Source organism: Oryctolagus cuniculus, chromosome 5, assembly GCF_964237555.1.
Source record: "Oryctolagus cuniculus chromosome 5, mOryCun1.1, whole genome shotgun sequence".
In the NCBI taxonomy this organism is placed as follows: Eukaryota; Metazoa; Chordata; class Mammalia; order Lagomorpha; family Leporidae; genus Oryctolagus; species Oryctolagus cuniculus.
The window spans coordinates 54,196,363-54,321,164 of NC_091436.1; the positions used below are offsets into that span (position 1 = coordinate 54,196,363).

The window sequence follows — 124,802 nt, forward strand, 5'->3', positions numbered from 1 at the left end:
TATATTTGATCAAGGATCTAAAACCAATCCGTGGAGTAAGGACAGCCTATTCAATAAATGGAGCTGGAAAAATTTTATTTCCACGTGCAGAAGCATGAAGCAAGACCCCTACCTTTCACCTTACACAAAAATTCACTCAACATAGATTAAAGACTTAAATCTATGACCCAACACCATCAAATTATTAGAGAGCATTGGAAAAACCCTGCAAGATATAGGTACTGGCAAATACTCCTTGGAAAAGACCCCAGAAGCACAGGCAGTCAAAGCCAAAATTAACATTTGGCATTGCATCAAATTGAGAAGTATCTGTACTGCAAAAGACACAGTCAAGAAAGTGAAGAGGCAACTGACAGAATGGGAAAAAAATATTTGCAAACTATGCAACAGATAAAGGGTTGATAACCTGAATCTACAAAGAAATCAAGAAACTGCACAACAACAAAACAAACAACCCACTTAAGACATGGGCCAAGGACCTCAATAGACATTTTTCAAAAGAGGAAACCCAAAGGGCCAACACAAACATGAAAAAATGCTCAAGATCACTAGCAATCAGGGAAATGCAAATCAAAACCACAATACAGTTTCACCTCACCCCGGTTAGAATGGCTCACATTCAGAAATCTACCAACAACAGCAGCTGGCGAGGATGTGGGGAAAAAGGGACACTAACCCACTGTTGGTGGGAATGCAAACTCATTAAACCACTACGGAAGTCAATTTACAGATTCCTCAGAAACCTGAATATATAACCTTACCATACAAACCCCGCCATTTCATTCTATGGAATTTACCCAAGGTAAATTAAAGAGGCAAATAAAAGAGCTGTCTGCAGCTTAATATTTATTGCAGCTCAATTCACAATAGCTAAGACCTGGAATCAATTAAATGCCCATGAAGAGTGGACTGGATAAAGACATTATGGGACATGTACTCTATAGAATACTAGACAGCAGTCAAAAACAATGAAACCCAGTCATTTGCAACAAAATGGAGGAATATGGAAAACATCATGCTGAGTGAATTAAGCCAGTCCCAAAGGGACAAATATCATATGTTCTCCCTGATTGGCGACAACTAACTGAGCACCAAAGAGGAAACCTATTGAAGTGAAAGGGACACTATGAGAAACAGTGACTTGAGCAGCCCTTGTCCTGACTGTTTATGTACAATTTAACAGTATCCATTTTAGTATTTTTTTCTTCTAGTACTATTGGTTGAACTCAGTAATTAACACACAATTATTCTTAGGTGTTTAAATTTTAACTGGAAAGTGATCCTGGTTAAATATAAGAGTGGGAATAAGAGAGGGAGGAGATGTACAGTTTGGCACATGCTCAATCAGACTTGCCCCAAATGGTGGAGTTAGAAACGTGCCAGGGGATTCCAATACAATCCTATCAAGGTAGCATATACCAATGCCATCTCGCTAGTCCAAGTGATCAACTTCAGTTTACAATTGATCACACTGATAGGTCTAAGAGTCAAAGGGATCATACAAACAAGACTAGTGTCTGCTAATACTAACTGATAGAATCGAAAAGGGAGAGAATGATCCAACATGGGAAGCTGGATGCACAGCAGTCTCATAGAATGACAGATGCCCTAAACAGCACTCTGGCTCAGAATCAGTCCTTAAGGCATTCGGATTTGGATGGAGAGCCCATGAGAGTACTTTAGGCATGGAAAGACAAGAAACTCTGGGAGAAAAAAAAAAGAAGACCTAAATGAAAGATCTCTGTGAGTGAGATCCCAGTGGAAAGAACGGGGCCATCAAAGAAGGAGGTACCTTTCTCTGAAGGGAGGAGAGAATTCCACTTTGTATGACCCTGTTGGAATAAGATCGAAGACTGAATACGATCGAACTCAAAAGGCATCCATAGCCTTGGCAACTCATGACTAGAGCCTAGGGAGATTTCTGACACCATAAACAAGAGTTTCCAATTGTTAAGTCAACAACAGGAGTCACTGTGTACTTCCTCCTCATGTGGGATCTGTCCTTAATGTGTTGTCCAATGTGAAGTAATGCTACAACTAGTACTGAAACAGTATTTTACACTCTGTGTTTCTGTGTGGGTGCAACGTGATGAAATCTTTACTTAATATATACTGAATCGATCTTCTGTATATAAAGAGAATTGAAAATGAATCTTGATGTGAATGGAATGGGAGAGGGAGCGTGAGATGGAAGGGGTGCGAGTGGGAGGGAAGTTATGGGGGGAAGCCATTCTAATCCATAAACTGTACTTTGGAAATTAATATTTACTAAATAAAAGTTAAAAAAAGAAAGAAAACTGAAGAAAAATCTATTTCCATTTTTGCTGTATCATCTACTAGGCAAAGTTTCACATGATGGATGAATCCAGAAATAAGGTAATGAGTTACTAATTTGAGAAAAGTTAACAAGGTCATCAATTTCAAAGTCAAGATTAAAACAAAGGGGAAAAATTTTTATGAAAATCAAGAATAGTATTTTTATCATATTTCCTTAAACTCCAGTGAATCTTTGAGAGAAACATTAATTACTCTGTACAACATATCTTCTTTTTTTTTTTTTTTTTTTTTGACAGGCAGAGTGGATTGTGAGAGAGAGAAATAGAGAGAAAAGTCTTCCTTTTGCAATTGGTTCACCCTCCAATGGCCACCACTGTGGCCGGCACACCACGCTGATTCGAAGGCAGGAGCCAGGTGCTCCTCCTGGTCTCCCATGGGGTGCATGGCCCAAGCACTTGGGCCATCCTCCACTACACTCCCGGGCCACAGCAAAGAGCTGGCCTGGAAGAGGGGCAACAGGGACAGAATCCGGCACCCCAACCGGGACTAGAACCCAGTGTGCTAGCGCCGCAAGGTGGAGGATTAGCCTATTGAGCCACGGAGCTGGCCTACAACATATCTTCTTTTCTTTTTTTTTTTTTAACATTTATTTAATGAACATACATTTCCAAAGTACAGCATATAGAATACAATGCCTTCCTTCCCCCATAACTTCCCCCCCACACACAACCCTCCCCTTTCCCACTCCCTCTCCCCTTCAACTCACATCAAGATTCATTTTCAATTCTCTTTATATACCGAAGATCAGTTTAGTATATATTGAGTAAAGATTTCAACAGTTTGCACCCACATAGAAACAGAAAGTGAAAAATACTGTATGAGTACTAGTTATAGCGTTAAATCACAATTGTACAACATATCTTCTTTGGCAGCATCCAACTCCTATTGTTAAAGGCACAATTTGAAAATAATGTTTTTCAGGCGGGCACCTCAGCTCAATAGGCTATTCCTCCACCTAGCGGTGCTGGCACACCAGGTTCTAGTCCTGGTTGGGGCACCGGATTCTGTCTCGGTTGCCCCTCTTCCAGGCCAGCTCTCTGCTGTGGCCAGGGAGTGCAGTGGAGGATGGCCCAAGTGCTTGGGCCCTCTACCCCATGGGAGACCAGGTGGAGCACCTGGCTCCTGCCATCTAATCAGTACGGTGCGCCGACCGCAGCACGCCGGCCACGGCGGCCATTGAGAGTGAAACAACAGCAAAGGAAGACCTTTCTCTCTGTCTCTCTCTCTCTCGCTGTCCACTCTTACTGTCAAAAAATAAATAAATAATGTTTTTCAAAGTATAAGATTTTAGTTTATATTAGTTGAAAGTTATTTTGATATTATGGAGAAGCACAAAGTAACTAGAGTTAATTGAAAAGCACTCTAGGAAACAAAATCAAGGTGGTGTTTTGAGTATATATTTCTTTCATTTTGTTTCAGACCATGTGAAGAGGTCCACATTTAAAGAGTAACTGCCCTTGGGTAATTATTTGATTTCTACGTATTTGCAATCAGAAATTACAATATATGCATTACATAAGGACTTAATTACAGCTATTTGAGTTTAACTTTTTTGTGATCTTAAATGAGAATGGGTTGCTGTTGGTGTCTGGAAGAAAACCTTAGCACACATGCTTTACAAAACCAATAAAGACAGTTATCTGATCAGCTATCTCTTATAAACTTACCAGATTTGGGATATGTTATGATGAAGACATCATCATCCCTAATTGCAAAATCATCTAGATTTTTTATGAAGTCCGTATTTACTGCCATACACTGAAAATTATAGTCTTTAAAATTCCATAAATATGAATCAGTATTGTCTACAATTTTCACCTACAAGTAAAAGACACATAAATGTCTCTATAATTTCTTAAGATTTTTATAACAGTTACTAACACTTGTTAAGTGCTCAATAAGTTTAAATATCATATCAAATCCTATTATATGTATACCAACTTCTTTGCTATTCCAACCATGCCACAATTTCAAAAGTCTTTAAACATCACAGTAATTTAATGTTGCATCATTAATATCACCTATTAAAGAAGAGGAAGCTAATAAAAATTGTCCTCTCTGTCTCTCCATTTCTCTGTCTGTAACTGTACCTCCCAAATGAATAGATAAAAATCTTTTAAAAAGAAAGAAAATTTAAAAAAAAACTAAGGAACTAGGCAGGAGGGAGGAATAAAGGGAGAGTAGGGTGGAAAGTATCTTTATGCCTTTAAAACTGTATATGTGAAATACATGAAATTTGTTCCCTTTATATAAATGAAAAAAATTTAAAGTACTTTTGACTTATAAAACAATGGAGCCAGCACTGCGGCATAGTAGATAAGTCTTCAACGGCAATGCTGGCATTTCAGTATGGGCACTAGTTCAAGCCCCAGCTGCTCCACTCCCTACCCAGCTCCCTGTTAATGTGCCTGGGGAAACAGCAAAAAATGGCCCAAGTCCTTGATCCCCTAAACCTAGGTGGTAGACTCAGAAGAAACTCCTGGAATCTGACTTTGGCCTGGCCCAGCCTCAGTTGTTTGGCCACAGCAGGTAGAAGATTCCACCCCCGCCCCCCAAAAAAAGAAATGTAAAACAATACTTAACAAAATTCCAACAAGATCCTTTACAATATTTCATGTATGTCTTTTAGAAATTAAAATTTTGGGGAGGAGGCAAGATGGCGGAATAGGAAGGGAGCACATTGATAGTCCGCGGAGAGACAGTTTAATAAAAGTGGAGATACTGCAGGTTCAAGGAAGAGTAGGGGAAGAAACAGCAGAAGAAACTCTTCCAGAACGCGTGATTCACAGTGGACCTGCGTGGAGAGCGTGGGAGCCCACAGTTCGGGACACCAGCGGCAGACTCAACACACCAGCGCTGGAACGCGAGGTGAGCCGAACCTCAATAGCCCGAGACACCGGCAGGCAAGTCGAAAGAGGAGACTAGAGGGAACGAACACCAGGGGGGAAAAGTTCACCAGGCTAACTACAAGAGAGAGAGAGAGAGAAAAAAAAAAGTGACTGGTACGGACACGGGTTTCTCTCTCTCCGCTCACCTCTCAAGGGCGAGCAAGACAAAGAGCAGGCGCCATCTTGGACATATGTCATAAGCAGAGCGACCTCAGGTCTGCACCAGCCCTGAGCCTAGCAGAAAAACCTGACTCTAGGCAGGGCAAATTAACAGATTAGGACCTAGTAAATTTGTGGTGCTACTGAACTGAGACTGTGAAAAAAGAGACGGTGGGGGAGAGAACTCACGGAATTCACGTGAGTACTCTCCAGAGACGCTACAATTCCTAAACTTTGGCAACCCAGTGGGAGACTGAAGGACAATTTGAGCCCACTCTGAGGGCTGAACAGATTCCCTGTGTGGTCCTTGGGAAGGAGCATCCGATCTCTGGCTCCTGTGGGTATATCATTTGCCTGCTAACTACTTCCAATTTCGTTCAGCTGTGTGGAATTACTCTCCCTTTGAATCAAAAAAAGAAAAAGAGAGAGAGAGAGAGATATCTACTGCACCTAACCTGGGAGTGTCACCTTTGGCACACCAAACAGAGCTCTCAGGCCACACCCATCTCAAGCCTCTAAGGCTCCATCAAAAACAGACAGTCCACTTAATCTAGAGTCATAGTATGACAAGAAAAAGCACCACAGTGAAGAAACCAAATATCTCCAATATGCCAAATAACAAACGCAAAAACTGAGGTAATAAAAACAAGGAAGTCACCATGACGTCCCCAAAGGAAAAAGACACCCCAATTCAAGATTATGAAGATGATGAGATCGAAGAAATGCAAGAAGCAGATCTCAAAAAATTGATAAGAACATTAACAAGTTCTCAAAAACAAATTCTTGAAGTATAGAAATCCTTAATGGATAAGATAGAAAATCTCTCTTGTGAAAATGAAATACTAAGGAGGAATCAAAATGAAACGACACAACTAGTACAACAGGAAACAGTGATAGTGATGAGAAATCATAATGAAGTGAAGAATTCAATAGATCAAATGAAAAACACATTAGAGAGCCTTACAAACAGAATGGGTGAAGCAGAAGAGAGAATATCAGACTTAGAAGACAGAGAACAGGAAAACATACAGTCAAACCAAAAAAAAGAAGAGGAAATTAGAAATCTAAAACATATTGTCAGGAATCTTCAGGATACTATTAAAAAACCCAACATTCGGGTTCTAGGAGTTCCTGAAGGCATGGAGAGGGAGAAAGGATTAGAAGGCCTTTTTAGTGAGATATTAGCAGAAAATTTCCCAGGTTTGGAGAAGGACAGAGACATCCTAGTACAGGAAGCTCACAGAACCCCTAATAAACATGACCAAAAGAGATCCTCACCACGACACGTTGTAATTAAACTTACCACAGTGAAACATAAAGAAAAGATCCTAAAATGTGCAAGAGAGAAACGTCAGATTACTCTCAGAGGATCTCCAATCAGACTCACAGCTGACTTCTCATCAGAAACCCTACAAGCTAGGAGGGAATGGTGAGATATAGCCCAGGTACTAAGACAGAAAAATTTTCTGGAAGTAAATGAGGATAACAGCACAACATACCAAAACTTATGGGACGTAGCAAAAGCAATGTTAAGAGGAAAGTTTATATCAATAGGTGCCTACATCAAGAAATTGTAAAGGCACCAAATAGATGAGCTTTCAATTCACCTCAAGGATCTAAAAACCTACAGCAAACCAGACCCAAATCTAGTAGGAGAAGAGAAATAATTAAAATCAGAGAAGAAATCAACAGGATTGAATCAAGAAAAACATTCCAAAAAATCAGCCAAACGAGGAGCTGGTTTTTTGAAAAAATAAACAAAATTGACACCCCATTGGCCCAACTAACTAAAAAAAGAAAAGATCCAAATCAATAAAATCAGAGATGAAAAAGGAAACGTAACAACAGACACCACAAAATAAAAAGAATCATCAGAAATTACCACAAGGACTTGTATGCCAGCAAACAGGGAAACCTATCAGAAATAGATAGATTCCTGGACACATGCAACCTACCTAAATTGAACCAGGAAGACATCGAAAACTTAAACAGACCCATAACTGAGACAGAAATTGAATCAGTAATAAAGGCCCTCCCAACAAAGAAAAGCCCAGGACCAGATGGATTCACTGCTGAATTCTACCAGACATTTAAAGAAGAACTAACTCCAATTCTTCTCAAACTATTCAGAACAATCGAAGAAGAGGGAATCCTCCCAAATTCTTTCTATGAAGCCAGCATCACCTTAATTCCTAAGCCGGAAAAAGATGCAGCATTGAAAGAGAATTACAGACCAATATCCCTGATGAACATAGATGCGAAAATCCTCAATAAAATTCTGGCCAATAGAATGCAACAACACATCAGAAAGGTCATCCACCCAGACCAAGTGGGATTTATCCCTGGTATGCAGGGATGGTTTAATGTGTGTAAAACAATCAATGTGATGCACCACATTAACAGACTGCAAAAGAAAAACCATATAATTATCTCAATTGATGCAGAGAAAGTATTTGATAAAATACAACACCTTTTCATGATGAAAACTCTAAGCAAACTGGGTTTGGAAGGAACATTCCTCAATACAATCAAAGCAATCTATGAAAAACCCACAGCCAACATCCTATTGAATGGGGAAAAGCTGGAAGCATTTCCACTGAGATCTGGTACCAGACAGGGATGCCCACTCTCACCACTGCTATTCAATATAGTTCTGGAAGTTCTAGCCAGAGCTATTAGGCAAGAAAAAGAAATTAAAGGGATACAAATTGGGAAGGAAGAACTCAAACTATCCCTCTTTGCAGATGATATGATTCTTTATTTAAGGGACCCAAAGAACTCTACTAAGAGACTATTGGAACTCATAGAAGATTTGGCAAAGTAGCAGGGTATAAAATCAATGCACAAAAATCAAGAGCCTTTGTATACACAGGCAATGCCATGGCTGAGGAAGAACTTCTAAGATCAGTCCCATTCACAATAGCTACAAAAACAATCAAATACCTTGGAATAAACTTAACCAAGGACGTCAAAGATCTCTACGATGAGAATTACAAAACCTTAAAGAAAGAAATAGAAGAGGATACCAAAAAATGGAAAAATCTTCCATGCTCATGGATCGGAAGAATCAACATCATCAAAATGTCCATTCTCCCAAAAGCAATTTATAGATTCAATGCAATTCCAATCAGGATACCAAAGACATTCTTCTCAGATCTAGAAAAAATGATGCTGAAATTCAAATGGAGGCACAAGAGACCTCGAATAGCTAAAGCAATCTTGTACAACAAAAACAAAGCCAGAGGCATCACAATACCAGATTTCAGGATATACTACAGGGCAGTTGTAATCAAAACAGCATGGTACTGGTACAGAAACAGATGGATAGACCAATGGAACAGCATTGAAACACCAGAAATCAATCCAAGCATCTACAGCCAACTCATATTTGATCAAGGATCCAAAACCAATCCCTGGAGTAATGACACTCTATTCAATAAATGGTGCTGGGAAAACTGGATTTCCACGTGCAGAAGCATGAAGCAAGACCCCTACCTTTCACCTTACAAAAAATTCACTCAACACGGATTAAAGACTTAAATCTACGACCTGACACCATCAAATTGTTAGAGAGCACTGGAAAAACCCTGCAAGATATAGGTACCACAATGACTTCTTGGAAAACACCCCAGAAGCACAGGCAGTCAAAGCCAAAATCAACTATTGGGATTGCATCAAATTGAGAAGTTTCTGTACTGCAAAAGAAACAGTCAGGAGAGTGAAGAGACAACCGACAGAATGGGAAAAAATATTTGCAAACTATGCAACTGATAAAGGGTTAATACGAGAATCTACAAAGAAATCAAGAAACTCCACAAGATCAAAACAAACAACCCTCTTAAGAGATGGGCCAAGGACCTCAATAGACATTTTTCAAAAGAGGAAATCCAAAGGGCCAACACAAACATGAAAAAATGTTCAAGATCACTAGCAATCAGGGAAATGCAAATCAAAACCACAATGAGGTTTCACCTCACCCCGGTTAGAATGGCTCACATTCAGAAATCTACCAACAATAGATGCTGGCGAGGATGTGGGGAAAAAGGGACACTAACCCACTGTTGGTGGGAATGCAAACTGGTCAAGCCACTATGGAAGTCAGTCTGGAGATTCCTCAGAAACCTGAAGATAACCCTACCATTCAACCCAGCCATCCTACTCCTTGGAATTTACCCAAAGGAAATTAAATTGGCAAAGAAAAAAGCTATCTGCACATTAATGGTTATGGCAGCTCAATTCACAATAGTTAAGACCTGGAACCAACCCAAATGCCCATCAACAGTAGACTGGATAAAGAAATTATGGGACATGTACTCTATCGAATACTATACAGCAGTCAAAACCAATGAAACCCAGTCATTTGCAACAAGATGGAGGAATTTGGAAAACATCATGCTGAGTGAATTAAGCCAGTCCCAAAGGGACAAATATCATATGTTCTCCCTGATCGGCGACAACTAACTGAGCACCAAAGGGGAAACTTTTTGAAGTGAAATGGACACTGTGAGAAACAGTGACTTGATCAGCTCTTGTCCTGAAGGTTGATGCACAATGTAATACTTTATCCATTTTAGTATTTTTTTTGTTCTAGTACCATTGGTTGAACTCTGTAATTAACACACAATTGTTCTTAGGTGTTTAAATTTTAACTGAAAAGTGATCCCTGTTAAGAATTTGGAAAACATTATGTTGAGTGAAATAAGCCAATCCCAAAGGGACAAATACCACTTGTTCTCCTTGATAGGTGACAACTAACTGAGCACCAAAAAGGAAACCTGTTAAAGTGAAATGAACACTATGAGAAACGGTGACTTGATCAGCCCTCACCCTGACTGGTGATGAGCAGCTTAATATGTTATCCCTCTTAGTATTTTTTTGTTTGTTCTACCTATACTTTTGGTTGAATACTGTAATCAATACACAATTCTTCTTAAGTGCTGAAACTTAACTGAAAAGTGATTGCTGTTAATATAAGAGTGGGAATAATAGAGGGAAGAGATGTGCAGTTCGGGACATGCTCAAGCTGACTTGCCTCAAACGGTAGAGTTAGAAACATACCAGGGGATTCCAATTCAATCCCATCGAGGTGGCATGTACCAATGCCATCTCACTAGTCCCAGTGATCAATTTCTGTTCACAATTGATCGTAATGATAAGACTAAGAACCAAAGGGATCACATAAACAGGAATAGTGTTTGCAAATACTAGCTGATAGAATCAAAAAGGAAGAGAATCATCCAACATGGGAAGGTGGATACACAGCCGACCCATAGAATGGCAAATGTCCTAACAGCACTCTAGCCTCATAATCAGCCCTTAAGGTATGCGGATCTGGCTGAAATGCCCATGAGAGTATTTCAGGCATGGAAAGCCAAGACACTCTGGCAAAAAAAAAAAAAACCCTAAATGAAAGATCTCCGCGAGTGAGATCCCAGTGGAAAGAACGGGTCATCAAAGAAGGAGGTACCTTTCTCTGAAGGGAGGAAAGAACTTCCATTTTGACCATGGCCTTGTCTAAATATGATCAGAGTTGGTGAACTCAGGGGGCTTCCATTGCCTTGGCATCTCATGACAAGAGCCAAGGGTGATTACTGATGCCATAAACAAGAGTGCCAATTTGTTAAGTCAACAACAGGAGTCATTGTGCACTTACTCCTCATGTAGGATCTTTGTCCTTAGTGTGCTGTACATTGAGATTTAATGCTATAACTAGTACTCAAACAGTATTTTTCGATTTATGTTTCTGTGTGGGAGCAAACTGTTGAAATCTTTGCTTAATGTATGCTAAACTGATCTTCTGTATATAAATAGAAACGAAAATGAATCTTGATGCGAATGGAAGGGGAGAGGGAGTGGATAAGGGGAGGGTTGCAGGTGGGAGGGACGTTATGGGGGGGAAGCCATTGTAATCCATATTCTGTACTTTGAAAATTTATATTCATTAAATAAAAGTTAAAAAAAGAAATTAAAATTTTATTATTTTGAAAAATAAATGATAGAGTAATAGAATCATGGCTGAATGTTCAACTTATATACCTACAGTTATTTAAATATGATAATACCTGTTTTGGACAAGAAGAACTCGATTCACTATAAAAATAAACCATGTTGGGTCCATGTGTTACATATGATGGTATTTTAAAATGACCTCCCTGAAGTTGTAATACAAGAAATTTGAACAATTACAAATTAGAATTAGAACAATCAGGAGGACAAGACACAAAGGTTGGTTTCAATAGAGTAGATTACAGCTACTTTGATAATAACATATGGGCACCGGTTCAAGTCCCAGCTGCTCCTCTTCTGATCCAGCTCTCTGCTGTGGTCTAGGAAAGAAGTGGAGGATTACCCAAGTCCTTGAGGCCCTGTGTCCTCGTGGGAAATCCAGAAGAAGCTCCTGGCTCCTGGCTTCAGATAAGCTCAGCTCTGACCATTGTGGTCATTTGGGGGCTGAAACAACGGAATGGAAGACCTCACTCTCTCTCTCTCTCTCTCTCTCTCTGACTCTACCTCTTTCTCTGTAACTCTGTCTTTCAGATAAATAAAATATTTTAATAAAAAGCGGTGAAAGTAAAGGATTAGTTAACTCATGGATTCAAATTCCCAGCTTACAACATTGCATAAATATCCTATGACCTTCTAAGTATGCCCAAAGGATACGCTTGTTTCCTGTAGCTGCAGGAAAGAAATGGGTGAATATTTTGTCCAATACATTCTTCTTATTGGCTGAATTATAGCACAAACTGAATTCCAAGCCTCATGTGGAGTGGAGGACACTTAGTGGGAAAGAATGGGACTCAGTAAGTTGGGTAGGGAGGCATAGAAAGACCTTGATGAAAGACCATGAAGGTTCTAAATTCTGATGATTCTCTTTGCATTGGAAGCTGTTTTCCTACTTCAAGCAATGGTGACCTCCAAAACCCCAGCAGATATCACTTCCTTACTCCCAATGGTATCAGTATCTACAAACCCAGTATCAGTAGTATCAGTCTTTCCATTTTATCCAAGAAGATTGATCTTGCATAACCAGAGGAGACATTGATGACTCTATTGTATGATTCACCATTCAAGGCAATTCTGATTCTCCTGAAGACCCAACCCATCAGTCCTCTCTGCTTCTAGACATAGCAATTCACTGAAGTATCATTAGGCCTCTGATGCTGAGGTCAAAATTGTTAAGCAGGTGGGCATTGTGGTGCAGGGGATTAGGCTGCTTCCTGTGATGCCAAATCCGTACTGAAGCACAACTTTGAGTCCCATTGCTCTGCTTCTGACCCAGCTTGCTGCTCATTCACATGGGAAAGCAGGTGAAGATTTCTCAAGTAATAAGATTCCTGCTCCTATGTGGGAGAACTGGATAGAATATGTGGGAGAACTGGATAGAATTTCTGACTCTTGCCTTTGGCCTAGCCCATCCCCTACAGTCACAGCCATTTTGGAAGAGAACAAACAGATGGATGATCTCTTTCTCTCTTCTTCTGTCTTTCTCTGTTTCTCTGCCTTTCACTTCTAAAAGTGTGAAGCATAAGGCAATGCACCATAGTATTTGAGTTTTTAAAAAATTAATGCCAGAAAAAGTATAGTATATACGTGTGAGTTATTTTTATCGATATTAATTGTTTAGACAACAAATTTCCTGTCTTGAGCCACTTTAAGATTCTTATCCCTTGAAGCACAGGCGTCTGAATCCCCTTTGGGAAGTATCTTGAATCACTACCAAAAATTTATAGTGATAATCTTTTTCCAGCCTTCCTAAATGGAAATACTGCTTTTTGTCAGGATAACTTTGCATTAAGGAAAGAAATAATTAGACCTGTAGGAACTACCGAACTTCTATTGATTTAGTAAGCAAAAATGCAACTGTGTTCCTACAGTTAACATAGGGACTTATGGATGCCAGGTGATCAATCATGGTTTAGTTCAGATTCATATCCCAAAGGTCTGACATGCCTTGCAACCAATTCTGTGATAATTTCTCAAGTTCCTGAGTACATAATTAGAATACACATATGTAGCAACTGACAAAATCCCCACATTTATTCCTTGGACTGTAAAAGGAGGATACAATGATGATAAAAGTCAACTGAAAGCCTTTAGAGCTGCTATTTCCTGGAAAAATATTAACTCAACAGCAGTAATGCATACAGAGAGGGATTGAACTGATTGATGCCACAATTAGTAAATTAAAAGCCTAAATGTGGATGGGCATTGTGACACATTGGGTTAAAGCCCCAGCCTGCAGTGCCAGCATCTCATATGGGTGCCAGTATGAGTCCCGGATTGCCCCACTTCCCATTCAGCTCTTTGCTATGGCCTGAGAAGGCAGTAGAAGATGGCCCAAGTGCTTGGGCCCCTGCACCCATGTGGGAGACCCTGATGAAGATCCTGGCTCCTGGCTTCGAATCAGCACCTCCTTCTTGGCTTTGTGATAGACATAGCTTGAATCTTGTCTAGAACAAAAAAAAATAAAGGAAAAAGGCAACTCTAAAGAGCTTGTGTTTTGTGTTGCTCTACATACTGGGGGTCTCTTTTCCTCATCTCTGGTGCCTGACTGGTGGATCTTTACTGAGAAATGAGTATGGCAGATTCCATGACAGTGCTCCCTGGCCCCTCCAGGTCCCTAGTGTTCCCAGCTCAGATTTAAAAATCCCTGGGCTGGGGGTATTGCAATAGGCCCAGAAAGGTGTCCCTGGCAGAAAATTTGCACAAGCTGCAGCACACACACCAGCTTGAAATAAAGGGGAAAACAGGAGAAGAGGGTATATCTGCCTTCTAGGCCCAAGCAGACCAGATTATAAATCAAAAGTGGGAGTCCAGGCAAATGAGAGGAAAGGCATCAAAAAGAAGGGACATAGATCCTCACTCACGATAGAGAACTTGGTGCCAAAGGGTAGATTTCTAGGTCAGGCTAACCCTAATATTAAAACGAAGCTTCAAAACTATGAGGGGTACCAGCACCCCCTTGGTTGATGTCCTAAAAGCTGCCTCCATGGTCTATTTTAGTAGAAACTAAGAGGAAGAAGAAATAGTTAGGCAGAAGGAGCAATGAAAGGATAGGTGGCAGGCCCAGCTGACAGCTGCTTTATGCAGAGGTTAGCCATCAGAAAAAACCTGGCCGGGCCAGTCCATGCCTGAATACTACCTGTTATTGACGTGGAAAACCAGAGCATGGAGCAGGCAGTTATCCTGACAAAAGTCAGCTTCCACAAAAGCCTTACCTATGGTGGGACTTATAATTTAAGGAAAGGAGGGTATTGGAATTTAATAAGCAAATAAATAAAAGAGGACCTAGAATGAGTAAGTTATATTAATTTAGTAGAACCAGAGGGGAAAATTAACAACAATATATTAGCACCTTATTCAAAAATGGATAAAAAGTATTTTAAAAAATTCAGGAAGTAGAGGGAAGAAAAACAGAAAAGTGAAAGACAGAGAGAAGAAGAAATAAAGCTACTTTTGCATGTGAACAATGTTTTTCAAGTTCTCATGTTCTTGAACCTCTGAAAACCTCCAGTTCCCTCATGTCACCAGTGGTAACCTTTCAGGAACCAGTGCTGATGACCTGGAAGGTACAATATGCTTGCTACGGAACAAGTAACTATCTGTTACCTGCAAAACTTGATGGGATATGAAAGATCTCCTTAGAGTTTCATAGCAATGAGTTTCACTGAAACTTTATCACAGCTGTGATAAGAGGTGGAAATGTAACATCATAGTCTCCTCTAGGCAACACTGGAAGATTACATCCACAAATATTAATGTACTGAGTGGACCTGATAATGGGTACATCACTATCATTTGTCACAAACCATGTATGCTCAACAATGACCTAGCTCACCAGGTATAATTGCTCAGTATGAGTTTTTGGGGAAACTTTGCAACAAAAGCTAGGATTAGAATAGATGCAGGGCTTCATTTTTCTCTTTCCGATGACATGCAGCATCCATCAGGGAAAAGGAGACCCTAATGAGCACTCTGCATCCATCAACTCATCTCCCACATTTCTTTAACTATTTTTTATTTATTTGAAAGTCAGTTAGAGAGAGAGACATAAACAAAGACAGAGACAAAGACAAGCACACACACAGAAACACACACACACAGACTTTCCATCTGTCCATCTGCTGGTTCACTCCCCAAATGGCCACAACAGCTGCGCTTGGGCCAAGCCAAAGCCAGGAACCAGGAACTCCATCTGATTCTCCCAGATGTGTGTAGAAGCCCCTGCACTTGGACCATGTTCTACACACTTTTCCCAGCCCATTGGCAAAAAGGGAAAGTGACGTAGCCTGGACTCAAGCTGGTGCCAATTTAGAATGCTATCTTACCAGTATACAGCTCAACCCACTGAGCCGCAATGCTGGCCTGTCAGCTTCCACATTAAAGATTGGATCCAGACAGTGGCCAACAATGAAACAAGTACAGGAAGGACTCTCTGAGCCTAACTTGGATCTTTTCTGAGGAAATTAAACTTAGATACGTCTGTCATTTCACAACAAACATGCAAGGAACTTATATTTATCCAAAGCTATTTCATATTCTAGGCAGACATTGAATGAGTCACTAAGAAATGAATTTGGATAAATATTGATCATCTTTTCCATTTTAGGATGATGAGGTTCTTTAGTTGTTACTATGAGCTTATTTCTTTTCGTTGGCTCTAATGAAAAAAGAACTAATAAACCCCTATGTTTCTTGATGACTTTAAAGCAGAAGTAACTTCTTAGGGTCAAGCCCTTGTGCTTTCTCCTATATGAGAATATAAAAGGAGAGAATGCCTAAACTTTATGCTGAAGAATGAGAAAGCATACCCTAAATTTAATGATAATCAAGATGAGAAGCATTTCTTGAGAAACCTAAACCTTGTCTCTATTAACCTTAAAGAAGTATAACATGATCAATTAAATGAAACACGTGCATTGTTAGGAAGAATCCAATACTCAGAAACACTGAACTTGAATTTATTTAAACCATAAGAACATGTACTGTTTATTAAATAAAATCCAGAACAGGCTATCATGAGGCTTGAGTACTCAACTCAAGGATGTTTTAAATATCCAATCATTTTCTGTTTTTCCACATTCTCACATCTGACATGTTAGTGACATCATTCCTCATGGCACATATAAATCAGAATGATAGAGTAGCAGTGAGAAAGAGAGCTTTATATTTTTCTATCATTTATTGATTTATTATTTTTATTCTTTTTGCACACATTTTGAAACAACCTTTTAATTATCTGAGAATTAAACAAGGTAATTCATAAATTCCGAATGGAGACATAAGCACAGCATATTTATCTATGTTTCATACAGCAATATTTTATGAATATATATTTTATTATTTTTACAAGCACCTGTTTCTTCATGACATATTCATGAAGACATCTGAATATATTTTGTCTATTTGCAAAATTTAAGAAGCCAAAATTAAATGTATTTGAATTTATGGATAATACTTAATATTGAATATTGTCTTATTTAGAACAAACATAAATATTTCATGAATTTTTAACATATAATTTAATTTAATATAACTAACTGAATGTAGTTACCCAAGAGGTTGGAAACCTTTAAAAAGATATTATAAGAAATAATTACTGCTTTAAAATTTATAAATGTTTATTCCATTTATCTCTGATGGATCTCTTTGTTCCTGAGTCAAGTCCATACTTTCACGATTTCAAATGCCTAAAAAAGACAGAATTCTATTTCTTAGTTAGTTTACAAAGAACAAATCAAATTATACTTTTTGATTGAAAGAAACAGTCAATCTGTGTCGGTCAGTGGTAGCTCCACACTTTGTTCTATATCATTGCAGGATTTATGGGGTTTTGAATTTCAGGTTTGTTTTGTTTTATTTCTTTTTTGATCACCATGTTCCATGTACTTGCTTGACTTTTACAAATGGACGTCGAGGTATAAGTGTGAATAGCTTGGCTCCTGAAATCATAAAAAATGTGATTCCAATCAATACCAATGAAATTCTTTTCAGAACTAGAAACAAAGACACTTTCAATCTCAACTTTTTGGCTAAGATCAAGTGTAGAACACAAGATACTAAAATTCATAAGGAAACACAATAGACTCCCAGATAGCTAAAGCAATCTAATACAACAAAAACAAAGACAGAGCCATCACAATACCAGATTTGAAGACATGCTACAGGACAGTTATAATGAAAACTGACTGGTGCTGGCAAAAAAAAAAAAAAAAGAAAAGAAAAGAAAAAAAGAAAAAAAATACATGTAGAGCAAAGGAACAGAATAGAAACTCTAGAAAGCATTCCATGCATCTAAAACCAGCTAATATTTGACAAAGAAGCTAAAATCAATTCTTGTTGCAAGGACAATCTCTTCAACAAATGCTGTTAAGAAAACTGGATCTCTGCATGCAAAAGTATTTACCAAGACCCCGCCTTACACATTACACAATAATTCACACAAAATGAATCAAGGACCTAAATCTAGGATATGATACCATCAAATCATTAGAGAACATTGGGGAAATTCTGCAAGACATTGCCATATGCACAAAGACTCTTCAAGAAGACCCCAGAAGCACAGGCAATCAGAGCCAAAATCAACAAATGGGATTACAGCAAGTTGAGAACCCTCTGCACTACAAAAGAAACACTCAGTAAAGTGAAGAAGCTACCAACAGAATGGTAGAAAATATTTTCAAGCTATGAAACTGATAAAGGTTTAACATCCAGAATCTATAAAGAGCTCAAGAAACTCCACAACAGCAAAATAATCCAGTTAAGAAATGGGCAAAGGACTTGAACAGGCATTTTTTAAGAGAGAAAACTCAAAGGATCAACAGACCCATGAAAAAATGCTCAGGATCACTCCCCATGAGGAAATGCAAATCAGAACCACAATGAGGTTTTCCCTTCACTAGGATTAGAATTGTACTCATACAGAAATCAATAAACAAACTCTGGTGAGGAAGTGGGGACAAAGGAACCCTAATCCACTCTTGGTGGGAATGTAAATCAGTACAGCCACTGTGCAAAACAGAATGCAGATAAGAAAGAAACTTGAATAAGGATTTATGATATTACCCAACCATCCCACTCCTAGAAGTTTACCAAAACAAAATGAAATCTGCATATGAAAGAGTAACCTGAACTCCCATGTTTATAGTAGCTCAATTCACAATAACTAAGATATAGAATCAACCCAGGTGTACATCAACTGACTACAGGATAAAGAAATCATGGTATATTTATATTATGCACTACTACCTACTACTCAAAAGTAAAAAAAAAAAAAAAAGAAAGAAAGAAAAAGAAACTTTGTATTCTGCAACAAAATGGATGTAACTGGATATTGTTAAACTTAGTGGAATAAGCCAGTCCCAAAAAGATAAATACTAGGAAAGCAGTAGAAAATGGCCCAAGTCCTTAGGCCTCTGCTCCTGCATGGAAGACCAGGAGGAAGCTCCTGGCTCCTGGCTCCTGGCTTCAGATCAGCTCAGTTCTGGCCTTTGTGGTTATCTGGGAGTGAAGCATCGATGGAATACCTCTCTCTCTCTCTCTCTCTCTCTCTCTCACTCACATCTGGGGAATGAAGCATCAATGGAATACTTCTCTCTCTCTCTCTCACTCTCTCCCTCTCTCTATTTGGCTCCTCCTCTCTCTGTAACTCTGTATTTCAAATAAATTAAATAAATCTTTAAAAATATGAATACCATATGTTTTCTCGGATGTGATAACTAATAGAGTACCTAAAAAGGATTGTGTAGGACTGAAATTTACATTTTAAGATTCAATGATTGTTTACGGCCTTTGTCTTGACTGTTGAGTGTTTTTTCTTCATACTATTTGTTAAACTCTTTGCTTAGTTTAGGGTTAATCTTATGGGTGAAAAGTAAACTGAAAATAGATCTTTGTCAAAAATAAGAATGGAAATAAGAGAGGAAATGGGGAAGTAAAGGCTAGAGGGCGGTTAGGGCAGAAAGTATCACTAGGTTCCCAAATCTGTATATATGAAATCTGTACACTTAAACAAATTTTTTTAAAAAAACTAGAAACCTAGGTTAAAAAAAGAAAGAAACCCTAATGATTTAGTCAATTCGTTTTACAAAACCACTGTGTCTTGTACAGGATCTGGAAAGTCTTTTGTTAAAGCTTAATTTAGTGAATCCAAAAGACATAGTTGATGATTAATCTGTTTTCCCTGTAAGTTTCTCTTTGATAGGAAAACAATTAAAATTAGCTTCAAGATGAAATGACTTTGAACAGCTCTTGTCTGGACTGTTGAGGAACAGGTTTTGTGTGTGTGTGTGTGTGTGTGTGCAAATTGTTGAACACTTTATTTAGTATAGAGTTGGACTTCTCTGTATAAAATTAATTGAAAATGGATCTTAGTGCAGAGTGGAACTAGGAATGGGAGAGGAAGGGAGAGGAGGGGTAGAAGTTTATGTGGGAGGGTGAGTATGGTGGGAAGAATCACTATATTCCTAAAGTTGTACTCACGAAATGCATGAAATTTGTACTCCGTAAATAAAAGTTTTCTTTGGGAAGAAATAAATAATGAAAGAAACAAAGGAGCTATTATAGTTGTATGCTCTGAATTTTTCCAAAGTTTTAGATTCAAGAGTGGGAGCAAGGTTTGAAGTAGAGACAGAAACACAGAATCTGGCCCTGAAAGTGCAAGAGCAGAGGACAGGACGAGCAGGGAGTGAGGGCTAAAATGGAGGACCCACCATTCAAGCTGCTGCTAGCAGCGTCAGCTGCTATGGTTGCCATTTGTTTAAGAGCATTTATTCAATCTTTAGACAAGTTTCCCTTTAGGGATAATTAAGTTATTTACTATATTTTAATTTTGAATCTAAAAAGTTAGAAAAATCATAAGGGAGCTACTTGAAAAAATTGGAGTTGGCAACAGTTTATATGACATTGATATTGCAAAAAATATATATAAGAGGAGCTCTATAAATTAAAACATTTTGTACATCAATCACAATGCAAAGACAATACATTTGACAGAGAATATACTTGTGGATCATATTTCATAAGAGATTAAAAGTGAATAAATATTGTTTTTAAAGAAATCTTTCTAAAATTTTTATGAAATTTTGAGATAACATATTTTCATTGTACATTATTATCAAAGGCTTAATATTCCACTAAATAAAGAGTTCAACAAACAAAAAACAAAACCAGCATAGCTCAGCAGGTACGCACATACATTCCATAAACCACAATAAAATGAGAAGACATCAACATCACCCATACACAGTAAACTTCAAGATAGTCACATATCATTGAAACCATATTGGTATGTACTTGACTGACAATGATTGAAAACCAAGTTTGACAAAACAATATATTTGAAAGAAACTGAGACACAGAGGCATTTCTTATTTTTGTTCTTGTATTTTGATTTTTTTTAATTTTAGTTCCCACATAAAAAGGAAAACATGAGGAATTTGTCTTTATGTGTCTGACTTACTGAACTCAACAGGATTTCCTCCAGTTGCAACCATTTTGATGCAAATTATAGAATCTCATTCTTTTTTAAAACTAAATAATACTCCATTGTGTTTATTTATATATATATAATGCATACACACACAATATCACATTTTCTTTTTTTAAATAGATTTATTTATTTAAAAAGCAGAGTTACAAAGAGAGAGGGTAAGACAGAGTGAGAGAGGTCTGCTACCCACTGGTTCACTCCCCAAATGGCCAAAGAGCTGGGGCTTGGCCAGTCTGAAGCCAGAAACCAGGAGCTTTTTCCTGGTCTCCCATGTGGGTGCAGGGATGCAAGCACTTACGTCATCTTCAGCTGCTTTCCTAGGCACATTAGTAGGGAGCTGGATTGGAAGTGAAGCAGCCAGGACCCAAACAGGGGTCTATATGGGATACTGGCTCTGCAGTTAGCACCTTAACATGCTTGGCCACAACACCAACCCCACACTTTCTTTATCCATTCATCTGGATAAAGAAAAGCATACCTTGGTGATTACACATTTTGCCCATTGTGAACAGTGCTGCTATAAACACATTGGTGCAACTATTTCCTTGCTAGAATGTGTTTGTGTATTTTGTTCATGTATTTTTGTCCCAGTATTTTGAATTGTTGAGTCAAATGGCAAGCCTATTTCTAAATTTTTAACAATCTCCATACTGTTTTCCATAGAAGCTGTACGAACAGTTCTCACCAGGGCCGGCATTATGCACAAAGGGTTAAGTTACCACCTGTGGTGCCAGCCAGCAGCCTATATGGCCAGTGGTTCAAGCCCCAGATGCCCCACTTCTCATCCAGCTCCCTGCTAATGTGCCTGGGAAAGCTAAAGAAGATGGCCCAAGTCCTTGGGCCCTTGCAGCCACATGGGCAACCCAGATGAAGTCCGTGGTGAAGTGGATTAAGGCACCACCTGCTGCACCAGATTCCCATATGGGTCCCCGTTTGAACCACGGCTTCTCTACTTCCCATGCAGCTCTCTGCTAATGTGCCTGGGGCCCTGGAGAAATGTCCAGTAGAATCCAGCAGTGAGACCCAGAAATCACTCTTTTTTAAGTTCGCCTTTCTCCCCATCATTGCCAGCACTCGTTACTCTCTGTCTTTTGGATAAAAGACGTACTGACAGGCTGAGGCTATATGTCATTGTGGCTCTGAGTTGCACTTCCTTGATGGCTAGTGGTGTTGATTATTTTTTCAGATATTTCTTAACCATTTATATTTCTTCTTTTGAGAGCTCTCTATGCCCATTTCTTAACTGTATTGGTTGTTTCTGTGCAGTTGAGGTTTTTTGAGTTACTGCTCCATTTTCAAGTTTTGTTAAAGACATAGGAGTATGGATAATGTCTTTTTTTTCAAAGTCAAACAAGTGTAATGGCAGTTGACAATAACTTTAGCATCTAGAAGACAACAAGATGCACTGAGGTTAATGGTAGAGAGTGTGTTCTTTCCTCAGGTTGTCTCAGTGCTGCCAGTGTCAGATGTTTCAAAGGAAGGGGGAAATATGCCTACATGAAGAAGGAAAAGAAATAATACCTTCAAGAAATACAAAGATAAAGTATTGCTTCATGACATTATGTATATAGCCCCATAACAGAGTTAAGTGCAAACTTTGTCTATAATTCTCAATGTGATTCCTCATTTTTCATGATACTAAATTGGGAAATCATATAATAAGACTGATTGTATAAAATATTTAATGTGTTCAAATTTATCAATCATGTGAATTAATCATCTATTGCAAAAATTACACACCTTCAAGCACTAGGGCCATCCTCCACTGCTTTCTCAGGCACATTAACAGGGAGCTGTATTGGAAATGAAAACGGATACCCAAACGGTACCCATGTGGGATGCCGGCATTGCAGATTGCAGTTTTACCTGTGGCACCACACCATCAGCCCCTAAATATCCTTTCTTTTTATATATTCCCATTTGGAAAAGCACAAGTGCTTGACACAAAGAAGTTACTTATTAAGAATAATCAACCTGGAATATAAAAGATGACCAGGGGCCGGTGCTGTGGTATAGAAGGTAAGGCTGCCACCTGCAGTGCCAGCATCCCATATGGGAAGTAGTTTGAGTCCCAGCTGCTCCACTTCTGATCCAGCTCTCTGGCCTGGGAGAGCAGTGGAGGATGGCCAGGGCCTTGGTCCCCTGAACCCATGTGGGAGACCTGGAAGAAGCTCCTAGCTCCTGGCTTCGGACCAGCACAGCTACAGCCTATGCGGCCATCTGGGGAGTGAACCAGCAGATGCAAGGCCTCTCTCTCTCTCTTTCTCTCTGCCTCTCCTTCTCTCTCTGTTTAACTCTGACTTTCAAGTAAATAAATCAATCTTTAAAAATAAATAAATAAATTTAAAAGACTAAAAAAGATGATCAATGTTTATTTATTTAATTTATTTGAAAGACTCAGTTGCAGCTCTCCCATGTGAGTACAGAGGCCCAAAGACTTGGGCCATCTTCTGCTGATTTCCCAGGTGCATTAGCAGGAAACTGGATCAGAAGTGGAGGACCTTAGACTCAGACCAGCACCAATATGGGATGCTGGCACTGGAGGCAGCAATTTGACCCATTGTGACACAATGGAGGCCTCATCCCAATTCATGTTTGGAATTCATTCAGTCTCTTCACCGATGCTGAATAGCTCTGGATAAAATACAATTTTCTGGGGGCCAGTATTGTGGCATAGCTAGTAAGGCCACCACCTGAGATGTCTGCATCCCATATGGACACCAGTTCATATCCCAGCTGCTCCTCTTCTGATGCCGCTCTCTGGTAAGAACTTGGGAAAGCAACAAAAGATGGCCCAAGAACTTGGGCCCTGCTGTCTGTGTGGGAAACCCAAACGAAGGTCCTGGCTCCTGGATTTGGCCTGGCTACTTGTGGGCACCTGGGGAGTGGGAACCAGTGGATGGAAAATCTTTCTCTTTGTCTCTCCCTCTCTCTGGGTAACTTTGACTTTCAAATAATTAAATATCTTTCTTAAAAAATGGAAAAAATGTCAAGCTATCTTTAAAAATATACAAGTTCCTGCATGTTTCTTGTGAAATGACGTGTTTTTCTCTGGTTAACTCCCTTGGGAAACATCCAAGTTAAGTGCAGCAGAGAATCCTTTTCACACTTGTAGTCTCCTTGGAGCAAACCTTCAATGTGAAAGGTGCGTAGATGGATGTAGAGTGTTTGTTAGGGTTGCCAATTCCCTGATGGATGCCTCCACTGCATTAGAAAGAAACAAATCTAAGTCCTTCATCAACCCCAGTCCTAGCCTAGGTTCCAAAGTTCTTCCAATCACTCATGCTGGGCAGTTCCACCTGGTGAGCTAGGTCATTGTTGAGCATACATGCCTTGAGACAATTGACAATGATTTACCATGATCAGGTCCACTCAGTACATTAAAATTTGTGGATACAGTTTTCTAGCACTGCCTTCAGGAGACTGACTTCATGCTCCTGTTATCACAACAGAGATAAAGTTTCAGTCAAACTCGTTTTTCTGAAATTCTAGGAAGCTGTTTCATAACCTACCCTATTTTCCAGATAACACACATTCAGGACCACCAGCTCTGGTCCCTGAGAGGTTACCATTCATGACGTCAAGAGAACTCAGAGATTCAAAAATATGAGAACTGGAAAAGTGCTTTCCCCATGCAAAATTGCCTATATTTCTTCTTCCTCAATTTTTCTTTTTGTCTTCTTTTTCTCCTCCTATCCATATCCATTCTCATATTTCTTTGCCTACTATTTATCTCTTTTTAAGATGCTAGTATGCTGGTTTTAATGTTGTCAATTTTTCTGTAAAGATCTTCCAAAGTGATAATACTTATTTGACACCCTTCCTTATTTATTTTTAATTCTTTTCTTCCAGTTTCCTACTTTCATTATTACCTTACATAGTAATATGTACTTCTTTCCTCATTTCAAAATCTTTGCTGTAAGTGATACTGATATATCCACTCTAGCATTTAAAAACGGATGCATGTATTTATACATAATGGTTTCATATGAAGTGAATAAGAAATTATTTAAAATTTGTTGTCTGGAGTCCTGAAAAAATGTTTCCAATAGCTATAAACTACTCAAAAATTCTCAAAAAATTAATTTTAGAACTTTTTACAAATCACAGAGTAAATTTTAAAACTGAAATTCTGAAATGGTTTTATAGCATGATAGAGAAACTGATGCACATACACCTCAGAAAACTGCTATAATAGGATTAACACCATTCAAAGTGTCTGAAGAATATCTGCAAATCTTAAACTTGTGAACCTTACTAAAAGTTTGTGAAATTCACATATCCACATCCAGTAAGCCTTAAAATCTGAGTTTTAACACAGATAGCAGAAGTTTTTTATATACAGAAAAGTTATTGCAGTCACAGTAAATGTACATCTTGGTCAAAATGAAGCCTGTGCCACAGCTCAGGGAAAGCCATGTGGAGAAAGCAAATGTGAGGACCACAAACCACACAATCCCTAATCGGTTACTAAAAGCTAAGAGAAGAGGAAAAGTATATTTTAGTTCTAGAGTTAAACAGAGCAAACTTTGATTATGCCACTAATGTTTATTAAATATTTACCCTTGGGAAATTTAGTTTACTTTTCTAACACTCTGTCTTCTCATCTAAAATATATCACCTACCTCATAATGTTATTGTTGACATTAAAGCAGATAACTCAGATAAAATTCTAAACTCAATATTTAGGGTTCAGATGGAGCTCGTATTTGCTGTGTAAATCACAAGGTTTCCTTTGCTCTCCCAACTCAGCCCTTGTTTGTAACAAAATGTGATCTAGGAGGAGAAATAGAACCCTCTGAAAATGGTTGTCCTCTTTCAATCTCACACAAGAGGAAGTGTGAGCCCCTGGAGCAAAGGCACACATAAGTGCTGGTGGTGGTTACCAAGGAGTGCACGTGGGAATGAGAAATCCTCTCACAATGCAAGTTTCAGGACACTCCAGATTCTTATTTAAAGAAGCAGCTTATGAAGAAATTCTGTATATTTATGAAGAATAATGAATAGCATGGTGGTGCACATTGGAGCAAAAGCAGGATTGGCAGGCAGCAGCCCTAGCTGGATCTAAATGAGCAGACATAGCAGTGAAACCGCAGAGTCCACTGGCTGCTGGCATCACCATTTCACTACTGCTGGCCTCAGAATTAGGGCATTGCTTCACGCTCAACTAGACCCAGTACCAGAAGCCTGATTTTGATGAGCTGGTGTTCTGCACAATCAACAACGGTAAGCAGTTAGTAAAAAAAAAATAATCCTCCTTGAGGTCAGTCACTTGGCCTACTGGTTAAGACGCCTAAGTCCCTCATTCAAGTCCTTGCACTCCATGTTTGCTCCAGCTCCTGATTCCAGATTCCTACACTTGCAGTTCCTGGGAGATATCAGGTGATCAAATTACTGCATTTCTGCCACCCACTTTGGAGATCTAGATTGAGGTCTTGGTCCCTGACTTTGGATCCAGCACAGTCCCTGTTTTGGCAGGCATCTGGGCCAGTAAATGGGAGAGTCTCTCTCTCACTCTCTCTCTTTCTCTATCTCTTTCTCTCCTTTTCAAATAAATAAATATTTTAAAATACTCTCTCACATTAGTTACTAATTCTGTACACATTTAGGAAACATTTAAAAATTAAGCAGTTTTATAAGGACCATATAAGAAAACAGAATAAATAGGATGCATTCCAGAGAAGTATTTCTGAATGGCAAGAGTCATCTTGAAATGATGTCAGTTATTAAATTACTTTTAAAGTATATTTTTATATTACTTTTAAATCTAAGAATTACTTAAATTCCAACAAGATTCTTATGCAAGTTCATGAGCTTATTCTAAAATAAAACTGTTTCACTCTTGACAATAACATTACCAAGACCTGATGACAGAATCAACTTATGCACACACAGTTATCCTTAATATGATAATATCTATATTTTTAAATTATTTTTTGAGGAATACCAATTTCATAAGTACAATTTTAGGAATATAGTTATTCTTCCCACCATATCAGCCCTCCCACTCACACTCCCACCCCTTCTCCTCCTCTCTCTCCCCTTTTCAGTCCCATTCTCCATTAAGATTCATTTTCTTGTTTTTTTTTAATGATTTATTTATTTGAAAGTCAGAGTTATACAGAGAGAGGAGAGACAGAGAGAGATAAAGAGAGGTCTTCCATCTGCTGCTTCACTCCCCACTTGGCCACACCTGCTAGAGCTGCGCCTATCTGAAGCCAGGAACCAGGAACTTCTTCTGGGTCTCCACATGGGTGCAAGGGCCCAAGAACTTGGGCTATCTTGTACTTCTTTCCCAGGCCACAGCAGAGAGCTGGATCAGAGTGGAGCAGTCAGGACTTGAACCAGCACCCATTTGGGATGCTGGCACTGCAGGCGACGGCTTTACCTGCTACGCCACAGTGCCTGCTTCAAGATTCATTTTCAATTAACTTTATGCACAGAGGACAAATTCTATATTAAGGAAAGATTTCAACAATTTGCACACACAAAAAAAAACCTGGTTTTACAGTTAACTCTCAATATAACTCATTGAGGTCAGAGATCCTAGATGGGGAGTTTGTGCACAGTGACTCTAGTTGTTAACAAATAACACTTATGTATGATGTCACTGACCACCAGAGGCTCTTGTCATGAGTTTCCCGGGCTATGAAAGCCTTTTGAGTCCAAAAACTCCATGAGTATTTGGACAAGGCCATAAGCAAAGTGGAAGTATATCCTTCTTTGAGGGCCACTTCTTTACACATGGGTCTCACTAACAGAGATCCTTCATGTAGAACATTTTTTGCCACAGTGTCTCGCTGTCCAACCCTGAAATGCTGTCATGGTCTTTTCAGCCAGACCAGGAAGCCTTAAAGTCTGAGGTCACAGTCTTAATTAAAGTGATTGTCATTCTCTGAGTCAGCTGTGTGGCCTGCTTCCCGTGTTGGACAGTCTCTTCTTTTTAATTCTATTATTATTACTAGGCACTTGATGTCAGTTATATGATCTATTTAACAATCCTATCTATATGTTCACTTTAACACTTAATATGATCACTTTAACAATTAAGATGCCACATTTACCACCAAGTTTATTGTAGTTGGAGTTCCATGACAATTTTTTAACTGTACCCTTAGAAGTAAGTCTGTAGGAATTTGTGCAGAACTATATAGTTTTACAGTTACTAATTTCCTTCTTTATATTTTTCCCACTCTTATTTTTTACTGGGCTCCATTTTCAATTGACTTTATACACATATGATTAACTCTGTTAAATTAAGAGTTCAACACATAGTATGAAGGGAAAAAAAGACAAAGAAAACAAAACTGTTCCTTGAAAATCAAAGACAAGGGTAGCTCAAGTCATCCCTTCTTGAAGTGTCAGTTTCACTTCTACAAATTTCATTTTAGGTGCTGTTAGTTCTCACAGATCAGGGAGAACATAGAGTATTTGTCTCTTTTGGACTGGCTTCTTTCACAGGTTGATCCATTTTGTTGCAAATGACGCAATTTCATTTTTTATGCTATGTAGTATTCCATAGTGCACATATCCCATAATATCTTTATGCAGTCTTCCATTGAAAGGCCTTAGGTTGATTACATGTGTTAGATAATTACGAATTGAGCTGCAAGAAACATGCAGGTGCAGTTAACTCTTTTATTTGCTGATTTAATTTCCTTTGGGTAAATCCCCAGGAGTGGGATGGCTGGGTCATATGGTAGCACTAAATTCAGATTTATGAGGTATCAGCAAAATGTCTTCCATGGTGGTTTCAGCAGTTGGCATTCCCACCAACAGTGGATTAGGATACATTTTCCCCACATCCTCACCAGCATTTCTTGTTTGTTGAATTCTGTTTGAAAGCCATTCTAATGCAGTGAGGTGAAACCTCATTGTGGTTTTGATTTGCATTTCCCTGACAGCTAGTGATCTTGAACATTTTTTCATGTGTCTGTTGGCCATTTGGATTTCCTCCCTTGAAAAATGTCTGTTTAAGTCCTTGGCCCATATCTTCACTGTGTTGTTTGTTTAGTTATTGTTGAGTATCTTTTCTTTTATTTGACAGATAGAGTTAGACAGTGAGAGAGAGAGAGACAGAGAGAAAGTCTTCCTTCCATTGGTTCACTCCCCAAATGGCTGCTATGGCTGGCGATGCTCTGATCTGAAGCAAGGAGACAGGAGCTTCTTCCAAGTATTCCACATGGGTGCAGGGGCCCAAGCACTTGGGCCACTCTCCACTGCCTTCTTGGGCCACAGCAGAGAGCTAGAGTGGAAGAGGAGCAACCAGGACTAGAACCCGGTGCCCATACGGGATGCCGGCACCGCAGGCAGAGGATTAACCAAGTGAGCCATGGCACCAGCCCCAATTGTTGAGTTTCTTGATCTCTTTGTAGATTCTGGCTATTAATCTGTTATCAGTTGCATAGTTGGCAAATAATTTCCCCATCCTGTCAGTTGCCTCTTCACTTTTCTAACTGTTTCATTTGCAGTACAGAAACTTCTCAATTTAATGCAATTCCATTTGTTAATTTTGACTTTGGCTACCTGTGCCTCTAGGGACTTTTCCAAGAAGTCTTTCTCTGTGCCAATGTCTTGCAGAGTTTCTCCAATGTTTTCTAATTATTTGATGGCATCAGGTTAAAGATTTAGGTCTTTAGTCCATGTTGAGTGGATTTTTGTCTAAGGTGTAATAGAGGGGTCTTGCTTCATACTTCTGCTTGTGGAAATCCAATTTTCCCAGCACCATTTTTTGAAGAGACTGTCCTTGCTCCAGGGATTGATTTTAGTTCCTTGTTCAAATATAAGTTTGTTGTTTATGTTTTGATTGATTTCTGGTGTTTCTATTCTGTTCCATTGGTCTATACATCTATTTTTGTACCAGTATCAGGCAGTTTTGATTATAACTTCCTTGTACTATATCTTTAAAAAAGAGATTTATTTATTTATTTGAAAGTAAGAGTTACACAGAGAGAGGAGAGGCAGAGAGAGAGAGGTCTTCCATCCACCAGTTTTCTCCCCTATTGGCCACAATGGTAAGAGCTGCACTGATCTGAAGCCAGGAGCCAGGAGCTTCTTCTGGGTCTCCCACATGGGTGCAGAGGCCCAAGGACTTGGGCCTTCTTATACTGCTTTCCTAGGCCATAGCAGAGAGATGGATTGGAAGTGGAGCAGCTGGGACTAGAACTGGCATCCGTATGGGATGCCAGCGCTTCAGGCCAAGGCATTAACCCACTGCACCACAGTGCTGAACCCTGTACCATGTCTTGAAGTCTGGTATTGTGATGTCTCCAGGTTTGTTTTTGTTGTATAAGATTGCTTTAGCTATTCGAGGTCTCCTGTACCTCCCTATGAATTTCAGCATCATTTTCTCCAGGTTTGAGAAGATTGTCTTTGGTACTTTGATTGGTATTGCATTGAATCTGCAAATTGCTTTTGGAAGAATGGATGTTTTGATGATATTGATTCTTCTAATCCATGAACATGAAAAAAAATACCTTGGAATAAATTTAACCAAGTACATCAAAGATCTCATGATGAGGATTACAGAACATTAAAGAAAGAAATATAAGAAGATACAAAAAAAAATATTTCATGTTCACACACTGCAAACTCAGATTTGAGGATAACTGTGTAGATCATAGGGTTATATTCTAAAATGTAGGAGCTCATAGAGAAATTCAAATGCTTAACTCCTAAACAGACCAGAATTCACTGTGTATAAAGCAGGTATTGCTGGGGACAGCGCTAAGGCACAGTAGGTTAATCATCCACCAGCGGTGCCGGCATCCCATATGGGTGCCGGGTTCTATTCCCGGCTGCTCCTCTTTCAATCCAACTCTCTGTTATGGCTTGGGAAAGCAGTAGAAGATGGCCCAAGTGCTTGGACCCCTAAGCCACCTGGAAGACTGGGAAGACGCTCCTGGCTCCTGGCTTCGGATCAGCACAGTTCCAACCACAGCTGCTATTTGGGGAGTGAGCCAACGGAAGGAAGACCTTTCTCTGATCTTCCTCTCAGTGTCTTTAACTCTACCTCTCAAATAAATAACTAAATAATCTTAAAAAAAGAAGGTATTGTTAATCTTATAAACACACATGCACACTTTATTGATAGACTGCGAAGAAGTTCCTGGCACCTGGCTTCGGATCGGCACAGTTCTGACCATTGCTGCTATTTGGGGAATGAACCAACGGACGGAAGACCTTTCTCTCTGATGTTCCTCCGACTGTCTGTAACTCTACCACTCAAATAAATAAATAAAAAATCTTTAAAAAAAATAAGGTATTCTTAATCTTACCCACACACACATGCACACACACACTTTATTGATAGAGAAGAAAAACTTGAACCTGAATTTAACCTAGCTGTTAGGATGGTTTCACATAAGAGTAGAGTCCCTTGTTCAATTCCCAGCTCTGGCTCCTGACTCAAGGTTTCTACCAATGAGACCCTGGAAGCTGCAGTGACGGCACCAGTAATTCAGCTACTGGAAACCACCTGAGAGAACTGGATTGTATTCCGGGCTCCTGACATTGATCTGCTCAGGAAGGCCCATATTGAGTTCCAGGCTCCTGGCTTGGCCCTGACCACCAAGCATTTGGGACATTTAAATGGATAAGAAGACATCTCTCTATGTCTTTATCTCTTTCTCTCTCTTTCTGCCTTTCCAATGGGTTTTTAAAAATCAAGAACTACTGGGGGTGGGAGGGTCGGTATGGAAGGGAGAACCACTATAATCCAAAAGTTGTACTTACAAAATTTATATTTATTAAATAAAAGCTTCCTATAAACAAACAAACCACAAAAATCAGGAACTAAACATTAAAATTGAAGATTATTTTATGACTATTGTGGCACCATGAAATATAAGAATATATGTCCATTTGTGCAATAATGACTTAAGTTTTATTAAGGCTAAAAAACCTTCAAGGGAGAGGAAATAATATGTGGTGACCAAATAAAAGAACAAATCACTACTGTGAAAGAGATCAAGGATTACAAGCACAAAGTTTACACCAAAAAATAATAGAGCACACTGAGAGTTTTCAGGATGGCAGAAGAGGGAGGTAGCTTGCTGCTCTAGTCTAGGGGAACATAGTATTTTAAAAAGTGGAGAGAGAGCAAACTCAAGGAAGAGTTAGGGAGAAAACGGCAGAGGAAACTCCACACAAATTACAGGGATACTGTGGGCCTGTGTGGAGGGTGTGAATGCCCACAACTCAGGATCCAGCAGCTGAGAGCCTCAGCACCAGCTTTGGAGGGAGGTGAGACCAGACTGCAGCAGCTCAAGCCACTGGTGATAAAGCTGCAGGAAGAACCTCACAGGAGTCTGGCCTGGAGCCCTGTGGGGGACAGTGTACCTGCCAACCTAGAGGAATAAAGGGGAGGGCACATTTCTTGCTCACCAAACCACCCAGCACCAGCTTACTGCAACCAACCAAGAGAGGGCTGGCACAACTTTGGACATACAAACCAGCAGGGCCAGCTCATTCTGGCATGCCTAGCAAAAAGCTGAGAGGAGACGCCTGAGTCTGGCTGGGAGATTTGACAGAGGGCTGAGAGCTCAAGACTGTGGGAACCTTGTATGCAGGGACTGAAAATACTGTAGCTGAGTGGGAGGACACAGGGTGAATTCTTCATTTCTAATATTTCATTCTCACTTCTCTTTAATATCTCAATTTCTTAGGAGCACTTTTCACTTAGATCTTGAATTTGCTTCTGATTGTTTCCAAGTAATATGACGATTAATTTTCTGAATTCTGTTTCTGGCACATCCTCGATCTCTACATCTTCACCTTCTGTTATTGAAGAGGTGTAGTGTTCCTTTGTGGGGATCATAGTGTCTTCCTTATTCTTATTGAGGATTTTCCCTTTGTTTTTCAGCATTGGTCTTTTTTTTTCTTTTTTTTTTTTTTTTTTTTTTTTTTTTGTCTGTAGAGATTCTCTCCTAACGTTTCTCTCTGTTATGAGCTGCTGTGTTTATGCATTGCAAGTGGAAGCACAGAGTGCCATCTACTGGAGCCCTGCTCACTTCTCAACTGTGGTGGAAGTGGGTATTAGCTTCAGTGCACGTAGCCCCGCCTACCGGGAGCCGGCTTGCCTCTCAAGGGTTGATGGAAGGGGCTCAAGTTTTCCTTATTCGGGACCTCTCCTTGTTCTATGGCTTGTGTGGTGAAGAAGACATTCTTCTGAAATGTTTGGACCTCGTTCTTGAGTGGCAGGTGTGATGAGATGGCCCCAGCCATCGATGGGCTTGTGCTCCGGAGGCTAAAGCTGCTGTCCCCCGCTTCTGTTAGAAAAGGTTAACAGACAAGATGGCTTCTCTTGGCCAGCTGCAGGTCCAGGTTGGGGGTGGGGGGAAGGGTGGAGGACGGAGATGGGCCAGGGAGTGCCTGACTGTTTGCTTTTCTTTTTTTTCCTGTGTGGATCTTCATAAGGAGTTCACCACGCTCCCCGTCCTGCTGCTACTCGCTGCTCCGTGGACTCACTGTTCCCTGGCTAACCTGGTCTGCTGGGGCTGGCGCCAGCCACTCTGATCTGCACCTCCGCCTCGCCTCCGCCACACCTCTGCTGCTTCCTTTCTTGTTTGCTCTTTCAGTGTGGACCTGCACAGTCTGTGTTGGCCTCCTGGGTTTCCAACATGAATTTCCCAAGGCTCTATCTCCTTATTCAATATAATACCTTTTAATTCATCCAAGAACATTTCAGCCACGACAGAAATATTTTTCCTAAAGCATTATAAATTTATCTTTTATATTTCAGTCAACAAGACATTTTGTCTTAATTTTCATAAAGTATCTAATTTAGGTTAATTTTTTGTGGTTTTTGTTTATGCCCATCCCTGCTGTTGTGGTTCTAATTTTAATTTGATTGCTCATTGCGGGTATATTAAAATATGACTGAATGGTTTCTATTCACAATATGCAGCATGCAGTATTTCCAAATTCATTTATTAGCTTTAGGAGATTTTTAATACCTTGGGATTATCTACAGGGATGATCATGTTATTTGTAATGATGGTTGGTTTTGTTTCTACCATTTAATCCTTTTTTTTATCTCACCCTGTGTTATTGCATTGGTGACACTTTTCCATTACCATGATGAATAGAAGTGTTGAGAATGGAATTAAATCTTTAATTGTTATTCCAGTGATAACTCATGGATTGGGTATTTAGTTCATGCACCACCGGCGGTCAGCACTACATTGACTCTCTTGGTTTTCCTTCAGAACCTTTTTTAAAAGGAATGGATTAGCCAGTGCCGCGGCTCACTAGGATAATCCTCTGCCTTGCAGTGCCGACACCCCGGGTTCTAGTCCGGTCAGGGCGCCGGATTCTGTCCCAGTTGCACCTCTTCCAGTCTAGCTCTCTGCTGTGGCCCGGGAGGGCAGTGGAGGATGGCCCAAGTGGTTGGGGCCTGCACCATCATAGGAGACCAGGAGAAGCACATGGATCCTGGCTTCAGATCAGCGCTTGCGCCGGCCACAGCTCACTGGCCACAGCTTCCATTGGGAGGTGACCAACGGAAAAAGGAAGGCTTTTCTCTCTCTCTCTCTCTCTCACTGTCCACTCTGCCTGTCAAAAAAAAAAAAAACTCATTTACATGTAGTCAAACTAAGAAGTCCCAAATAATGTCTAAAATCACCTAAAGCACATATAAATGAGACTCTAGGTGTGGTACAATTTTTTCATCTCTTCACCTGAGAAATCTGTAAAAACAAATTATCTGCTTTTAAAAAACAGTAGTGGGACAGGCATAGGATAAAAATTCTCATTCCAAAGTGCAAAAATTTGAAATAAAAAAGAGACACGTTAGCCTAAAACTAGTTTTAAAACTCAGCAGAAGACATTCCATTAGGTGACAAGGCCTGAAAACAATTTTCTGTAACATGATGTTTCTGTTCTCTAGGGCCCTAACCCTTATCCACCTTAGCCCTGGGCAATGACTCTGCCATCCTGTCCCGTGTGGGTTGATGTCTTAACTGCAAGGCCTAAAGGAAAGGAAGTTTCCTTGCCTCTTCTAGCTTCTGGTGTTTACTAGAAACCTTTGGTGCTACTTGGCTTTCAGATGAATCCTTTCAGTCTCTGTCTCTGTCAACATATGGCGATCCTTTCCTTGTCTCTTCCCTCTTATGAAGGATACTAGTTTTAATGAATTCAGTGCCTACCCTACTCCAGTGTGACTGTATGTAGAGCTAATTAAATCTAAACAATACTATTTGCAAGCATGAATTCTAATGTATTGATGTTGAAGACTTCAATAAATTTGGTGGGGGGGTGAGGCGGAGTTCAAGCCATAACAAGCACAGTAAATTCTTTTGTGCTCTCTACCTTGTAATCCTTCTAAGGATACCACAGTGTTCTATTTGTGTTTGTACTTCAGATATGTTCTGATTTTACCATAGGTTAACTCTCTTTGGAAGCCAAGTGACCTAACTTATACCATTAAGTTCCTTTCCCAAAAATCTCAACAGAGTTCAACACCACCTGGGCTCTGTTTATTGCTTAAGCAATTTGGGTGTAGCATATGCCTGCCATCATACTTGAGCAAAGCCACTCTCCAGAGATACGTGAGAGAAGGATATATTTAACAGGTTCTTGAATTGACTTAAGTCAGGCAGGTGAACCGTATTCTAGGTCCGTTTGTGTAAGTCCTTGTAAAACCTAGTTTTAGCAAAGAACTGACACATCAGTTTAGCAAGAACCTTCCACACTCAATATCTTATCAGTTTTGATTATCTCCTTGGATTTCTCCTCTTTGATCATCTCCCAGGTGATGTTGATCACACTGATGAATTTTCAGCAAGAACTTTATTAAATCATTTTAGCAAGAATATCTCTTACCCTTGATATGTTCTTGGAAGTTTTCCATCCACTGACCCTTGAAACCTGGTTATAAATTCCCAGATATTCATGATATATTCTTGAGTTTAGCCCAATCTCTTTCTGCAATGAAAAGCCCCATTGCAGTGATTACTATACCTATTAATAGTATCCTAAATTGAGTCTTCTTTACCATGCTTTAACAAGTGTTCTGAAATAATAAATTCTAGAACAGTATTTTTCACATAAAGAACAAACGTGATACAACACAAGCCACAAAACATAAGAGAAGAAAGTTGAAAATGATATAAGTCTTTGCTGGCTTTATGTTTCTTGGTTAGATCTTCATGAGTCCAAGACAATTCCTTTTCTGCTATTACATGAATCTTTTAATTAACCCTACTTTTCACATAAACTGGTTAAAAATAGATTGCTTTGTTTGCAACCAAGGATTTGACTAAATATGCATAAAAAAATTGGAAAATTGAAAAAAGAGGTGCAATTCATATTCTCCACACATATTTAAGTGGATGTTCTAGATATGTAATAAAATAAGAAAGTTGCACGGACTTGGAAAAATATGATACAGGTGAAATGAGAAATGAATTGAAAGATTATCACCAAAAATTTAGGTAAGTAAATAGGCATCCTGAAGTTTCCTAGAAATGAAATTACAAATCATAGGACATGCTGGCATTTAAGATTATTGATTCTGTTCCAAAATTGCTGGATAGAAAATTTAAAATGATTTCTATTTCCAAGAAGATGGATGATAATATTTATTTCACTCTACTCTCTTTAACATTGGACATTCCTCAGTCAAAAGTGGGAATTCAAGTTTGTCCATTCAATAAGTCCAAAAGTTTTCATGTTTCTGGGCTTACAAATTGTCTTCATGTTTAGGAACTGTTTCATGTTTATGAATTGTAAAGAAGTACTATAAAAGCACAGAAAAATGCCAAAATCATATGTATGCAGTCAGATGACTATTCCTAAAATGACTGTCCCAGTGATCACTGCGATTATTATTAAACACACACACACACACACACACACACACACACACAGAACAGAACATTACTAACACCCCAAGAACTGTCTCACTTAGCAGCCCAATTACTACATCATTCCCTCTAGGTAACCACTCTTCTAATTTCTCAACTCATACATTAGTCTCCCCTGTTTGTCAATCTTGTGTAACAAACCATGCAATAAGTGTCTGGCTTCCTTTCACCAAATGTTATGTTTCTGAGATTTATACATGTTTTCCATGCAGTTGTAATTCATGCATCCTTACTGCTATTTAGCACTTCATCATATAAAATCTCACAATTTACTTATTTACATTAATGTTTTTCCCATTGATGGAAATGGTGCTATCCTTCAGTGTTTATGATGCTTTTAGTAAAGTTTTCCTTTAATTTTCTTCCACTGCTATTATGCTTCAAAAGTGTTTGCGCATGTCGCAATAACAAATTCACCTATATTTTTCTAGCTATTTAAAATGATGCTATTTTATTTAGCTATTAAATTAAGATGAAATTAGTTTAAAGAGTGACATTAGCCATTTAGATGGCTAAATGATTAAGTAGATAATTAAGCCCTTTTTCGGTTCTTTGATTTTTGGTGCAAACTTTGTTTAAATTATTAAATTATTTTTAAGTTATTTAATTAATAAATATTAAAATAATGAAATATAAAATATTAAAGATGTATATGTACATGTGCTATTATTAATAAGAGGTATATATTTACATATTATATCTCTACTCCACTTACTATACTTTTCTACATCTACATTTATTTTGAAATCAGAGAATGAAAATTTAATTATAAGACTAAAAGGAATTCTAATGTTGTATGGATCCTAAATTTAAATGTAGAAAATGAAAAAATACAAAAACAATGCTCTGTGCAGATTTTTGGAATTCAGAATTTATGCTTTCTCTCCTTACCAATATCATGCAGAGTGATAATACTATTTAATTTAATTTTTGAAATTTGAAAGTATTCATCAGACATGACACTAAGCAGTTAATTATTTATTAATAATGTTGTTTAATTAACAATTGAATTATAGTCACAAGTTAATATATTAAAATGAAACCTTTGACTAAGATTTTATGTGACTATTTTGCACTGTGATTAGAATTCGCCTCATCATCATTTAGATCCCAGATGAACTTCAAGGGAAAATCTTTCATCTCCTCCTGGAATATCCTGTCAAATCTCTCACTCTGCTCCACAGTCATGTGGTGTTTCCAGTCTCCAACAGCACCTAGTATGAGCAACACATGAATAACACACAAGTGAGGAAGCAGTATTGACAGGGCAAAAGCTACCCAATCCCATTATAATCATTTCTCTGAGCCACACTAAATACTCTCTAGTGGTATGACATATCACTTCCCATTAGGCAAAAAAGAGTTATAAAAGGACCCTAGGAATACAGTACCTATAAATACGAGGGCTCTTCAAAATGTTTGTGAAAATACAAATTAAAAAACTATTCATGGAGCTAAAATTTTTTTCACAAAATGAACTTATTTTGCAATTCTGTTTCTCATTTTTGAAGTTTCTTCATAGGTTTATAGTTCATTACCCTATCAGTTAGAGTTTTACTAACTGCTGTCATAGAATCATAACTATTTGTTAGGGAAAAAACCTGGAAAATTGTGAATATTTGGGATTTTTAATTAGAGTTTTATTAATTTATTTTAGAAGCCAAAAGACAAAAAAACAGAGACAACAATACAGGGAAAGAGATAGCTCCTTCTCAATGGTAAATTCCTCCCATACTCACAATGGCTGGAACTGAGAATTCAAAAAAGTCACCCGCATGTGCAGCAAAAGCCCAATTACTTCAGCCATCACCAGGGCTTCCCAGCCCTTCCATTAACAGGAAGCTGGGATTGAGGGCCTGAACTATGAATTTACCCAAGGGTCTCTCATTTGGGACATGGGGGTCCTAACCACTAGGACAAAACCTTCTCCTAAAGTAAAAGAATAATATATTTTACCATATGGTAAGCATCGTACTACACATATCATTTTTATCACATCGTATAATTCTTAACAGCCCTACAAGGTAAGTATTTCTTCACTTGTTAATTAAAAAATGAGCTGCAAAGTTTTTCAGCTAGTGATGTTAAGGTCACATTGGGTGCCAGAGCTGCTATTGCTAAGTTTTATTGGACAGAAGTTTGAAATTATCCTTATGCTATTTTTTAAATTATAACTAATTGTTGGGGCCAGTGCATAGCACAGCAGACTAAAGCCATGATGCAGCATTGGCAACCCATATAGGCACCATTTTGAGTCCCAGAGGCTCCAATTCTTGCTTTTTTATAGCTTTTATTTAATGAATGCAAATTTCGTAATACAACTGTAGAAATATAGTGGTTCTTCCCCCTATACTCACCTCCCATCCCCACTCCTGTCCTACCTCCTACTCCTTTTCCTATCCCATTCTTTATTAGGATTCCTTTTTAATTAACTTCATATACAGAAGACCAACTCTATACTAAGTAAAGATTTCAACAGTTTGCACCCGCCCCACCACACACACACACACAACATATAAAGTACTGCTTGAGAACAAGTTTTGCAGTGAATTCTCATAGTACAACTCATTAGGGACAGAGGTTCTACTTGAGTAGTAAGTGCACAGTGACTCCTGTTGTTAATGTAACAATTAACACTCTTATTTATGATGTCAGTGATCACATGAGGCTCTTGCCAGGAGCTTCCAAGGCTATGGAAGTCTTTTGTGACCACAAACTCTGTCAGTATTTAGACAAGACTATAAGCAAAGTGGAAGTTCTCTCCTCCCTTCAGAGAAAAGTACATCCTTCTTTGATGGCCCCTTATTTCCACTGAGGTCTCACTCACAGAGATCCTTCATGTAGAATATTTTTTGCCATACTGTCTCGGCTTTCCATGCCTGCATTGCTCCCATAGGCTTTTCAGCCACATCTGAATGAGGCTCCACTCTGACCCAACTCCTTGCTAATGCACCTGGGAAAGCAATGGAGGATGGTCCAAGTGCTTGGGCCCTTGCACCCACATGGGAGACCCAGAAGAAGCTCCTGGCTCCTGGCTTTGGATCAGCTCAGCTCCAACAATTACAGACATTTGGGAAGTGAAACAGTGGATGGGAGACCTCTCTCTGTGTGTCTCTACCTCTCTCTGTAACTCTGTCTTTCAAATAAATAAAATAAATCATAAAAATACTAATTGTTCAGCACCTTCAGCAGTCAAATTTTCTGTAGAACATTATTGGAATTAGTATCAGATAGTACACTATTATGTATATGGGAATTTTATTCTATGTAATTTAACTGAAATACAAGGAAAAGAGATAATAAATGGCACAAGAATAATAATTTTAAAGCAACACTAGGTGAATTTCAGTAAGATATTTACATAAATATTTATAAATCAATATCTATTACCATAATGGTGTGTTATAAATAAAGTGCAATGTAAAATACAGAAGTCCAAATAAATATTTAGGATGATATACATTAAAACAATTGAATTTTAAAATGTGACCTTCCAAGGTATAATTGAGTAGAAAAATATATGCATTTTTAAAATATTTGGCACATAATCAGAATACAGTAAATTTTTACTGCATTTTTGAATACCTTAATTTATAGTAGAAGGGGCTAATAAGATATCACTGTGCTTTCTGTGAAGAAGAAATCTCATACAAGTAGAAATAATAACACAAGTTTTCTCCCCCGCAATAACAACAAAAAATATATACTAAGTAGATTTCCTAGGAAAAAAGAATTGAAGACATTGTTGTTCAAAAATATCTACAACTTTCAGACAGGATTTGTTAACAAATTTTAAAAAGAAAAAAAAAAAAACATGCTTTCCAGAAGGAAGGAATATGGCACTTGCTTCTTATATTTATTTTATTGCTTTTTTTTGAAAGCACATAGAAATATATATGTAGAGAGAGACACAGATATAAAGAGGTCTTCTATATGCTGATTCATTTCTCAAATTCCTGCAACACTGGCTGGGCCAGGATTAAGTCAGGAGACTGGAATTCTATCTGGTCTCCTGTGTGGGTGGTAGGGACACAAGTTCTGGAGCCATCACTTGCTACCTCCCAGAGTGTGTATTAACAGGGAGCTGGAACTGGAAGCACAGCCAGGACTCAAAGCCAGGCACTGCAGTATCAGATGCAAGTATCCCATGCAGTATCAGATGCAGGTATACCATGCAGCATCAAAACCTCTGTGCCAAGCACTTGCCCCAGAATGTAGTGTTTATTAAGAAAGTTCAGTGATGGGTGTTCCGGCAAGATGGCGGAATAGGAAGGGAGCACACTGATAGTCTGGGGAGAGATAGTTTAATAAAAGTGGAGATACTGCAGGTTCAAGGAAGAGTAGGGGAGGAAACAGCAGAAGAAACTCTTCCGGAACGCGTGACTCACAGCGGACCTGCGTGGAGAGCGTGGGAGCCCACAGTTCGGGACATCAGCGGCAGACTCAACACACCAGCGCTGGAATGCGAGGTGAGCCGAACCTCAATAGCCCGAGACACCGGCAGGCAAGCGGAGAGAGGAGACTAGAGGGAACGACCCCCGGTGGGGGAAGTTCACACGGCTAACTGGAAGAGAGAGAGAGAGAGAAAAAAGGGTGACTAGTACGGACACGGGTTTCTCTCTCTCCGCTCACCTCTCAAGGGCGAGCAAGACAAAGAGCAGGCGCCATCTTGGACATACGTCATAAGCAGAGCGACCTCAGGTCTGCACCGGCCCTGAGCCTAGCAGAAAAACCTGACTCTGGGCGGGGCGAATTAACAGGAGATTAGGAGCTAGTAAATTTGTGGTGCTACTGAACTGAGACTGTGAAAAAAGAGATGGTGGGGGAGAGAACTCACGGAATTCACGTGAGTACTCTCCAGAGACGCTACAATTCCTAAACTTTGGCAACCCAGTGGGAGGCTGAAGGAGAATTTGAGCCCACTCTGAGGGCCGAACAGATTCCCTGTGGGGATCTTGGGAAAGAGCTTCCAATCTCTGGCTCCTGTGGGTATATCATTTGCCTGCTAACTACCTCCAACTTCGTTCAGCTGTGCGGAATTACTTCCCTTTTGAATCAAAAAAAAAAAGAGAGAGAGAGAGAGAGATTTACCACGCCTAACCTGGGAGTGTCACCTTTGGCACACCAAACAGAGCTCTCAGGCCACACCCATCTCAAGCCCTAAGGCTCCATCAAAAACAGATAGTCCACTTAATCTAGAGTCATAGTATAACAAGAAAAAGCACCACAGTGAAGAAACCAAATATCTCCAATATGCCAAATAACAAACGCAAAAACCGAGGTAATAAAAACAAGGAAGTCACCATGACGGCCTCAAATGAAAAAGACACCCCAATTCAAGATTATGAAGATGATGACATAGAAGAAATGCAAGAAGCAGATCTCAAAAAATTGATAAGAACATTAAGAAGTTCTCAAAAACAAATTCTGGAACTACACAAATCCTTACTGGACAAGATAGAAAATCTCTCTCGTGAAAATGAAATATTAAGGAGGAATCAAAATGAAACGAAACAACTAGTACAACAGGAAACTGTGATAGTGACTGAAGTGAAGAATTCAATAGATAAAATGAAAAACACAATAGAGAGCCTTACAAACAGAATGGGTGAAGCAGAAGAGAGAATATCGGACTTAGAAGACAGAGAACAGGAAAGGATACAGTCAGACCAAAGAAAAGAAGAGGAAATTAGAAATCTGAAACATATTGTCGGGAATCTTCAGGATACTATTAAAAAACCCAACATTCGGGTTCTAGGAGTTCCTGAAGGCATGGAGAGGGAGAAAGGATTAGAAGGCCTTTTTAGTGAGATATTAGCAGAAAATTTCCCAGGTTTGGAGAAGGACAGAGAAATCCTAGTACAGGAAGCCCACAGAACCCCTAATAAACATGACCAAAAGAGATCCTCACCACGACACATTGTAATTAAACTCTCCACAGTGAAACATAAAGAAAAGATCCTAAAATGTGCAAGAGAGAAACGTCAGATTACTCTCAGAGGATCTCCAATCAGACTCACAGCTGACTTCTCATCAGAAACTCTAAAAGCTAGGAGGGAATGGCGAGATATAGCCCAGGTACTAAGAGAGAACAACTGCCAGCCCAGAATATTATATCCTGCAAAGCTATCATTTGTGAATGAAGGTGAAATAAAGACTTTTCATTGCAAACAGAAATTGGAAGAATTTGTTGCCACTCGTCCAGTCCTGCAAAAGATGCTTAAAGATGTGTTACACACAGAAACACAGAAACACGGTCATCAATATGAAAGAAGGTAAAGGAAGGAAACCTCACAGCAAAAGATCACAGGGAATTCAAAGCATATATTAGAACTTATCTTTGGCAAATGGCAGGGCAAAGTTACCACTTATCATTAGTCACTTTGAACGTGAATGGCCTGAACTGTCCAATTAAAAGACACCAATTGGCTGATTGGGTTAAGGAACAAAACCCATCTATTTGCTGCTTACAAGAAACACATCTTTCCAACAAAGATCCATACAGACTGAAAGTGAAAGGCTGGAAAAAGATATACCATGCCAACAGAAATGAAAAAAGAGCGGGCGTAGCCATCTTAATATCGGACAACATAAACTTTACCACAAAAACTGTTAAGAGAGACAAAGAGGGACACTATATCATGATTAAGGGATCAATTCAACAGGAAGATATAACAATTATCAATGTATATGCACCTAACTACAGGGCACCAGTTTATCTAAAAGATTTATTAACGGACTTAAAGGGAGACTTAGACCCCAATACAGTAGTACTGGGGGACTTCAATACTCCACTCTCAGAAATAGACAGATCATCCGGTCAGAAGATCAACAAGGATACAGCAGATTTAAATGACACTATAGCCCAAATGGATCTAACAGATATATACAGAACTTTCAATCCTACAGCTAAAGATTTTACATTCTTCTCAGCAGTACATGGAAGCTTCTCTAGGATTGACCACATACTAGGCCATAAAGCAAGCCTCAGCAAATTCAAAAGAATTAGAATCATACCATGCAGCTTCTCAGACCATAAAGGAATGAAGTTGGAAATTAGCAACTCAGGAATCCCTAGAGCATACGCAAACACATGGAGATTGAACAACATGCTCCTGAATGAACAATGGGTCAAAGAAGAAATCAAAAGAGAAATCAAAAACTTTCTGGAAGTAAATGAGGATAACAGCACAACATACCAAAACTTATGGGACACAGCAAAAGCAGTGTTAAGAGGAAAGTTTATATCAATAGGTGCCTACATCAAGAAATTGGAAAGACACCAAATAGATGAGCTTTCAATTCACCTCAAGGATCTAGAAAACCTACAGCAAATCAGACCCAAATCTAGTAGGAGAAGAGAAATAATTAAAATCAGAGAAGAAATTAACAGGATTGAATCAAGAAAAACATTGCAAAAAATCAGCCAAACGAAGAGATGGTTTTTTGAAAAAATAAACAAAATTGACACCCCATTGGCCCAACTAACTAAAAAAAGAAGAGAAAAGACCCAAATCAATAAAATCAGAGATGAAAAAGGAAATGTAACGACACCACAGAAATAAAAAGAATCATCAGAAATTACTACAAAGACTTGTATGCCAGCAAACAGGGAAACCTATCAGAAATGGATAGATTCCTGGACACATGCAACCTGCCTAAATTGAACCAGGAAGACATCGAAAACCTAAACAGACCCATAACTGAGACAGAAATTGAAAAAGTAATAAAGGCCCTCCCAACAAAGAAAAGCCCAGGACAAGATGGATTCTCTGCTGAATTCTACCAGACGTTTAAAGAAGAACTAACTCCAATTCTTCTCAAACTATTCAGAACAATCGAAGAAGAGGGAGTCCTCCCAAATTCTTTCTATGAAGCCAGCATCACCTTAATTCCTAAGCCGGAAAAAGATGCAGCACTGAAAGAGAATTACAGACCAATATCCCTGATGAACATAGATGCAAAAATCCTCAATAAAATTCTCGCCAATAGAATACAACAACACATCAGAAAGATCATCCACCCAGACCAAGTGGGATTTATCCCTGGTATGCAGGGATGGTTTAATGTGCGCAAGACAATCAATGTGATACACCACATTAACAGACTGCAGAAGAAAAACCATATGATTATCTCAATAGATGCCGAGAAAGCATTTGATAAAATACAACACCCGTTCATGATGAAAACTCTAAGCAAACTGGGTTTGGAAGGAACATTCCTCAATACAATCAAAGCAATCTATGAAAAACCCACAGCCAACATCCTATTGAATGGGGAAAAGTTGGAAGCATTTCCACTGAGATGTGGAACCAGACAGGGATGCCCACTCTCACCACTGCTATTCAATATAGTTCTGGAGGTTCTAGCCAGAGCTATTAGGCAAGAAAAAGAAATTAAAGGGATACAAATTGGGAAGGAAGAACTCAAACTATCCCTCTTTGCAGATGACATGATTCTGTATTTAGGGGACCCAAAGAACTCTACTAAGAGACTATTGGAACTCATAGAAGAGTTTGGCAAAGTAGCAGGGTATAAAATCAATGCACAAAACAACAGCCTTTGTATACACAGACAATGCCATGGCTGAGGAAGAACTTCTAAGATCAATCCCATTCACAATAGCTACAAAAACAATCAAATACCTTGGAATAAACTTAACCAAAGACGTTAAAGATCTCTACGATGAAAATTACAAAACCTTAAAGAAAGAAATAGAAGAGGATACCAAAAAATGGAAAAATATTCCATGCTCATGGATTGGAAGAATCAATATCATCAAAATGTCCATTCTCCCAAAAGCAATTTACAGATTCAATGCAATACCAATCAAGATACCGAAGACCTTCTTCTCAGATCTGGAAAAAATGGTGCTGAAATTTATATGGAGGCACAAGAGACCTCGAATAGCTAAAGCAATCTTGTACAACAAAAACAAAGCCAGAGGCATCACAATACCAGATTTCAGGACATACTACAGGGCAGTTGTAATTAAAACAACATGGTACTGGTACAGAAACAGATGGATAGACCAATGGAACAGAATTGAAACACCAGAAATCAACCCAAACATCTACAGCCAACTTATATTTGATCAAGGATCTAAAACTAATTCCTGGAGCAAGGACAGTCTATTCAATAAATGGTGCTGGGAAAATTGGATTTCCACGTGCAGAATCATGAAGCAAGACCCCTACCTTACACCTTACACAAAAATCCACTCCACATGGATTAAAGACCTAAATCTACGACCTGACACCATCAAGTTACTAGAGAACATTGGAGAAACCCTTCAAGATATTGGCACAGGCAAAGAATTTCTGGAAAAGACCCGGGAGGCACAGGCAGTCAAAGCCAAAATCAACTATTGGGATTGCATCAAATTGAGAAGTTTCTGTACTGCAAAAGAAACAGTCAGGAGAGTGAAAAGACAACCGACAGAATGGGAAAAAATATTTGCAAACTATGCAACAGATAAAGGGTTAATAACCAGAATCTACAAAGAGATCAAGAAACTCCACAAAAACAAAACCAACAACCCACTTAAGAGATGGGCCAAGGACCTCAATAGACATTTTTCAAAAGAGGAAATCCAAATGGCCAACAGGCACATGAAAAAATGTTCAAGGTCATTGGCAATCAGGGAAATGCAAATCAAAACCACAATGAGGTTTCACCTCACCCCGGTTAGAATGGCTCACATGCAGAAATCTACCAACAACAGATGCTGGCGAGGATGTGGGGAAAAAGGGACACTAACCCACTGTTGGTGGGAATGCAAACTGGTCAAGCCACTATGGAAGTCAGTCTGGAGATTCCTCAGAAACCTGAAGATAACCCTACCGTTCGACCCAGCCATCCCACTCCTTGGAATTTACCCAAAGGAATTTAAATTGGCAAATAAAAAAGCGGTCTGCACCCTAATGTTTATTGCAGCTCAATTCACAATAGCTAAGACCTGGAACCAACCTAAATGCCCATCAACGGTAGACTGGATAAAGAAATTATGGGATATGTACTCTTTAGAATACTATACCGCAGTAAGAAACAACGAAATCCAGTCATTTGCAACAAAATGGAGGAACCTGGAACACATCATGCTGAGTGAAATAAGCCAGTCCCAAAGGGACAAATACCATATGTTCTCCCTGATCGGTGACGACTGACTGAACACCAAGAGGGAAACCTGTTGGAGTGAGGTGGACACTATGGGAAATGGTGGCTTGATCAGCATAGCCCTGACTGTTAATGAACAACTAAATACATTATACCTCTTAGTAGTTTTTTTATATGTTCTACTTAATATGACTGGTTTAGATCTGTAATTGATGCACAGTTATTCTTAAGTGTTGAAAATTAACTGAAATGTGATCCCTGTTGAACATGGTGGTGGGAATGGGAGAGGGAAGAGATGTATAATTTGGGACATGCTCAGGCTGACTTGCCCCAAGTGGTGGAGTTGGAAGCATACCAGGGGATTCCAATTCAATCCCATCGAGGTGGCATGTACCAATGCCATCTCACTGTTCCAGGTGATCAGTTTCAGTTCACAGTTGGTCATGGTGAAGGGACTGGGAGTCAAAGGGAGCACATAGACAAGTCTAGTACCTGCTAACGCTAACTGATGGAGTAAATAAAGGGGAGAGTGATCCAACATGGGAAGTGAGATACTCAGCAGACTCATAGAATGGCAGATGTCCTAAATAGCACTCTGGCCTCAGAATCAGCCCTAAAGGCATTCGGAGCTGGCTGAAAAGCTCATGAGAGTATTTCAGGCATGGAAAGCCAAGACACTCTGGCAAAAGATCTCTGCGAGTGAGATCCCAGTGGAAAGAACAGGCCATCAAAGAAGGAGGTACCTTTCTCTGAAGGGAGGAGAGAACCTCCACTTTGACTATGACCTTGTCTAAACAAGATAAGAGTCGGAGAACTCAGAGGGCTTCCATAGCCTTGGAAACTCATGACTGGAGCATAAGGGGATTGCTGATGCCATAGACAGGAGTGTCAATTGGTAAAGTCAGCAACAGGAGTCACTGTGCACTTACTCCTCATGTAGGATCTCTATCCTTAATGTGCTGTGCATTGGGATTTAATGCTATAACGAGTACTCAAACAATATATTTCACTTTGTGTTTCTATGGGGGTGCAAACTGTTGAAATCCTTACTTAATGCATACTAAACTGATCCTCTGTAAAAAAAAAAAAAAAAAAAGAAAGAAATTATCAATTCCCAACTTGACTCTCACTGGGATTAAACATGACAATAGGTCTAATCTGATTTCATCATCATTTTAAAAAATCATCTATTATTTTTCACTTTATGTTTCTGTGTGGGAGCAAACTGTTGAAATCCATACTTAATGTATACTAAGCTGATCTTCTGTATATTAAGATAATCGAAAATGAATCTTGATGTGAATGGAAGGGGAGAGGGAGTGGGAAAGGGGAGGGTTGTGGGTGGGAGGGACGGTATGGGGGGAAAGCCATTGTAATCCATAAGTCGTACTTTGGAAATTTATATGCATTAAATAAAAGTAAAAAAAAAAAAAAAAAAAAGAAAGTTCAGTGATGTTATTAGGTACAAAAACATTGTTAGAGTCCCTAGAAACTCTTCCCAGCAATTTTCAGCTGTAATATTTGATAAGTAGTAGGTCCCTAACCACAGTACAATATGAAAACATACGCTAGAAGCACTGATGATTCTTTCTTAGGTGCCAAGGACTCATGAGAACTAGATAATTTTGGTAGTATAAATCACTTAATGTCACCTTTGCGCAAGAAAGCTCCCTCATTATGTCGTCTGCCAATTTCATTGCTTAGAATACTATTATATTTTTTCCCATTCTGTCGGTTGTCTCTTCACTCTCCTGACTGTTTCTTTTGCAGTACAGAAACTTCTCAATTTGATGCAATCCCAATAGTTGATTTTGGCTTTGACTGTCTGTGCCTCCCGGGTCTTTTCCAGAAATTCTTTGCCTGTGCCAATATCTTGAAGGGTTTCTCCAATGTTCTCTAATAACTTAATGGTGTCAGGACGTAGATTTAGGTCTTTAATCCACGTTGAGTGGATTTTTGTGTAAGGTGTAAGGTAGGGGTCTTGCTTCATGCTTCTGCACGTGGAAATCCAGTTTTCCCAGCACCATTTATTGAATAGACTGTCCTTGCTCCAGGAATTAGTTTTAGATCCTTGATCAAATATAAGTTGGCTGTAGATGTTTGGGTTGATTTCTGGTGTTTCAATTCTGTTCCATTGGTCTATCCATCTGTTTCTGTACCAGTACCATGCTGTTTTGATTACAACTGCCCTGTAGTATGTCCTGAAGTCTGGTATTGTGATGCCTCCGGCTTTGTTTTTGTTGTACAAGATTGCTTTAGCTATTCGAGGTCTCTTGTGCCTCCATATGAATTTCAGCATCATTTTTTCTAGATCTGCGAAGAATGTCTTTGGTATCTTGATTGGGATTGCATTGAATCTATAAATTGCTTTTGGGAGAATGGACATTTTGATGATGTTGATTCTTCCAATCCATGAGCATGGAAGATTTTTCCATTTTTTGGTATCCTCTTCTATTTCTTTCTTTAAGGTTTTGTAGTTTTCATCGTAGAGATCTTTAACGTCCTTGGTTAAGTTTATTCCAAGGTATCTGATTGTTTTTGTAGCTATTGTGAATGGGATTGATCTTAGCAGCTCTTTCTCAGTCATGGCATTGCTTGTGTATACAAAGGCTGTTGATTTTTGTGCATTGATTTTATATCCTGCCACTTTGCCAAACTCCTCTATGAGTTCCAATAGTCTCTTAGTAGAGTTTTTTGGATCCTCTAAGTACAGAATCATATCGTCTGCAAAGAGGGATAGTTTGACTTCTTCCTTCTTGATTTGTATTCCTTTGATTTCTTTTTCTACTTAATATGACTGGTTTAATTCTGTAATTATCACACAGTTATTCTTAAGTGTTGAAAATTAACTGAAATGTGATCCCTGTTAAACATAAGAGTGGGAATAAGAGAGGGAAGAGATGTATAATTTGGGGCATGCTCGGGCTGACTTGCCCCAATTGGTAGAGTTGGAAACATACCAGGGGATTCCAATTCAATCCCATCAAGGTGGCATGTGCCAATGCCATCTCACTACTCCAAGTGATCAATTTCAGTTCACAATTGATCATAATGAAAGGACTAAGAGTCAAAGGGAGCACATAAACAAGTCTAGTATCTGCTAACACCAACCGATAGAATAAATAAAGGGGAGAGTGATCCAACATGGGAAGTGAGATACTCAGCAGACTCATAGAATGGCGGATGTCCTAAATAGCACTCTGGCCTCAGAATCAGCCCTAAAGGCACTCGGATCTGGCTGAAAAGCCCATGAGAGTATTTCAGGCATGGAAAGCCAAGACACTCTGGCAAAAAGATCTCTGTGAGTGAGATCCCAGTGGAAAGAACAGGTCTTCAAAGAGGGAGGTGCCTTTCTCTGAAGGGAGGAGAGAACCTCCACTTTGACTATGACCGTGTCTAAACAAGATAAGAGTCGGAGAACTCAAGGGGCTTCCATAGCCTTGGAAACTCATAACTGGTGCATAGGGAGATTACTGATGCCATAAACAGGAGTGTCAATTGGTAAAGTCAACAACAGGAGTCACTGTGCACTTACTCCTCATGTAGGATCTCTGTCCTTAACGTGCTGTACACTGAGGCTTAATGCTATAACGAGTACTCAAACAGTATATTTCACTTTGTGTTTCTATGGGGGTGCAAACGACTGAAATCTTTACTTAATGTACACTAAACTGATCTTCTGTAAAAAAAAAAAAAAAAAAGAAAGAAATTATCAATTCCCAACTTGACTCTCACTGGGATTAAACATGACAATAGGTCTGATCTGATTTCATCATCATTTAAAAAAAATCATCTATTATTTTTCACTTTATGTTTTTGTGTGGGAGCAAACTGTTGAAATACTTACTTAAGGTATACTAAGCTGATCTTCTGTATATTAAGATAATCGAAAATGAATCTTGATGTGAATGGAAGGGGAGAGGGAGTGGGAAAGGGGAGGGTTGTGGGTGGGAGGGACGGTATGGGGGGGAAGCCATTGTAACACATGAGTCGTACTTTGGAAATTTATATTCATTAAATAAAAGATTAAAAAAAAAAAAAAAAAAAAAAAAAAAAAGAATACTATTATAATTTGCTTGTGGAATAAACTTCATGTTTTCAAATGTAGCCTGCCTCACAATGGCGTCCACCTCCTCTTCACTCAGTTCCTTCTCAAGAAAACTGCTGATTTTCAGTATTGAACTTCTGAGATCCTGAAAGAGTCATAAATGTGAGAAGTTACTAAGCTTATGAACAATGAAAGAGATACAGCCCAATATGCAGGATGGTCAAGTAAATGATAAATAAATTAAGTGAGAAATAGAAGGAAACTACTTCAACATCAAAAAAACTAATGTACAAAATGCCTATATCTTATGTCATATCCGATGGAGACAGACTGGAAGATTTTCACCTAAGATGTGGAAAACGTCCAATTTCTTCACTTCTATTTACAATAAAAGTTAGGAATACTAGCCAAAGCAATTAGGCAACAAAAAGAAACAAAGGCCTCCAAATGGAAAAGAAAAGAGTAAAAAATATCTCTGCTATCAGATGACATGATCTTCTATGTAGAAAATACGAATGATATCATATCACAAACACACACGCATACACACAACAAAACACGTGCTAGAATTAAAAAATAAATTTATCAAAGTTTCTGGATACAAAGCTCAAAAACTGGATGAATTGCTATCAACCATCAATGATCAAGTCTACGAAACAATTAAAAAAACAATTACATTGAAAATAACATCCAAAAGTTTAAAATTATATAGAATAAACTTCACCAGGCAGTTGAAAGACTTGTATATTCAAAACAAAAAAATGAAAAAAACAACCAAAAAAGCTGAAAGAAAGGAAAGTCTACACATATAAGTGGACAATATTCCATGTTCCTGAATCATAAGATAATAATTTTTTTCAGTCATATCAATTTTAACAAATTCCGCCATATAGTACTAAATCTTCACACACACACACACACACAGTCTTCAGAAATGTCTTAGATAATACATATTATGAACAAAACTATGCATGGGCCTCAAAATATTTACATCAAAATAAATTTTTCTTTTAATTTCATTTTCTTCTATGAATTTGTTGAATTTGCATGTAAACCTGTGACTGTGTTTGTGTGTGTGAATGTGTGTAGTAATAGCATAAAACATCAATGGAAGTTACAAGCATGAAAATTTTTAAATTATTTCTTTGAGGACATAACACAGAATAGGATTGGTAAAAATACCTATTGTTTTTTTTAAAACTTTTATTTAATGAATATAAATTTCCAAAGTACTGAATATGGATTACAATGGCTTCCCCCCCATAACGTCCCTCCCACCCGCAACCCTCCCCTTTCCTACTCCCTCTCCCCTTCCATTCACATCAAGATTCATTTTCGTTTCTCTTTCTATACAGAAGATCAGTTTAGCATACATTAAGTAAAGATTTCAACAGTTTGCTCCCACACAGAAACATAAAGTGAAAAATACTGTTTGAGTACTAGTTTTTTTTTTTATTTAATGAATATAAATTTCCAAAGTACGACTTCTGGATTACAATGGCTTCCCCCCCATACCGTCCCTCCCACCCACAACCCTCCCCTTTCCCACTCCCTCTCCCCTTCCATTCACATCAAGATTCATTTTCGATGATCTTAATGTACAGAAGATCAGCTTAGTATACATTAAGTAAGGATTTCAACAGTTTGCTACCACACAGAAACATAAAGTGAAAAATAATAGATGATTTTTTTAAAATGATGATGAAATCAGATCAGACCTATTTTCATGTTTAATCCCAGTGAGAGTCAAGTTGGGAATTGATAATTTCTTTTTTTTTCAGAAGATCAGTTTAGTATACATTAAGTAAAGATTTCAACAGTTTGCACCCCCATAGAAACACAAAGTGAAATATACTGTTTGAGTACTCGTTATAGCATTAAGCCTTAATGTACAGCACATTAAGGACAGAGATCCTACATGAGGAGTAAGTGCACGGTGACTCCTATTGTTGACTTTACAAATTGACACTCCTGTTTATGGCATCAGTAATCTCCCTATGCACCAGTCATGAGTTTCCAAGGCTATGGAAGCCCCTTGAGTTCTCCGACTCTTATCTTGTTTAGACAAGGTCATAGTCAAAGTGGAGGTTCTCTCCTCCCTTCAGAGAAAGCTACCACCTTCTTTGAAGACCTGTTCTTTCCACTGGGATCTACACACAGAGATCTTTTTGCCAGAGTGTCTTGGCTTTCTATGCCTGAAATACTGTCATGGGCTTTTCAGCCAGATCCGAATGCCTTTAGGGCTGATTCTGAGGCCAGAGTGCTATTTAGTACATCCGCCATTCTATGAGTTTGCTGAGTATCTCACTTCCCATGTTGGATCACTCTCCCCTTTATTTATGCTATCGGTTAGTTTTAGCAGGTACTAGACTTGTTTATGTGCTCCCTTTGACTCTTAGTCCTTTCATTATGATCGATTGTGACCTGAAATTGATCACTTGGGATAGTGAGATGGCATTGGTACATGCCACCTTGATGGGATTGAATTGGAATCCCCTGGTATGTTTCTAACTCTACCATTTGGGGCAAGTCAGCTTGAGCATGTCCCAAATTATACATCTCTTCCCTCTCTTATTCCCACTCTTATGTTTAACAGGGATCACATTTCAGTTAATTTTCAACACTTAAGAATAACTGTGTGATAATTACAGAATTAAACCAGTCATATTAAGTAGAACAGACAAAAAAAACTACTAAGAGGGATAATGAATTAAGTTGTTCATTAACAGTCAGGGCTATGCTGATCAAGTCACCGTTTCTCATAGTGTCCATTTCACTTCAGGAGGTTTCCTTTTTGATGTTCAGTCAGTTGTCACCGATCAGGGAGAACATATGGTATTTGTCCCTTTGGGACTGGCTTACTTGATTGAGTACTAGTTATAGCATTAAATCTCAATGTACAGCACACTAAGGACAAAGATCCTACATGAGGAGTAAGTGCACAGTGACTCCTGTTGTTGACTTAACAAATTGACACTCTTGTTTATGGCATCAGTAATCACCCTAGGTTCTTATCATGAGCTGCCAAGGCTACGGAAGCCCCCTGAGTTCACTTACTCTGATAATTTTTAGACAAGGCCATGGTCAAAGTGGAAGTCTTTCCTCCCTTCAGAGAAAGGTACCTCCTTCTTTGATGACCCATTCTTTCCACTGGGATCTCACTCGTGGAGATCTTACATTTAGGTTTTTTTTTTTTCCCCCCGAGTGTCTTGGCTTTCCATGCCTGAAATACTCTCATGGGCTTTTCAGCTGGATCTGCATGCCTTAAGGGCTGATTCTGAGGCCAGAGTGCTGTTTAGGACATCTGCCATTCTATGAGACTGCTGTGTATCTCACTTCCCATGTTGGATCATTCTCTCCCTTTTTGATTCTATCAGCTAGTATTTGCAGACACTATTCTTGTTTATGTGATCCCTTTGGTTCTTAGTCCTATCATTATGATCAATTGTGAACAGAAATTGATCACTGGGACTAGTGAGATGGCATTGGTACATGCCACCTTGATGGGATTGAATTGGAATCCCCTGGTATGTTTCTAACTCTACCAATTGGGGCAAGTCAGCTTGAGCATGTCCCGAATTGCACATCAGAAGATAATAATTCTAATACTACCTAAAGTTATCCATAGAATCAATGCAATCTCAATCAAAATACCAATGACTATTTTTGTAGAAACAAAAATTCATCTTAAAATTTATATGGAGGTGCTGGCACAGTGACATAGAAGGCTAAGCCTCCACCTGCATTGCCAGTGTCCCATATGGGTGTCAGTTCGAGTCCTGGATGCTCCACTATGGTTCCAGCTCCCTGATGATGCACCTGGAAAAGCAGCAGAGATGGACCAGGCCCTTGGGATCCTCCACCCACACGGGAGACCCACAGGAGGCTCCTGGCTCCTGGCTCCTGGCTCCTGGTTCCTGGCTTCAGCTTGGCAGAGCCCAAGCATTGGGAGTGAATCAGTGGATGGAGGTGTGCTCTCTCTCTCTCTCTCTCTCTCTCTCTCTCTTTCTCTCTCCTTCTAACTCACTCTGTATCTCTGCCTTCCAAATATAAATAAATAAATCTTTAAAGAAATTCATATGGGGCAGGCACTGTGGTATAGTGACATAAGCCTCCACCTGCAGAGCCAGCATCCCATGTGGGCACCGGTTCTAGTCCCAGCTGCTCCTCCTCTGATACAGCTCTCTATGGCCTAGGAAAGCAGTAGAAAATGGCCCAAGTACTGAGGCCCCTGGACCCCAATGGGAGACCCAGAGAAATTTCCTGGCTCCTGGCTTCAGATCAGCATAACTCTGGCCATTCCAACCAATTGGGGAGTGAACAATCGGATGGAGGACCTTTCTTTCTTTCTCTCCCTCTCTCTCTCCCTCTCTGCCCCTTCTCTCCATGTATCTCTTTCAAATAAATAAATAAATCTTTAAAAAATTCTTATGAACTCTCAAGGTAATAAACCTCCTAGTCTTGACAAAGAATAAATTTGGAGGTTTCACAATTCTTGATTTCAAAACTTAATGCAGGTCACACTAATTAAAACACAGTGATAGTGACATAAGTGAATCAATTCTCATCTATGTGGTCAAATGATTTTTTCATACAAGTTTCAATAATATTCAGTAGGGAAGTGGCAGTCTTTTCAACGAAGATTCTACTGTAAAATTGGAAGTCCATAGGAAAAATAATAAACAGAAACACAATATGCAATAGTACTTCACAAGGAAGAGAGATTAAATTTAATTCTGGAGGTTAGAACATTTTCAAGAGGAAGAAATATTTCTTTCAATTTTAGAAAAAAGAAACAGCTCTGAAAAATATGGAATTCCTTTCTGAGCATAAAAGTAGCCTCAAATTGGCCAGCGCCGTGGCTCACTAGGCTAATCCTCCACCTGCAGTGCCAGCACCTCAGGTTCTAGTCCTGGTTGAGGCGCCGTATACTAGTCCCTGTTGCTGCTCTTCTAGTCCAGCTCTTTGCTTTGGCCCAGGAGGGCAGTGGAAGATGGCCCAAGTGCTTCCATCCCTGCACCTGCATGGGAGACCGGGGGGGAAGCACCCAGCTCCTGGCTTCGGATCAGCACAGCGCCACTTGCGGAGTGAACCAACAGAAGGAAGACCTTTCTCTCTGTCTCTCTCTCTGTCTATAACTCTCTCTCTGTCTCTCTCTCTCACACTGTCTAACTCTGCCTGGCAAAAAAAATTTCAAAAAAAAACACAAAAATTTTAAATCCCTTTCATATGTAGTGGAATGTTAACTTCCGTGTTCTTGGTACTTGATGGATTTGCGAGAAATGGAACTGGCTGGCAGATGGGGGTAGAGAATTAAGGGCCATGCCAACTTTGCTGAGTGTTTTATTTTTTTTTTAAGATTTATTTATTTATTTGAAAGTCAGAACTACAGAGAGAGGAAGAAACAGAAACAGAGAGATCTTCTATCTGTCTGTTCACTCCCCAAATGACTGCAATGGCCAGGGCTGGCCCGGGCTGAAGCCAGGAGCCAGGAGTTCAACTGGGTCTCTCACATGGGAGCAAGGGCCCATGCACTTAGGCCATTCTTGGCCTCTTTTTCAAGAACATTAGCAGAAAGCTGAATTGGAAGTGGAGCAGCCAGGACTCAAACCGGCACCCTTATGGCATCCCAGTACTGCAGAAGGTGGCTTAATCCACTGTGCCACAGGGCCAGCCACCTTGCTGAGTTCCCCCCAAAAAATAAATAAATATAAATATAGATTAATGAATGTTACTACAAATTGAACATTTATGAAGTCATTCACATCAAGCAACTGAACAACACAAGTATTCTAGAATCCTACAAGACACCTCTTTCCTAATTTCAAACTTTATTCTTTCCCCAAAAGACAACCACTTTTCATCTTATAGTAATAACATCTCAGCTTACTTACAATTTAATCATCTAATAGAAATATATGAACATTATAATTGACCTCGTTCCTATTACATACATAGACACCTGAGACAGAGTAGTAGAAAACAACTCTGCATAGTCAATATGGTCCTCAGTATATCACCTCCAAATCTGCGGGACTGCTCAAAATACTCTGAGATAAACTGCTATGCCTTTGGGCATCCTGATGGTATTATAATTGGGGTAGGGAATAGACAATTTTGAGTAAAATCATCAAGAAATTTCCAAGAGAAAATTAAGAATATTTTTAGAAAGAAACTCTTAGAGCTAAAACACTTGAGCTAACCAATATCCGTCTTCCCCAGAGAGTTGAAAGAGATCCTGATCTTATTATATGGTTAAAAAGTCTTTTTTTTTTTTTTGCTAAGCTGGAAAACATTTATATCAAATATACATAAACAATTGGCTACGTTGTAGAAGGTCAGACAAAATTCAGGTGTGGTGACAGATTGAAGATAGAACAGAGAAATATTACAGGGGTTTTGCATAGTCTACTCTGGTCTCCATTCAAATGTTTGTTAAAAATCTACTGACCTACTATGTTTCAACACTTTTTGTGAGCACATTCTCATTAATTCACGTATAAAAATAGGGAAGGAATCAGATTTTGTTATGAGACAATAACTGTGGTTGAACAATAAATAATAAAGAGAAACAAGGAAAGATTGAAGGCAGGTAGACCAAAATGAGGAAAGTTGATCTAGAAACTAACCACAAGTTGTTAATGACCTGGACTGCAGCAAATGCCACATGGACTGAGACAAGGTTCTGTCTTCCACAAGGGATACAGAGCCAGAATTCACATGACCCATTGATTAATTGAGTAAGTGAAGGTTTAAGAGCAAAAGAATAAATTAAGTATGTCATCTCATTTCTGATTAATGCCACGTGAATTCTTGAGCAATTATTAGGAAGACAAGCATCTAGTGCTAAATTACACTTTGATCAGGATTTTTAGAAGTTTAACTATTAGATATAGAAGCTTTAGGAAGTGCCTTCTTAGCGCAGTAGGCAGCGCGTCAGTCTCATAATCTGAAGGTCCTGAATAGATATAGAAGCTAAGCATGAAGGATACAATTATAATATAGGTGTTCCTCGGTTGGTGTTATATACTCAAAATTCACCAATTTATGCCCCCAATATGTTGCAATCTGCTGTAACCTACTTTGCACACATGTTACAACACAAAATTCAGTGGATTTTTTTTTCTTTTTTTCTTTTTGACAGGCAGAGTGGACAGTGAGAGAGAAATACAGAGAGAAAGGTCTTCCTTTACCGTTGGGTCACCCTCCAATGGCTGCTGCGGCCGGCGCACCGCGCTGATCCGATGGCAGGAGCCAGGTGCTTCTCCTCATCTCCCATAGGGTGTGCAGGGCCCAAGCACTTGGACCATCCTCCACGGCACTCCCGGGCCACAGCAGACAGCTGGCCTGGAAGAGGGGCAACTGGGACAGAATCCGGCACCCTGACTGGGACTCATTTTTAGTTGATTTCTTTGATATCGTAAAGATTTTTAATGTATCTTAAAGAACTTTGTTGACATATCTTCTTGGCCACTGTCATCACACACTTTATTTTCTTTCTCTCTGACTGCTCATTTTCTGTTTCTTTTTAGTGCTCATCCCTCTCTAACCAAACTTCCCTGTTAGTCTTATTTCCTTTTTGCTCATTCCTTCCTCTCTCTCTCCCACTTCCCCTCCTTTCATGCTTTCTTCTTGGCTTTTATTCCCTTGGTTTTAATCCCCAGACCATTTTTCAGAGATTTTTTATTTGCATTTTTCATTTATTTCTCAGTATATCCATTTCAGCACATGTAAGACACCTTAAACTTCATATGTCAAAACCAGTATCATAAACAATCTTCTTCCTTTAACCTGATTCTGCTTCAGTGATCCCTAAACACCTCAATGACTAATATCACTAACTACATGAATATGTAAACTAGAGATATAGGAAGCATCCTAGACAGCTGTCACTATTTCATTTCATAGTTCCTGTCCTGTTTATATCCCAAATATGTATTTAAATTCTACATTCTCTCCATTCCCAGATATCACTATAGTTCAAAGTAACATGGGCATTCAACAGATTAATACACTCATCTCTAATTGCTCTTCTCTACTTTTATTCACTATTTTCACTTTCAACCCACCAAGGGAAATGATATTCCAGAAACACTGATTCTATCTCATTATTATCTTCTTAGAACTCATAAAGTCTCATTGCTACTTTTAAGATTAAAGAAATCACCATCGTTAACATAGTCTACAGACCTTGCCCAGTCTAGCTGTTACAACTCATCTATCTGGGCTGGCACCATGGCTCAATAGGCTAATCCTCCACTTGCGGTGCTGGCACACTGGGTTCTAGTCCCAGTCAGGGCGCCGGATTCTGTCCCGGTTGCCCCTCTTTCAGGCCAGCTCTCTGCTGTGGCCCGGGAGTGCAGTGGAGGACGGCCCAAGTGCTTGGGCCCTGCACCCCATGGGAGACGAGGAGAAGCACCTGGCTCCTGCCTTCGGATCAGCACGGTGCGCCGGCCGTAGTGGCCAATTGGGGGGTGAACCAACGGTAAAGGAAGACCTTTCTCTCTGTCTCTGTTTCTCACTGTCCACTCTGCCTGTCAAATAAATAAATAAATAAATAAAATAAAAATAAATAAAAATTAAAAAACCTCATCTATCTGAGTCTTTCATCTCTTGCTCCTTAATCTTTTAAGTCCTTCCTTCTTTAAGTCCTTCCTTCAATTATTAAAGGTGCTGTATACTTCACCACTTAAAGAATTGTCACTTTCTTCTTCATTAATTTATAGCTCTTTTTCATGTGTTTTTTTATTAGTTTTATTCACTATCTGTCTGCTCCCATGTTACTTAATGATAACTATCACCTTTATATAGATAGATATCTTTAGTAAAAACACATGTTGAGACTGTCTGGACTTTTCCTTAATAGCCATACTTATCACGTTTTCAATTATATGTAATGGCTCACTGAGTATCTATGTTCCTCCTTATTGGATTATGGCCTTTTCTCATCATAATATTGCATATTACACAGTTATCACTCATTAGTTTCTGAATTAATGAATAAATAGATTGTGAATTTCTGAATCATCATACCAATTAGAGATCCATAAGATCCCAAACTGTTCTGTTCGTTTGCACATCGTCTTCAGACAATATTGTTGGTTGCCTCCATGTAACCATTCTGTGATTTCACATAAAAACTACATTTCAAAATTATCTTTGGGGGCCGGCACTGTGGCGCAGCAGGTTAAAGCCCTGGCCTGAAGTGCCAGCATCCTATATGGTCACTTGTTCTAGTCCCAGCTGCTTCTCTTCCAATCCAGCTCTCTGCTATGCCCGGGAAAGCAGTGGAGGACGTCCTGAGTCCTTGAGCCCCTGCTCCCACGTGGGAGACCCAGAGGAAATTCCTGGCTCCTGGCTTCAGATTGGCGCAGCTCCGGCCACTGGCGTCATCTGGGGAGTGAACCAGCAGATGGAAGACCTCTCTCTGTATCTCTACCTCTCTCTGTAACTCTTTCAAAAAAATAAAATAAATCTTTAAAAAAATTATCTTTAAAAATACAAAGAACTTGCATCACAGGGCACAGACTCACCTTTGGAAATATTAATCATATGTTAATAGTAACTTCTTGTTTCCGTGTTCCATGTTGCCCCTTTTTTAAGAATAGTTGTCCTGAATTTAGCATTTATTGCTAAAGGCAACTACATGAGAAGGAACCACAAAAGATGGCTGTGTAGTGACAAATGTGACCTTGAGAAGACTGGTAACACAAGCACAGATGGAATTAGAAACATAACATGAAGCCTGAGAAAGTGTGGTTAGATATCAAGAGATGTGGGAGAATATGATTTGCTGAAACCAACAGAGGAAAGTGCTTTGGTAAATATTTTTCTTCGCTCTGTCATCTTACCTTCTTCATATCTTCATACATCATGAACAGAATATTGAAGTCATTTTTGTGTTCATACCAGCCTCTGATGTGATCAAACCATAGGATTCCCATCACTATGAGGAAAATTAAATAAAGTCACATTGTTGTCTTCATTTTCAGGAAACTATTCTTTTGCTTCTATTTTGGAATGTTCAGAAACACATATAAATCTCCCATCACTGAACATCTAGATCACAGTTTTTAAATACTTACTACTCTCAGGAACATTAAATTATTTCCATAAAAACCTGTCTCAGAAAAACTACTCTGTGTGTAGAAAGTGTCACTGCAAAAATACATCATCATCTGAGCCTGAAGATTTCTTTATGGTAAGTCACTTCATTTTCCTACCTACACCACCTGAAAATTCTATTTCTGTATTACTTAACATCTTGCATAGAGATATCTAAGATCTCTATTCTTCTATTCTCTAAGATCTTGCAGACAACATTCACTCCCTCTCATGGTCCAGAACCTAATATAATCAACTAAATGACTGACAGCCATATCCCACAATTCACAAAACTTTTGCATCAATCCTCCTAAGTAGTGAAATGAAGAAGCCCACAGTGGTCATGTAAGACCTACCACAGGCTCACAATAGCTCATAAAGTCTCTCATCAGCTAGTCTGGAATATGTAACTCTGGGTATGGATTTAGCTAGTTTGAACTGTTAGAACATTTGGGGATCTCTCATATGTGGTCAAAATACCTCCTAAAATATGCCTTTGCAATCTTGACAATCCCCACAGGGTCCTGGCCAGGACAAAGAGCAACAAAGTGGCAGACTAAATTGCTGTACAATTGTAACCACTTCCCTGAACTCCATTGTCTATCATTGCCCTTCTCCTTTTCTCTGTAGTATGTTCCCTAAGGCCAAGAACTTGGCTAAATGGCAGCATTTTCTCATCAGTATATGGCTTAATAAATAAATTCATAGTTACCTTTTCCATCTAGAAACTTTTCCATGAAATTTTCTAAGGTATTTGAAGCTTCAAATCTAACCACCATATTTGAAAAATGGAAAAATGAAATTAAAACATCCTTAGGATTTCTGTAGACATAAATAATCTGCAGAGAAAATTATGAAATAATTTTAACAGTTTTTGCATCTCTTTACAGAGTTTATAACAGCTGTGCAATCATTCATTACATGAATTCTTTAATTCTTCTCATTCTTTCTTTCCATCATAGAACTTTAGGTTGTATCCAATTTTTTGTTATAATAAACAGTATTACAGGCTGGCGCCATGGCTCAATAGGCTAATCCTCCACCTAGCGGCGCCGGCACACTGGGTTCTAGTCCCGTTCAGGGCGCCGGATTCTGTCCCGGTTGCCCCTCTTTCAGGCCAGCTCTCTGCTGTGGCCCGGGAGTGCAGTGGAGGACGGCCCAAGTGCTTGGGCCCTGCACCCCACGGGAGACCAGGAGAAGCACCTGGCTCCTGCCTTCGGATCAGCGCGGTGTGCTGGCCACAGAAGCGCCAGCCTTGGAAGCCATTGCAGGGTGAACCAACAGTAAAGGAAGACCTTTCTCTCTGTCTGTCTCTCTCACTATCCACTCTGCCTGTCAAAAAAAAAAAAAAGAGTATTACAAAAAAATTTTTATTCATGTATGCAAACATAGGATACATTTCTAAAAGTGACATTGATTATTGGTAGAGTTTATAAATATAGAATCTGTATTAATTAACTTCTATAAACATTATATTTGCCGTACAGCCAAGCTAGAACTGGAGATAAGAAAGAAAAAGAACTACTTACGAGGTTGGAGCAAATAGCTATTTACAAAGAATAACAATGAATTTTTTTATTTCACATCATATACAAAAAATAGTTCCAAATGGACCTATTTAAATATGGAATAAAATTTTGACATCTAAGTCAAGAATGGGTTTCTGTGTTTGGAATAAGGAAGGATTTATTTAAAACAATACTTTTTAAAATAAAAACTGATCAGTTTTGCTCCATTAAAGTTAAGAGTGTTAGTAATTACAATACAATATAAAGGGATGAAAAATCACAAAATATGAAAGAAGCAACACTTGCAAATTGCTGCTTAATATCAAGGGTATGTATAAAGCAAAGGAATAAGAAAAAAATCATGATTAATACAACATAGGCAAAAGATATATTCACTTCACAGAATAAAAACTAGGTATGGCCATAAAAACATCAAGAAGTACTTCATATCATTACTGATTATTAATATGCAAATTAATATCAGTTTAGGGACATTTTTATAAGTACTAGAATTAAAAATTAAAAGTCTGGTGTGAAAAGTTGCTGGAGAAATTATTAGGAGAAAAATAAGAACTCATCCATTAACAGGGTACACCTGCTTGCTTAGGAAAATATAACACTACCTTATCAAGTTTATTATTATTGTATTTCCATCATGAAGAATCATGTGACAATATAAATATAAATTTAAGTAAAATTTAAAGCCAAGGGATTTAACAAAACAACATATAATTTGCTCAACAAAAAAGTAATCTCCAAATATTGAAAAAGTTAAACAGCAAAAATTCTATCAAGTGCACTACATTTTGACTTAGCAACAATCATGGTGGCAGACTTATATATATTTATTTTTTGACATAAATATAAAAAAACACAAATTAATTTAATTTTTAAACTTTGCTTGATGCGTGTTTGTATTAATACCTCAAACAGAAAAAAGTACATTATTTTCTTATGTTGTTGTGGGACATACTGAAACAATAATCATGCAATTCTTGGTAAAACTCCCTAAAAAATTCCAAAAATTCAATTTTTACCCAATACCACCATTACCCAATGATAGCTCAGTAAGACTAATAATCATAACTTTAAAATATCTTTGAACATTATATAAATACTCAGAAGTAAAAAATTCTAAAAATAACTGACACCTATTAAGAGAGTAAAACTGAAATAAATTACTCAGCTACTCAAAATTCTTTTCCATATCTATATTAAAATAGCATCCATTATTTGAAAATATCAACATTTTAGAAACAAATATTAGAAATAGACTATTTGGGCCAGTGCCATGGCTCACTTGGTTAATCCTCCACCTGTGGCACTGGCATCCCATATGGGCGCTGGTTCTAGTCCTGGTTGCTCCTCTTCCAGTCCGGCTCTCTGCTGTGGCTCAGGAAGGCAGTGGAGGATGGCCCAAGTGCTTGGATCCCTGCACCTGCATAGGAGACCAGGAGGAAGCTCCTGGCTCCTGGCTTTGGATGGGCGTAGCTCTAGCCATAGTGGCCATTTGGGGAGAGAACCAATGGAAGGAAGACCTTGCTCTGTGTCTCTCTTTCTCTCTCACTGTCTAACTCTGTCAATAATATTAAAATAAAAAAAGAAATAGACTATTTAGTTAAAGAAGACAGAAACATATGTGTAAACAAAATAGAAAATAATTAATAAAAATTTTTAAAGTAGAAAATATTAAGTGATGTTTCCTAAAACAAATCTATTTCCTTGGTGAAAGAAAACTGGGTTGTTATGTGATTTTCTTTTAAAGTTTTATTTATTTATTTGAAAGGCAGAGTTACAGAGAGGCAGAAGCAGAGAGAGAAAAAGAGAAACAGAGAGAGAGAGAGAGGGAGGTCTTCCATCTGCTAATTTCTCCCCAGTAGCTGCTAGTGCTGGAGCTGCGCCAATCCAAAGCCAGGAGCCAAGAGCTTCTTCTGAATCTCCCTTGTAGATGCAGGCTGGGGCCATCTTGTATTGCTTTCACAGGCCACATGGCAGAGAGCTGGATCGGAAGTAGAGCAGCCAGGACTTGAACCAGCGCCAATACGGGAAGCCAGCACCACAGAAAGGGCTTCAACCTGCTGCACCACACGCCAGCCCCACAGTTATGTGATTTTTAAAAATCCACCCCACTTTCAAAAAACAGCATTGTGTGTGTGCATATGTATACACATTATGCCTATACATGAAGTGAATATGGCAAAATGGTAAAAGTTATTAAATCTATGTGTATTCATTGAACTCTAGTTTATACTTTTTTGTGTTATTTGAAATAGTTTAAAATAAAACACAGAAAAAGAAACCACTGGATATAGTAATATGACATAACAACCCCTATACAAAATTCCTCATATTCTAAAACATTTAAAAAGAATTAAATTACAAATGAATGAAAAATATAACCACATATTTAGAATAAATGAATAAGATCCTGAAAAAAAAAAGATTTCTTTAGTGTATTGAGACCAAAATAAAATAGGTAAGAAGGATGCTAGGAAAAATGTAAAATACACAAAGAGCCAAAGTAGGATATGGGAGGAGCATTGGAATATTGCAGCTAGGTTAGCAATTCTTGGCAATGAAACATTAAGTCTTTGACAATAATGCAAATTGAAAATATACTATGAAAGTCAACATATAGTGAGAGTATAATTATTGTGTGGTGTCATATCATTTGGTATTTAACTGTAAACATTGCTTCACTGACCTACCATGTAAATGACAATGTAGCCTTTCTTCCCCGAATTATCTCGAAATTATTATTTTGCTACCTAGACATCAGCAAAAATTAATGATTCTCTTCATTGGTGAGCACATGAGGAAAGAGGCATTCTTACACACTATTTGATGGAAAAACAATATATTATAGAAAGCAAAAAGTAATATTTGCCAACACTTAAAATGTTTGGGCAATTCAACCTTAAGTTCATTTTTATTTCTTTATATTTGAAAGGGAAACAGATAGAGATAGAAACACAGATAGAGAACTTCCAACTGCCAGTTCACTCACCAAATTCCCAAAATAGCCAGGAGTGGGTTAGGCAAAAGCCAGGAAACGGAAAATCTGCCTATGCCTCTTACAGAAGTGGCAGGGACCCAAGTACTTGAGCCATCAACTTCTTCCTCCCAACGTGAGCGTTAACAGGAAGCTGAACCAAAAGTGCAGTTGGGATGCAAACCCAGGAATTTTGTGTGCTGATGCACAAGAACTTCTGCCATATGCTACATGGTAACATCACAAAGTGTGTTGTGGCTCAGAAAATGTACATATTTTCAATTATCACACATATGTTAAATTTGCAAAATATTGTCATAATTATTTAATAATCACAACATTTGAAAGTATATGGGTGAGTGGGGCTGGAGAACAATTCTTAGGGAAGGTGTGCCGCCAGTGCAAAAAGTGTGTAAGATATTTCTGTGACTTACTTTAGCTTTGTTGTTCTTGAGACTTTTGGGTGCTAAATAATATGGAAGGTGGGAAGAAAAGAGGCGAGGGGATGGTCTGTTCTCAATGTCCACTTTGCGAATATTGTATTCCAAGAAGGGCACTCTATCAAGCGTGTCCCACTTTTCAGTTCTGTTTCGGTGGCCCTCAAAATAAATCAAGCTTAGTATCTGCTGAGTCCAGATAGTACCTATAAACACAGATAATCTTGTTTTCATACATAATATAGCTTTGAATAATAACTGTGAATAGTAATGGTCAAACCACGTATAACAAACTTGTTTGAGGTGTTCTGACATTGCTACACCATAAATATGAAAACAAATACTATAGAAAATCTTAACTCCAACTTTACCTTTTAGTCTGTATCAACCACAAATAAATTCAAAGCAGTTTCTCCAGGTTCCACCCTCCATTCACTGCTAAAGTAAGGATCATGTTGACAAAGAAAAAAAAAAAAAAGCATCCTTTCAAGGATGGACATATAGACTAGTGGTTTAGGTTCATCCCACAATGGGATTTCTAGGTTTGATCCCAGGCTCTAGTTCATGACTTTAGCTTCCTGCTAGTGTATACACTGAGAAGAAGCAGTGGCTCAAGTAATCGGACTCCTACCACCCATATGGAAGACCTGGATTGGGTCTTTAGTATGTGGCTCTGGTTCTGACACAGTCCTGGCTGCTAAGGTTATTTGAAGAGTGAATCAGTGGATGGGAACTCTCATTCTCAGTCTCTCTTTGTCATTCTAAAATAAGTAAAAATATGAGGTTTTGTAAAATGTTTCTGTGGCCAGCGCCATGGCTCACTAGGCTAATCCTCCACCTAGCGGCGCCAGTACACCGGGTTCTAGTCCTGGTCGGGGCGCCGGATTCTGTCCCGATTGCGCCTCTTCCAGGCCAGCTCTCTGCTGTGGCCAGGGAGTGCAGTGGAGGATGGCCCAAGAACTTGGGCCCCGCACCCCATGGGAGACCAGGATAAGTACCTGGCTCCTGCCATCGGATCTGTGTAGTGCACTGGCCACAGCGCACCGGCCCCAGCGGCCATTGGAGGGTGAACCAACAGCAAAAGGAAGACCTTTCTCTCTGTCTCTCTCTCTCTCACTGTCCACTCTGCCTGTCAAAAAATTTTAAAAAAATAAATAAGATAAAATAAAATGTTTCTGCATGGTGTCCTATGGCCCATTAAAATTATATTTTACCGCATCTTTGTAGTGATGGTCTTTAGAAAGAGAGATTACACTATTAGATACCATTGACCAAGGACTTTTGCTGACTGGAATATAGCTGTCATAGAATACTTCTCAAGAAAAGGAAATGTGTTGGAAAATTAACCTTTATGGAAAGTATATTCTTTAACTAACGAGGCATTTACATTTCGGGGAAAGGAAAATTTTGTATTGTCTCAGATCTGTCATGAGGTAAACAAAATCTTTTTGGAGCAAGAACAAAAGACAGATCTGTCAGACTCAAAATGGTTTTTCCCATGTCAAATGAATGATTTTAGTGTATTCTGTTCACAGAATTTATTATGTGTCTGTCACATTCCAAAACTGATACCATCCATAAGAAAGCTTCTCTCCATTTAAACTCCTTTAGTACTTAAACACTTTCTGCAAAATACCTCTGGTGCCTAATCTTTCCAGGTCAGTGATCAGAGTATGAGTTAGCACTTGTTTCTTAAGGGCTGTCCTCCAGGTTCTGCCTGTCCCAAGCACATGTGTCTCCAAATTAATCACCAACTCTGACACAGCAAAAAGCCTGCAGAAGTAACAACTGCCACCTGCTGCACACTACTGATCACTGCCGTTCTCTGCTATATACACTAAAATGTACATGCACTAAAATGACACTACTTACGGTTTAGCAAACATAGATTCTTCTCCTGGCCTTTCCCACCGCCTACTTAAAAATGTCTTTAATTTTCTTTTAAATTACAAACAATATGTTTTCTTGATAAAGAAACTTTATGAAACTGAAGTATGTTTCAAACATGCAGAAGAAGATAGCAGAATGAAGGGCTGTTCACCTGGCTTCATTGGTTTATGCTGTCTCTTATGGGGTGGCACTGGATTCCATGAAAATGTACAAATATTACGTTAATCAAAATTTTACAGGAATTCCAAGATGGCTAAATAAATAAAAAAAAGTGTGGTGATTCTTGCCAAGGGAAGACAGAAGAATAAAGTGGAGAAAGTATATTCCCACAGGAAAGTTGTAGAGAATTTTGCAAGCAATAAGAATATTTACAGAAAAATTCCAGAGCCAAATGATTCCATATCAATAGCAACCATGAAATAACTGGCCTAAGTTCTCCAATTAAAATTCCACAGGAAGAAGAGTAACGCAATGGAGCAGAGTGGAAAGTTCAGACACTCAGCAGTGAACAGGGACACCACCTAGGACCACAGCAGAGGGCTAGAGAAGATGCCAGGTTCTGAGAGCAAGGTAAGGACAGACTGAAGTAGCCCAAGCCAATGATGATATTGCATGAGGGAGGATGGAGAGACATAGTCCACATCTTTAAAGAAAAAAACTGCCAACTTGGAATATTGTATCCTGCAAAGCTTTCATTTATGAGTAGAGGTGAAATGAAACCTTTCATAACAAACAGAAATGGAAAGGATTTGTCACCGCTTGTCAAACCTTACAAATGATGCTTAAGGATATGCTACACACAGAAGTACAGAAAGATATTCATCATTATGAAAGAATGTAGAGGCAGAGAAAGTCAAGTAAAAGTACAAAAGAAATTCAAAGTAAACATTAAGAATATTTACAGAAAAATTGCAGAGTCAAATCATTCCATATCAATAGTAACCATGAAACAACTGGCCTAAGTTCTCCAATTAAAAGATATAGACAGGCCCATCTATTTGTTGCCTACAACAAACACACCTCACCAACAAAGGTACATGCAGACTGAAAGTGAAAGGATGGAAAAAGTTACTCCATGCTGATGGAAAGCAAAAATAAGCAGGTATAGCCATCCTAGTATCAAACAAAATAGGCTTTAACATGAAAACTGTTTAAAGAGACAGAGAAAAGCATTAGGTAATGATGAAGGGATCAATTCTACAGCAAGATGGAGCTACAATAAATAAATAAATATGGACCCAGTGCCAGGGCACCTGGCTAATTAAAACCAATGTGAATGATCCTAAAGGGAGACATAGACTCCAGAACAATGGTAATGGGGGAATTTCATCATTAGACATTTCAGCTAGACAAAAATAAACAAAAAAACAACAGCACTAAACTACACTATTGACCAAATGGACCTAAGTGATAGCTACAGAACATTTCATCACACAGTTGAAGAACACATATTCTTTTCATCAGTGCATGGAACTTTCTCTAGCATACACCATATGCTAGGCCATAGATCAAACCTCAGAAAATTTAAAAAACTTGAAATCATACCATGTATCTTGTCTGACCACACCAGAATGAAGCTATAAATGGGGAAGAAACAGCAGAGGAAACTCTTCCAGAACTAGTGATTCATGGGGGACCTGCGTGGAGGGCGTGGGAACCCACAGCTCGGGACACCAGCCGTGGAATCTACGCAACAACGCTGGAACACAAGGTGAGCCAAACCACAGTAGCCCGAGACACTGACGGGAATGCGGAAGGAGGAGTCTAGAGGGAATGAGGCTTGAAGCCCCATGGGGGAAAGTTCAAGAGGGTAACTAGAGGAAAGAAAAAAAAGACCAGTATGGACACGAGTCTCTCTCTCTCCGTTCACCTCTCAAAGGCAAGCAAGACAAAGAGCAGGTGCCATTTTGGACATATGTAAAAGCTGCATGACCTCAGGGTGGCACCCGCCCTCAGACAAGCAGAAAAACCTGACTGCGGAGGGTGGTGAAATAACAGGAGGTGAGGACCTAGTGAATGTGTGGAGCTAATGAACTGAGACTGTGAAAAAAGAGACAGTGTGTGAGAGAAATCACAGAGTTCATGTGAGTACTCTCCAGAGATGCTACAATTCGGTAACCTTAGCAACCAGGTGGGAGACTGCAGGAGAATTTCAGCCCACATGAGAGCAGAACAGATTCTTTGTGTGGTCCTTGGGAAAGAGCAGGTGAATGTTATACCCACAGGAGCCAGAGATTGGAAGCTGACTACCTTCAATTCTTCTCAGCTGATGGGAATCACTTCCCTTCTGAATCAAAAGAGAGAGAGAGAGATACCATGTCTAACCTGGGTGTGTCACCTTTGACACACTCTTAACCCTGAAGAACCAGAGCTCTCTGGCCACACCCATCTCAAGCCTCTAAGGCTCCATCAAAAGCAGACAGTCCACTTAATACAGTCACAGCGAGGGAAGAAGAATCCAAAGAATATCTCCACAATGCCAAACAACAAATGCACAAACTGAGGAAACAAGAACAAAGAAGAAAATATTAAGTCCCCAAATGAACAAGACACTCCAAGCCAAGATTATGAAGATGATGAGATAGAAATGCAAGATACGGACTTCAAAAAATTTATGATAAGAACATTTAGAAGTTTTCAAAAACAAATTCTTGAACTACAGAAATCCTTACTGGACAGGATAGAAAATCTCATGAAAATGAAATCTTAAGCAGGAATCAAAATGAAACGTAGAAATTTGTAGATCAGGAAAGTGTGATAGTGAAGAAAAATCAAAATGAAATGAGAACTCAATAGATAAAAGGACAAACACATTAAAGAGCCTTAAAAACAGAGTCACTGAAGCAGAAGAGAGAATATCAGACTTAGAAGACAGAGCACAGAATGGCCGGCGCCAGGCTCACTAGGCTAATCCTCCGCCTGCAGCTCCAGCACCCTGGGTTCTAGTCCCGTTCAGGATGCTGGATTCTGTCCCTGTTGCTGCTCTCTTCCAGTCCAGCTTTCTGCTGTGGCCCGGGAGTGCAGTGGAGGATAGCCAAAGTGCTTGGGCTCTGCACCTGCATGGGAGACCAGGAGAAGCATCTGCCTCCTGGCTTCAGATCAGCATGATGTGCCGGCCACAGTGCACCAGCCACAGTGGCCATTGGGAGGTGAACCAATGGAAAAGGAAGACCTTTCTCTCTGTCTCTCTCTCTCACTTTCCACTCTGCCAGTCAAAAAAAAATTTTTTTTTAATAAATAAATAAAAGAAGACAGAGCACAGGAAAGTATACATTCAAACCAAAGAAAAGAAGAGGAAATTAGAAATCTAAAAATATTGTTGGGAATCTAAAGGATACTATTTAAAAAAAAAAAACAACATTTGGGTTCTAGGAGGTCGTGAAGGCATAAAGAGAGAGAAAGGATTAGAAGGCCTTTTTAGTGAGATACTAGCAGAGAACATCCCGGGTTTGGAGAAGGACAGAGACATCCTAGTACAGGAAGCTCATAGAACCCCTAGTAACATGACCAACAGAGATCCTCACCACAACACCTTGTAATTAAACTCACCACAGTGAAACATAAAGAAAAGATCCTAAAATGTGCAAGAGAGAAACGTCAGATTACTCTCAGAGGATCTCCAATCAGACTCACAGCAGACTTCTCATCAGAAACCCTACAAGCTAGGAGGGAATGGCGAGACATAGTCCAGGTACTAAGAGATAAAAACTGCCAGCCCAGAATATTATATCCTGTAAAGCTCTAATTTGTGAATGAAAGTGAAAAAGACCTTTCACAGCAAACAGAAATTGAAAGAATTTGTCACCACTCATCCAGCCCTGCAGAAGATGCTTAAAGATGTGTCACACACAGAAACACAGAACACGGTCATCAACATGAAAGAAGGTAAAGGAAGGAAACCTCAAAGCAAAAGATCACAGGAAGTTCAAACATATATTAGAAAATATATTTGGGAAAATGGCAGTGCAAAGTTACTACTTATCAATAGTCACATTGAATGTTAATGGCCTCAACTCTCCACTTAAAAGACAAATGTCTTTAGACATGTCAATAGACACTTTTCAAAAGAGGAAATCCAAATGGCCAACACAAACATGAAAAAATGCTCAAGATCACTAGCAATCAGGGAAATGCAACTCAAACCCACAATGAGGTTTCACCTCACCCCGGTTAGAATGGCTCACATACAGAAATCTACCGGAAACAGATACCGGCAAGGATGTGGGGAAAAAGGGACACTAACTCACTGTTGGTGGAAATGCAAACTGGTTAAGCCACTATGGAAGTCAGTCTGGAGATTCCTCAGAAACCTGAATATAACCCTACCATACAACCCAGCCACTCCCCTATTTGGAATGTACTCAAAGGAAATTAAAGAGGCAAATAAAAGAGCTGTCTGCACCTTAATGTTTATTGCAGCTCAATTCACAATAGTTAAGACATGGAATCAACCCAAATGCCCATCAACAGTAGACTGGATCAAGAAATTTTGGGACATGTACTCTATAGAATACTATACAGCAGTAAAAACAATGAAATTGGTCATTTGCAACAAAATGGAGGAATCTGGAAACATCATGCTGAGTGAATTAAGCCAATCCCAAAGGGACAAATATCATATGTTCTCCCTGATCGGTAACAACTAACCAAGCACCAAAAAGCAAACCTGTTGAAGTGAAAGGGACACTATGAGAAACAGTGACTTGATCAGGCCTTGTCCTGACTGTTGATGAACAACTTAACACTTTGTCCCTTTTAGTATTTTTTTTGTTCTACTTAATACTATTGGTTGAACTCTGTAATTAGCACACAATTATTCTCAGGTGTTGAAATTTAACTGAAAAGTGATCCCTGTTAAATATAAGAGTGGGAATAAGAGAGGGAGGAGATGTACAATTTGGGACATGCTCAATGAGACTTGCCCAAAATGGTGGAGTTAGAAATATGCCAGGGGATTCCAATTCAATCCCATCAAGGTGGCATGTGCCAATGCCATCTCAATCGTCCAAGTGATCAATTTCAGTTCACAATTGATCATACTGATAGGTCAAAGAGTCAAAGGGATCACATAAACAAGACTAGTGTCTGCTAATACTGATAGAATAAAAAAGGGAGAGAACGATCCAGCATGGGAAGAGGGATACACAGCAGACTCATAGAATCGCAGATGTCCTAAACATCTGGCCTCAGAATCAGCCCTTAAGGCATTCAAATCTGGCTGAAGAGCACATGGAGTATTTTAGGCATGGAAAGCCAAAAACTCTGGCCAAAAAAAAAAAAAAACAGAGTACCTAAGTGAAAGATCTCTGTGAGTGAGATCCTAGTAGAAAGAACAGGGCCATCAAAGAAGTAGGTTCCTTTCTCTGAAGGGAGGTGAGAACTTCCACTTTGACTATGACCTTGTCTAAATAAGATTGAAGTTGGCGAAATTAAAAGGCTTCCAAAGCCTTGGAAACTCATGACTAGAGCCTGGGGAGATTACTGACACCATAAACAAGAGTGTCAATTTGCTAAAGTCAACAACAGGAGTCATTGTGCACTTACTCCTCATGTAGGATCTCTGTCCTTAATGTGTTGTTCAATGTGATTTAATGCTATAACTACTACTCAAATAGTATTTTATGCTTTACGTTCTGTGTGGGTGCAAACTGATGAAATCTTTACTTAATTTATTAAATTTACTAAATTGATTTTCTATATATAAAGATAATTGAAAATGAATCTTGATGTGAATGGAATGGGAGAGGGAGCAGGAGATGGGAGGTGTGCGGGTGGGAGGGAAGTTATTGGGGGGGGAAGCTATTGTAATCCATAAGCTGTACCTTGGAAATTTATATGTACTAAATAAAAGTTTAAAAAAAGAAAAAATAGATCTCCCACATGGGTGGGAAGAACCCAATTATTTGAGCCATCACTCCTTCCTCCTGGGATCTTCATTAGAAGGACACTTGGCCAAGAGGTAGAGCCAGGAATCAACCCATATGCACTAACATGGAAATTGCTAATTGCTCACCCTAGATTCTGATTTTAAATGCAATATTTCAAATGTTTCATAACTGAATGGTATTTATTGGGGTTTGCGGTAAGTTCTATTAGCCAGGTGAAGGATGTTCCATTTTCTCCCTATTTCATTATAGTCTGCATTTATTGACATGATAAGATGCACTTTCTCCTTTTCTCTTGGTATATGTTATAATGTTTTAAGTAGGAAGCATTTAGCCTAGCAGTAATACATCCTTGTCCCACCTCAGATTCCTTGAGTTAGATCTAATGTAGACCCTGGTAGGCAGTGATGTGACTCAAGTAATTGGCATTCTGCCACTCGAATGGGAGACTTGGCTGACATTTATATCTGTGAAGTTGGATTCCTCATTCAAGATATTTGAGGAGGTAGCCAGAGGATGAAATACCACTCTCTCCCTCCCTCTGTCTCTCTCTCTCTCTCTCTCTCTCTCTCTCTCTCTCTCTTTCCCTCCTTTCCTCCCTCTTCCTCTCCCTCTCCCTAATACATAAATAAAATTATCCTTTAAAGTTCTTAATATATATTGATTTCTGCAAAAAATCCCTGTTAATCATGGTATATATTTCCTTACCTTGCTGGAGTTGATTTTTTTTTATATTTGGTTAAGGATTTTTGCTTCTGTGATTGTGAATGTTCTAAAAGAATGTGATGTACCAAAAATCTTGTAAATGTTACTGCCTAAGTGATTTATCTACAAGATAGATTTAATACAATTTATAGTCAATCCCAGAGACAGCAAGGCCACCTTAGGATGGCATAGGCACTGATGTGTGGCTTTCCAAAATCTTGGGCAGGATAAAGAGAACTGGAAGGTCATTTTTTGTTACTGAGATGCTTGACCTTAAACCAAGAAAACTGAAATGCCAGCAATATCTATGGAAGAAAAGGAAGAAACCATTTCAGTTGTTACTGAACCATCCAACGGACAATTTTCACAGGATGGAGGAATCCAGAGGCAAGGCAAATAGTTACTAATTTGGAAAAAGATATTAAAGTCAAGAAACTCAAAGCAGAGTGTGAAAAGGAAGGGCTAGAGCATTTTTGTAAAAATAAGAAGAGGTTATTTTTGTTATTATTAGTCCATTGACTTAGATTCCAGAAAGCCTAAGAAGCTTAAACAACCCTTTACCTCATTGTTTCAATGGCAAAAATAATTCTATGTTCTAAAAAGGACTATTTAAAAATAATATTTTGCAAAACAAAAATTAACATGTACTTATTTTAGCTGAACATGATTTTGTAAAGAAATACAAAGTAATTAGAGTACTGAAAATCATCATAGGAACAAAATCCATCTGGGTTTTTTTAATTTATATTTCCCTCATTTTCTTCCTGATCAAACAAGTCAGCATTTACCAAGTACCTGTTCTTGACTCAATATTTGAGTTCTTCATATTTACTATCAGAAATTACTATGTTTACACTGATAATTTCCTTATACCATAGGGATTTGAGCTTATTTAACTTCTTTTCTGACTAAATTGTAGTGGCTTCTGCTACTGTTGATATCCAGAAAAAGGCTTACTGATACATATTTTTTACCGAACCTAAATGAAAACTGATCCCAGATGGTTTGCTCGTTAAACTTACCAGATTTGGGATATGTGATTACGAAGACATCATCATCTCTGATTTCAAAGTCATCTAACTTTTCCAGTATTTTCATATCAACAAGTGTACGTTCAAAATTATAGCCTTTGAAGTTCAATAAATATTTACGTGAATTGTCCATAACTTTTCACCTACAAGTAAAAACAGATAAATATCTCTTCAATTTCTTCAATTACTGAAACTTAGTGAGTGCTGCAATGTGCCAAGCATCAATTAAATGTCTTATATAAACCAACTCACATAACACAACAAGCATGTTATATATTCATTATTTAAACCACAGTAATCGAATACTGCTGTTGTTATCATTATTTTAAAGAGGAAACTAAGACACTAAGAGGTTAAATTGCTTTTCCTAAAACTTCATGAGGGAACATGATTGTGATTTCAAAGATACAGATGAGGACAGTAAGGCAAAATAAAGTCAATCCTATTAATCAAGTTTGTCCATCTATTACAAGTAGAATGAGAATGATTTGATACCAGAAAATTTGGCCAAATGGCCCATGCTTTTAATACACAATTTCTTGTTATTTTATCTTTTTTCTGATATTTTCATTGAAAAGAATAGGAAATTCTGGGGCCAGCGCTATGGTGCAGCGGGTTAACACCCTGGCCTGAAGCACCAGAATCCCATAGGGGAGCTGGTTCGAGACCTGGCTGCTCTACTTCCTATCCAGCTCTCTGCTATGGCCTGGGAAAGCAATAGAAGGTGGCCCAAGTCCTTGGGCCCTGCACCCATGTGGGAACCCAGAAGAAGCTCCTGGCTCCTGACTTTGGATCAGCGCAGCTCCAGCCTTTGCAGCCAATTGAGGAGTGAAACTTCGGATAGAAGATCTCTCTCTCTCTCTCTTTCTCTCTCTCTCTGCCTTTCATTTTCTCTCTGTGTAACTCTGTCTTTCATATAAATAAATAAATCTTTATAAAAAAAGAATAGGAATTCTTTGATGAACACATTTTATTGGTTTAACGAATATATTGTATTTCTGGCTTGGTTTTGCTTGTTTGTTTTCCCTAGAGTGTAAATAGCCAGTGACCCTGGAAGAAATTTCTGCCTGTGAAATCTGATACAGTGTTTTAAATGAATCATGGAGAATACTCTGCACAAGTAGAAATCTGGGAAATATGGATTCTCGATAGTTGCAGAATGCTGTGGGGCAATTGTAATTTCCAGCAGAAATAAGAAATCTAGCAAATGTAAATAATAAAATTAAAAATAAACAGTCTAAGAACAAATATTTTTAAACTTTTGGCTATTAGATCTGTTGAGACTGAGAGTTATTTTGACATCGATATCACAATTTCCCAGGACAACTTAGAACTTAGCTTTTAGATTGTGGTGATAAATGTTTTGCATTGTATAACATGAACAAATGGAGAAGTCCATAAGTAGAAACTTTAATTGAAGGAAAACACAAAGATGAAGCATGGCTCATTATCACAATCTTCCTCATAGCCCACAATGCCACTCACACACTCTCCAAAACCCCAGCACAGATTCTAGAAACTCTGGATGCTGACAAAAGAGAAAGAAGTGTCAGAATCTCCACATCATTCTGAATGAATCATGCATTGCTGTCATAAATATGGAAGAAATTGATTGTATAAATAGAAACAGCATCTGTGTCTCCCTCTATTCTTACATTGAGGTCCAAAGGAAACCGGAAAAATTAAAAATTTGGGAGAAAAAGGTAAATGCACCTGTTATGCAGAAAAGAGGCAGAGATTTTAAAGAGACCCTCAGTCTCTCCTTTTCCTACTCACTGTTGTAGATCAGCTGAGGAAGCAAAATCACCACTGATAGAATATCAGGGATGAGAGGAACTGAGGTGTTGCTGCGAAATAAATATTCCCTACAGAGTTTGTTTTGGACAATGATTACTGTTCTAGAAAACAAACTGGTAGCTCAGCTTGCATTAGTTGAGTAAGATTTTGTAGACATTAGGGAAAGCATATCAGATTATTCTAGAAACATCAAAGGAGACAACCATTTGGAAATATTAAAGACGACTGCCCTACTAATTTCAATAATTGTGAAACAGTCAATGAGTATTGAAAACTATAGTAATGACATCCGTGGGCATGAGTTACAGGGAGTTGCATCCTTTAGATATATGTAAGGAGCCTGATTTCCATTCTCAGATCTTTGTTGACACCTACCTCTCTTTTGTTTTTCTCTTATTCTCCTCCGGTTTGTTTTTTCTATTGAAAAGCTGGTTATGGTTGTGGAAGTTTCCAGAGATCTTATCAATCCAGTTAGCATATAAATTAATTTTCCAGAATCCAGAATTGTCCTTTTTTAAAAAAAATTTATTTATTTATTTGAGAGACAGTTACAGACACAAAGAGAGAGGTCCTCCATTCACTGGTTCACTCCCCAGATGGCTGCTATCCCAGATTTTGGCCAATCTGAAGCCAGGAGATAGGAGCTTCCTCAGGGCCTTCAACGTTGGTGCTGGGGCCCAAGCACTTGGGCTATTACCGGCGCCGCTAGGCGGAGGATTAGCCTAGTGAGCCGCGGCGCCGGCCATATTATCTTCTGATTTCCCAAGCCATTAGCAGAGAGCTGAATTGGAAGACACAAAGCAGCACCCATATGGGGTGCCAACACCACACTGAGGCTTAGCCTATTATACCATAGCAACAACCCCCAGAATGACCTTTCTAAGTGATGCCCTTTCAGTGTAGTTAGTTTTTAAAGGCAAATATTACAAATGATTTGTCTACCTCTTTGTGTTTTAATACCCGATATTTGCCTCTGTCCTGTCCAAACATCTCTCCCGGGCTATTCACCTATTCGATGGTCTGTTGTTTTCCACATAAACTGATCTTTGATAATAATTCTCAGGTTACCACTAAATATAAAATTTGATCGTAGGGAAGATTTTAATCTTTTCAATAAGGAAGTATTTACTGATATGGGAATAGAATTTAATATAAGGATAATTTATGCTTGTAAATATTGAGCCTGTCTCATTTCTCACAAGGCCTGTAAATTAAGACAATGCTAGTAAAACAATCCACTTTGTGTGGTTGGCACAACTGTGAAGACCAATTGGGGAAGACTACTTGCTAACACAAACAGCTCAGGCACAAAGTTCTGATTTTATAACAAATTGTACGAAATCTTTGAATTGAACTGGATGGTTTAGCACTTTTTGAGGTACTTGGGATCATTTCTCTGCTTTCTTGCTCTTGGTCTCAGCGTCTCTCTCTCTGTCTCTCCCTCTTGCTCTCTCTCACTCGCTCTCTCATTCTCTTGCTATCACTTACACTCTTGCTCTCTCACTTTCTCTTCCTTCCTCCCTCCCTCCCTCTGCTTTCACTGCCCTCCTTTCTCTTTCTGTTGTCATTATCAACTATGAGACTTCTAAAGCAGTCCGTGATAACACTCCCCACCCCTGAGTGATTAAGACAACACCCCAAAGCCATTGTTGTAGATTTCTCCTTTGAATGCTAAACAATGACAGTTGTATTTAACCACTGAGAGGAATCAAGATAAATGGCTGATTGCAGCCATGGCTCAAGAAAAGTACAAGAATGGGAGTAGGCAGAGGCAGGGGAAGCTGCTCAGCATGCTACAGAAACATACAGGACAGGCCCCATCACAAAGAATTATCCAGCCTCAGATGCTCAGTGGTGGCCCTTTTGAGAAGCCCTGCTCCATGGCAGACGGTTATGTAAACATACTCGCATTGGGAGAGAAAGACAGAAAGACATCCTAATCCTTTCATTTAGGCAAAAAATACTAGTTCATAAATGTTTGACCCAATTCCAATCTGAATCTATTTTTTATCTTTAATTATAATATTTCAAATGGATCAAAAACATGCAATTACTAAAAGCAATAAAATACATTTCTCATTATAGATGCCCTGCACCTCCTTTATTTTGCCTGAGCCAAACAAAGCTAGGAGCCTGTAACTAAACTGGGGCCTCAAACATGATCACAGGGACCCATCCCCTGAGATGTCACCTGCCACCACCAGCAGGAAGCTGGAAGCAGAGTGGAGCTGGGACCAGGCACTCCAATATGGAATGTGTCGTTAAGGCTGTCACAGAACTTTAGAAGCAAACTAATTTTGGAAAATCCCCGCTCTCCTGCGTAGGGGATTAAACAGTATCTAAAAGGCCCTTAGCACAGAATTAGGAGGTGACAGATCCAGGGAGGCCAACCAAGGTGGGTGGCACAGACCGTGGCTCCCAGAGGGTCTTATCTCCACACAAATGTCTCCCAGCAGTGGCTGTGCCTGCTTTCTCTAACTGCACACCATCCTGGGCACACTGGCAGGAGCACAAGGCCCTCGGCCAGTCCTGTGGGGACACTTCACATCACGCCCATATGTCAATGGCAGGGAGCCCAGAAGGATGCTGGGGCTCCACGACATTTCCAAAGGAGTTGACATTGGGGCCTAATGTGAATGTACACCAATATTTGTAAAGCCAGGTCCTCAGGACTCTGGGTAAATGCAATCATATTCAGGCCCAAAAGTCTAGTCTCATAGAGTGTGGGAAATCAACGAAGAATTAAGCTGAGAGTTCATAGCTGACCTCAGAGTGTGCCTCCCCAGAGATCAAGAAGGAAATGAAGACACAAAGTACTCCACTGAGTTGGCTGCCACTTTTTTCATAAGGAACATTCAACTTAATGAAAAATAGCCAGGTTACTCACAATAATAGCTACCCTTTATTTCCTTTCTGTGAGCCAAAAAACTGCACACGCTTGTTTCTTGTTATTCCCAGTAACCCTGCAAGGCGGGAGCTATCATTTGCATCTTACAAGTGAGGAGCATGAGGCTCAGGAAGGTCATGTACTTAGCCAAGATCACACAGCTAGTGTTACTCAGGATTCCAACCTGGGTCTGCTTTTTCCACCAAGACATCCTCCTGTCCACACTGCTCTGGGACACTAGGGTGGAAAAAGAAATACATACTTGGTTTTCATGCCCAGTTCCTTGCACAGAGCCCCTGAGATCTTTCTGATTCTCTGGGTGCCACAAGTGAGAGGAACACTTTTAGGTGTATTTCATCTTAATACCCACTTTCCTGACACAAGAGCTTCTAGGAATCCTGTGTATTCTGTGTGGAGTGTCTTTTTGTACGCTAATGAGATGACTGGTGGTTGGGGACTTTCAGAACAGGGACTGGTTACCAGAAACACCAAGACATGATTAGAGGATGAAACTTTCAGTCCCACCTGATAGGATGTGGAGACTGAGTTAACTGTCAGTGGTTCAATCGATCATGTCTATGTTGACCTCCAACAAGACCCTGGACAGCACAACCTGGAGCCATTATAGGCTGGTGAGCACACCCACATGCTGGGTGTGAGGAATTCTCACTCTATGGAGACAGAAACTCCTGCACTCAGGACCCTTCCAGACTTTGCCATGTGCACCCCTGGCTGGTCATTTGTATCCTTTCTATTTTCCCCTAAAATAAAAAGTTGAGTGTCCCAAAAAAAGTTAAGAGAGCAGATTGGAATATCTTCTTGAACCTGATAAACTAGGGTCTTTTTGCTTTCTACTTGTTAAACTTCTTATTCCCACTGGTGAGGATGTGGGGAAAAAGGTAGCTTAATCTACCTTTGGTGGGAATACAAACTGATAAAGTCACTGTCGAAGACAGTTTGAAGATAACTCAGAAATCTGAGTCTACTCCTACCATACGACCCAGCCACCCCACTCCTCAGAGTTTACCCAAAGGAAATGAAATCAACAAATAAAAGGGTCATCTGCACCTCCATGTTTATTGCAGCTCAATTCATAGTAGCCAAGATACGGAATCAACCTAAATGCCCATAAACATGAGAATGGATAAAGAAACTATGGGATATGTACTCAATGGAATACTACACCGCAGTTTAAAAAAACTACAAAACCTGGTCATTTACAGCTAAATGAATGAATCTGGAAAATATCACACTTAGTGAAACAAGCCAGAACCAAAGGACAAATACCATATGTTCTCCCTGACCTGTGAGAACTAACAGATCACCTTAAAGGAGACCTGTAGAAGTGAAGCTGACACTATGAGAAGCAATTACTTGTCTTGACTGTGGAGGAACAGTTTATTATTTCATTTTATTTATTTATTATTCTTTTTTTCTCTATGTAACACCATTGGTTGAACTCCTTACTTAACATAGAATTAAGCATAGATGCATTATGTCATTTGAAAATAGATTCCAGTTAAAAATAAGAGTGGGAAAGAGAGAGGGAGGAGCTGTACATATCATCACACTTTCCCACAGACTTATCCCTAAGGGTGAAGCTAAAAACTTGCCATGGGACTCCAAATCCCATTTAACTGGGTGGCACTAATCACATCTTATGTGATACAGTGACCATATTAAGTATGGAATTCATCATATAGATAGGACCATAAGTCAAAGGGATCACAAAAATAAGATCAAGTGCCTGGTAGTAACAATAGATAGAATTACAAAGGAGAGAAAGTTCCAACATGGGAAGCAGTCCGCACAGCACACTCAGAATTACAAACACTCTAAACAGCACTCTGACCACAGAATCAGCCCCCAAATTGTTCAGATCTGACTGAAAACACCATGAGAGCATTTCAGGCATGGAAAGCCAAGAAACTGTGGCAAAATCAGTTCTGCATGATATATCTCTGTGAGTGAGACCCTAGTGGAAAGAAGGGGCCATCAAAGAAGGAGGTACTTTTCTCTGAAGGGAGGAGAGAACTTACTTTCATTTGCATATAATATGGTCCTGTCTAAAAATCGACAGAGTTTGTGAACTTAAAGGGCTTCTATACCCTTGGCAGCTCATGACAAGAGCCTTGGGTGATCACTGACATCATAAATAAGAGTTTCAGTTGTTAAATCACCAACAGGAGTCCTTGTGCTCCAGCTCCCATTGTTGGACCTCTGTCCATTATGAAGTGTACTATGAGAATTAACGGTAAAACTTTTCTTCAAACTGTACTTTATACTTCATGTGTCTGTGGGGTTGCAAATTGTTGGAATATGTGTCACTACTCTGCGAGTGGAGGAGCAGCACTGGACCGGGCGCTGTTATCCCCTTTCAGTCGGTTTTTTCTACAGTAAAGCAAGCACAAGCAAAGAGAAGAGCGAAATAACGAGCTTCCCAGTGAACTCTCCAACTGACTCTCCAACCAAGCCACCCCCCGAAACTCTCCACCAGACCGGAGACAGTAGTTGTCCCAGAAAGTGCAGTTGAGTCCCCTTTTATAGTCCTCTTCCACCAATCCGTGCTCCACTGCCTGCGGGCTGAGCACGCCGCTTTCTTCCAATCAGAGGTTGGGTCAGCACCTGCAGCTCATTAGTCGAATTGATGAAGCAGCCAAAGTCGCTGTGTAAGATTTGTTTACTCCCTCTCAGCGCCATGTTGTGGGAGCCGGGTCCTGCTTCCCACAATATGAACTTAGTATAGAGTTGGTCTTCTGTATATAAAGTCAATTAAAAATGAATCTTAATGGAAAATGGAATGGGAGAGGGAGTGGGAGATGGGATGGGAGTGGGGCTGAGAGAGCAGGAATGGGGGGAAGAAACACTATATCTCTAAAAGCTGTACATATGAAATTTGTATTCATAACAAAAAAACTTAAAAGTAAAATAAAGTAAAATTAAAAAAATAAACTTCTTATTCCATGAAGTATTATGCCTTTTTACTGTAATGTAAATTTAAAATGTGTTTTATTCAAAACTAAAAGAAAGACAGAAAGAAAGGGATAGGAAGGAAAGTGGGAGGGACAGAGAGAGAGGAAGGGAATATTGTTATATTCTTGGAACTGTATTTACAGAGCACACTGAATCCGTAAAAAAACTAATTTTAAAATTTTTGCATCCATGTTTATCAAGGATATATGTCTATAGATTCTTCATATGTCATATTTTTGTTTTGGTATTGGAGTCATTATTGTCTTGTAAAAACTCTGGAAGGTTCCATCCTGTTCAATATTTTGGTATATTCTGAACAGTATTGGAGTTAGCTCCTCTTTAAATGTATTGTAGAATTCAGTGTAAAGCCATTAGGTCCTGTACTTTTCCTTGCTTGAAGACCTCTAATTACTGCTTCAATCTCACTGCATGTTTCAGGTATGTTTAGATTTTCTAAATCTTCTTAATTAAATCTTCATAGATTATATGTATCCAGGAACTTATCCATCCCTTTGAGGCTCTTGAAGCTTGTTAGCATATAGTTTTTCATAGTAGTTTCTTATGAACCTTTTTATTTCAGTGCTGTTGGTTATAAAGTTTTCTTTTTCCATCTCTAATTTTATTCATATAAGTTGTTTTCTCTTTTTAGTCTTTATAAGTCTGGCTAAAGTTTCATCTATTCTGTTTATCTTACGAAAAAATTCAACTTCATGCTTCGTTTATCTTTTGTAGTTATTTTTTTCAGTCTGCCTTTCAAATAAATAAATCTTAAAAAAAAAGAAAATATAGTCTCTCCTTCTATTGGTCCACTATTCACTCTATTGATTGTTTCCTTTGTTGTGCAGAAGCTTCCTAGTTTGATATAATTCTACTTGTCTAGTTTTGTTTTACTACCTATGCTTCTGGAGTCTCATCCAAAAAACTGTTTCACATGCCAATAAAATGGAGTGTTTCCTCTATATTCACCCTCTGAAGTTGCATGGTTTCCAGACTCATATTTAGATTTTGATCCACTTTTTGTTTATTTTGTAAAGGGTATAAACGAGAGGTCTCGTTTCAAACTTGGAGAAATCCAGTTTTCTGACATCATTGGTTGGAGAGACTGTCTTTTGGCCATAGAGTTCTTTTATCATTGTTGTCAAAGATAAATTGGTTGTAAATGCATGGATTTATTTCTGAGATCTCTTTTCTGTTCTATTGATCCTTGTGTCTCCTTTTATGACAGTACCATACAATTTGAGTTACAGTAGCCCCATAGTATGTCTTGAAATTGGGTATTGTGATACCTCCATCTTTGTTTTTATTGTTCACGATTGGTTTGTCAGAGGCCAGCATTGTGGTACAATGGATGAAATCGCCACTTGTGATGTCAGCATCTCATACCAGATTTCCAAACTGGGAACTAACTGATCTGCTTCCTATCGAGCTTTCTCTTAATGCACATGGGAACCCAGTATACGAATATCTAAGCACTTGGGTCCCTGCCACCCAAATGGGATACCCATATGGAGTTCCTGACTCCTGACTTAGTCCTGGTCCAGTCCTGGATGTTATGGCCATTTGGGGACCAGCAAATGGAATCTCTCTCTCTCCTTTTCTCTTTTTTGGAGATATATATATATATATATATATATATATATATATATGTCAACAGACAACATTTGAAGAAAATGATGATGGTACTCTCCATGCCCCTCCCCACTGCCCCACCACCAAAAAAACCTATAAAGACTAAAAGAGAAAATTGGCAAAGTTGCAGGATGCAACATCAGCTCAAAAAAATGAAGGAGTGTTTACACACTAAGAGTGATCAAACATTAAATAAAAAGGGGAAAACATTACATCTAAAATCACTTCAAAATGATTAAAATCCTTAGGGATAATCTTAACTGTGCAGGTCTATAAAATATTGTCAAAAGAAATGAAGTTCAGCAGAAATAAATGGGAAGATACTCCGTTTTCACAAATTAGAAGACGATAATTTCCAGATTCCTGTACCACCCAAAGTGACACAGATTCAATCCAATCTCTATGAAAATCACATTTGACATTTTTTAGTAGCAAAGAAAAATTCATGATAGAAATCATGTGGAATTTCAAAGGACCTCAATAGCCAAAAGTCTTGTCAAATAAGAATGAATTTGGAGTTCTCACAATTCCAGGTTTCAAAACAAAATGAAACGTCACAGCACTCAAAACAATATAAATGTTTGGCATGTTAGTTTAAATTATTATATCTCATATCAGAGTGTCTGGATTCAAGGGATTCAAGTCCCACCTCCACTTTTAATCCAGCTTTCACCCAGTGCACACCTTCTCAGGCAACACTAATGGCTCTATTAGTAGTTGAGTATTTTCCATGCATAATAGAAGCCTGGATTGAGTTCCTAGGTGCTGGCATTGGCCTGCCCCAGCTACAGCAGTAGCAATTGTTTGGAGAAAACAATTGCTGTTCCCTGTCTCTACCTTTCAAATAAAAATAAAATATTTTTTAAAAAATTAAAAGCCATTCTGATAATGATATACAGACCCAAATATAAGTAGGGAAATAGAAGTATGGAACAATGTCATAAAATAGAGTTCACAGAAATCAACACATTTAGAAGTGGATAATGTAGTACATTATCCATTTATTACAATGAAATGCAATGATGAAACTGAAACACAATGTTCAATTATAGCCCATAGAAAACAACGATTAGATATATCTTAGAACAATTTTCATGAGTAGGAAATACTTCCTTCTAAGAGAAACAGAAATTTTCTGTAAGACTATTGAATCATTTCCTGAATATAAACATAAGTTCTAAGTTACAGAAACGTGAAATCCAGCCTATATTTAACGAAAATCAAATTTCATTGTGCTCATAAGAAATGGAGCAGTATGGATAGATTGGGGGGAAAGAGAATAAAGAGCCTTGAAAAGACTGCAAAGTGGCTTTATTTTTACTCTTGTAGATGACGGGAGAAGAGACTGAATGTGATGAGGTAAGTAAAATAACAATACCTTAGTTCTGAAATTATTTCTATCAATATGAACACATAATTTCATGTTAAATTTTATGTAGCTAATATTTTTATAACCAAAACTAATACATGGAAGAACAATAGGTGATAAGACATTGAGGACCAGGATAGTGGTTGAGTAAGACATTCTGGTGAACACCTTCCCACAGAAATACCAATTTGAGAAGTTACTAACACATCAAGTCACATTTACTAAAGAAATGAATATCAGGCAAGAAACCACAATGCCTTTATTTGGAATAAGAATAAGAAAAGTCACATGGAAGGTAACAGAAATTAAAGAGTTTCCAGCATCACTCCTTCCCTAACTCCAAGGAAAGTGATGTGGAGAAAGACATCTCAGATTTGGAACAGGGAGAGCTAACTGAATCCCAGTGCCCAGCCCACAATCAGAAACCTCAGTCAGACTGAGTTCCCTGCCTCTTTCCCCAAGGTCCATTTATATTATAAATTATACATTTATAATATAAATGTATCCCCAAGATACATTTATATTATTTAGAGTCTTCATAACCAGACTGCTTATATTACCCCTCCCTCAACTGCAAGAAGAAAGCTAAGCTGCCAACATGTAGAATGGCCAGATGAGGGTGGTTATGACTATACTATAAAGTATAGAGCCAAGAATGCTGAGCCGAGACACACCATTTGATAATGCACAAAGGCTTCTACCACCAGGGCAGTGTTAGCAGATTTAGCCCCTAGACTTGCCCAGCAAAAGGCAAAGACCTACACTCAGGAGGGAAAAACTCACTTTTGTGTATGTCACTAAAGTGGGCCTTGTGGTCACTACTGAATAATACATCAACTGAAGGTTAGAGACAGACTTGAGGAGATATCATAGAACTGAATCAATAAAAATATATCAAAAGTGGACCTAGGATAAGCCTCAGCTTAGAATATTATCTGGTCCTGAAAGAGCAGAAGCATTTATACTTGGAGAAAATAGACTGTTGAGAATTTCTAGAAGGGTAACCACAAGTAAAGTCATACTGCTATAATTAATCCTTCAGTGTGAAGATGATGTTGTTCACCAACAAACAGCAAACTCTAAAGTGGAACCATGATCTCACCTAAAGAGCAAAAAAAGGTGCTAGAGACCAATCATCTAAGAACTAATCTTTTCAAATATTCAGATAAAAATTTTGAAATAGATGGTTTTATAGAAACTCAAGGAAATTCAAGAAAGCACAGAGACAATATTTAAATATTCTGAGATTTTATGCGAGAGAGAAATACTTGTTTTACTTACTTGAAAGGCAGAGTAACAGAGAGAGACTGAGTCAGAAAGAGATCTTCCAAGATGCAAGTCATTTAATTCAAACAAATCATTCAACTGAAAAGTGCACTAAGTGAAATTTAAAATTGCACTAAAGTGCATCAACAGCAGAGCTGATCAAATAAGAGAAAGAATCAAAGAGTTTAAAATAGGTGATTTGAAAATACATAATTGGAGGAGACAAAAAGAAAGAATCACACAGAATGAAGAAAACTTACAGGAACTTTGGGACTGCTTGAAAAGAACAACTGTGTGAGTTATGGGAATTCAAGAGAGGCTTGAAGGCAATAAAGGAGTATAATCAAAGAGGTAATAGACAATCTCTCAAACCTAGAAAAAGATACAATATCCAAGTATCAGAAGTTCAAAGGTCACCAGTTCTAATAAACTAAACCAAGTCTACCTAAAGAAATAATTAAATTCTCCAAGGTTAACTGTGAAGAATAAATTCTAAAAGATGCAAGAGAAAGAAACAAAAAGCACATAAATGTGTCTCAATTTGTAGTCCGCAGACTTCTCAGTAAAAACCTTATAGACGACAGCAGGAACTGGGTTGAGATTTTCATAGTATTGAGGAAACACATTGACAGCCAAGAATATTGTATCCAGGAAAGTAAGCCTTCAGATATGAGAGATAAAGACATTTTCAAACAAACAAAGGCTTATAAAATTTTTCACCACAATATCTATCTTACAAAGCATGTTGAAGGGTGTTCTTTTTTTTTACAGGCCGAGTGGACAGTGAGAGACAGAGACAGAGAGAAAGGTCTTCCTTTGCCATTGGTTCACCCTCCAATGGCCACCACGGCTGGCGCACCGCACTGCTCCGAAACCAGGAGCCAGGTGCTTCTCCTGGTCTCCCGTGCAGGTGCAGGGCCCAAGCACTTGGGCCATCCTCCACTGCACTCCCTGGCCACAGCAGAGAGCTGGCCTGGAAGAGGGGCAACCGGGACAGAATCCGGCGTCCCAACCGGGACTAGAACCCGGTGTGCCGGCACCACATGGCAGAGGATTAGCTTATTGAGCCGTGATGCCGGCAAAAGGGTGTTCTTTAAACTGAAATAAAGGAATGCTAATGAGACAATATCAGAAAGTAGAAAACTCATTGATAAGACTAATTTTACAAACAAGTGTGTATTACACTAATACTGTAAACATGTGTATAAACAATTATATCTTTAATATGAAGATAAAATTTATAATTACTATATTGAAATTGTTGAGACAGGCAACATGGAGATAAAATGCAACATAGTAAGTAAAAATGTGGGAAAGAATGGAGGACAAATCAAAATATTCATGGCAACCAGGAAAGAAAAAATATACTAGACTTACCAAAATAATAAGCAAGGAATCAAACAAAATACACTTCTTGAGAAAATAACAAAAAATTAGTACTGCAATCGATGGAGAAAGGGAAAAAGGAGCAACAATTAAAATACAAAACAAGTATTGAAATACCAGTGGTAAGAATTTGCTCACCAATAATTGTCTTAAATGTAAATGGAAAAAATCTGCAATAAAAGATTTAGAGCAACCAAATGGATGAGTAAAATAAGATCCATCTGTATGCTGCTGACAAAAACTCATTTCACCCATAAGAACACTTATAGATTGCAAGTGAAAAGATGAAATCAGATATCCCATGTAAACAGAACATGAAAGAAATCAGAAAGGTAATCATATAATGAGAAAGCATGAAACACAGCAAACGGAAATAACACTAATAAATATATATGAACACAATATTGAGCACCCAAATAAATCAAATATGAGTAAATCTAAAGGGAGAGATTATAATATAATAATAATGGGAGATTTAATAGTCCACTTGCAAAATGGACAGATCAACCCCGCAGAAAATAAATTAAGAAACAGCAGAGTTAAATTTCATCCTAGAACAATTGGACCTGACAGATTTTTACAGAACTTTGCATCCAACAGCTGCAGAATACACAAAATTCTACAAATAATTGTCAACAAATTTAAAAGAATAGAAATCATATCAAGTGTCTTTCCTGACCACAATGCAATAAAACTAGAAATTAATAACAAGAGAAACTTTGACAGCTACATAAAAACTTGGAAAATTAAATAACGTACACTTTTATGAGTTTTAAAGGAAAAAAAAATTAAGAATTTCTTAAAACAAGTGAAAGAGGAAACACAAAACTTGTGGTATGAAGCAAAAGCAGTCCTAAGAGGAAAGTTTATGATAATCAGGACTTATATAAAAAAACAGAATTCTCAAAGTAATAGCCATGGCTAAATCTCAGGAAAGTAGAGAAAACAAGAAAAATTAAATTCAAAGTTAGAGGAAAGAAATAATTAAACTCAGAGCACAAGTCAATAAAATAGAAACAAAAATAAAAATATCAATGAAAACAACAGTCAGATCTTTGAAAAAAAAAGAAAATTGATACAGAACCTAGCTAATGTAACTATGAACAAATTAGGGACTCAAGCATGTAGAATTAGAGTTGAAAACAGAGATATTATGACTGATATCATAGAAAGGCAAAGGATTTTCATTGATTACTCTAACAAACTATATTATAACATATTCAATAACCTTGGGAAAGTAGACAAATTCATACACATATACACCTCACCAATACTGAGATCATGAGGAATTAGAACAGCTATACAGATCAAAAATACCTTTTGAGGGCCGGCGCCGTGGCTCAATAGGCTAATCCTCCACCTTGCGGCGCCGGCACACCGGGTTCTAGTCCCGGTTGGGGCGCCGGATTCTGTCCCGGTTGCCCCTCTTCCAGGCCAGCTCTCTGCTATGGCCAGGGAGTGCAGTGGAGGATGGCCCAGGTGCTTGGGCCCTGCACCCCATGGGAGACCAGGAAAAGCACCTGGCTCCTGGCTCCTGCCAGGATCAGCGCGGTGCGCCGGCTGCAGCGGCGGCCATTGGAGGGTGAACCAGCGGCAAAGGAAGACCTTTCTCTCTCTGTCTCTCTCTCTCACTGTCCACTCTGCCTGTCAAAAAAAAAAAAAAAAAAAAAAAAAAAAAAATACCTTTTGAGATTGAATCAGTATTAAAAAGTCTCTCATTAAAGAAAGGCTCAGGATTGGATGTCTTCACTGCTAGATTCTATCAATTGTTTAAAGAAGAATTAACTAGAATTCTCCTTCAATAATTTCTTTAAAAAATAGAAGGGAAAGAAAGGAAAGGATTCCCTCCAAACTATTCTACAAGTGTGACATTATCTTGATGCAAAAGGAAGAAGGATACAACAAATAAAGAAAGCTATGGACAAATATCCCTGACAAATGTATGTAAAAAATTTCTCAATAATATACTAGCAAATCAAATCCAAAGACATTAAAAAGAAATTTTCACCATGATCAAATGGAATTAATCTCAGGAATGCAAGAATGGTCTGGTATATGCAAATCAATCGATGTAATACAACCCTAACATTATAATGTTGAACATAGACTTATGATTATAGAGACAGATGAAGACAAGGCATTTCATAAAACACAACATTGATTTATGATAAAAAGTCCAAGCACATTCAAAACAGATGAAATATAATTCAACATAATGAAGGCAATATATAACAAGTCATCACACTGAATGGGGAAAGTATGGGAATAAATTTAACCACAGAAGTGAATGATCTCTATAATGAAAAGCACGAATCATGGCTGAAAAATATTGAAGAAGACACAAAGGAATTAAAAAAGAATCACATGTTCATAGATTAGAAGAATCAATATGCCTAAAATATACAAACTAATACCTGACTTTAAAGTACATCACAAAGCTACAGTAATCAAAATAGCGTGTTTTGACATAAAAACAGATCCACAGACAAATGGAGCAGAATAGTCTCTGGAGGTAATTTATGCATCAGCAGCCAACTATTTTTAACACGGGTGCTAAAAACTTGCATTGCGAAAAAGAAAAACTTTCTCAATAATGCTGCTGAGAAACTTGAAAATCTACAGACAAAATAATGGAACTAGACCCATATATCCGTACTCATACAAAAATCAACTCAAAATGAAATAAAGACCTAACTTTGAAACTATTAGAAGAAAAGATAGAAAAATCCCTACTGCATGCTGAAATGGGAAAGAAATTTCTTGATCAGACCCTGAAAGCACAGGAATAAAAGCAAAACAGAAAAATAGAATTTTACCAAATTAAAGGGTTTGACCATAGCAAAGGAAACAGCACATCAAGGGACAACTTAGAAAAATTGAGAAGATATTTGCAGCTGTATATTTAATAAAGGGCTTTAATTCACAATACTTAAGGGACTCAAACAATTCAATAAAAAATAAATAATGCAGTTAAAATGGACAATAGATATAAATGAACATTTCTCAGTGAAGACTCACACACATGATCAAAAGGTATATGAGGAAATGTAAAACATCTTTGATCATCAGGGAAATGCAAATCCAAACGACTGATGAGATACTACCTTACTCCAGGAAAATTAGATATGACCAAAAAGACAAAAGATAACAAATTTTGGTGATGAGGAGGAGAAAGGGGACTCCTTGTATTTGTTAGTAAGAAAGTTAATCAATACAGCTATTATAGAAAAAACTATATATGTTCCTCTTAAAAATAAAAATAGAACTATGTATAGTCCAGAAATTTTACTCCTGGATATATATCAAATGGAAATAAAATCTGCCTACTGAAGACAAATCAGAACTTCTATGTTTACTATAGCACTAATCACAAGAGTCAGGAAAAGGAAACAAACTAAGTTCTACTCACTAAGGTCTACTATAAAGAAAATACTATACATACACACAATGGAATATTTCTTAATAATAAAAAGATGATACCCTGTGATTTGCAATAACATACATGAAGTTGGAGGCATTATATTAAGTGAAATAAAGAAAACACTGAAAGAGAAGTATTAAATGATCTGATTTGAATGTGGAGTCTCTAAAAAAGGATGATCTCACAAAAGTTAAAAATATAATGATGTTACTAGAGGCCAGAGAAGGAAAAAGAAAGGAAAGCATGGGCTATGTTTAATGAATGGGTGAAGATTATAGCTACATGGGAGTAAAACATCAGCACTTCTATTGCATAGAAGGGTGACTATAGACAATGTTAACATTCTATTTCTCTATAGAAAAAAAAAAAAAAAACAAGGAAAGGGGTGAATTTGTATGTTTTTGAGTAAAGAGAAATGTTAAATGTTAAGCATCATGCTGAGTGAAATAATCCAGTTTCAAAGGGACAAATATCATATATTCTCCCTGATCGGAGACAAATAACCGAGCACCAAAAAAGAAACATGATGATGTGAAATGGACATAATGAGAAACAGTGACTTGATCAGCCCTTGTGCTGACTGTCGAGGAATAACTTAATACTTTATCCTTATCCCTTTTAGTATTTTTTTCTTCTACTTAATACTATTGGTTGAACTGTTTAATTAACACACAATAATTCTTAGGTGTTTAAATTTAACTGAAAAGTGATCTCTGTTAAATATAAGAGTGGTAATAAGAGAGGGAGGATATGTACAGTTTGGCACATGCTCAATCGGACTTGCCCCAAACGTTAAAGTTAGAAAAGTGCAGGGGATTCCAATTCAATCTCATCAAGGTGGCATGTACCAATGCCATCTCACTAGTCCAAGTGATCAATTTCAGTTCACAATTGACCACACTGATAGGTCTAAGAGTCAAAGGGATCACAAAAATAAGACTAGTGTCTGCTAATACTAACTGATAGAATAAAAAAGGGAGAGAACGATTCAGCATGGGAAGAGGGATACACAGCAGACTCATAGAATGGCAGATGTCCTAAACAGCACTCTGGCCTCAGAATCAGCCCTTAAGGCATTCAGATCGGGCAACAAGAGTGTCAATTTGTTAAGACAACAACAGGAGTCACTGTGCACTTGCTCCCTATGTAGGATCTCTGTTCTTAATGTGTTGTACAATGTGAATTATTGCTATAACTACTACTCAAACAGTACTTTACACTTTGTGTTTCTGTGTGGGTGCAAGCTGTTGAAATCTTTACTTAATATATACTAAATTGATCTTCTGCATATAAAGATAATTGAAAATGAATCTTGATGTGAATGGAACAGAGAAGGAACTGGAGAGGGGAGGGTTGCAGGTATGAGGAAAGTTATGGGGGAAAAGCCACTGTAATCCAAAAGCTGTACTTTGGAAATCTATATTTATTAAATAAAAGTTTAAAAAATATATAAAAAATGCCAAATGTCGGAACAGATAAACATAAAAATATACACCCTGACTGGATATTACTCCGTGTATACTTCTTTTTTTTTTTTTTTTTTTTTTGACAGGCAGAGTGGACAGTGAGAGAGAGACACAGAGAGAAAGGTCTTCCTTTGCCATTGGTTCACCCTCCAATGGCCACCGCGGCCAGCGCGCTGTGGCCGGCGCACCGTGCTGATCCGATGGCAGGAGCCAGGTGCTTCTCCTGGTTTCCCATGGGGTGCAGGGCCCAAGCACTTGGGCCATCCTCCACTGCACTCCCTGGCCACAGCAGAGAGCTGGCCTGGAAGAGGGGCAACTGGGACAGAATCCGGCGCCCTGACTGGGACTAGAACCCGGTGTGCCAGCACCGCAAGGCAGAGGATTAGCCTAGTGAGCCGCGGCACCGGCCCAGTGTATACTTCTATGGAAACATGATTAACACCCGTAACACATGCACTTTTTATTTTCCAATAAAGTGTTTAAAAACACAAAACTTTTAGAAGTATAAATTTTACATAATCAGAATAATCAGAAATATATTTTAAAAACATTGCCCATTATATTAGGTGTTAAAAATAAAATATAAATTTGGACAAATCTTGATGATAAACAACATGGAAGATTTAAATAGAATCCAACTCATAGACAGAAATGAAGAATTTGGTGAATAATTTTAAATGCTGATTAAACTCAGATGAATAGAGCAAGACTACAATAGAAGGGAGGGACAGAAAGAATCATTAAGAATGATACATTGTCCTTCAGGTTTCTGAAGAATCTCCAGACTGACTTCCATAGTGGCTTGACCAGTTTGCATTCCCACCAACAGTGGGTTAGTGTCCCTTTGTCCCCACATCCTCGCCAGCATCTGTTGTTGGTAGATTTCTGCATGTGAGCCATTCTAACCGGGGTGAGGTGAAACCTCAGTGTGGTTTTGATTTGCATTTCCCTGATTGCTAATGACCTTGAACATTTTTTCATGTGCCTGTTGGCCATTTGGATTTCCTCTTTTGAAAAAAGTCTATTGAGGTCCTTGGCCCATCTCTTAAGTGGGTTGTTGGTTTTGTTTTTGTGGAGTTTCTTGATCTCTTTGTAGATTCTAGTTATTAACCCTTTATCTGTGGCATAGTTTGCAAATATTTTTTCCCATTCTGTCGGTTGTCTCTTCACTCTCCTGTTTCTTTTGCAGTACAGAAACTTCTCAATTTGATGCAATCCCAATAGTTGATTTTGGCTTTGACTGCCTGTGCCTCCCGGGTCTTTTCCAGAAATTCTTTGCCTGTGCCAATATCTTGAAGGGTTTCTCCAATGTTCTCTAGAAACTTGATGGTGTCAGGTCGTAGATTTAGGTCTTTAATCCACGTTGAGTGGATTTTTGTGTAAGGTGTAAGGTAGGGGTCTTGCTTCATGATTCTGCACGTGGAAATCCAATTTTCCCAGCACCATTTATTGAATAGACTGTCCTTGCTCCAGGAATTAGTTTTAGATCCTTGATCAAATATAAGTTGGCTGTAGATGTTTGGGTTGATTTCTGGTGTTTCAATTCTGTTCCATTGGTCTATCCATCTGTTTCTGTACCAGTACCATGCTGTTTTGATTACAACTGCCCTGTAGTATGTCCTGAAACCTGGTATTGTGGTGCCTCCAGCTTTGTTTTTGTTGTACAAGATTGCTTTAGCTATTCGAGGTCTCTTGTGCCTCCATATGAATTTCAGCACCATTTTTGCAGATCTGAGAAGAAGGTCTTCGGTATCTTGATTGGTATTGCATTGAATCTATAAATTGCTTTTGGGAGAATGGACATTTTGATGATATTGATTCTTCCAATCCATGAGCATGGAAGATTTTTCCATTTCTTGGTATCCTCTTCTATTTCTTTCTTTAAGGTTTTTTAATTTTCATCGTAGAGATCTTTAACGTCCTTGGTTAAGTTTATTCCAAGGTATTTGATTGTTTTTGTAGCTATTGTGAATGGGATTGATCTTAGAAGTTCTTCCTCAGCCATGGCATTGTCTGTGTATACAAAGGCTGTTGATTTTTGTGCATTGATTTTATACCCTGCTCCTTTGCCAAACTCTTCTATGAGTTCCAATAGTCTCTTAGTAGAGTTCTTTGGGTCCCCTAAATAAAGAATCATGTCATCTGCAAAGAGGGATAGTTTGAGTTCTTCCTTCCCAATTTGTATCCCTTTAACTTCTAACCCTACCGTTGGACCCAGCCATCCCACTCCTTGGAATTTACCCAAAGGAATTTAAATTGGCAAACAAAAAAGCGGTCTGCACCCTAATGTTTATTGCAGCTCAATTCACAATAGCTAAGACCTGGAACCAACCTAAATGCCCATCAACGGTAGACTGGATAAAGAAATTATGGGATATGTACTCTTTAGAATACTATACCGCAGTAAGAAACAACGAAATCCAGTCATTTGCAACAAAATGGAGGAATCTGGAACACATCATGCTGAGTGAAATAAGCCAGTCCCAAAGGGACAAATACCATATGTTCTCCCTGATCAGTGACAACTGACTGAACACCAAAAAGGAAACCTCCTGAAGTGAAATGGACACTATGAGAAACGGTGACTTGACCAGCATAGCCCTGACTGTTAATGAACAACTTAATACGTTACCCCTCTTAGTAGTTTTTTTATCTGTTCTACTTAATATGACTGGTTTAATTCTGTAATTAATACACAGTTATTCTTAAGTGTTGAAAATTAACTGAAATGTGATCCCTGTTAAACATAAGAGTGGGAATAAGAGAGGGAAGAGATGTATAATTTGGGACATGCTCAAGCTGACTTGCCCCAAATGGGAGAGTTAGAAACATAGCAGGGGACTCCAATTCAATCCCATCGAGGTGGCATGTACCAATGCCATCTCACTATCCCAAGTGATCAATTTCAGTTCACAATTGATCATAATGAAAGGACTAAGAGTCAAAGGGAGCACATAAACAAGTCTAGTACCTGCTAACACTAACCGATAGAATAAATAAAGGGGAGAGTGATCCAACATGGGAAGTGAGATACTCAGCAGACTCATAGAATGGCAGATGTCCTAAATAGCACTCTGGCCTCAGAATCAGCCCTAAAGGCATTCAGATCTGGCTGAAAAGCCCATGAGAGTATTTCAGGCATGGAAAGCCAAGACACTCTGGCAAAAGATCTCTGTGAGTGAGATCCCAGTGGAAAGAACAGGTCATCAAAGAAGGAGGTACCTTTCTCTGAAGGGAGGAGAGAACCTCCACTTTGACTATGACCTTGTCTAAATAAGATAAGAGTCGGAGAACTCAGAGGGCTTCCATAGCCTTGGAAACTCATGACTGGAGCATAGGGAGATTACTGATGCCATAGACAGGAGTGTCAATTGGTAAAGTCAACAATAGGAGTCACTGTGCACTTACTCCTCATGTAGGATCTCTGTCCTTAATGTGCTGTGCATTGAGATTTAATGCTATAACGAGTACTCAAACAGTATATTTCACTTTGTGTTTCTATGGGGGTGCAAACTGTTGAAATCGTTACTTAATGCATACTAAACTGATCTTCTGTAAAAAAAAAAAAAGAAATTATCAATTCACAACTTGACTCTCACTGGGATTAAACATGACAATAGGTCTGATCTGATTTCATCATCATTTAAAAAAATCATCTATTATTTTTCACTTTATGTTTCTGTGTGGGAGCAAACTGTTGAAATCCTTACTTAATGTATACTAAGTTGATCTTCTGTACATTAAGATAATCGAAAATGAATCTTGATGTGAATGGAAGGGGAGAGGGAGTGGGAAAGGGGAGGGTTGTGGGTGGGAGGGACGGTATGGGGGGGAAGCCATTGTAATCCATAAGTTTTACTTTGGAAATTTATATTCATTAAATAAAAGTTAAAAAAAAATTTATGGAAAAAAAAAGAATGATACATTGTCCTGAGACAAAACAAGATCGGCTAAATCTAAATAGGATTTCTGCTTGTAAGAGGCCATAAGAATCTTTTCTATGTCTCTAAATTTTTGCATTTAGGATAGTTATTCAGCATATGAGCCCTTCCCTAATTCTACTGGCTACCACTGTCTATAAATTTTACCTACATTCCACAAAACAATAAAGTGTTTTTCATGCAGGCCAATGTGTACTTCTCTTCATTACCTCCTTATTACATTACTCTCCAATGTCTGCAACAGTTAGGCATACAAGCATGCATTAGTTTATCCCCTGAAGGCTCAGCTATTTGCAACATACAGAGGGAAAGATTATAGGAAGAAAAAAATTAAATCCCTCACTATATCAGATTTGAATTCTTACTAGGTTCCCATTATTCTTCTTAAAATATTTAGTTAGTTTCATCTACTTGAAATATTGAACAACAGAAACAGGGAGAGAGAGAGGAGAGGGAGGTAAGGGGAACGGAGAGAGAGAGAGAGAGAGAGAGAGAGAGAGAGAGAGAGAGATTGCCCCACTTGCCCATGCCCCAAAAGCTCTTATCATCCAGGGAATGAGTCATGCTAAAGCCAGGAGCCCAGAATTCCATCTGGGTCTCCCAAACTTGAGCCATGATCTGCTGCCTCCCAGGATACCAGTAGCAAGAAGCTGAATCAGAAGTGGAAGTGCTGGGACTCAAACCTGCATTCAGATATGCGATGTGGACTTCCCAAGCAACAGTTTGCCCACTCTGCCACAATGTCGACTCCTCATTGTTCTTAAGACTACTAAAACCTGGGAAGACTTTTGTTACATTTTAAAATAAAACACACAAGCATTCATAATTTCAGCATGAATGTCAAGAAACTCAACAAGTATTCTAGAAACCCAACAAAGTCAACCCTTTTGGAATCATAAAATTTTTGCCCTTTGCCTAAAAGATAACCAACATTTTCATTTTTTCTTAAGGATGCCCTTGCTTTGTGCATAGTGTAAACAACTAAGTAGGAATTTTTTTTCTTTTCTTTTCTTTTCTCTTCTCTCTCTCTCTCTCTTTTTTTTTTTTTTTTTTTTTTTTTTTTTTTTTTTTTTTTTTTTGACAGGCAGAGTGGACACTGAAAGAGAGACAGAGAGAAAGGTCTTCCTTTTGCCTTTGGTTCACCCTCCAATTGCTAGGAAATTGGCACAGTTTTAGCCATGTGGCCACATGGCCCAGCTACCTGAGCCAGTATCCACCCCCATCCTAATGGGATTCACTGCTCCTGCTTCCCTGACCGCCCTCAGGCAAAGTTTTAAAAGGGCCTGTTCCTGAGCACATGCCCTCTTGGTTCTTTTCTCCTGACTCTTCTCTCTCAGTTCCTCTCTCTAGCCTCCTCCTCTGGTCTCTTGGCTCTTGGTTCTTCTCTCTTGGCTCTGCTCTCCTCTCTCCTCTTCTCTGCTCTATCTTCTCTCCTTGCTAGCTCCTCTCCTCTCTGTTTCTCTCTTATATCCCCTTTCTCTCCTTTCCTTTGCCACCCCTTCACTCAGGTCTGTTGGGTGTTCCCCAATAAACCCTTTCCCTTACTCTGGTGTCCGGTGTGTTTTATGACGGCTAACATTAATATATAACACCAATGGCCGCCGCGGCCAGTGCGCTGCAGCCAGCGCATCACGCTGATCCGAAGCCAGGAGACAGGTGCTTCTCCTGGTCTCCCATGCAGGTGCAGAACCTAAGTATGAATATTTACATACCAAAGTTACCACTAACTCTATTCTGATTCTATCCTGGTGGATACTTGAGACAGGAAACCTCAAAATGTTTCTGCTCAAGTCACTGTAGTCATCAGAATGCCACCTCCAAGTCACTGGTAAATGTGCAAATCCTCTGAGATAAACGGCTTCGCTTTGGGTGCCCTGATGAGATTATCATAGGAGAAGAAGGAAGAGGAAGTATTGGCTAAATTTACTGAGAAATTCCCAGGGAGAAGCAGCAGAAGAGGGAAGAACCTTCCATTTGCTCCGAGTTGGATGACTACCCGATTACTTGAGAAAATTTGAAGCATTTTTTAGAAAGAGTTAAAAGACAAAACACTTGAGCTAGTCAAGTTCTGTATCTCATACTCAGTTGAAATAAGATTCTCACCCTGTTATATGGTAAACTGTATTTTACAAAGCTTATAATATGCCTCAATCAAAAATATATAAACAGTCTATGTAGCAGAAGATTGGAGAAAAGCAGCATCTGCTGCTGGCATATTAAAGATGGAACACAAATGTTTAAGCATAGTTGCATGGTTTACAGTATAAACTCTTTGCTCAAATTTTAAGTAAAATCTGTGTACAAATGTCTGTGTGTGAGCACATTCTCATAAAAGAACTCAAGAATAAAATATGGGTCGACGCCGGGGCTCACTAGGCTAATCCTCCGCCTTGTGGCGCCGGCACACCGGGTTCTAGTCCCGGTCGGGGCGCCGGATTCTGTCCCGGTTGCCCCTCTTCCAGGCCAGCTCTCTGCTCTGGCCAAGGAGTGCAGTGGAGGATGGCCCAAGTGCTTGGGCCCTGCACCCCATGGGAGACCAGGAGAAGCACCTGGCTCCTGCCATCGGATCAGCACGGTGTGCCGGCCACAGCGCGCCGGCCACGGTGGCCATTGGAGGGTGAACCAATGGCAAAGGAAGACCTTTCTCTCTGTCTCTCTCTCTCTCACTGTCCACTCTGCCTGTCAAAAAATAAAATAAAATAAAAGAGATTCAGAGAACTAATGTGACCCATTGATTAGCTTATTATTTGAAAGCTGTGAGTGAAACAGAAAATTAACAGTGGAGGCAGGTTTCTGATTTGACCATTTGGATTATGCCACCTCTCAAAGGCACTATATTTTGTGGTTGGAGTGATAAATTCTACTTTTGACATGATTTTTTTGAAATTCTATTAGATATAAGTCAGAATATGGAAGAGAATTGTAATTGACACACATGATTGTCCTCTTTGTTACCACACACTCCATATTTCATTTTACCACTCTAAGTGCCAATTTTCTTTTTTTTTTCTTTTTTTTTCTTTTTTTTTCTTTTTGACAGGCGGAGAGGACACACAGAGAGAGACAGAGAAAGGTCTTCCTTTTTGCCATTGGTTCAGCCTCCAATGGCTGCCGCGGCTAGCGCACTGGGGACCGCGCATCATGCTGACCCAAAGCCAGGAGCCAGGTGCTTCTCCTGGACTCCCATGCAGGTGCAGGGCCCAAGCACTAGGGCCATCCTCCACTGCACTCCTGGGCCATAGCAGAAGGCTGTCCTGGAAGAGGGGCAGCCAGGACAGAATCCGGCACCCCAACTGGGACTAGAACCCGGTGTGCCAGCGCTGCAAGGTGGAGGATTAGCCTATTGAGCCATGGTGCCATCCTCTAATTGCTACTTTTCTATTTTCTTGGCAGGCTCATCCTTCTCTCACAAACTTCCATGTGAAGGTCTCTCAGTAATTGTTCTTGTTCCCCTTTTCTCCTCTCTCCTTCCTTCCCTACTCTGTTTCTCTTCTTCCTTTCTTTCTTTCCTTTCTTCCAATTACTCCTACTTTGCCTCCCACCAATCCTTCCCCCTCTCTATTTCATCTACATTAATTTCTGTTATATTCTATACAATGACTAAGTCCAATTTATTACGTTTAATATATTCATCTCATAAATTTTGAGCTTTTGATTTTTATTTTCTATTTATTTCCCATTCTGTTCATTATGCTAATTCTAATTCACCTTAAACGTCACATGTCAAAACCAAGATCACATGCATTCTGCTTCTTCTAACACGATCCTGCTAAAAGGTTCCCTGAATATTTATTTATTCTATTTATTTATACACTTTCTGGATAGGTATGCAAACCAGAAACTTAGCAAGCATCCTAGGTGCCTCTCTCTTTTAGAATTTTTATATAAACAGTCCCTTAACTTTTTATATCCTAAATGCTATTATTCTCTCCATTCCAAATGAAACCATTTTAGTCCAAGGTACTGTTGATATATTCAGTGGATTAATAAATTCATCTGATTGTCCTGACTGTGTGTATTCATTTTTCAAACCAATATTGGGAATCCCACTCGTAATAATAACTCAATCTATTGTTATCCTTATGACTCCTAAAGGACTGTTTACAATTTTTAAACTTAAAGAAGTGAATATAACTAACACAATGAATCCTGTTGTCGACTTAACAAATTGACACTCTTGTTTATGGTATCAGTAATCACCCTAGGCTCTTGTCATGAGTTGCCAAGGCTATGAAGCCTTTAGAGTTCGCTGACTCTGATCTTATTTAGACAAAGTCATAGTCAAAGTGGAAGTTATTTCCTCCCTTCAGAGACAGGTACCTCCTTCTTTGATGGCTCGTTCTTTCTGCTGGGATCTCACTCACAGAGATCTTTCTTTAGGTCTTTTTTTTTCCCAGTGTGTCTTGGCTTTCTATACCTAAAATACTCTCACAGGCTTTTTAGCAAGATCTGAATGCCTTAAGGGCTGATTTTGAGGCCAGAGTGCTGTTTAAGACATCTGCCATTCTGAGTCTGCTGTGTATCCCACTTCCCATGTTGGATTGTTCTCTCCTTTTTTTTTTTTAACTTTTATTTGGTAAATATAAATTTCCAAAGTACAGTTTATGGATTCCAGTGGCTTTTTCCCCCACGTAACTTCCCTCCCACCCGCACTCCTCCCATCTCCTGCTCCCTCTCCCATTCTATTCACATCAAGATTCATTTTCAATTCTCTTTTTATACAGAAGATCGATTTAGTATATATTAAATAAAGATTTCAGCAGTCTGCACCCACACAGAAACACAAAGTATAAAATACTGTTTCAGTACAAGTTATAGCATTACTTCACATTGGACAACACATTAAGGACAGATCCCACATGAGGAGTAAGTACACAGTGACTCCTGTTGTTGACTTAACAATTTGACACTCTTGTTTATGGCGTCAGTAATCTCCCTAGGCTCTAGTCATGAGTTGCCAAGAATATGGAAGCATTTTGAGTTCGCTGACTTTGATCTTACTCAGACAGGGTCATAGTCAAAGTGGAAGTTCTCACCTCCCTTCAGAGAAAGTTACCTCCTTCTTCGACGGCCCCATTCTTTCCACTGGGATCTCACACACAGAAATCTTCCATTTGGATTTGTTTTTGTTTTTGATTTTGATTTTGGTTTGTGTTTTTTGTTTTTTGTTTTTTTTTTGTTTTGTTTTGTTTTGTTTTGTTTTGATTTTGCCAGAGTGTCTTGGCTTTCCATGCCTAAAATACTCTCATGGGATCTTCAGCCAGATACGAATGCCTTAAGGGCTGATTCTGAGGCCAGAGTGCTGTTTAGGACATCTGCCATTCTATGAGTCTGCTGTGTATCCCTCTTCCCATGCTGGATCGTTCTCTCCCTTTTTTATTCTATCAGTTAGTATTAGCAGACACTAGTCTTGTTTATGTGATCCCTTTGACTCTTAGACCTATCAGTGTGGTCAATTGTGAACTGAAATTGATCACTTGGACTAGTGAGATGGCACTGGTACATGCCACCTTGATGGGCTTGTATTGGAATCCCCTGGCACATTTCTAACTTTACCGTTTGGGGCAAGTCCGATTGAGCATGTCAGAAATTGTACATCTCCTCCCTCTCTTATTCCCACTCTTATATTTAACAGGGATATCTTTCCAGTTAAATTTAAACACCTAAGAATAATTGTGTGTTAATTCAGAGTTCAACCAATAGTACAAGAACAAAAAATAATAATAGAAGGGATAAAGTATTAAATTGTACATCAACAGTCAGGACAAGAGCTGATCAAGTCACTGTTTCTCATAAGGTCCATTTCACTTCAACAAGTTTCCCCTGTGGTGCTCAGTTAGTTGTCGCCGATCAGGGAGAAGATATGATATTTGTCCCTTTGGGAATGCCTTAATTCACTCAGCATGATGTTTTCCAGATTCCTCCATTTTATTGCAAATGACCAGATTTCATTGTTTTTGACTGCTGTATACTGTTCTATAGAACATGTCCCATAATTTCTTTATCCAGTCCACTCTTGATGGGCATTTGGGTTGGTTCCAGGTCTTAACTATTGTGAATTGAGCTGCAATAAACATTAAGCTGCAGACAGCTCTTTTGTTTGCCTCTTTAATTTCCTTTGGGTAAATTCCAAGGAGTGGGGTGGCTGGGTTGAATGGTAGGGTTATATTCAGGTTTCTGAGGAATCTCCAATTTGACTTTTGTAGTGGCTTTACCAGTTTGCATTCCCCCCAACAGTGGGTTACTGTCCCTTTTTCCCCACATCCTCACCAGCATCTGTTGTTGGTAGATTTCTGAATGTCAGCCATTCTAACCAGGGTGAGGTGAAACCTCATTGTGGTTTTGATTTGCATTTCCCTGATTGCTAGTGATCTTGAACATTTTTTCATGTGTCTGTTGGCCATTAGGATTTCCTCTTTTGAAAAATATCTGTTGAGGTCCTTGGCCCATCTCTTAAGTGGTTTGTTTGTTTTGTTGTTGTGGATTTATTGATCTCTTTGTAGATTCTGGTTATCAACCCTTTATCTGTTGCATAGTTTGTGAATATTTTTTCCCATTCTGTCGGTTGTCTCTTCACTCTCCTGACTGTTTCTTTTGCAGTACAGAAACTTCTCAATTTGATGCAATGCCAAATGTTAATTTTGGCTTTGACTGCCTGTGCTTCTGGGGTCTTTTCCAAGAAGTCTGTGCCGGTACCTGTATCTTGCAGGGTTTTTCCAATGTTTTCTAATAATTTGATGGTGTTGGGTCGTACATTTAAGTCTTTAATCCATGTTGAGTGGATTTTTGTGTTCTCTCCTTTTTAATTCTATCAGTTAGTATTAGCAGACACTAGTCTTGTTTATGTGATCCCTTTGACTATTAGACCTATCAGTATGATGAATTGTGAACTGAAACTGATCACTTGGACTAGTGAGATAGCATTGGTACATGCCACCTTGATGGGATTGAATTGGAATTCCCTGCCACGTTTCTAATTATACCATTTGGGGCAAGTCCAATTGAGCATGTGCAAAACTGTACATCACATCACTCCCTTATTCCGACACTTACATTGTTTTTCTTCATATATATATATATATATGTATTTAACAGAGATTATTTTTCAGTTAAATTTAAACAACTAAGAATAATTGTGTGTTAATTACAGAGTTCAACCAATAGTATTAAGTAGAGCAAAAAAAATACTAAAAGGGATAAAGTATTAAATTGTTCATCAACAGTCAGGACAAGGGCTAAACAAGTAACTGTTTCTCATAATGTCCATTTCACTTCAACAAGCTTCCTTTTTGGTGCTCGGTTAGTTGTCACCCATCAGGGAGAACATATAATATTTGTCCCTTTGAGACTGGCTTATTTCACTCAGCATGATGTTTTCCAGATTCCTCCATTTTGTTGCAAATGATCAGATTTCATTTTTTTTGCCTACTGTATAGCATTCTATAGAGTACATATCCCATAATTTCTTTATCCAGACCAGTCTTGATGGGCATTTAGTTGATCCCAGGTCTTAGCTATTGTGAACTGAGCTGCAATAAACATTAATGTGAGACAGCTCTTTTATTTGCCACTTTAATTGGCCTTGGGTAAATTCCATAGAGAGAAATGCCGGGGTTGTATGGTAAGGTTATATTCAGGTTTCTGAGGAATCTCCAAATTGACTTCCATAGTGGCTTAACCAGTTTGCATTCCCACCAACAGTGGGTTAGTGTCCCTTTTTCCCCACATCCTCACCAGCTTCTGTTGTTGGTAGATTACTGAATGTGAGCCATTCTCACCGGGGTGAGGTGAAACCTCATTGTGGTTTTGATTTGCATTTCCCTGATTGCTAGTGATCTTGAACATTTTTTTCATGTGTCTGTTGGCCATTTGGATTTCCTCTTTTGAAAAAAGTCTATTGAGGTCCTTGGCCCATCTCTTAAGGGGGTTGTTTGTTTTGATGTTGTGGAGATTCTTGATTTCTTTGTAGATTCTGGTTATCAACCCCTTATCTGTTGCATAGTTGGCAAATATTTTTTTTTCCCATTTTGTTGCTTGCCTCTTCACTTTCCTGACAGTTTCTTTTGCAGTACAGATACTTCTCAATTTGATGCAATGCCAAATGTTAATTTTGGCTTTGCCTTCCTGTGCCTCTGGGGTCTTTTCCAAGAAGTCTTTGCCTGTGCCTATATCTTGCAGGGTTTCTCCAATGTTCTCTAATAATTTGATGGTGTCCAGTTATAGATTTAGATCTTTAATCCATGTTGAGTGTGTTTTTGTGGAAGGTGTAAGGTAGGGGTTTTACTTCATTTTTCTGCACGTGGAAATCCAGTTTTCCCAGCACTATTTATTGAATAGACTGTCCTTGCTCCAGGAATTGGTTTTAGATCCTTGATCATATATAAGTTGGCTGTAGATGTTTGGATTGATTTCTGGTTTTGTATTCTGTTACATTCATCTATCCATCTGTTTCTGTACCAGTTTTACAAATTTTGATTATTCTTATAGATTGTTAATGACAAATAATATTTCATTACATGAATGTATCATTACTTATTTTAGTCACTCTACTATCATGGAAATTTTGTTTTCATCCCTATAATGCTGTTACAAAGTCTGTTGAAAAAATAATTTTATTGTACGTCTGTGCAAACACATAAAATATAATTCTAAAATAAGATTCATTATTGGTAGGGTTCATAAATATTGCTAATTGGTTTATGTAAAGGCTTTCTCAATCTACAGTACATAAGCATTATTTTGGTATTTTATTCATTGCCAAAGCAACATTGGAGATAAGTGAAAAAATGAACTATTTAAAATAAAAGCAGTTGTCCATATGGAAAAATAATTTGTGTGGTGGCCCAATATATGCGCATAATTATAATTCCATATGTATCTTAATATGAAAGACAATAAAATAAAGATAAAATACAATGTATTAAAGAGTATGGGTGAGTGGGAATAGTGAACAGTAAGTAAGAGGGTGTGTTTCCTGTGAAAAAACTCTATAAGCTATTGTCATGACTTACTTTAGCTTTCTTGGGAACTAAATAATATGGGAGGTGGGAAGCAAAGAGGCGAGGGGACTGTCTTTTGTCAAAGTCCACATTGAAAGCACTGTGTTGAAGAATGGGGGATCTTTCAATTGTGTTTATATTTTCAGTTCTATTGCGATGCCCCACATAATAAATCAAGCTTAGTATTTGCTGAGTCCAGATGGTACCTGTAAAAAGGTAATCTCATTTTTATCCATGCTGAATAATAAATTTCAATAGTAATATCATCTGTCTTAAAATCACTTGGAGAGTCTTTACTTTTAAATACACCAAATATGCTTATTTTTCCATTTTTGTTTGGTTGTTCTGTCCTTATTTTACATTAAAATTAACAAAGTTATGATCAAGGGCTTTTAGTTACGTTTTCACTTCAAGACTTGTGGTTGTTCTGATTTCACAATAAAAGTGAGTCAGATCATTTCAGCAGCTCCTTCTCCCTGTTCCCTACGCTTTGTCTAAGTTTCCTTACTACTACCTTTTGTGAGTTTCTTTGTTCCTTCCTCCATAGATTCCTTTATTAGACATTCATCTTAAAGAATTCTGTGCAAATTAATACCTTAAGGCCCAGATGTCCCTTCAAAGCAAAGTAAGAATATGTTCAGTTACCACCCTCTTCCTAATTTCCATGAATAGGTCTCCACTCATGAAATAATTTTGTGCCAAATTTCCAGGGATATCTCATACTACAAATTATGAGGAAAGAGAAGATCTTCAATTTAATAGTTCTTATTGATTATTGATTTCTTAATTAGTCAAATCTGGTCACTGTCTATGGAAGAATACAGAAATTCCATTCAGAACATACCTGACTGTAATCAAATATAATTATATGGAGATTTGACCTTCTTTTCTAATGGCCACTCTGAATGATTTATGATTGGAAATGCGGACTTCAACACTCTATTCCCATGATATCAAGAAAGATACAGTGGTGGTTTTTATGGAGGTTATCTAATACTTTTTTAAAAGAGTTGTTGGTTTATTTGAAAGGCAGAGTTACAGAGAGAGAGAGAGAGAGATCTTTCATCAACTGGTTCAATCCCCAGGAACTTCTTTCCACATCTCCCATGTGGATGGCAGGGGCCCAAGTGCTTGGGTTATCTTCTGCTTTCCCAGGCTGGTGTATCAGCAGGGAGATACATCAGAAGTGGAACAGCTCAAACATGAGCCAATGTCCATATTGGATGCTGGCAGCACAGGTGGTGGCTTAACCCACTGAGCCACAACACTGGCCCCAAGCCTGACATTTTGAAAGAATTCCACATGTCAAGAAATTGCAGGCTCCTCCTCGCCGGCGCCGCGGCTCACTAGGCTAATCCTCTGCCTTGCGGCGCCGGCACACCGGGTTCTAGTCCCGGTCGGGGCGCCGGATTCTGTCCCGGTTGCCCCTCTTCCAGGCCAGCTCTCTGCTGTGGCCAGGGAGTGCAGTGGAGGATGGCCCAGGTGCTTGGCCCCTGCACCCCATGGGAGACCAGGAAAAGCACCTGGCTCCTGCCATCGGATCAGCGCGCCGGCCGCGGCGGCCATTGGAGGGTGAACCAACGGCAAAGGAAGACCTTTCTCTCAGTCTCTCTCTCTCACTGTCCACTCTGCCTGTCAAAAAAAAAAAGAAATTGCACGCTCCAGGGAGTGGTTTCTGTGGCATAGTGGGTTAAGCCACAGCCTAAGACGCAAGCCTCCCATATGGGTGCTGGGTCATGTCCTGACTGCTCCTCTTCCAATCCAGCTTTCTGCTAATGTGCTTGTTTAACCAGCATAAGATGCTCCAAGTTCATTGGTCCCTGCATTCAGGTGGGAGACCCAGATGGATTTCTAGGCTCCTGGCTTTGGCCTGGCCCAGCCCCAACCATTACACCATTTGGGGTGTGAACCAGCAGGTGATAGACATCAAATCTTTCTCTGTTTCTTTCCCTCTATCTATGATTATGTTTTTCAAATAAATAATAAATATATATCTCATATATATATATATATATATCTTAAAAAGAAAAAAAGAATTCAGAGTCTTCCGAGCTAGACCAATGAGTTTCCAATATATTTAAGGCCTGTCATGAGTACTCATTATCCTTTCCAACCTTGCCTCAGCATCTGCAAGAGCATGTGGGAATTTGCTATTGAGGACTCAGGGTTTGTGTAGCGAAATAGTTACGTAATTGCATGAAGATACTCAGTTTATGTCCTCATTTTATTGTCAAATCTTGTTATTGCTTGAAAACAAGGACTTTGGGCAGGCTGTCAAAGCTAGTGTTAGAAAGACTGTGAACATACGTCATCAAGAAACTGAATTGTTCCGCATCTCCATAAAATAAAGAGTGACCACAAGCATCATTGCAATTATCTGCATCTTTCTTTGTCACACGGTAGGCAAACCATAATTAAATTCAGACTAACTCCCCTGTCTCACTAAAATAGCCCCAATGGAGGTTTCAGAGCAGCACGATCCTTAAAGACTGTAATCCTAGTCTGGTGGTAATTCTCCACAGGAAGCTCCAAGAAGCATGAAGTTTGCTGACTGCGGTATCATGAACTCTAAAATCCTTTGTGTTTGATTCAAGAGTCTCATCTCAGCCATCATCAATGAAACTGTTGCAGGATAACCTGCTGGCTTGCAAAATCTTAGACCCTTCCTGATTCTGACCACCAAAGCCTTCAGTTTTAGATCTACAATAGCACATATTGCATTCCTCACAACATCCTTGAACTTCTATAATATACTGAAGCATTCAAAGACATAAGAACAAAGCCAGATTTCAAGTGAAAAATAGTATATGTTTGGTGAACATATTTACTTATTCTTGTAACCAAACCATGTATGACCAACTTGCTTGGGATGTTCTGAGACAGACACAACATAAACAAACAAGCAAAAACTAATTAAACATCCTAAAAACCAAGTTTTACCTCTCTGTCTGCACAAACTACTATAAAAACTCAAACCAAGCCCTCCACATTTCATCCTTTACTGAAGGAGGGGTCACCATTCTAAAAGACTTTTCAGGAGTGAGTGTTTAGATGTCCACACCCATATTCAAGTGCCTTAGTGTCTTTTATTTCTGACTCTGGCACCTGACTCCAGCTTGCTGCTAAGGCAAGCCCTGAGAGGTAATGGAGATGGCACATGTTATTGGGTTACTGACATGTGGGAATTCTGGATTGTGTTCCCAGCTCTTGGCTCCAGGTCCAGCTCCAACCACCATTCTGGGCATATGGGGAATGAACTACTAGATGAGAGCTCTTTTTCTCCATCTCTCTCTGTGTCTGTCTCTCAAGTAAGTAAAAATATGGATGAATATTTTAATAAAGGTTTTCCATGACCTCTAGCGACCTCCTCCAGGAATTCATCTAACCACATTTTTTGTACTGATGATATTAGAAAGTAGGGGAGGGTGAGAGAGTAGAGAGATCTCATCTGCTGGTTCATTCCAAAATGCCTGCAATAGGTGCTGGCTGGTGCTAAAACCAGGAGCCTAGAACCAACCCCAGATTTCCCACAAGAGTGGAGGGTTCCCAATTACTTGAGCCATTGTCATTGACTTTCAGGGTCTTCATTAACAGGAAGCTGTAGTAAGGAGCTAAAGCCAGAGCCGGTTTCAAACCCAGGTACCCAATGTGGGACATAGGCATCATAAATGCTAACCTAAATACACATCCATTGTAACTGAATTTTTCTAATTGTTCCTAATTTTATTTTTTCAGTTTCAAATTTATTTGAAAGGTGGGGTAACAGAGAGAGAGGGAGAGGCAGACAGATAGAAAGAAGTTGCATCCACTGATTCATATCCCAGCAACCAGTCTGGGCAGGCAGAATACAGGAGCCAGGATTTACTCAGGGTCTCCCATGTGGTTGGAAAGAAGCTATGTATTTGGGACATCATATGAACATACGAATTCCTGATGAGACCTCCTTGTTTCTCTCTCTCTCTCTCTCTCTCTCTCTCTCTCAACTCCCATTCTCTCTCCCCCTTCAAGTAAATAAATAGAACTTCTAAAAGGCTTTAAATCCATCTTGAATCCATAAATAAGCCTACATCAGTCTTAGTGTGTTCCTTTCTTACTTTATGTAGAATTTATGTATGCCAAGCTGATGGGGAAATATAAACAACTTTTTCAATGTTTTATCACACAAAATCAATATGATCAATATTATTTTACTTTATACAGGTGGCTAGTTTTGAGTGACATTGATATTGCAAATAAAGTTAAACATACTTGGTTAAAACTATCAGATAAAACTAAAAAGTTATCATGTATCCTAAATACATGGATTTCAACTTTAGAATTTAATTCAGACTCATGTGTCCATCATTATTGTTTTCTTTTCTTTCAGAATATTGAATTCATACTTTAATAAGTCACTGGGTGGTTACATTGAAAAAATATATAAATTATCTGAAAAGTTAACATAATTTCTACACAATCTGTTCTGAAAAATAAAAAGAACAGAACATTTCCTGACTCATTACTTGAAGCCAAAATTACTCTGATAACAAAATCAAATAAGGGTAAATTTAAAAGAAAGAAGGAAAGAAAAAAGTAAGAAAACTACAGCCCAATTTCTAATATATCTCTGGAATATAGAAACAAATGCCCTTATTAAAATGTCAAAAAAGGAATTAAACAATATGTTAGACAACTGTAAACCATGTCCAAGAGAAAAATATTCCAGAGATGCAAAACTAAATTAGGTTTGCTTATAGGTACTTTACAATTTCTTTAAAAGATTCATTTATTTATTTGAAAGGTAGAGTTAGAGAGTGGCAGAGGCAGAGAGAGAGAGCAATGGAGAGAGAGACAGAGAGGTCTTCCATCCTCTGGTTCACTCCCTAAATGGCCCCAGCAGCCGAAGCTGGGCCAATCAGAAACCAGGAGCCAGGAGCATCTTCCTGGCCTCCCATGTGGGAATCTACTTACTTTGGCTATCTTCCACTGCTTTCCCAGGCACATTAGCAGGGAGTTGGATCAGAAGTGGAGCAGCCAGGACAAAACTGGCACCCATATGGGATGCTGGTGGCCTTATGCATTATGCCACAGTACTGACCCTTGCTTTAGAATTTTGTGCATCAATTCTTGAATGTTCTAAAATCATGTGACTTGTCAAAAATCTTATGCATGTTACTGCCTAACCAATTTAAATGTGTGATAAATTTCATACAATTTATAGTTAATCCTGGGGAGATTCACTGACATCCCTTCTAAAATAGGAAGGTACCCTGCAGGTTGGACAGAGCACTGGTATGTGATGCACCAAAGACTTCAAAGTGGGTAAAGATAAGGAAAGATCTTTTAAATGGACTGAGGTGCTTGAACTAAGACTTAGCAAACTGGTATTACCAATATCTATGTAAGAAAACTGAAGAAAAAGCTATTTCCATTGCTGCTGTATCATCTACTAGGCAAAGTTTCACATGATGGATGAATTCAGAAATAAGGTAATGAGTTACTAATTTGAGAAAAGTTAACAAGGTCATCAATTCCAAAGTCAAGATTAAAAAAAGGGGGACAAAAATTTTCATGAAAATCAAGAATAGTATTTTTTATCATATTTCCTTAAACTCCAGTGAATCTTTGAGAGAAACATTAATTACTCTGTACAACATATCTTCTTTGGCAACATTCAACTCCTATTGTTAAAGGCACAATTTGAAAATAACCTTTTTCAAAATATAAGATTTGAGTTTAATTATATTAGTTGAAAGTTATTTTGATATTTTGGAGAAGCACAAAGTAATTAGAGTTAATTGAAAAGCATTCTAGGAAACAAAATCAAGGTGGTGTTTTGAGTATATATTTCTTTCATTTTGTTTCAGACCATGTGAAGAAGTCAGCATTTAAAGAGTAACTGCCCTTGGGTCATTATTTGATTTCTTCGTATTTGCAATCAGAAATTACAATATACACATTGTATAAGGACTTAATTACAGCTATTTGAGTTTAACTTTTTTCTGATCTTAAATGAGTTGCTGTTGGTGTCTGGAAGACACATGCTTTACAAAACCAATAAAAACAGATATCTGATCAGCTACCTCTTATAAACTTACCAGATTTGGGATATGTTATGATGAAGACATCATCATCCCTAATTGCAAAATCATCTAGATTTTTTATGAAGTCCGTATTTACTGCCATATGCTGAAAATTATAGCTTTATAATTCCGTAATTACATATCAGTATTGTCCATAATTTTCACCTACAAGTAAAAGACACATAAAAGTCTCTATAATTTCTTAAGATTTTAACAGTTACTAACACTTGTTAAGTGCTCAATAAGTTTAAATATCATATCAAATCCTATTATATGTATACCAACTTCTTTGCTATTCCAACCATGCCACAATTTCAAAAGTCTAAACATCACAGTAATTTAAGGTCGCATCATTAATATCACCTATTAAAGATGAGGAAGCTAATAAAAATTGTCCTCTCTGTCTCTCCATTTCTCTGTCTGTAACTGTTCCTCCCAAATGATTAGATAAAAATCTTTTAAAAATAAAGAAAATTAAAATAAAAATAAGAAAGAAATGAGGCAGGAGTGAGGAATAAAGGGAGAGTAGGGTGGGAAGTATCATTATGCCTTTAAAATTATATATGTGAAATACATGAAATTTGTTCACTTTATATAAATGAAAAAAATTTAAAGTACTTTTGACATGTAAAACAATGGAGCCAGCACAGTGGCATAGTAGATAAGTCTTCAACTGCAATGCTGGCATTTCATTATGGGCACTAGTTCAAGCCCAAGCTGCTCCACTCCCTACCCAGCTCCCTGTTAATGTGCCTGGGGAAACAGCGAAAAATGGCCCAAGTCCTTGTTCCCCTAAACCTAGTTGGTAGACCCAGAAGAAGCTCCTGGCATCTGACTTTGGCCAGGCCCAGCCTCAGATGTTTGGCCACAAGCAAGTAGAAGATTTCACCCCCCCCCCCAAAAAAAAAAAAGAAATGTAAAACAATATTTAACAAAATTCCAACTAGATCCTTTATAATACTTAATGTCTTTTAGAAAATAATAGTTAATTATTTTTAAAAATAAATAATAAATACAGTAAAAGAATCATGGCTGAATGATCAACTTATAAACCTACAGTTATTTAAATATGATAATACCTGTTTTAGACAAGAAGAAATCAATTAACTACAAAAATAAACCATGTTGGGTCCATGTGTTACATATGAGGGTATTTTAAAATGACCTCCCTGAAGTTGTAATACAAGAAATTTGAACTATTGCAAATTAGAATTAGAACAACTAGGAGGACAAGACACAAAGGTTGGTTTCAATAGAGTAGATTACAGCTACTTTGATTATAACATATGGGCGCCAGTTCAAGTCCCAGCTGCTCCTCTTCTGATCCAGCTCTCTGCTGTGGTCTGGGAAAGAAGTGGAGGATTACCCAAGTCCTTGAGTCCCTGTGCTCTCGTGAGAAATTCAGAAGAAGCTCCTGGCTCCTGGCTCCTGGCTTCAGATCAGCTCAGCTCTGACCATTGCGGTCATTTGGGGGGTGAACCAATGGAATGGAAGACCTCTCTCTCTCTCTCTGACTCTACCTCTCTCTCTGTAACTCTGTCTTTCAGATAAATAAAATAAATATTTTTAATAAAAATGAGGTGAAAGTAAAGGTTAGTTAACTCATGGATTCAAATTCCCAGCTTACAACATTGCATAAATATCCTATGACCTTCTAAGTATGCCCAAAGGATACGCTTGTTTCCTGTAGCTGCAGGAAAGAAATGGGTGAATATTATGTCCAACACATTATCCTGCAATTGGCTGAATTATAGCACAAACTGAATTCCAAGCCTCATGTGGAGTGGAGGACACTTAGTGGGAAAGAATGGGACTCGGTAAGTTGGGTAGGGAGGCATAGAAAGACCTTGATGAAAGGGAGACCATGAAGGTTCTAAATTCTGATGATTCTCTTTGCCATTGGAAGCTGTTTTCCTACTTCAAGCAATGGTGACCTCCAACACCCCAGCAGATATCACTTCCTTACTCCCAGTGGTATCAGTATCTACAAACCCAATATCAGTAGTATCAGTCTTTCCATTTTATCCAAGAAGATTGATCTTGTATAACCTGAGGAGACATTGATGACTCTATTGTATGATTCACCATTCAAGGCATTTCTGATTCTCCTGAAGACCCAACCCATCAGTCCTCTCTGCTTCTAGACATAGCAATTCACTGAAGTACCATTAGGCCTCTGATGCTGAGGTCAAAAGTGTTAAGCAGGTGGGCATTGTGGTGCAGGGAATTAGGCTGCCTCCTGTCATGCCAAATCCCTCACTGGAGCACCAGTTTGAGTCCCATGCTCTACTTCTGACCCAGCTTGCTGCTCATTCACCTGGGAAAGCAGGTGAAGATTTCTCAAGTAATAAGATTCCTGCTTCTAAGGGGAGAACTGGATAGAATAATATGTGGGAGAACTAGATAGAATTTCTGGCTCTTGCCTTTGGCATGGCCCAGCCCCTACAAACAGGTGGATGATCTCTTTCTCTCATCCTCTGCCTCTCTCTGTTTCTCTGCCTTTCACTTTTTTTTTTGACAGGCCCAGTGGACAGTGAGAGAGAGACAGAGAGAAAGGTCTTCCTTTGCCGTTGGTTCACCCTCCAATAGCCGCTGCAGCCAGCACGCTGCGGCTGGCGCACCGCGCTGATCCGATGGCAGGAGCCAGGTACTTATCCTGGTCTCCCATGGGGTGCAGGGCCTAAGTACTTGGGCCATCTTCCACTGCACTGGCCTGGAAGAGGGGCACCGGGACAGAATCCAGAGCCCCGGCCGGGACTAGAACCCGGTGTGCCGGTGCCACAAGGCGGAGGATTAGCCTAGTGAGCTGCAGCGCCGGCCTGCCTTTCACTTCTAAAAGTGCAAAACATAAGGAAATGCACCATAGTATTTGAGTTTTTAAAAAATTAATGCCAGAAAAAGTATAGTATATACGTGTGAGGTATTTTTATCAATATTAATCATTTAGACAACAAATTTCCTGTCTTGAGCCACTTTAAGATTCTTATCCCTTGAAGCACAGGGGATCTGAATCCCCTTTGGGAGTATCTTGAATCACTAACAAAAATTTATAGTAATAATCTTTTTCCAGCCTTCCTAAATGGAAATACTGTTTTTTGTCAGGATAACTTTGCATTAAGGAGAGAAATAATTAGGGTATATCTGCCTTCTAGGCCCAAGCAGGCCAGGTTCTTTTATGTGGTTAAATGGAATTGACAGAGATTCAGGAGAGGCAAACATTGAAGAGCTATCCATTGCCTGGTCAGAATATAAATCGAAAGTGGGAGTCCAGGCAAGTGAGAGGAAAGGCATCAAAAAGAAGGGACATAAATCCTCACTCACGATGAAGAACTTAGTGCCAAAGGGTAGATTTCTAGGTCGGGCTAACCCTAATATTAAAAGGAAGCTTCACAAACTATGAGGGGGACCAGCACCCCCTTGGCTGATATCCTACACGCTGCCTCCATGGTCTATTTTAGTAGAAATTAAGAGGAAGAAGAAATAGTTAGGCAGAAGGAGCAATGAAAGGATAGGTGGCAGGCCCAGCTGACAGCTGCTTTATGCAGAGGTTAACCATCAGAAAAAACCTGGCCAGGCCAGTCCATGCCTGAATACCACCTGCTATTGACGTGGAAAACCAGAGCATGGAGCAGGCAGTTATCCTGACTAAAGTCAGCTTCCACAAAAGCCTTACCTATGGTTGGACTTACAAGTTAAGGTAAGGAGGGTATTGGAATTTAATAAGCAAATAAATAAAAGAAGACCTAGAATGAATAAGTTATATTAATTTAGTAGATCCAGAGGGGAAAAATAACAACAATATTATCAGCACCTTATCCAAAAATGGATAAAAAATATTTTAAAAAATTCCGGAAGTAGAGGAGGAAAAACTGAAAAGTGAAAGACAGGGAGAAGAAGAAATAGAGCTACTTTTGCATGTGAACAATGTTTTTCAAGTTCTCGTATTCTTGAACCTCTTAAAACCTCCAGTTCCCTCATGTCGCCAGTGGTAACCTTTCAGGAACCAGTGCTGATGACCTGGAAGGTACAATATGCTTGCTACGGAACAAGTAACTATCTGTTACCTGCAAAACTTGATGGGATATGAAAGATCTCCTTAGAGTTTCATAGCAATGAGTTTCACTGAAACTTTATCACAGCTGTGATAAGAGGTGGAAATGTAACATCATAGTCTCCTCTAGGCAACACTGGAAGATTACATCCACAAATATTAATGTACTGAGTGGACCTGATAATGGGTACATCACTATCATTTGTCACAAACCATGTATGCTCAACAATGACCTAGCTCACCAGGTATAATTGCTCAGTATGAGTTTTTGGGGAAACTTTGCAACAAAGGCTAGGATTAGAATAGATGCAGGGCTTCAGTTTTCTCTTTCCGATGACATGCAGCATCCATCAGGGAAAAGGAGACCCTAATGAGCACTCTGCATCCATCAACTCATCTCCCACATTTCTTTAACTATTTTTTATTTATTTGAAAGTCAGTTAGAGAGAGAGACATAAACAAAGACAGAGACAAAGACAAGCACACACACAGAAACACACACACACAGACTTTCCATCTGTCCATCTGCTGGTTCACTCCCCAAATGGCCACAACAGCTGCGCTTGGGCCAAGCCAAAGCCAGGAACCAGGAACTCCATCTGATTCTCCCAGATGTGTGTAGAAGCCCCTGCACTTGGACCATGTTCTACACACTTTTCCCAGCCCATTGGCAAAAAGGGAAAGTGACGTAGCCTGGACTCAAGCTGGTGCCAATTTAGAATGCTATCTTACCAGTATACAGCTCAACCCACTGAGCCGCAATGCTGGCCTGTCAGCTTCCACATTAAAGATTGGATCCAGACAGTGGCCAACAATGAAACAAGTACAGGAAGGACTCTCTGAGCCTAACTTGGATCTTTCCTGAGGAAATTAAACTTAGATACGTCTGTCATTTCACAACAAACATGCAAGGAACTTATATTTATCCAAAGCTATTTCATATTCTAGGCAGACATTGAATGAGTCACTAAGAAATGAATTTGGATAAATATTGATCATCTTTTCTATTTTAGGATGATGAGGTTCTTTAATTGTTACTATGAGCTTATTTCTTTCCGTTGGCTCTAATGAAAAAAGAACTAAAAATCCCCTATGTTTCTTGATGACTTTAAAGCAGAAGTAACTTCTTAGGGTCAAGCCCTTGTGCTTTCTCCTATATGAGAATATAAAAGGAGAGAATGCCTAAACTTTATGCTGAAGAATGAGAAAGCATACCCTAAATTTAATGATAATCAAGATGAGAAGCATTTCTTGAGAAACCTAAACCTTGTCTCTATTAACCTTAAAGAAGTATAACATGATCAATTAAATGAAACACGTGCATTGTTAGGAAGAATCCAATACTCAGAAACACTGAACTTGAATTTATTTAAACCATAAGAACATGTACTGTTTATTAAATAAAATCCAGAACAGGCTATCATGAGGCTTGAGTACTCAACTCAAGGATGTTTTAAATACCAATCATTTTCTGTTTTTCCACATTCTCACATCTGACATGTTAGTGACTTCTTTCCTCATGGCAAATATAAATCAGAATGATAGAGAAGCAGTGAGAAAGAGAGCTTTATATTTTTCTCTCATTTATTGATTTATTATTTTTATTCTTTTTACACACATTTTGAAACAAACTTTTAATTATCAGAGAATTAAACAAGGTAATTCATAAATTCCAAATGGAGACATAAGCACAGCATAGTTATCTATGTTTCATACAGCAATATTTTATGAATATATATTTTATTATTTTTACAAGCACCTATTTCTTCATGACATATTCATGAAAACATCTGAATATATTTTGTCTATTTGCAAAATTTAAGAAGCCAAAATTAAATGTATTTGAATTTATGGATAATACTTAATATTGAATATTGTCTTATTTAGAACAAACATAAATATTTCATGAATATAATTATATTTAATATAACTAACTGAATGTAGTTACCCAAGAGGTTGGAAACCTTTAAAAAGATATTATAAGAAATAATTACTGCTTTAAAATTTATAAATGTTTATTCCATTTATCTCTGATGGATCTCTTTGTTCCTGAGTCAAGTCCATACTTTCACGATTTCAAATGCCTAAAAAAGACAGAATTCTATTTCTTAGTTAGTTTACAAAGAACAAATCAAATTATACTTTTTGATTGAAAGAAACAGTCAATCTGTGTCGGTCAGTGGTAGCTCCACACTTTGTTCTATATCATTGCAGGATTTATGGGGTTTTGAATTTCAGGTTTGTTTTGTTTTATTTCTTTTTTGATCACCATGTTCCATGTACTTGCTTGACTTTTACAAATGGACGTCGAGGTATAAGTGTGAATAGCTTGGCTCCTGAAATCATAAAAAATGTGATTCCAATCAATACCAATGAAATTCTTTTCAGAACTAGAAACAAAGACACTTTCAATCTCAACTTTTTGGCTAAGATCAAGTGTAGAACACAAGATACTAAAATTCATAAGGAAACACAATAGACTCCCAGATAGCTAAAGCAATCTAATACAACAAAAACAAAGACAGAGCCATCACAATACCAGATTTGAAGACATGCTACAGGACAGTTATAATGAAAACTGACTGGTGCTGGCAAAAAAAAAAAAGAAAAGAAAAGAAAAAAAGAAAAAAAATACATGTAGAGCAAAGGAACAGAATAGAAACTCTAGAAAGCATTCCATGCATCTAAAACCAGCTAATATTTGACAAAGAAGCTAAAATCAATTCTTGTTGCAAGGACAATCTCTTCAACAAATGCTGTTAAGAAAACTGGATCTCTGCATGCAAAAGTATTACCAAGACCCCGCCTTACACATTACACAATAATTCACACAAAATGAATCAAGGACCTAAATCTAGGATATGATACCATCAAATCATTAGAGAACATTGGGGAAATTCTGCAAGACATTGCCATATGCACAAAGACTCTTCAAGAAGACCCCAGAAGCACAGGCAATCAGAGCCAAAATCAACAAATGGGATTACAGCAAGTTGAGAACCCTCTGCACTACAAAAGAAACACTCAGTAAAGTGAAGAAGCTACCAAAGAATGGTAGAAAATATTTTCAAGCTATGAAACTGATAAAGGTTTAACATCCAGAATCTATAAAGAGCTCAAGAAACTCCACAACAGCAAAATAATCCAGTTAAGAAATGGGCAAAGGACTTGAACAGGCATTTTTTAAGAGAGAAAACTCAAAAGATCAACAGACCCATGAAAAAATGCTCAGGATCACTCCCCATCAGGAAATGCAAATCAGAACGACAATGAGGTTTTCCCTTCACTAGGATTAGAATTGTACTCATACAGAAATCAATAAACAAACTCTGGTGAGGAAGTGGGGACAAAGGAACCCTAATCCACTCTTGGTGGGAATGTAAATCAGTACAGCCACTGTGCAAAACAGAATGCAGATAAGAAAGAAACTTAAATAAGGATTTATGATATTACCCAACCATCCCACTCCTAAAAGTTTACCAAAACAAAATGAAATCTGCATATGAAAGAGCAACCTGAACTCCCATGTTTACAGCAGCTCAATTCACAATAACTAAGATATAGAATCAACCCAGGTGTCCATCAACTGACTACAGGATAAAGAAATCATGGTATATTTATATTATGCACTACTACCTACTACTCAAAGTAAAAAAAAAAAAAAATAATAAAAAAAAAAACTTTGTATTCTGCAACAAAATGGATGTAACTGGATATTGTTAAACTTAGTGGAATAAGCCAGTCCCAAAAAGATAAATACTAGGAAAGCAGCAGAAAATGTCCCAAGTCCTTAGGCCTCTGCTCCTGTGTGGAAGACCAGGAGGAAGCTCCTGACTCCTGGCTCCTGGCTTCAGATTAGCTCAGTTCTGGCCTTTGTGGTTATCTGGGGAGAGAAGCATCGATGGAATACCTCTCTCTCTCTCTCTCTCTCTCTCTCTCACTCGCTCCCTCTCTCTCTCTCTATTTGGCTCCTCCTCTCTCTGTAACTCTGTATTTCAAATAAATTAAATAAATCTTTAAAAATATGAATACCATATGTTTTCTCGGATGTGGTAACTAATAGAGTACCTAAAAAGAATTGTGTAGGACTGAAATTTACATTTTAAGATTCAATGATTGTTTATGGCCTTTGTCTTGACTGTTGAGTGTTTTTTCTTCATACTATTTGTTAAACTCTTTGCTTAGTTTAGGGTTAATCTTAGGGGTGAAAAGTAAACTGAAAATATATCTTTGTCAAAAATAAGAATGGAAATAAGAGAGGAAATGGGGAAGTAAAGGCTAGAGGGCGGTTAGGGCAGAAAGTATCACTGGATTCCCAAATCTGTATATATGAAATCTGTACACTTAAACACATTTTTTTAAAAAAAGCTAGAAACCTAGGTTAAAAAAAGAAACCCTAATAATTTCATCAATTTGTTTTACAAAACCACTGTGTCTTGTACAGGATCTGGAAAGTCTTTTGTTAAAGCTTAATTTAGTGAATCCAAAAGACATAGTTGATGATTAATCTGTTTTCCCTGTAAGTTTCTCTTTGATAGGAAAACAATTAAAATTAGCTTCAAGATGAAATGACTTTGAACAGCTCTTGTCTGGACTGTTGAGGAACAGGTTTTTTTTTTTGGTGCAAATTTTTGAACACTTTATTTAGTATAGAGTTGGACTTCTCTGTATAAAATTAATTGAAAATGGATCTTAGTGCAGAGTGGAACTAGGAATGGGAGAGGAAGGGAGAGGAGGGGTAGAAGTTTATGTGGGAGGGTGAGTATGGTGGGAAGAATCACTATATTCCTAAAGTTGTACTCACGAAATGCATGAAATTTGTACTCCGTAAATAAAAGTTTTCTTTGGGAAGAAATAAATAATGAAAGAAACAAAGGAGCTATTATAGTTGTATGCTCTGAATTTTTCCAAAGTTTTAGATTCAAGAGTGGGAGCAGGTTTGAAGTGGAGACAGAAACACAGAATCTGGCCCTGAAAGTGCAGAGAGCAGAGGACAGGACGAGCAGGGAGTGAGGGCTAAAATGGAGGACCCACCATTCAAGCTGCTGCTAGCAGCATCAGCTGCTATGGTTGCCATTTGTTTAAGAGCATTTATTCAATCTTTAGACAAGTTTCCCTTTAGGGATAATTAAGTTATTTACTTATATTTTAATTTTGAATCTAAAAAGTTAGAAAAATCATAAGGGAGCTACTTGGAAAAATTGGAGTTGGCAACAGCTTATATGACATTGATATTGCAAAAAATACATATAAGAGGAGCTCTGTAAATTAAAACATTTTGTACATCAAGCACATTGCAAAGACAATCCATTTGACAGAGAATATACTTGCAGCTCATATTTCATAAGAGATTAAAAGTGAATAAATATTGTTTTTAAAGAAATCTTTCTAAAATTTTTATGAAATTTTGAGATAACATATTTTCATTGTACATTATTATCAAAGGCTTAATGTTCCACTAAATAAAGAGTTCAACAAACAAAAAACAAAACCAGCATAGCTCAGCAGGTACGCACATACATTCCATAAACCACAATAAAATGAGAAGACATCAACATCACCCATACACAGTAAACTTCAAGATAGTCACATATCATTGAAACCATATTGGTATGTACTTGACTGACAATGATTGAAAACCAAGTTTGACAAAACAATATATTTGAAAGAAACTGAGACACAGAGGCATTTCTTATTTTTGTTCTTGTATTTTGATTTTTTTTAATTTTAGTTCCCACATAAAAAGGAAAACATGAGGAATTTGTCTTTATGTGTCTGACTTACTGAACTCAACAGGATTTCCTCCAGTTGCAACCATTTTGATGCAAATTATAGAATCTCATTCTTTTTTAAAACTAAATAATACTCCATTGTGTTTATTTATATATATATAATGCATACACACTTATATATTATCACATTTTCTTTTTTTAAATAGGTTTATTTATTTAAAAAGCAGAGTTACAAAGAGAGAGGGTAAGACAGAGTGAGAGAGGTCTGCTACCCACTGATTCACTCCCCAGATGGCCAAAGAGCTGGGGCTTAGCTAGCCTGAAGCCAGAAACCAGGAGCTTTTTCCTGGTCTCCCATGTGGGTGCAGGGATGCAAGCACTTACGTCATCTTCAGCTGCTTTCCTAGGCACATTAGTAGGGAGCTGGATTGGAAGTGAAGCAGCCAGGACTCAAACAGGGGTCTATATGGGATACTGGCTCTGCAGTTAGCATCTTAACATGCTTGGCCACAACACCAACCCCACATTTTCTTTATCCATTCATCTGGATAAAGAAAAGCATACCTTGGTGATTGCACATTTTGCCCATTGTGAACAGTGCTGCTATAAACACGTTGGTGCAAGTATCTCCTTGCTAGAATGTGTTTGTGTATTTTGTTCATGTATTTTTGTCCCAGTATTTTGAATTGTTGAGTCAAATGGCAAACCTATTTCTAATTTTTTAACAATCTCCATACTGTTTTCCACAGAAGCTGTACGAGCAGTTCTCACCAGGGCGGGCATTATGCATAAAGGGTTAGGTTACCACCTGTGGCGCCTGCCAGCCAGCAGCCTATATGGCCAGTGGTTCAAGCCCCAGATGCCCCACTTCTCATCCAGCTCCCTGCTAATGTGCCTGGGAAAGCTAAAGAAGATGGCCCCAGTCCTTGGGCCCTTGCAGCCACATGGGTGACCCAGATGAAGTCCGTGGTGAAGTGGATTAAGGCACCACCTGCTGCACCAGCATCCCAAATGGGCCCCTGTTTGAATCGCGGCTTCTCTACTTCCCATGCAGCTCCCTGTTAATGTGCCTGGTGCCCTGGAGAAATGTCCAGTAGAATCCAGCAGTGAGACCCAGAAATCACTCTTTTTTAAGTTCGCCTTTCTCCCCATCATTGCCAGCACTCGTTACTCTCTGTCTTTTGGATAAAAGCCGTACTGACAGGCTGAGGCTATATGTCATTGTGGCTCTGAGTTGCACTTCCTTGATGGCTGGTGGTGTTGATTATTTTTTCAGATATTTCTTAGCCATTTATATTTCTTCTTTTGAGAGCTCTCTATGCCCATTTCTTAACTGTATTGGTTGTTTCTGTGCAGTTGAGGTTTTTTGAGTTACTGCTCCATTTTCAAGTTTTGTTAAAGACATAGGAGTATGGATAATGTCTTTTTTTTCAAAGTCAAACAAGTGTAATGGCAGTTGACAATAACTTTAGCATCTAGAAGACAACAAGATGCACTGAGGTTAATGGTAGAGAGTGTGTTCTTTCCTCAGGTTGTCTCAGTGCTGCCAGTGTCAGATGTTTCAAAGGAAGGGGGAAATATGCCTACATGAAGAAGGAAAAGAAATAATACCTTCAAGAAATACAAAGATAAAGTATTGCTTCATGACATTATGTATATAGCGCCATAACAGAGTTAAGTGCAAACTTTGTCTATAATTCTCAATGTGATTCTCATTTTTCATGATACTAAATTGGGAAATCATATAATAAGACTGATTGTATAAAATATTTAATGTGTTCAAATTTATCAATCATGTGAATAAATCATCTATTGCAAAAATTACATGCCATCAAGCACTAGGGCCATCCTCCACTGCTTTCCCAGGCACATTAACAGGGAGCTGTATTGGAAATTAAAACCGGGACCCAAACGGTACCCATGTGGGATGCCGGCATTGCAGATTGCAGTTTTACCTGTGGCACCACACCATCAGCCCCTAAATATCCTGTCTTTTTATATATTCCCATTTGGAAAAGCACAAGTGCTTGACACAAAGAAGTTACTTCTTAAGGGAGTGTTGTGGAGGATGGCCCAAGTACTTGGGCCCTGCACCCCATGGGAGACCAGGAGAAGCACCTGGCTCCTGTCATCCAATCAGCGCGGTGCGCCAGCCACAGCAGCCATTGGAGGGTGAACCAATGGCAAAGGAAGACCTTTCTCTCTGTCTCTCTCTCTCACTGTCCACTCTGCCTGTCAAAAAAAACAAACAAACAAACAAACAAACAAAAAGAATAATCAACCTGGAATATAAAAGATGACCAGGGGCCGGTGCTGTGGCATAGCAAGTAAGGCTGCCACCTGCAGTGCCAGCATCCCATATGGGAA

The 124,802-nt window shown here is 38.7% G+C and overlaps 1 protein-coding gene across 1 annotated transcript; it reads right to left on the reverse strand.

Annotated features, from left to right (window-relative positions):
- Positions 1 to 37,797: 37,797 nt before the first annotated feature.
- Positions 37,798 to 77,331, reverse strand: LOC100338493 (amine sulfotransferase-like). The gene is made up of 8 exons (XM_070074619.1): positions 77,233 to 77,331; positions 75,448 to 75,599; positions 65,943 to 66,151; positions 61,721 to 61,847; positions 60,756 to 60,850; positions 50,920 to 51,049; positions 48,509 to 48,595; positions 37,798 to 37,954 (listed from the first exon to the last, which is right to left on the reverse strand). The coding sequence occupies exons 2-8, from the start codon at positions 75,587 to 75,589 to the stop codon at positions 37,806 to 37,808; spliced, it is 939 nt and encodes a 312-aa protein (XP_069930720.1). The 5' UTR covers positions 75,590 to 75,599; positions 77,233 to 77,331; the 3' UTR covers positions 37,798 to 37,805.
- Between the last annotated feature and the right edge of the window lie 47,471 nt (positions 77,332 to 124,802).

Coding starts and splice junctions, on each gene's coding strand:
- LOC100338493 (XM_070074619.1), bottom strand. CDS start 75,589: ATGGACAATTCACGTAAATATTTATTGAACTTCAAAGGCTATAATTTT. Junction 61,848..65,942: donor TCAAGAACAACAAAGCTAAA/GTAAGTCACAGA, acceptor TTTTCTCTGCAG/ATTATTTATGTCTACAGAAA. Junction 60,851..61,720: donor AAAGTTTCTAGATGGAAAAG/GTAACTATGAAT, acceptor TTTTCCTCATAG/TGATGGGAATCCTATGGTTT.